Below are 144179 nucleotides of genomic sequence, written 5' to 3'. Positions count from 1 at the left end.
AAAAATCATCGTTTATAATGGATCCCTATGGCCACACTCTAACTCGCACTCTAGCTTCAGAGTTTCGTCAAATTTCTGAAAAAAAAGGTTCAATCTTACGGGGTACAGAGATAAAAAAATACATAAAAACGTAGGGATTTTTGTTGGCTTTCACATGTTGGAATTCTTAGTAGACATCGACTAGTAGGCGAAAAATCCCCGGATGGCCTACTACCTCCACAGTATACACCGGTAGCTCACTACGCTATCCCCCAATTCAGCGGGAGCCCTCTAAGCGTAGAAGAAGACGAGCCGCCGCCGGGAAAATCAAATCAGACATTATTATGTATTATTATGTACTGACTATTCGGATGCACCCTATGTGTTAAGTGTTTGTGCCCAACATAGCTGCACTGCTAATATAGCTGAGCAAATATTTTATTTAAAAAGAAATTGTTTTACATTATATTATTTTGGTGAACCTTCTCAAAACCTGGTTATAATCTCTGTTTAAAAAATCAATTTTTCAATACTTTCAACTTTGGATGTGAATAATTTTTGTGCATAAGTTAATTAGTTCCACATTACATGTTGTAGTGGGGACGGTTATTAGGGAGACACACATTCGTGATGTAGTTGCGCATTCCCGGTAGAGGTGTGCGATACCGATAGATTTGGTATCGATCCGATACCAAGTAAATACAGGGCCAGTATCGCCGATACCGATATTGATATTGATACTTTTTAATAATTAAGGTGGACGCACCATCAATCTGAATCAGTCTGTTTTTGTGATTTGCCTTTTGGATTATTAATCAGTTTAAAAAAAGTAAATAGAAAATACTTTATTATCACAACAAAAGTTTTTGTTCAGAAACAGCACAAAATGATCACTTGAGGACAAATAAAAAAAAAATTTCAGGCAGAGTGTTCAGAAACTACACTAAAAATTAAATCTCTCCCTTTACTGCACTTTTTTCTGGATTTTTTTTCTTAAATAAACAAAGTGTACAAAATGATCACTCCACAACACATACTATAAATAATGTAAGGAAGTGTTTAGGAAGTGCAATACAATATAAAAAAGACACTGTTCAGATTCAAGAGGAATCAAAGCAAGACTTTTCGTGATCTGAGAATACAGAGAGAATTTAAGACCAATGGTTTTATTAACTGCAACTCTGAATATGTGGTCTACCACCTACAATGCCCATGTGGGTGTTTCTATGTGGGCAGAATTAAAAGAAAACTAAAAGAGCAGTTTTATGAACACAAATACGCAATCCGAGTCAACAACGAAGATTACCCTATGGCCAAACACTATAAAGAAATAAACCATAGTGACCCATCATCTTTGAGAATTCAGGGCATTGAAATTATCAAAAAATCGATACATGGAGGTGACATTTTAAAACAGTTATTGCAACGTGAAACCTTTTGGATATGGAGTTTTAAAGCAATGGACTATCCAGGACTAAATGAGGAGATAGATTATAGACCTTTCCTGTGATTCTGTAACGCTGTTTTTTTCCTGTGACTACTCACTTTTTATATGTAAATGTTTATGTATTGTATGTGTATATGTATATGCATGTGTATGCATGAATGTGCATGCATGTGTATGCATGAATATATGTATGCTACCTGTTGCCTGTGTCTCTGTATTATTGTGATTAACAGCTTTAGTGCTGAGAACCGTGTGAGAGGTGTGTCCTGGCAATATATGCATCAATGTATATGCATGCTATCTGTTGCCTGTGTTTCTGTCTATTATTGTGACCAACAGCTTTAATGCTGAGAACTGTGTGAGAGGTGTGTCCTAGCAATTACCTGCAGACCTTCAACACTGATTGTCAGCACCTGTGTGTCTGCTTCTACCTGTGTGTCTTTGCCCTTATAAGATCAGTCTTCTATCTGCTTCACTATGCCCTGAAGAAGGCCCCATGCCGCTACGCGTGGGCATTTTAAAGTTGTCCAGTTAGGACATGTCATTTTTGTAATAAAGACATTTTAATTAAGGAGTGCCTCGGCTATCAGAGAATTCGTTCTCTACACTGCCTCATAAAAATAAGACAACATTTCTCCCCTTTAGTACACTTTTTTTTTCTTCTTTTCAGGGGTCTGTAGGGGCCAGGTGGGCGGGGGATTTTAAAAATGTCCAAATACAAAATTGTTGCGTTACCACTATATCTTACAGCCTTTTTAAAAATAGCACAACTTGCTATTGTTTCATTTTCGGCCCGAAAATATACCCAAGCAGCCCTACTCTATTCTCTCATTGTGTGTAATGTTCTGCTGCTGGTCGGGCCTGGCTGGTAGCGGTGGGCGGTGTTCGGTCACCTGGCGCTGCGGTGTCATGTGACGGTACAACAAACACACGCAAGGGGGAGGAGGAGCAAAATGAGCCTGATCTGCTCTGTGACAGCAGCGGCATTTAGACAAAGTCAGGTTACAGCCTCTTATATGAAACGAGAGAAACTGAAACTTAAGTATCGGTCTCATTACGCTGGTATTGATCAATCTCGATACCAACATTGGTATCGATATTATCGATATTTGGATCGATCCGCCCACCACTATTGTCCATGTTTCTTTGTCTTTAAGTAGGTGGATTATTTCTTTAAACTACAAAGTATTTAAAACTTTGTAGGCTTTATTATTTTAGTTTGGATTGTAGGTGACCGGTAGTCCTGTTTTCGGTCTTTGTTCTTTGTTCATGTTGTTCTTTTTGGCCGGCACCTACAGTCCTTTTTGGTTCTTTGAGTTTGTTTGTCCCTTGCTCTTGTTTTCAGTTGAAATAAAACACACCTTTTTGTAGACCCTCCAATTGATGTCTGGTGTCCCTTTTATATGTTATGTGTCTATCGAGCCTTAGAGACCGTAACAATATATATAATATTATTTATGTTATTGTAATTAAGCAAAATATAATGTAATATATATTTTAATTCAATAATATTACTATATGCTTATATCATTACAAAAAATCTAGGTAAATGGCCTTGCTTTTATATAGAGCTTTTCTGCCTATTTGTACTCAAAGCGCTTTACAGTGATAGACACATCTACCCATTCGCTCACACAAGCACACACATATTCACACACCAGTGCCACACACTGGGAGCAACTGGGGGTTCAGTGTCTTGCTCAAGGACACTTCGGCATGTGTCACATTCCGGGGATCGAACCGCTAACCCTCTGGTTCATGGACAACCCGAGCCACAGCTGCCCACTAAAGTTGGTTTCTTGTCATCCCCTCACATTTTTCCTTACTGGTATTGCATACCAGTAAGGAAAAGGTTGCATTATTTATTAAAGGTTGCATTATTTATTTATTTAAAAAAAAGACTCATACTTCACTCAACCACACGCCACAGCACACACAATTAACACATTCTATGTTGTACTAATTCTTTTGTCCCTGTCCTGTAAACATTTTGGTTGTTTTTCTAAATAAATAAATACATAAAACCAAATCAGATCTGATTTCATTTGACTGTACTTGTGCTTTGTGTGGTCCTGTCCTCCTTTTGATTGTAAGAGGTGGTGCGCTCCCCTCTTCTGTTCTGTATTGTTGTGTCAAGTGGAATAATTAATGGTCTGGAAAATAAAATCCTGGAAGGGCAGTATGGACATAACCACTAAAACTTTCGGATCCATCCTGTTTTATGTTCTTGAATGACTAAGGCTGTAATCAATGTATGTGATGGAAATTTGCCTTTCTAAATAAAAAGATCATTTCAAAAAACAAAATATCTCCTCCTCACACGTGTTGGACTACAAACTGTTGATTAGTTCTTTGATTCCAGGACCTTCTTCTTCCTGGATGTGGTGTCTCAGGAGGTTTGTGTCATTCAAATGTTAAAGGACAAGTTGACATGTTCAAGTGTGTCTTCCAACAACAGTCACATGTCATATGGACATTACAGAGTTCTTCAGATTCCTGCTGTCCACACTGACTGTGAAGTGGTCTCTTCCTAACACAACTCCACTGTTCAGCTGACACTAATATGAAGCTTCAGCAGTCTGACTGACACTAATCAAAGTTCCTCTTTGAGTTCCTGTCCCTCCACTGCAGCTCAGCAGGAAACACTGTGGAAACACAAAGATACTGACTGGATGTGCTGAAGAACAAGATGAGTTGAAGATCAACTTTACAATCATTCATCCACACAACAACACTGTGGATGTTGTCCTCCATCTTGTCTCATTGGAGTCAGACCATAAGGGGATGTCTCCACAGACATTATGGACAGAAAGAATGATTAGTGACACCAAGAACTCTGTTAATGTACATGTGAATACTGGACTTGATCTGGTTTGTGATCAGACCCACCACCGATGACTGAGGAGATACCTGCTGATGTTCAGGAACATGATGCTCCTTCATTTAAACTCTTTGAGCTCCTTTTCTATCTGACAGTCCTGACAAGAGAACTCATCTAAACTGGATCTCCATTCTTCAGAAGCCTGATAAGAAAATAAATGAAAACTGACCCCAGAGTCTCCAGTTTACAGTTTGGACTCTCCAGTCCAGCAGACAGCAGCTTCACTCCTGAAACCTTCAGGTCGTTGAAACTCAGGTCCAGATGTTTCAGATGGGAGGGGTTGGACTTCAGAGCTGAGGCCACGACTTCACAGTGACTCTCTGAGAGTCCACAGCCAACAAGTCTGTCATGAGACAAATAAATAAAATCTGTTATAATGGAAGAAGACATCTCTATGAAGGTGATGTGTTTGATGAGTGGACAGTTGGACACATCCTGTTGGACATTTTGTCTCCACATCAGTGGTTCAGCTCATCTTCTCTGACTGTGTTTGACAGGAAACAATCATTCTCATTATCTCTCTCAGACCTTTGTTTAGTTGAATGTGCAGATGAATGGAGACAACACTGAGTTACATTGAGGCTTCCAGACTGTCCACAGTCTGTCAGTGGATGTGATCCCATCATGAGGACATCTGGATGAGACAAACATCTGGACTGTCTTCACTGTTTAATGAACTCTTGATCTTTTTAGTTAAGCTCAGTGAAAATGTGAATATTCACAATGAATATTTAGAAATAGAAATAAAAGAGTCAAATGTAAGAATGATTAGAAATAAATAGAAGAACTGTGTTCATTCACTGAACAGCTTTAAACAGCTGGAGAACATCTGGGACTAAATACAACTGACTGTGATGTTTGCAGTGAACAAGTAGAACACTGAAGAAGAATGAGAACGTCTGAAGAACTAAACTACTAATCTCCACTGATTGATTCTGTTAATGATCAGGACTCACTCAGCCTTTCTGCAGTTCCTCACAGCTGGGATCAGTCTCTGTCGTGCCACCGTTGAGGCGTTGAACTCATACAGGTTCAACTCATCCAGAACCTCTTCTGACATCTGCAGCATGTAGGCCAGAACTGAGCAGTGGATCTCAGAGAGTTCCTTCTTTGGTCTGTTCTTTGACTTCAGGAACTTCAGGATCTCACGATGAACTGAGAGGTCGTTCATCTCCATCAGACAGTGTAAGATGTTGATGCTTCTGTCAGGAGATATTTCATCAGTGTTCAACTTCTTCAGGTTGTTGATGGATCTCTGGATGATTTCTGGACTGTTCTCTGTCTGACCCAGCAGACCTCGTAAGAGTCTCTGGTTGGACTCCAGAGAGAGGCCATGAAGGAAGCGAACTAACAGGTCCAGGTGACCATTTTTACTCTCCAGGGATTTCTCCATGACTCTGTTCAGAAATTCATCCAGAGGTGAGTTATTGTAGTTTCTTCCCAGGAAGTCCTCCAGCACCTTTGTCTTCCTGTTGGTGTAACAGTGGATCATGTAGACTGCAGCCAGAAACTCCTGAACGCTCAGATGGACGAAGCAGAACACCTTGTCCTGGTACAGTCTCTCCTCTTTAAAGATCTGTGTGAACACTCCTGAGTACACTGAGGCTGCTCTGATATCGATGCCACACTCTGTCAGGTCTGATTCATAGAAGATCAGGTTTCCTTTCAGCAGCTGATCAAAAGCCAGTTTTCCCAGAGACTCAATCATCTTCCTGCTCTCTGGACTCCAGTGTGGATCTGTCTCAGCTCCTCCATCATACTTCACCTTCTTGACTTTGGCCTGAACCACCAGGAAGTGGATGTACACCTCAGTCAGGGTCTTGGGCAGCTCTCCTCCCTCTCTGGTTTCCAACACATCCTCCAGAACTGTAGCAGTGATCCAGCAGAAGACTGGGATGTGACACATGATGTGGAGGCTTCGTGATGTCTTGATGTGGGAGATGATCCTGCTGGCCTGCTCCTCATCTCTGAATCTCTTCCTGAAGTACTCCTCCTTCTGGGGGTCAGTGAACCCTCTGACCTCTGTCACTCTGGACACATACTCAGGAGGGATCTGATTGGCTGCTGCAGGCCGTGTGGTTATCCAGAGGCGAGCAGAGGGAAGCAGTTTCCCCCTGATGAGGTTTGTCAGCAGCACATCCACTGAGGTGGACTCTGTAACATCAGTCAGGATCTCAGTGTTGTGGAAGTCCAGAGGAAGTCGACACTCATCCAGACCGTCAAAGATGAACACAACCTGGAACTCTTCAAAGCTGCAGATTCCTGCTTCTTTGGTTTCAGTAAAGAAGTGATGAACAAGTTCCACCAAGCTGAACTTTCTCTCTTTCAACATATTCAGCTCTCTGAAAGTCAATGGAAATATGAAGAGGATGTCCTGGTTGGCTTTGTCTTCAGCCCAGTCCAGAGTGAACTTCTGTGTTAAGACTGTTTTCCCAATGCCAGCCACTCCATTTGTCATCACTCTTCTGATTGGTCCATGTGTTTTAGGTAATTCTTTAAAGAGGTCTTCTTGTCTGATGGTTATTTCTTGTCTGCGTGTTTTCCTGACTTCTTTTTCCATCTGTCCGAACTCATGTTCATCATTGACCTCTGCAGTCCCTCCCTCTGTGATGTAGAGCTCTGTGTAGATCTCATTCAGAAGAGTTGAGTTTCCTGCTTTAGCAATCCCCTCAAACACACACTGGAACTTCTCCTTCAGAGTAGATTTAACTTTACGTCCACAAACTTCATGAGCTCCAAGTCCTGAATGAACAAACAAAAAATAAGATGAATGAATAAACTTTCCAGTAAATATTCCAACATGTCATTGTTTATTGTTTATTCCTATTATTAGGATCCCCATTAGCTGCAGCAGAATTGCAGCTATTCTTCCTGGGGTCCGACATATAATACAATACAAGACAAGAATTTAAAAGAAGAAAAAACAAAAACAGACAGACAAAGAAACAAATACAAAATATGTATATATATATATATACATACATACATACATACATACTAAATAATTACTACAGAAAAATAAAAAAATAAAAGAGGTGACACTCATTTACAACAATCCTTCAAACTCTTAAGCAATTCATGCATTCCACGTCATTCCATTATGATTTCACTCAATATCATATATATCTAACATCCATATGTTTTAACCATCTTACTTTATTCATGGTTAGGAGTCTGTGTGTATCCATTTAAAAGATGTTTTTTCACTAACAATTTAAATTCTCTTGTGCTAGTGGTTTGTCCAAATTGTTTGGGGAGTAGGTTCCAAGCATACATAGCTCTGTATATTACTGTTCTTTTACTGTAGTTCGTCTTTATTTTTGGGAGTGAAAACTTTCCACTGGCTGCATGTCTCGTTGTATAACTATGATTGTCTGAACTATACTGTAGTTTTTTGTGTAGAACTTGTGGGGTTTTTGTTATAAGTACATTTCTTACAAATATCAGTAATGAATAAAACAATCTATCACCAACCATCAACCAACCAAGAATTCTATGCATTTTAAATACATTAGTTCCAAGATCACAACCCAGGACAATGCGAATTGCTCTGTTTTGCACTTTTTGAAGTTTATTAATTGTGTCTGCTGTGGCGTTTAACTAGACCACTGAGCAGTAGTCAAGATTTGACAGAATTAGAGCTTGTATTATTAGTTTAGTTGATTTTGGCGATAGATATGCTTTGCATCTTCTTATAACCGAGATGCTACTTCCCATTTTATTAACAACCTTGTTTATATGTGTTTTCCATGTAAGTTTGTCATCAATGACAACTCCCAGCAGCTTGGTCTCCTGAACCTGATTGATACGTACTTCTTTGATTTTCAGATCTAACTGAGGATTTTTACTAATGTTGTGGTGCGAGCCGATTATCATACAGTTGGTTTTGGATATATTCAAAGCTAGTTTGTTGCAGTTAACCCACTCCACAACTGCTTTTAACTCTTCTTTCAAGACTGCATTTAGCTCCCCGTTCAATCAATCAATCAATCAATATTTATTTGTATAGCACCTTCCAGCACCCAATGGTGCACAAGGTGCTTTCCAGGGTAAAAACAAGAATAAAAGCAATACTACTAAAACAAAATTAGAACATGACTGTAACATAAAGGGGCAACAGTCCCAGTTAGTGGCTACGTGTGAAATGCCAGCCTGAATAAATGCGTTTTTAACTCTGACCTAAAAGTTGTGAGCTCGGTGGCGGATTGAATATGAGCTGGGAGAGCGGTCCACAGTTTGGGGCCTAAGACAGCAAAAGACCGCCCCCCCAAAACCTTGTACTTGGACCTAGGGATGACCAAGGTGGTGTGATCTGCGGAGCGCAGATTCCTTACTGGGTTGTACAGGGTTACAAGTTCAGTAAGGTAGGCCGGGGCCAAGCCATGAATGGCTTTAAACACAAATAAAAGGACTTTGAAGTCCACCCTGTACCGCACCGGGAGCCAGTGAAGGGAACAGAGGACTGGTGTGATGTGTGAGTGTTTGGAGGTGCCTGAGAGAAGGCGTGCTGCTGCATTCTGTACAAGGTAGAGCTTTTGGAGGAGAGAATGGTTAAGTCCAGCATAAAGGGCATTGCAGTAGTCAATCTGCGAGGGTGATGAAGGCGTGAATAGCCTTTTCGAGGTCAGGTCGGGACAAGAATGGTTTGACCTTTGCAAGGAGTCTTAGATGGAAAAAACTTGCCGTTACCACTGCCTTTATCTGTTTGTCGTATTTTAGTCCATTGTCAAATATAATGCCCAGGTTTCTGACCGAGGGAGCGGATAGGGGTGTTACAGGATCGAAACAGGGTGAATGTTGTGGTGAGTCGGGGCTGAAAAGAATATACTCAGTTTTCCCTTCATTCAAATGAAGGAAGTTCTGGGCGAGCCAATCTTTGATATCCTGAAGACAGTTATGAAGAATATGGAATATGTGTTTTTTTCACATATTCCACATGAAGATGGCGACAGGTGTGTGTCATGGCTTGGCAGGTGCTAAGGCTTCACCTTCCCAAATACCGTCTAGGGAAACGTTAAAGTTAGAACACCATCAGTATGGTCTAATTTGATTAACATCAGATCACAAGAACTATCAAACACTCTCTCGCTGGTATTGTATCTAATGATTGTGATCATCCTACCTCTATGGGGAAGTTGGCAGGCGGCCTGTTTGAGATCCTGCACGGAGACACGCAGCGAGTCTCACCTAACACACGATTCACGGAACCTTTTCACCTTGTACTCCACCGTGTTGACAAACGGGCACGTAGATATCGTGCGCTGTCGGCGCGGGCACGTAGAAGCGAGAACATCCCCTCGTGATCGGAGGTTTGCGACCATGCTGTGTACCATCCTTCTCCTTTGCGGTGACATCCATCTCAACCCTGGACCGGGAAACACTAGGCTTTCACAAGATGAACTCGATCTAACTCCGCTGGGACTTGGAGATGGCCAACATGGCTACACCACGCCTGGCAGCCTCGGACCTGCTACGGAAGCCGTGATTCACTTCTCCAATGGCGAGTGACTTGATTACACCAAAGAACAAGGTAACACTGAAATTGATGCTTCTAAACTGGATAACACGAAATGCGGACTGCTTACTTCAACGTCGATATCCGCACAGTTGTGCAACAACAGCGTCGCGGCTACAAAACAACAGAAAACTAAAATGTTTCAGACTGTTAATCATGCTAAAGTTCTATGGGATCCGAAGCTAAAACCCAAAGGGATCTTTGGTGGACATCTAAATATAAGGAGCCTAGTATCCAAAACGGAACAACTTGAACATTTGCTGACAGACTCTAATGTTGATTATCTGTGTTTGTCCGAAAAGTGGTTAAATCCATCCTCTCCATCAGGGGTTTATTATATCCCAGGATACCGCGTTTTCAGACGAGACCGTGGGCATGGAAAAGGGGGTGGCGTCATGATTTATGTAAAAGAACAATTTCAGTGTAAACCGCTTGATCTGCCAAATGATATTGAATGTGTTGGTGTCACCATTAATCTCTCTCCTGAAATGTCTTTCAATGTTATTGTTCTATAGCGACCACCATCTGAAAATGCTATGTTCTTAGACAAACTGTCTACTATACTTAAAACATGTAAAGGTAAAGAAGTGCTATTAATGGGCGACTTCAATCTGGATTGGCTAGATAAAACAAGAAGGAAACAGCTTAAGGATATTGCTAATAAATTTCACTTAACTCAGCTAATTGAAAATCCAACAAGGATAACAAGGTCTTCAAAGACTCTATTGGATTTAATTTTTACAAATAAAACAGAACGCATATCAAAAACATATAACTTAATTACTGGGTTATCAGACCACAATCTCACCCTGGTGACCAGGCAGCTGTCAAAGAAGCGACTTAGAAATAACAATCCACCAGAAGGGAAAAATCATATCTCACTTATCCCAAAGAAAGAAATGCAGCACTTCGAAAATGAATTTAGGCAAACAAATTGGGTTAATGTTGTGAAGGATAACAATAGTGAACAGGCCTGCAAAAACTTATTGGATACTATTAAATATCTTGTATCGAAATACACAAAAAACATTCATCTTAAACATCGAAAACAAACGTTGCCCTGGTTTAACACAGCATTACGGCAACTTATTAAGGAAAGGGATGCAGCTCTGAAAAAATCCCTAAAGTCAGGACTCAATACTGACCGCTTAATTTATAAAAGCCTTAGAAACAAGACTACATCGCAATTTAGAAAGGCCAAAGCAAACTATTTCCTTGAAATTCTAACACAAGCAAAAGGCAACTCAAAATTATTATGGAGAACCATTGACCAACTCTCAGGAAAAGAACGACAAAAGAGTGCACCCCTACAGCTTAAAATAAATGGTACTCCACAGAATGATAGTTTAATAATTGCCAATAGTTTTAATGATTATTTTATTGATTCTGTATTAGAATTATGTAACAATTCAGTAAATCCTCAACAACTAAAGGTTGTAGACAATAAATCTACTTTCCTGAATTTTAATCTTATAGATGATGTCAAAGTAAATCAAATTTTATCAACAGTATCCAACTCCAAAGCAAAAGACATTTGGGGTTTTGATACGTTTCTTCTTAAGAAATTCAAGGATGTCTTATCCACTCCCATAACACACATTGTAAATAGATCATTGGAGGAAAAAAAATTCCCTAATGCTCTTAAAACGGCAATAGTAACTCCTATCTTTAAAGCAGGGGATAGACAGGTTGTCAGTAATTATAGGCCAATTAGTATACTGCCAGCCATCTCTAAGGTGGTTGAAAAAACAGTGTCAGAGCAGTTAATAGCGCACTTTAACGCAAAAAATCTAATGCATCCTATGCAGTTTGGCTTTAGAGCTAACCACTCTACTGACACTGCTTGCTGCTATTTTATTGAACACATTAAGGCTAGTCTTGACAAGGGAGGAGTGGTGGGTGCTGTGTTCTTAGACCTACGAAAGGCTTTTGACACTGTGAACCACTCAGTACTCCTCTCCAAGTTAGCTAGCTTTCAGTTGTCCCCGAGTGTACTAGACTGGATCGAGTCATATTTGTTAAGTCGTGCCCAATGTGTTAGGATAAAGGATAAAACATCATCCTTAAGAGCATGTTCCATGGGGGTACCGCAAGGTTCCACCTTGGGGCGGCTTTTGTTCAGCACATACATCAATGATCTCCCATCGGTATGTGACGGTGTGAAGATATTGATGTATGCTGATGACACAGTCTTGTTTACACATGGCAAAGAGCCAGTACAGGTTGCCACCAAATTGACACAAACACTTACTAAAGTTACAAAGTGGCTAAACAATTCTTGTCTCACATTAAATACTGATAAAACTGTCACCATGTTCTTTCGAAATAGACCTAAACAAAGTACTATTCCAAACATATACGTAGATGGGAAAAAGTTAAAAAATGTTGATGAGTTTAAATACCTGGGAGTGACTTTAGACTCCACACTCACTTTTAAAAAACACATTAAAAAGCTAGGGAATACAGTGAAGTACAGCATAGCTAATTTCAGACACATTCGTAATTCATTAACTGTTGATGCTGCTAAGACCTATGTAAATGCCATGATTATGTCTCATTTACACTACTCCGGTCTGAGTGGACGCTGGCGCGTCTTGCTGCCGCTGCTCACCGGTAACTTTTAAAGTGTTTCTATGGCCTTTCGGCCCTATGGACTGTGCAGTCTCACTAAATAATGAGCTAAACTTTCCACTACCTCTGGATTAACTACGATCGGACTGTTACTCCTGTGTATTTGTCTGTGAGCGGGCTAACATCAGCCTAGCTACCTGTTTGACATTCCACCTCCGGTCCGACGCACCTCCCGGCTTCACGACTCCTGGAACATAGGAACATAATGTGGCCTACCAAGATCTACATCTGGTCTGCATTAGCCTGGGTTCTCCTTTCCTTTCTCCATCAAACCGTTTCTGGCTTGCTACAATACTCTGCCGCTGAGCTTCTTCGCCTCCGCTGTCAGTCTGAGCCTCCGCCGGCAACTCTTCACCTCCACCCGGACATCGCTCTCCTGCCTCGCCGGAGATACATCCATCGGGGGTCTCGCCGGAATTTCCACTTCGACAACTCCAAAGGAATAAAGTCCTTCTGGTCGACCACTCGTCATCCTCCCAGAAACACCGGCCGGGTTGTTGATCGCACCGTGCTAGCCAGCCTGGCTAGGTCGGCTAACACTTGCGTCAAGCATGACAACACCGCCGTCAACTTCGGTCTGCTTAACATCCGCTCACTCACGAGCAAGGGACATCTTATCCAGGATCTCCTCACTGACCGTAAGTTAGACTTTCTCTGTTTGACGGAAACCTGGCAACAACCCAATGACTTTTCTCATCTCAACGACTCTACTCCACCTGGGTTTGTTTACATCTGTCAACCCCGTGGCTCAGGTCGCGGAGAAGGAATCGCGATAATTCACCGCGAGACGTGGAAAGTCCAGCCTGTGCCTATACCTGCCTTCAGCTCATTTGAAAGCATAGCGTGCAAATTGTCTGGACCCATTCCCACCATCATCGCTACAATCTACCGCCCCCCTAAGCCACATATTGACTTTTTAAATGATTTTGCTGCTCTTCTCACCCATTTATCCTCTCTCTCTCCTAATGTAATACTGTTGTGGGACTTCAATATACATATGGACAACAGTAATTTGCCTCTCACTAGAGACTTCTCTTCGGGCCTCCAGAGTTTTGGTTTTCATCAATTCGCTGACTTTCCCACCCATACCAAAGGTCATACTCTGGACTTAATCTGCTGTTCTGGTCTCACCCCCTGCAATTGCACAGCTGATGATCTCCACATCACCGACCATTTCCTCATTTCCTTCAAGGCTACACTCTGTCTCTCCGTCCCCAAGACACCACGCCTCATCTCATTTCGAAATATCAAGAACATCGATATGGAAGCCCTCTCCTCCTCTATCGACAACATCTCAACTCCAGTCTGTCTCTCCACCCCCGATGATCTGGTTACCCATTACAACAATAGCCTAAACAACATCCTCAACTGTCTTGCCCCAGTAAAAACTCGGTCTGTTACTTTCTCACAAACTGCTCCCTGGTTTACCCCTGAACTCCGGTCCATGAAAGCCAAAGGTCGACAACTTGAGCGACTCTACAGGAAAACTGGTCTCACTATTCACAAAGAAATGCACAAGGATCACATATTACATTACAAGGACTCAATTTCTCTTACCAAATCTGCTTACTACTCTGGTCTAATCAGCTCTAATGAAGGAAACTCCAAGACACTGTTCTCCCTGCTCAACAAAATTCTCCAACCCCCTGACTCTCTACCCACCCACATGTACTCAACCGATACCTGCAACTCCCTGTCACTGTTTTTCAACGAGAAAATCCACAAAATCCACCGTCATTTAAACTCCAACTCTTCACTACTCTCCTCCCCTGAACTTTTCCCCCATTGTCATCTATTCTCCAGTTTCAAACTCCCGTCCGCTTCCGAAATCACAGACTTCATCTGGAAATCCAAGCCATCCACGTGCCAACTGGATCCCCTCCCCACAACTCTGGTCAAATCCTGCCTCTCCTCTCTGCTCCCCCTCATTACTGTCATCATCCACTCCTCACTTACCACTGGAATCGTTCCCCCACTCTTCAAGGTTGCTGCCGTCACCCCTGTACTGAAAAAACTTGGCTCAGATCCTAAAGACTACAATAACCTCCGCCCCATCTCCAATCTACTTTTCATATCCAAAATCCTTGAAAAAACTGTTGCCACTCAGCTTAACTCCCACCTATCTCACAACCGCCTATATGAACAATTCCAGTCTGGTTTCCGCCCCCGCCACAGCACAGAAACCGCTCTCTTAAAGATCACCAATGATGGCAGCTGATTCTGGTTTACTCACCATCCTCCCCCTCCTTGATCTGACTGCAGCCTTCAACACCATCTCTCACACTATCCTCCTCAGCAGATTATCCTCCATTGGCATCTCTCACACCCCCCTAGACTGGTTTCACTCCTATCTCTCAGGCCGTACCCAGTTCATCCAACTCAAGTCCTTCAGATCCCAGCCCTCTCCCGTTACTTCAGGTGTGCCACAGGGCTCTGTCCTGGGGCCCCTCCTCTTCATCACCTACCTCCTCCCCCTTGGCAATATCTTCTGCAAATTCAATATTCACTTCCACTGCTTCGCGGATGACACCCAGCTCTACCTATCCACTAAACCAACTTCCACCCTCCCTCCCTCCTCCCTCATCACCTGTTTATCTGAAATAAAATCCTGGTTCACCTCAAACTTTCTAAAACTAAACAGTGATAAAACAGAACTCCTCCTCATAGGCACCAAATCCACACTTTCCAAAGCTGACAGTTTTTCCCTCACAATCGACAATTCCTTAATCTCCCCCTCCCCCCAAGTTAAGAGTCTGGGTGTCATCCTCGACAGCTCACTATCATTTCAATCTCACATCAATAACGTTACCTGGTCTGCATATTTCCACCTAAGCAATATAAATCGGCTCCGCCCCTCTCTCAGCCCCCATACCACTTCCATCCTTGTTCACAGCCTTGACACCTCCCGCCTCGACTACTGCAACTCTCTCCTTTTCGGCCTCCCCCACAAATCCCTCCATAAGCTCCAAATGGTCCAGCACTCAGCCGCTCGCATCATCACCAAAACCCCCTCATTTCACCACATTACCCCTGTGCTTCAGCATCTCCACTGGCTCCCAGTCAAATCCCGCATCAACTTCAAGATCCTTCTCCACACCTTCAAGGCCATCCATAACCTCGCCCCCCCCCCCTTATCTCTCGGATCTCCTCCATATTGTCACCCCCTCCTGCTCCCTCAGATCCTCCTCCTCTATCCACCTCTCTGTGCCCTCGGCTCGCCTCAGTACCATGGGGAGCAGAGCCTTCAGTCGCTCTGCTCCCCAACTCTGGAACTCACTCCCACCGGACATCAGAAACATTGACTCCTTCCCTCTCTTTAAATCCAGACTCAAAACCCACCTGTTCCAGATAGCCTATCCACCTTGATTGCACTGTTCCATTTGTTTATTCTGTCTTGTTTTGTGTCTTTATGTTTTTGTACAGCGACCTTGTGAGTCTTGAAAGGCGCTTATAAATAAAATGTATTATTATTATTATTATTACTGTATGTCAAGCTGGTCCCAGGCTAACAAGACTGCTTTGAAATCCATTAGATCACTGTACAAACAAGCTCTGAAAATACTAGACAAAAGATCAAGTCAGTATCATCACTGTGCCATACTGGGCAAGTATAACATGCTTAGCCTCGAAAACCTCATACTATATTCTGACATGCGCCTAATACATAAAATAATTCACAATGCTGCTCCACCACCTCTGAAAAAATTTGTCCAATCCTGCTCTGAACGAATAGGCAGAGCCACCAGATCCATTACTAGGGGAGATTGTAGCCTTCCAAATCGGAGCACTGCATTTGCGCAATCAGCTTTCTCTTTTAAAGTGACTAAAGCCTGGAACACTCTCCCCAGTTATCTAAAAAGTGTTACAGATTTCCATACTTTCTCACATGAAGTGAAAAAATGGATTTTAAGTAATCAGTCTTGTCAGCACTAATCATTATTCTGTATATTTTTAATTGATTGAGTGTGTGTGTGTGTGTCTGTGTGTGTGCGTGTGTGTGCATGCCTGTGATTCCTATTCCATTTTACCTTATTTTATTCTTCTTACCTGCCCAGGGACTGCAGATGGAAATTAGCTCCTAGCTATAATCTGGTACAAGCCATCTTTTTACTTCGCGTAATTAATGAACCTTGTACATGGTCCCTGTCTTAAATAAACCAATAAAAAAAAAATAAAAAAAAAAATAAAGAGGTTCCAGTGCAGAACGGTTACTCAGGATCACTGGAAGGTAGATCTGGAGGTCGTCGGCGTGGAAACGGAACTGGATGTTGTGTCTGGTGATGAGTTGTCCAAATGGCAGCATGTACAGTGCAAACAGAATAGGCCCCAGAATGGAACCTTGGGGCACTCCAGTTGACAGAGGGGTAGATGACGATGAAAAGTCATTTAGCATTACTGAGAAAGTCCTGTTTGTGAGATATGATGAGAACCATTTGAGCACCGCCCCCTGGAGGCCGACAGTGTGTTGAAGCCGGGAGATGAGAATGGCATGATCCACGGTGTCAAATGCAGCAGTCAGGTCCAGTAACACCAGAACCACTGAGCTTTTTTTGTCCATAGCCACAAGAATGTCAATCATTGTGGACCCTCAACAGTGCAGACTCGGTGCTGTGTCTGGACCTAAAACCTGACTGAAATTTCTCAGCAATGGCGTGCAGTTGGAGGCGGGCCTGAAGCTGGGAAAAAACAAGTTTCTCCATCAGCTTAGATAGAAAAGGGAGGTGAGATATTGGGCGGAAGTTGGACAGGATGGATGGATCAAGGTTAGGCTTCTTAAGCAGTGGTAGTACAATGGCATGTTTGAGGGCAGCAGGCACAACACCCAAACTCAGACAGCTGTTTATGGGAATGGCTAGGCGCTACGTCATCATGCCCAAAAAAGCCACTTCCGTGTCCATTCGCTAATATTCTAACGGTTACGGTGCTCTGTCAAACTGGACTACAACGGCATTAAAATGGTGCAGATCTCTTATTACCGATTTCCCCTCGACGAAAAAGAGAAGAAGAGATGGCTGAAGTTACGGTAAGTTGGATCTCAAATGATGAACATTAATAATAATAACAAAAATAATAATAACCGGCTAGCGATTACTAGCGAGCTAACGTTACTAGCTTACTGTTATTTTGATTAGACTATACCCAATTATTTCACATTTAAACACAATATCTAAATAAATAATAATATATTTAAATACCACCAGCCATCTCATCTTCAGCATAATTTACATGCACAAAACTATCCTGTTTTATTCTTATCTAATGTATGTTGGGAAAGTTACTAGCGAGCTAACGTTACTAGTTACTAGTAGTACCTAGCTAGTAACGTTAGCTCGCTAGTAATCGCTAGCCGGTTATTATTATTATTTTTGTTATTAATGTTCATAATTTGAGATCCAACTTACCGTATCAACTTCTTCTCTTTTTCGTCGAGGGGAAATCGGTAATAAGAGATCGTTTTGTTCATGTCGTTTCTGTTATTGCAACACGGGACACAGCACTGCACCATTTTAATGCCGTTTATTTTAACTATTTCGTGTATTGAATTGTGTTTTATTTTAAACAATTTGTACGGTGTCGTGAAGGGCGCCTATAAATATAATGTATTATTATTATTATTATTATTATTTAGTCCAGTTTGACAGAGCACCGTAACCGTTAGAATATTAGCGAATGGACACGGAAGTGGCCTTTTTGGGCATGATGACGTCACACTAGCCATTCCCATGAAGAGGATGAGGCAGGGGCCTAAGGTGTCAATAGCCTCCTTCATAATTCTGGCAGGGATAGTGTGAAGAGGGCAGGTGGTGGCATTCATCTCCTGGACCGCTTTCTTAAGGTCCTCAAGAGCAACTGGTGCAAAAACTCTCAAGACACACTGCAAAGCTGAGAATGAAAAACATCAGAAGGGGTATGTGTGATGGATTTTCTGACTGAGGAAACCTTGTCCATAAAATATTGTTTAAATGTATTGCAAGTATGTACAGTTACATCATGCAAAACAGTAGATACAGGATTTATGACAGAGTTGATAGTACTAAAGAGGATTCCAGGGCGGTGGCTATTGCTGTTGACGAGATTTGACAAGTATGTTGCTTTAGCATCCTTCACTGCTCTCTGATAGGAGGCTTGACTATTTCTAAAAATCTCCAGTGACACCTGCAGCCTATCCCTCTTCCATTTACACTCAGCCTGCCCACACTGACGCCTCAGAGTTTGTGTAGTGTCATTGAGCCAGGGGTCAGAGGCACTTTTATTTGATTTTACTTTAAAGGGGGCAATAGAGTCCAGAAGTTCAGGGCATATGGAGTTGAAGGAAGAGAGGAAAAGGTCTGGACACAGATGAGATGTCAGTTCAGCACTAGAGCATACATCCGAGGCAGAAAAAGCAGCAGCAAAGTCATTGATGGTGGAGGGGGTAAAGATGCGACGACGTTGAGGGGCAGTGGTTGGAAGTGAAGGTGGTCCAGCAAAAATTTCGAACCGTATGAGAGAGTGGTCAGAGAGGGGGAAATCCTCAACATCACAAGTAGACACAGTCACCCCACGGGAAATGACTAAATCTAATGTGTGGCCTAGCCGATGGGTAGGACAAGATACAGACTGTGTAAAATCCAGAGATTCTAGTAATGATCTAAAATCATTAGCAAGCTGATCAGAGGAGCAGCACACATGGATGTTAAAGTCACCACAAATTAATATGTTGTCAAATTTTGGCATAAACTCTGTCAGAAACTCTGAAAACTCATTGAGAAAGTCCTTGTTTAGTTTAGGTGGCCGGTAGATAACTGCACATAATAGGGGACAAGGCAATGTGAGCACAAAAGTTTGAAGCTCAAAACTGGAGAACCCCCTAGTGGACACCTGGCGGCACTTCAAGGACTGTTTGTATACAGTGGCTATCCCCCCGCCCCTCCCTGTATGCCTCGGGGTGTTCAGGAATAGATAGCCAGAAGGGAGAAGTTCAGAAAAAGCACTGACATCACCTGGGGGCAGCCAGGTTTCGGTGAGAAAAAGCAGGTCGAGGTTATGTGAAGAGATGACGTCATTGAAGACAAACGTTTTGTTATTGAGTGACCTGGCGTTACAAAGCGCCAAACGTAACCTGGATCCGTCAGATGGTAAAACCACGCGAGGAATTCGTCTGAGGTTTTCTTTGACACATCCCCGTGTTGTTGATCTGGTCCAGCGGTGACATGAATACAGTAAGCCTTTGCTAGGGCCAACTGTCCGAAGCCACCGGTAGCATTCTCGTAGCAGGAGACCGAGGTTTTCAGCTCCATTGGACCTCCATTCCACAGCGAAGGTGAAATCAGGTGAGCCCGAAGTTTGACATGTAGTCTGCCTCTCTGTCCACGTCTTCTGCGGTGCCTGATCAGGCAGACAGGGCGACTTACGAAAGGTGGAATTGATGCCAGCAATGGCGGTGGTGGTTCGTATGACTGTCCATTTAAATAAAGGTTAGAACCAAAATGCAATTCAAGCAGTGTTGCACGATCGTATACAATAGGTGGCGATACGGCTATGAAAGTAGTCAGTAGACAGAGGAGCAAGTGGCACGCCAAACATAGCGGCGCCATCTTAGCCAGATCAGAACATACTTGTATAGTGCAGAGGCATATATGGTTGAGTCATCAGCATACATTCCTATGTTTGCATTTCTCAGAACAAGTGGTAGGTCATTGGTGTAAATAATGTACAATAACGGTCCCAAACAACTCCCCTGTGGTACTCCACATGACACAACATTCTCTTCAGAAAAACACCCATTAAAGAAAACTGTCTGTGTTCTGTCAGTTAGATAACTCCTTAGGAAGGACAAAGAGGACACCTCAAACCCATAACATTCAAGTTTTTTTAACAGTAAATTGTGGTCAATTAGGTCAAATGCAGCTGAGAAATCAAGCGTAACCACACCAACTAGTTTCTTTTTATCTATTTCCCTAAGCCAGTCATCTGTCATTTGAGTTAGAGCTGATGTTGTGGAGTGACCCTTACGATATGCGTGTTGAGAATCTGTAAGTAAATTATTCAAAGATAAGTAGTTCGTCATTTGTTCAAACATTACACTTTCCATAATTTTACTTAATACAAGTAAAAGGCTAATTGGACGACTGTTGGCTCTTGAAAATTGCAGTTTCTTATTTTTTGGTAATGGAATTATCTTGGCACTCATATTTATGATGTGACAGATAAGAGGTGCAATATCCTCTGCGACCAGCTTTAGTAGCTTACTATCAAGATTATCAATGCCTGGTGGTTTATTTTTACAAGTTCGTAACATATCTTCTACTGTCTTAATACCTGCTTTATCAAACTTAAATGAACATTGTTTATCCTTCATAATGTTATCTTTTATTAATAGATTGGATATGTTATTTATATCAATAGGTGGCATATTATTATTTAATTGATCAATTTTATTTATGAAATATTTATTAAGATAGTTGGCAATGTCAGATGGTCTAGTGAGGAAGTTGCCGTCCACCTCTAAGAAGGATGGTGTTTGATGGTTTTAGCCCATTAATTCATTCAGTGTTTTCCATACTTTTTGTTATCATTTTTTTATATCAATAATCCTATTTTCATAGTACAATTTCTTTTTTATTCTATTTAACTTTGTAACACAATTTCTTAACTTACGATATATTACCCAGTCTGACTCATATCCTGCTAGTATTGCAGTTTTCTTTGCTTGATCTCTGTGTTTCATGTGCTCTCTGGTTTCGTGATCTAACCATGGTGTGCGTGTGTTTCTGACTGTGAATTTCCTGAGAGGAGCGTGCCTGTTACCAGCATCAGAATTTCATCAAATTTGTTCAGAGCTTTGTTTGGGTTACATTCTTGTAGAATTTCCTCCCAACTTATGTTCTTTACCTCCTCCTTAAAGCACTCAGTTTTAAACCATTTGTTAGCCTGGGTGTTCCCATACTGCTTTGCGCGCGATTTCATTCTCGCTGCAAAAGCAGTCTGGAAACCATCGCCCATATTTGCGCCTGAGATAGGGAACCAATCACAGAACGGGGGGGGGGGGGGGGCAGCAAGACGATGACGACGTCTATGCACGACACTGAAGCTTGTAGTGTGTTAATCCAACATGGCAGCGGACCTAACGTTACCGCTCGATGCAGCCTTAGACAGTGTTTTAAGTAGCTTAGAACGCAAGTTTATTTTAAAAAAAGAGCAACGTTTGGCGTTGAAAGACTTCATTGCCAAGAAGGATGTGTTTGCTCTGCTACCAACAGGCTTTGGCAAAAGCCTTATTTACCAGCTAGCCCCGTTGGTGGCTAAGGCTATGGGGCTTAGCGAGATAGACTCTGTGGTTTTTTTGATACAATAGGTCTGCAGAGTGACCGTATATGCCTTCTACCCTCATATTGACTTTACAAACGGCAATAATCATTAAACGCCATCGTCTTCTCATGGACAGTAAAGCTTCTTCTTCTTCCTCATCGAATTTCTGTCGCTCTACATATGTTTTCTGGTATAACTGATACGATTAGCTATGAATCGCGCGCAAGGCAGCATGGGAATTACCAGGCGCATTTGATAGACATTCGTAGCGCCCAATAAACGGCTCTAGGCATTTGTAAAACCACGCCTCAAATACGAGAAAATGAACACGTAGTTTCCAGACCAGCATCTCATTGAGATGTGCAGTCGCGTCAGCCAGGCTAACCATTTGTATGATCTTTTAAGAATTATTTTGGGTCCCGTTTTTGGAATTTTTGCCTTCCTTACCACCGCCACCATGTTATGATCACTACAACCGATAGGCAATGAAAAAGTTGTGAGACATTGTTTAGGAGCATTTGTGAATATATAGTCAATACATGTTGAGCTCTTAATACCCCGCCTTCTCAGACATGTTCTAGTAGGTATATTTACAAGCTGTTGAAGACCACAGGCAGAAGTAGTAGTTAACAGTTTGTTTTTTTGTGAACAGGTATGCGAGAGCCAGTCTATATTAAAGTCACCTGTTAGATATATTTCATGACCCATAACACCAATGCAATCTACCACCTGGCATATTTTATCTAAGTACCTACTGTTGGCACTTGGCGGTCTGTAACAGCAGCCCACCAGAAACGGTTTCAGGTGAGGCAGATGTATTTGCAGCCAAAGTACTTCGATTTCAAAGTTCATCAGGTCTTTCCTGATTTTAGTAGGTATGCTTTCTTGAACATAAAGTGCGACCCCACCACCAAATGCATTTCTGCCTCGTCTGTATATGTTGTATCCCTTGATCTTTAAAGCATTGTCTTCAAATGTGGAGTCTAAATGTGTTTCCGATATTGCAAGTATTTGTATATTATCATTATTGAGAATTTCATTTAATTCATGTACTTTGTTCCTAATGCTATTTATGTTTACATGTTTACATTTATGTTTGTCATTGCTCTAAAGAATGAGTATGTGAACATATCTTGGTTCATCTCTGGAGACATTAGTAAATGTCCCATTTCTCCAGCAGCTTCAATGTTTAGAGAAATCCTCTTACTGTTCTGCAGACAGTCAGCCAGCTCCTCCTGCTTCATTCTCCTCAGGAAGTTCATTGAGCTCTGCTGGTGGACTCTGTGGACCAATCATCAACAATTAGCTCTCATCCATTAGAAGACTGAAGACACTACTCTGCTTCAAATATCCACTTATTGATCACCTCTTCTAAGGGGTGTTTTCCCAACTACTGGTATGTACACAAGAAAGAACTATTCATGTTTTTCTAAGGTTCAACAGCTTCCAGAGACACAACGCTGATTACTCTTCAACAGACAAGTTCATTTAGTTTTCTTACATGAGAAGCTAGTCCCCAGATAGTAGGCCACCATTGGCTTGGTCCAACGAGTGTCCAAGCTACATTACAAGGTTGAAACACAAAACCAGAACCAACCACTGTTGTATTATACAACTGAATCATGTTTCTGTCCTGTATAAATTAACATCCTGGTCACTTATGAACAAAGGTTGTCTTCCTACATGATACAGGAGTGAAGTGAATGCTGTCAGATGAGTGTAGAGGCTGCAGGAGTTAAATATGCACCAGATCTACCAAACAGTGTCTTTAAAAGTTCTGATGGCTCACTTGTTGCTGCCAACACTGAACAAAGACAAAGAAAGCTCAGTGACAGCCATTAATGATGGAGAGTCATATTTTCAAGAGGAAACTAAGAAAGAACGTGACTAAAGAAGTCGACACTGTGTCTCCTGCAACCAGCAGCAGCTGCAGCATCACTAAGGAACTAGTGGCTTTGCCTGTCTGCTGATGGTGATTCATCTCTGAGTCACATGGACCTGAACAACCAAAGAACCAACAACACTAGTGTGCAGACCTGGTCTCTCTACAACAAGACAGACATCTACTGATCAGCCACTCATCAGTCTGCAAGACGACAAATAGAACCAAGAGACAGGACATTTACTGACACTTTACCTCTTTGGACCAGAACCACTTCCTCCTTTAAAATCAATCCAAAAATCCTTTGACTGGTCGCTCTTCAAGGACACACAGCTGGGTTCAGGTCCAGGTTCATTCCTGTGAACAATGATGAGAGTCATGGACAGTTTAGACTCAGACATTTACTCCTCTGTGTTAATGTGATGCCAGTTTAACACCTTTCTGTCCTGTATGAATTAACATCCTGGTCACTTATGAACAAAGGTGGTATTCCTACATGATACAGGAGTGAAGGGAAGGCTGTTAGATGAGTGTAGAGGCTGCAGGAGTTAAATATGCACCAGATCTACCAAACAGTGTCTTTAAAAGTTCTGATGGCTCACTTGTTGCTGCCAACACTGAACAAGGACAAAGAAAGCTCAGTGACAGCCATTAATGATGGAGGGTCATGTTTTCAAGAGGAAACTAAGAAAGAATGTGACTAAAGAAGTCGACACTGTGTCTCCTGAAACCAGCAGCAGCTGCAGCATCACTAAGGAACTACTGGCTTTGACTGTCTGCTGATGGTGATTCATCTCTGAGTCACATGGACCTGAACAACCAAAGAACCAACAACACTAGTGTGCAGAGCTGGTCTCTCTACAACAGGACAGACATCTACTGATCAGCCACTCATCAGTCTGCAAGAAGACAAGTAGAACCAAGAGACAGGACATTTACTGACACTTTACCTCTTTGGACCAGAACCAGGTCCTCCTTTAAACTCAATATCAATCTCCTTTGACTGGTCACTCTTCAGGGACACACAGCTGGGTTCAGGTCCAGGTCCAGGTCCAGGTTCATGTTCAGGTCCAGGTCCAGGTCCAGGTCCCTCCAGTCTGTCCTCACTTTGGTCCATGCTGCTGAATTCACACTTTCTACTTTCACCTGCAGAGGAAACACTAATCATTCATGTGAACATCAAATGAAATAATTTCTGCTGTAAAAAGATCAGCTGCTCCTCCACTGATTGGCTCTTATTCATCAGCTGCTGTACTTCTACTATCAGTCCACTAGATGGAACCATGGAGGACACACGTGAGTCTGACTGGAAGGTACTGTTAGCTGCTAGGTAACAGGCTATGAAGCTCGGAGGAGCTACAGTTAGCTAACAGGCTAGAAAGCTGGAAGGAGCTACTTTTAGCTAACAGGCTAGGAAGCTAGGAGGAGCTACAGTTATCTATCTTTAACAACAGCCTCTTTCCAGCCACAGACGCTGCTGTCTCTAATTCAGGGGATCTCAAACTTTTTGGGGCCAGGGATGTCTGACAGGAGGGAAGGCTTTCCAAGGACCTCCTTATAATCCTGACACTGATTAAAAAGTGTTTACTGCCTTGTACTCCTAGATGCCATAGGAGTTATTTATGTTTTAAACTTTTCAACCTAAATACTCCAGACCTGGCTAACAGAGATGAATGTAAACAAATCAGATTTGAACACTTTTAACCACAGGATCGTTTATTTAAATTATTTTATAGAATTTCCGATTTCAAAGTAACAAATCTTAAATCTTCCAAAAAATGAACAGTGAGAAGAGTGGAGCAGTCCTAATAAACCCAGTTTGTTTTAAAACCAGTTAAAAGCAACTTAATTGGTTCAACTTTACATATTGACCTTTATTCAAATTATTGGTAGAAAACTGAAAAACATATTGGTGTTGGTAATTCAGCCTCATCATAAATATTTGCTTCAAGCTTTATCACAGTTGTAACACACATGCCAGTCAAGTCCCTCATCACTCACTAAATTAGTGAGGAGCCTGTTCCTCACAACACAGTTTCTGTATCTTCCACTTGTAAATGAGCCCTGGATTTATTCTTCATTGCAGTCAAAGTGGAAAATAATGATTCACAGAGGTAAGTGGTAGGAAAGGGGGGAAATGTTTGCACGACCTCAGTAACAAGTTTGGGATACTCATGGGCCAACGAGGGCACTCCAGGTCAGTAAAAGAAAGAAGGAGGACATGTGTTTGGTGCATCGTCCCCCAGCAGCCTAGGCCTATAGCGGCATAACTAAGGAATGGTTTAGTCCAGCCCTAACTATAAGCTTGATCAAAAAGGAAAGTCTTAGTCCTGACCTTAAAAATAGAGAGGGTGTCTGCCTCCTGAACCCAAACTGGGAGCTGGTTCCACAGGAGAGGAGCCTGATAGCTGAAAGCTCTACCTCCCATTCTACTTTTTGGAATTCTAGGAACCACAAGTAGGCATGCACTTTCAGACCGAAGTGATCTGCTGGGATGATATGGTACAATAAGGTCTTTAAGATATGATGGAGCTTGGCCTTTAAGGGCCTTGTATGTAAGGAGGAGGATTTTAAATTCTATTCTAGATTTTAAAGGGAGCCAATGAAGAGAAGCTAAAACTGGAGTAATATGATCTCTCTTGCTAATTCCTGTCAGTGCTCTTGCTGCAGCATTTTGAATCAATTGGAGGCTTTTTAAAGAGCTATTTGGAGCCAGACAGTAATGAATTACAATAATCCAGTCTGGATTACCAGTCCAGTCTGTAGCTGTCTTGGATATCACCTATGTTGCCCTCTGGTAGGTCGACCCCTTCAGTTCTGATCATCTTGCCTCTCTTTGAGACCATCCGGCCACACTTATCCAATCCGAATGACATCCCTATGTCGTTGCTGTAGATCCTGGTGGTGTGGATCAGTGAGTTGATTTCTCGCTCATTCCTGGCGTACAGCTTGATGTCATCCATGTATAGCAGGTGGCTTATTGTTGCTCCACTTCGGAATTGGTACCCGTAACCACTCTTTGTGATGATCTGGCTGAGGGGATTCAGGCCTATGCAGAACAGCAGTGGTGATAGTGCATCTCCTTGTTATATGCCGCATTTGATGTTGACTTGGGCAATTGGCTTTGAGTTGGCCTCTAGGGTTGTCTTCCACATTCCCATAGAGTTCTGGATGAAGGCCCTTAGGTTCCTGTTGATCTTATACAGTTCCAGACATTCCAGTATCCATGTGCGTGGCATTGAGTCGTAAGCTTTCTTGTAGTCGATCCAGGCGGTGCACAGGTTGGTCTGTCTGCTCTTACAGTCTCGGGCAACTGCTCTATCGACCAGTAACTGTTGCTTGGCTCCTCTGGTGTTGCTACCAATTCCCTTCTGAGCCCCGCTCATGTATTGACCAACGTGCTTGCTCATCTTAGCCGCAATTATGCCTGACAGGGCCTTCCATGTTGTGGAGAGACAGGTTATTGGCCGGTAGTTGAATGGGATAGGCTCCTTCTGGGGGTCCTTCAGGATTAGGACTGTCCTGCCCTTGGTTAGCCACTCTGGGTGGGACCCATCCCTTAGCAGCTGGTTCATCTGTGCTGCTAGGCGTTCATGGAGTGCCGTTAGCTTCTTCAGCCAGTAGGCATGGATCATATCGGGGCCTGGTGCTGTCCAGCTCTTCATCTTTGACACTCTTTCTTGGATGTCTGCCATTGAGATGGTTACTGGTTCTTGTTCTGGGAGGTTGCCGTGGTCTGCTCTTAGATCCACTAGCCATTGGGCATCTGGGTTGTGTGATGCCTCTTTTTCCCATATACCCTTCCAGTATTCTTCCACCTCAGCTCTTGGTGGGTCTGACCAGTTGTTATTTCCTCCCACTGCCACTGAGAGTACACCTTGGCTGGTTCGGTGGAGAACAGCTTGTTTATTCTCCTAGCCTCTGCCTCCTTGGTGTATCTCTTCAGCCAGGTGGCCAATGCTGTTAGTCTCTGTTTGGCAGTTTCGAGTGCTTCAGGTATGGATCTCCATGGCGGATTACTGTTGCTGGACTGTGTATCAGCTTATTGGTCTCAGTGATGGTTCCCATAGGGATTGTTGTTAGTGCAGCATTCACATCCACTAGCAGATCTTCTGAAGGTACTTTACAAGTCAGCTTCAGTATTCGTCGGGGGTTCCAGGCTTCTAATTGTGCCATGATCTTCATTCTCAGGTCAGCAGCTCTTGCACTGAGGCTGGTATCTGTTGGGGCTTGGTACCCAATCTCTGATTGTGGGGGTGATGGTGGCATCCCCCCACTGACCTGTCGTCCTGGCGCCCCCTTGCGGTAGCTCATCAATCTCTAGTTGAGATAGGAGTTTTCGATTGCAGATGTTGGGCTAACAGCTATTTCGTTGTTAGCCTTGATTGTGGGATTGTGCTCATCAGGTTGCCCTGGTTCCCTAGCATATGACGCGGACCTTATTAACCCGGGCGACGTCCGTTCCTGTCTCATGTTCCTGAGGTAGGCCTGATACATTAAGGATCTTGCCCACACTAGCATTTTTGCCCCAACCGGCATTCCCCCCTCCCGTGTGGTAGTCCACGTCATTAACCGCTCGACTATCCAGCTGTATATAAATATACTGTACTATATATGTAGTACACAAAAATATTTACATACTGCATCAGGTTTTAGCAGCTAACCAGAAGAATGTTCAGCATCCATATCCTGGCAAAGTGACTGCAGTGCTCCTGATGAACTGATTAACTGCAGTAATAACTGTGTTCAGAACAGAGTTCTGGTTCCATGTCTCTGGAAGCTAGTGCTAGTCCATGCAGCGTACAGGACAGACTGTGTTTACACTACCGGACCTGCAACTTGTACAGAATGCAGCAGCACGCCTTCTCTCAGGCACCTCCAAACACTCACACATCACACCAGTCCTCTGTTCCCTTCACTGGCTCCCGGTGCGGTACAGGGTGGACTTCAAAGTCCTTTTATCTGTGTTTAAAGCCACAGTAGGCCCCGGCCTACCTTAGTGAACTTGTAACCCTGTACAACCCAGTAAGGAATCTGCGCTCCGGAGATCACACCACATTGGTCATCCCTAGGTCCAAGTACAAGGCTTTGGGGGGGCGGTCTTTTGCTGTCTTAGGCCCCAAACTGTGGAACGCTCTCCCATCTCATATTCAATCCACCACCGAGCTCACAACTTGTAGGTCAGAGTTAAAAACGCATTTATTCAGGCTGGCATTTCACACGTAGCCACTAACTGGGACTGTTGCTCCTTTATGTTACAGTCGTGTTCTAATTTTGTTTTAGTAGTATTGCTTTTATTCTTGTTTTTACACTTGAATGCACTTTGTGCACCTTTTTTGCGGTGCAGCTGTGTCTTAATTAGGTTTTAGTAATATTGCTTTTGTTCTTGTTTTTACCCTGGAAAGCACCTTGTGCACCATTGGGTGCTGGAAGGTGCTATACAAATAAATATTGATTGGTTGATTGATTGACTACCAAAGGAATGAGGAAACATGCATCCCAGACCACCTCAATGTGAACTGAGACCAGACCTCTTCTCTAAAGTGATCTCAATGTGTCCTGGATGTGTTCACACTTGTCTTTCACATGATCGGATCTTAATAGCAGATCTGAACAGGTCTGTTCATTAGTAATGAGAGACTTTTAAAAGATTCTGGCCTTGGAGCTGAGAACCAAACTAAACTAGAAACTGATCTGAACTAGAATCAACTCAGGAAATGATTGACTATGAGGAGGAGGAGTTTGATTCATCATGTGGTTAATTATTAATGTGATCATGTTGATGTGAGGAGTCGTGTGGAGTTAATCATCTCTTATTTATCTTTATTACCAGAGATTATGACGCGTATAAAAACGTCCAGGGTTCAGTTCTAATGTGAGTTCAGTTCAGGTCTAACTAACGTCAGGACACAGATCAATAAATAATAACATGTGTGAACAAGTCATGACTGATTCTGATCCAGGTAGAGATCCATTAGAGACAGCAGCTAGTACAATATTCTACTATGTAGTATGTACCTGTACTTTCTAGAACCTGTACAAACAGCAATAAAATCTATTCCATTAGCTGGGAGGCTAAAAGTACTTAGTTACTTTCAGCTTTACGTTACATTCTACAGTCAAATATCTCCCTGTGAAATGTGGAGCAGTCAAAGTAGAAAGCAGCACAACATGGAAATATTCACTTCAAGCAGATTCTCTTCAACATTAAGTAGTGGAGTAAAAGTACTAGTTACTTTCAGCTTTACGTTACAAAAGCAGATCAAACTTCTAGAGACAGTTTCAAAATAAAAGCCCGACTGTGTCCTCGATGAAAAGATGAAGGAAAGAAAATCACCTTCAATCATATTTATGCACCGAGTGACACAAACGGACCGTGATCACTCAGAGACACAAAATGGCGGATGAGTTTCATCCAGACTCTAACCTTTAAGCTGTGACTGAGTTTAACGTGAACTATGGAGCGGCAGATTTCTGCTGGAACTGAGCTGCTGACAGCTGATGAAGAAAACACCACAAACTGCTTCTTTACCTTCAGATGGAGAAAATGATCTGAGACACGACCCTGGTGAAAGTGAAAGTAAACTCTGAGTCAACTCCTTAATGTCCCCACAGGGATAAATAAAGTCCTGCCTTATCTTATCTTAAACCAGGAGACTCTCAGAGAGAGAGGAGGAGGAGTCAAGGTAAATAAGTGATCACCTGTTTAAAGGAACATCAGTGAGTAAAACACATCAAGAAGCTACACCTGAGGGAGATGAATGACTACAGACCGGTGGCCCTGACGTCCAGCATCATGAATAATAATAATAATAATACATTTTATTTATAAGCGCCTTTCAAGACTCACAAGGACACTGTACAAAAACAAAAAGACACAAAACAAGACAGAATATATAAAATAAATAAATAGATGGAACAGTGCAATCATGGTGAATAAGCTTTCTGGAACAGGTGGGTTTTGAGTCTGGATTTAAAGAGAGGGAAAGAGTCTATGTTTTGGATGTCCGGTGGGAGTGAGTTCCAGAGTTCGGGAGCAGAGCAACTGAAGGCTCTGCTCCCCATGGCACTGAGGTGTGCCTCGGCCCAATATGGAGGAGACCATGGAACGGCTGCTGCTACACCACCTCAGGACCATAACAACCTCCAAAACACCTGAACCAATCTGAACCATGTTTCAAGTAATAAGTAGTAACAGGGCAACACATTGAAACGTTTTACTGTTAATGACATTTCAAGTGTCGACAATGAGTCTCAGTATGAAAACACAGCTGCTTAAGTCTGACTTGACTGACGTCAATAATGAGGAAGTTCATGGCTGCTATAACTGCATCTGACCTCTAGATGTCGAAGGTAGCGTCTGTCTTTGAGGCTTTGATTTGTTTTTAGGTTCAATCAGGAAGAAGCCCCAAAAGCTTCACAAGGCTTCATCCACCCATCTCTTGTGATGGCCAGTCCAGGCTTTGTTGAAGCTTCCACACTGGATTCAATAAATGCTTCATTTCTCCAGTATTCAATGCTCCAGTAGGACATCTAGTGGACAATAAGATGTAGTGGAATCAAGACGTGTCATTTATTGGTTCATGCTGGTTTGTAGTTTCTGTCCAACTACACTTCATGTTTGTATGGTTTGTTGAGTCTAAATGAAATAAAAACAAACCCATAGCTTAAAAGATGTTGACTAGGTGTTCAGTACGCTAGACGGTAAATGTGATCTCATTTCTAAAAAGTACGATGAGCCAAACACCACTCATCTGTGTTGGGAATCAAACCCACACCACATTGTTGCTAGACTGTAGTTTTCACCACATGTTCTAATCATAGTAAATGTGGTGGTTTCACCTGTTTGTGTAACATCAGCTACTACACTCCATGAGTCTTCATCAACTTTCACCGATGTTTATGTTGCAGCGCTAACATCAACTGTTTTTATTTGCTCCCAACAATCAGGGTTTAGTAGCATTATAGCATTTTTAGTTCTGAATGCATCGCTGTTGAATCAGTCTCTACTAGCTTCATAGATTCAGCTCAGCTCTCCCAAAGAGCCGAGACAACCAGACCGGTGACAGGGTTTTGATGCCGTATGAAGCAGTAAAGTGAATTCCTGTGGTAAATAAAATGGTCTGCATCAAACAGTCACAACCTCCAGTAGTGATGAGCAATGAACAGACACAAGCACCAGGTTATGGAATTAGAACGCTGCCATAAATCGTGCGCGCGCAATGAGACTCGCGCGAGCGCAAATCAAACATCCGCGAGCGCAATGAGACTCGCGCGAGCGCAAATCAAACATCCGCGCGCGCATTTTTCCCCCCCGAGCGCTTTTCCAAGCACTCGCGAGCTATTTGTATCCTGTATCTATGCCCCCTGGAGCAATATTGTAGCCTGCGAGGAGAAAAACAGCTCGCGCGCACAGAGTCCGCTCGCAAAACTTTCCCCTGCTCGCTCGCGAAACTCTCCTCTCCTCGCGCGGAAAACTGTCCCCTGCTCGCGCGCGAGTTATTTCTTTTAGTGGGCATTTTTGTCAGTGAGGGGGACGGGCCTGGGGGCATGCCAATCACCATTGTATCCCCGAATATAATTGGTTGAGCGTATTGGCCAGTTGAACAGCAGGGTACGTCAACACTACCCTGCAAACATTTCATCAACCTGGGGGTTGACGGCAGGTCTAAGGAGCGACCTCTAGCGTGAAACGAGTTTAAAATAGGTCTAGGTTGCACCTCGACCACAAACCAACTAGATGAAAAAAATAAATGTATACAACCAATCGGGTGAGAGCCCTTCTAACCAATCAGAGGCGAAAAAGGCGGGACCTTCTACTTCAAACCTGGCAGCGGAACACGACTGCAGAGAAGCCAGCACAGCATGTACCGAACAGTTTTTTCGGTAAGTTCATTGACATAAAATATTAGAGACGGTTTATATGTGTTCATATCATAGACTGTAGGTTCATATGCAACTTTCTGTGTTTTAAAAAGTGGCATTGACCGACCGTGCGCTATGTTTAACTGTCGAGAGGATTTCAAGCTAGCTGCTCACTCGGCTAACATAAACAGGGCTCTTCAGTGTGCTTTCTGTCTAATATTCTGATATTTTTGGACTATTGGAGTTTAGAAATCCAGACATAAATCAGTGAAGCACTTATACAGACCAGCTGACATGGAGGTGTCCAGAAAATGCATTTTCTTCCCCAAGATAATTTGAAAATGTTTATTTATCTTCATAAAAAAACAATGGTAGCCTAATCTATTGATTACCTGTTAAAATGTTAATATTCAGTGGATTGTGAACATAAAAATTTGACTCCCAATGCAATGCCTAATTGTCTGCTTTGTTAATCAACAATGCTTCTTCTATTTAAAATCAGGTAATGTTTTTATTTTATCATTATCTGGGACTTTTTGGCCTATGTAAATATAACCAAAAAGCAATTTATGTCTGTTTCATGACTTAACATTCATGTGATGTATGTAGTATGTATGTAGATGAATTAGATGGTAAAACGGTGTACAATTTCCCAAGATGTGTTTAAGAATTGTTAAGTAATATTCAAATGTTTTTTCAGCTTCACATGACAGAGTGAGGATCTCCACTCCAGGTGAAGGAGCCATTGATAGGAGGGAGAGGGGTCCAGAGGAGATGGTGATCGCCTACAAAGTGATTTTCACCTGTGTTGGTGTTTACAAGGTGTTAACAGTTTTGGTCTCATTTTTTTTTTTTTTTATGTTTATTGCACATACAGCTAAAAATAAAGAGACCACTGCTGCGATTAAAAATTGGGATTATTCCACCAATGTTGATTTCTAAACTCCTCCTAAGTTTGAAAAGTACTGTTGTGTTCTAAAATGAATATGAACCTGTTTTCTTTGCATTGTACAACATCTGAAAACACCAGAATTGTTTTGTCATTTTGACCTGTTGCCATTTTCTGCAAATACTTGTTCTAAATGACAACATTTTTATTTCCAATTTGGGAGAAATTTTGTCAGTAGGTTATAGAATGAAACAAAAGTGTTCATTTTATTCAAACACATAGCTATGAGTAGTAAAACCAGAGGAACTGATCATTTTGAAGTGGTCTATTAACTTTTTCCAGAGCTGTATGTGTAAGAATCATGTTGGTCTCATTAGTTTTTAGTTTTTCAAAAGTGTTCTGATTGTTTGTGTAATAAAACTTTAAAGAAATTGCACTTTTGTGTTGTCAAGCTTATAATTTCCCCCAAAGGTAGGTTCTGTTAATACATTGTATTTATATAAATGTGTTAATTTATAGCAAAAAATATTTTTAATATCATTTATTATTCATTAAATGTATTATCTATATGTAAACACTAATTGTTTTTACAGTTAATCAGTCAGTTTGAACAGATAACATTTCGACGTTGAACAAACGTTAAAACGACGTCGAGACCTAGACGCAGCCAGGGGCTTTAAAAGTAGCTAATGCTGAAATGAAGGTTGAAAAGACGTCAGATCGCAACGTCAACATCTTCTCAACCTGCATTTGTCAACCTCTTTTTAACTCCACTGCAGAAACAACATCTAAAACTCGACACATACAGCTGTAAAAATATATATATCAGAATATTTACACTGGATCATTTTTAGAAGGTGAATAATGCGCGTTTAGAAGACATCTGTGTTACAACGTGACGTTGTGGAGACGTTGTTTACGACCGTTAAAAAGACGTCGAGGTTGCAACGCGACGTTGTTTCAATTTGCATTTCAGCATTACTTTTAGACCTCCTGGCGACGTGTACATTTAGACGTCGTTTCAACCTTTATTAGACGTCGAAATGTTTGCAGGGTACTAGGACAAACGGGACAAACCACACAGCCCCGAATGCCTGAATGACATGTATTGTGATTTGGTGTCTTGACTTGAAAGTTTGCAAAATGTCACACAGAGCAATGAACTTCAGTATCCCTGCAAACATTTCATCAACCTGGGGGTCGACGGTAGGTCTAAGGGGCGACCTCTAGCGTGAAACGAGTTTAAAATAGGTCGAGGTCGCGCTTCGACCACAAAACAACTTGATGAAAAAAATAAATGTAGGTCCAGGTTGCACCTCGACCACAAACCAACTAGATGAAAAAATTAAATTATACAACCAATCGGGTGAGAGCCCTTCTAGCCAATCAGAGGCGAAAAGGGCGGGACCTTCTACTTCAAACCTGGCAGCGGAACACGACTGCAGAGAAGCAAGCACAGCACGTACCGAACAGTTTTTTCGGTAAGTTCGTTGACATAAAACATTAGAGACGATTTATATGTGTTCATATCATAGACTGTAGGTTCATATGCAACTTTCTGTGTTTTAAAAAGTGGCATTGACCGACCGTGCGTTATGTGTTTAACTGTCGAGTGGATTTCAAGCTAGCTGCTCACTCGGCTAACATGACACAGGGCTCTGCAGTGTGCTTTCTGTCTAATATTCTGATATTTTTGGACTATTGGAGTTTAGAAATCCAGACATAAATCAGTGAAGCACTTATACAGACGAGCTGACATGGAGGTGTCCAGAAAATGCATTTTTTTCCCCAAGATAATGTGAAAATGTTAATTTATCTTCATAAAAAAAAAAACAAAAAAAACAATAGTAGCCTAATCTATTGATTAGCTGTTAAAATGTTAATATTCAGTGGATTGTGAACATTAAAATTTGACTCCCAATGCAATGCCTAATTGTCTGCTTTGTTAATCAACAATGCTTCTTCTATTTAAAATCATTTAATGTTTTTATTTTATCATTATCTGGGACTTTTTGGCCTATGTAAATATAACCAAAAAGCAATATATGCCTGTTTCATGACTTAACATTCATGTGATGTATGTAGTATACCCTGCAAACATTTTGACGTCTAATAAACGTTGAAATGACGTCTAAACGTACACGTCGCCAGGAGGTCTAAAAGTAATGCTGAAATGCAAATTGAAACGACGTCGCGTTGCAACCTCGACGTCTTTTTAACGGTCATAAACAACGTCTCCACAACGTCACGTTGTAACACAGATGTCTTCTAAACGCGCATTATTCACCTTCTAAAAACGATCCAGTGTAAATATTCTGATATATATATTTTTACAGCTGTATGTGTCGAGTTTTAGATGTTGTTTCTGCAGTGGAGTTAAAAAGAGGTTGACAAATGCAGGTAGAGAAGACGTTGACGTTGCGATCTGACGTCTTTTCAACCTGCATTTCAGCATTACTTTTAAAGCCCCTGGCTGCGTCTAGGTCTCGACGTCGTTTTAACGTTTGTTCAACGTCGAAATGTTATCTGTTCAAATTGACTGATTAACTGTAAAAACAATTAGTGTTTACATATAGATAATACATTTAATGAATAATAAATGATATTATGAATATTTTTTGCTATAAATTAACACATTTATATAAATACAATGTATTAACAGAACCTACCTTTGGGGGGAAATTATAAGTTTGACAACACAAAAGTGCAATTTCTTTAAAGTTTTATTACACAAACAATCAGAACACTTTTGAAAAACTAAATAAATAATAAAATAATGAGACCAACATGATTCTTACACATACAGCTCTGGAAAAAGTTAAGAGACCACTTCAAAATGATCAGTTCCTCTGGTTTTACTATTCATAGCTATGTGTTTGAGTAAAATGAACACTTTTGTTTCATTCTATAACCTACTGACAAAATTTCTCCCAAATTGGAAATAAAAATATTGTCATTTAGAACATGTATTTGCAGAAAATGCAGGTTTGCAACAGGTCAAAATGACAAAACAATTCTGGTGTTTTCAGACGTTGTATAATGCAAAGAAAACAGGTTCATATTCATTTTAGAACACAACACTACTTTTCAAACTTAGGAGGAGTTTAGAAATCAACATTGGTGGAATAATCCCAATTTAATCGCAGCAGTGGTCTCTTTATTTTTAGCTGTATGTGCAATAAACATAAAAACACCAACACAGTTGAAAAACACTTTGTAGGCGATCACGATCTCCTCTGGCCCCCTCTCCCTCCTATCAATGGCTTCTTCACCTGGAGTGGAGATCCTCACTCTGTCATGTGAAGCTGGAAAAACATTTGAAGTATATTACTTAACAATTCTTAAACACATCTTGGGAAATTGTACACCGTTTTACCATCTAATTCACCTACGTACATACTACATACATCACATGAATGTTAAGTCATGAAACAGGCATATATTGCTTTTTGGTTATATTTACATAGGCCAAAAAGTCCCAGATAATGATAAAATAAAAACATTACATGATCTTAAATAGAAGAAACATTGTTGATTAACAAAGCAGACAATTAGGCATTGCATTGGGAGTCAAATTTTTATGTTCACAATCCACTGAATATTAACATTTTAACAGCTAATCAATAGATTAGGCTACCATTGTTTTTTTTTATGAAGATAAATTAACATTTTCAAATTATCTTGGGGAAAAAAAATGCATTTTCTGGACACCTCCATGTCAGCTGGTCTGTATAAGTGCTTCACTGATTTATGTCTGGATTTCTAAACTCCAATAGTCCAAAAATATCAGAATATTAGACAGAAAGCACACTGAAGAGCCCTGTTTATGTTAGCCGAGTGAGCAGCTAGCTTGAAATCCACTCGACAGTTAAACACATAACGCACGGTCGGTCAATGCCAGTTTTTAAAACACAGAAAGTTGCATATGAACCTACAGTCTATGATATGAACACATATAAACCGTCTCTAATGTTTTATGTCAATGAACTTACCGAAAAAACTGTTCGGTACGTGCCGTGCTTGCTTCTCTGCAGTCGTGTTCCGCTGCCAGGTTTGAAGTAGAAGGTCCCGCCCTTTTCGCCTCTGATTGGCTAGAAGGGCTCTCACCCGATTGGTTGTATAATTTAATTTTTTCTTCTAGTTGGTTTGTGGTCGAGGTTGCACCTCGACCTACATTTATTTTTTTCATCAAGTTGGTTTGTGGTCGAAGCGCGACCTAGGCCTATTTTAAACTCGTTTCATGCTGGAGGTCGCCCCTTAGACCTGCCGTCAACCCCCAGGTTGATGAAATGTTTGCAGGGTACTGTCTTTGACGTTACCTGAATGGCGGTTCGGCAACCAGCTTTTTGGTGCATTACCGCCACCTTCTGTTCTGGAGTGTGAATAAGTGTGGTTTGTCCCGTTTGTCCTAGTAGTGTTGCCGTACCCTGCTGTTCAACTGGCCAATACGCTCAACCAATTATATTCGGGGATACAATGGTGATTGTACTTTTTGAACCACACACTCTCTCTTCTAATCAACTTTGTCTGCTAACGTTAGCGAATTAACTATGGCTTCTCCCTCTGCTTCCCCTTCTCTCTCCTGCATCTCGTGCCACATGTTTAGTTACTCCTCTGCCTCCTTTAGTGGTAATGGTATGTGTAACAAATGTAGTTTATTCGTAGCACTAGTGATGGGCAATCGAGGCTTTGTTGAAGCCTCGACACGTGATTCAAAAAAAGGTTCATTACTCGAAGCTTCAGTGACACAGTGCTCTATTAGGACATCTAGTGGACAATAAAATGTAGTGCAATGGAGACGTGTCATACTGGTTCATGCTTGTATGGGACTTGATTTGCCATGCACATTCCTATTCGACTACATTAAATGGATATGTGGTTTAAAGTTTATTATAAGAAACCTATATACATATAACAATAAAATAAATAAAGAACCAATGGGAATCGAACCCTTGTTTCGCTAACGAAAGGCCGGTGATTTCACAGTGTACCACGAACCTCAGGAGTGATACACAGCTGTCGGTGGACCATTTTGATTACGTCACTGCTACATTCTATGAACCGTTGCTAATTTACACTAATGATTATGTTTCAGCGCTTACATCAACTATTTTGTTTTGCTCTTGGTATCATGGTTTAGTAGTGTTAGAGAATATTTGTACTGAATGCAACAGTGTCAAACCAAATCTCTCTTGACTCAGTCATTATTTGCTTCGAAGACTCATCTCATCTCTCCTGAAGAGCCGAGACAACCAAACCAGTGACAGGGTTTCTGAATGAAGCAGTGAAATGGTTCATACGTCACAAAACACGTGATTTGTCCTAACCAAAACTATACACGCACTTCTGATTATATGTCTATATCTTATCTATATATAATGATATTTTGAACTATCGATGTAACTATGTCTATCTATAAATCTAGTGTTGTCTATGTAACTAATTTATCTATTTCTCTCTGAATCTATCTCCACAAAATACGCAACTAACTCCAACTACAGCAACAAACCAACCTACTATGCAAAGAAACATTCAAATGAGCACCACTAAATAGGGACAGGATATCCGAGATATCCCTGAACACACTCGATCCCACCAGGTGATTCACATGACAAACCGAACCCCTCAGGTGATTCGTTTGCCGCTGAAGCATTCGAAGCACTTGAACTGCTTCGAACGTCACTGAAGTGCTTCGAACGTCACTAGTCACGTGACCGAACCACGCCTCGGCACAGTGGTTCGATACAATTGCTTCATGAGCTACTGCGCATGTGTCGGAGCCTCGGGTGTCAGACGGCCATCACTACGTAGCACTGGAGGCGAGGCTTTCCGAATTGGAAGCACGGTTCCGCACCATTGAAAAACAACCAGCAGCTAGCCAGGGCCCTGTAGCCGGTGCGGACCGACCAAGAGTAGCTCCTGTTAGCATAGCTCCAGTTAGCTGTCCCCCGACAGCTCCCGAGCAGCCGGGAAACCAGGGCGGCTGGGTGACGGTTCGAAGGAAGCATAGTCCCACAAGGCCCGTGGATCACCACCAAACCCTTCACGTCTCCAACCGATTTTCCCCACTCAGCGACACACCCGCTGAGAAACCAACTCTGGTGATTGGCGACTCTATTTTGCGGAACGTGAAGATAGAGAAACCAGCGACCATAGTTAGATGCATTCCAGGGGCCAGAGCGGGCGACACTAAATCTTACCTTAAACTGCTGGCTAAGGCTAAGGTTAAATACAGTAAAATTGTTATTCACGTCGGCAGTAATGACACCCGGTTACGTCAATCGGAGGTCACAAAACTTAACGTGGAATCGGTGTGTAAGTTTGCTAAAACTATGTCGGACTCCGTAGTTTTCTCTGGTCCCCTGCCCAACCTGACCAATGATGACATGTTTAGTCGCACGTCGTCATTCCACCGCTGGTTATCTAGGTGGTGTCCAGCAAACAACGTGGCCTTCATTGACAATTGGCACACTTTCTGGGGAAAGCCTGGTCTGATTAGGAGAGATGGCATCCACCCAACTTTAGCGGGTGCTGCTCTCATCTCTAGGAATATGGCCGATTTTATTAACCCCCCGAAACCATGACAACCCAGAGTTCAGACCAGGAGGCGGAGTTGTAGTCTTACACACTTCTCTGCCGCTTATCTAGGACTGTCTCACACCCTAAACTCTATCAACTCTATAGATGTTCTGTCTGCTCCCAGATTATTTAAACCAAAAAATAACAACAGAGGAGTTTCTCATAGGAACCTGATACAAATCAGTACAAGTTCATTGGTAGAACAGAAGAATAGGAAAATTAAATGTGGTCTTTTAAATGTCAGATCTCTCTCATCTAAATCTCTTTTAGTGAACGATCTGATAACTGATCATCAGATTGATCTATTTAGTTTGACTGAAACATGGCTACAGGATGATGAATATGTTAGTTTAAATGAGTCTACTCCACCCAGTTATAGTAATTATCATATTCCTAGAAGCACAGGTAGAGGAGGAGGAGTGGCAGCAATCTTCCACTCTGATTTATCTATTAATCCTAGACCTAAGGAGAGCTTTAATTCATTTGAAAGTCTTACTCTTAGTCTTCCCCATCCAGACCAGAAAATACAAAAACCAATTCTTTTTGTTGTGGTGTATCGCCCACCTGCTCCTTATTCTGAGTTTTTAGCTGAATTCTCTGAGTTTTTATGTGATTTAGTTCTTAGAACAGATAAAGTCATTATAGTAGGTGACTTTAACATCCATGTTGATGTTGTCAGTGACAGCCTTAGCTCCTCATTTACATCATTATTAGATTCAATTGGCTTTTCTCAGAATGTAAACGGATCAACTCACAGTTTTAATCACACCTTAGATCTTGTCCTAACATATGGCATAGAAACTGAAGGTTTAACAGTATTTGCTCATAACCCTCTTTTGTCTGATCATTTCCTCATAACCTTTGAATTTGCAATAATGGATTACACAGGAACTCAAAAGACATTTCATTACAGTAGATGTTTGTCTGACAATGCTGTAACTAGACATAAAGAATTAATTCCTTCTTTATTTACCTCAGTGCCATGTACCAATGTTGTGGACGACAGCAACCACAATTTAACCCCTGCACTAATAGATTATTTTGTCGATGGCACTGCAGCATCGCTTAGTTCAACTTTAAACTTAGTTGCTCCTCTGAAAAAGAAGGTCATGAATAGGAGGAGGCTAGCTCCATGGTATAATTCACAGTTGCGCTGTTTAAAACAGGCAGTCCGAAAGCTAGAAAGAATTTGGCATTCCACTAATTCTGAAGAAACTCGCATAGCCTGGAAAGATAGTTTAACAACTTATAAAAAAGCTCTCAGTAGTATTAGAACAGCATATTATTCATCATTAATAGAAGAAAACAAGAACAACCCCAGATTTCTTTTCAGCACTGTAGCCAGGCTGACAAAGAGCCACAGCTCTGTTGAGCCATCTATTCCTTTAGCCCTCAGTAGTAATGACTTCATCAGCTTCTTTACTAATAAAATTGTTGGCATTAGAGAAAATATTCAAGGCATCCTTCCAACAGCTGTTAAAGATGCAAGTACAGCGACATTAGAAACTTTTGTAAGACCTTATCAATATCTGGAATCCTTCTCCCCAGTAGATCTTCTTGAGCTCTCTTCAACAATTACAGCATCTAAACCATCAACCTGTCTTCTAGATCCAATCCCAACTAAATTGCTCGAAGTTTTTCCATTAATTAACACCTCCATATTGAACCAGATAAATTTATCTTTATTAACAGGATATGTGCCTCAGTCTTTTAAGATTGCTGTAATTAAGCCCTTACTTAAGAAAGCCACTCTAGATCCAGATGTTTTAGCCAACTATAGACCAATCTCCAACCTTCCTTTTATTTCCAAAATTCTAGAAAAAGTTGTTGCTAATCAGTTGTGTGACCACTTAAACAAGAATGGTCTGTTTGAAGAGTTTCAGTCAGGTTTTAGAGTTCATCATAGTACAGAAACAGCTTTGGTTAAAGTTACCAATGATCTCCTCATGGCTTCAGACAGTGGACTTGTCTCTATACTTGTTCTGCTAGATCTTAGTGCTGCATTTGACACTATTGATCATAATATTTTACTACAGAGACTTGAAAGTGAGGTCAAGATTAAAGGAACTGCATTAGACTGGTTTGAATCCTATCTATCTGACAGATTCCAGTTTGTTCATGTCAATAATGATTCCTCTACTTATACAAAAGTAAGTTATGGAGTTCCTCAGGGTTCTGTGCTAGGACCAATACTCTTCACGTTATACATGTTGCCATTAGGCAAGATTATTAGAAAACATGGCATAAACTTTCATTGCTATGCAGACGACACCCAGCTATATTTATCTATGAAACCAGATGAAACTAATCAGTTGGTTAAACTCCAAGCATGCCTTAAAGACATAAAGGCTTGGATGACCTGTAATTTCCTACTCTTAAACTCAGACAAAACAGAAGTTATTGTATTCGGTCCTAAGCATCTCAGAGATTCATTATCTAATCACATGGTGTCTTTGGATGGCATTACCTTGGCCTCCAGTACTACTGTAAAAAACCTTGGTGTTATATTTGATGAGGATATGTCCTTTAAATGTCACATAAAGCAAGTGACCAGGACTGCCTTCTTTCACCTGCGTAATATCGTCAAAATTAGGAACATCCTGTCTCAGAGTGATGCTGAAAAACTAGTTCATGCATTTCTGTCGTCCAGACTGGATTATTGTAATTCATTACTGTCTGGCTGTCCAAATAGCTCTTTAAAAAGCCTCCAGTTGATTCAAAATGCCGCAGCAAGAGCATTGACAGGAATTAGCAAGAGAGATCATATTACTCCAGTTTTAGCTTCTCTTCACTGGCTCCCTTTAAAGTCGAGAATAGAATTTAAAATCCTCCTCCTTACATACAAGGCCCTTAAAGGCCTAGCTCCATCGTATCTCAAAGACCTTATTGTACCATATCATCCCAGCAGATCACTTCGGTCTGAAAGTGCAGGCCTACTTGTGGTTCCTAGAATTTCAAAAAGTAGAATGGGAGGTAGAGCTTTCAGCTATCAGGCTCCTCTCCTGTGGAACCAGCTCCCAGTTTGGGTTCGGGAGGCAGACACTCTCTCTATTTTTAAGGTCAGGCTTAAGACTTTCCTTTTTGATCAGGCTTATAGTTAGGGCTGGACTAAACCATCCCTTAGTTATGCTGCTATAGGCCTAGGCTGCTGGGGGACGATGCACCAAACACATGTCCTCCTTCTTTCTTCTCTCTCCTCTCTCGCATCCTCCACTTTCTTTTCTCTGGCACAGAGCTCTTGCCCTCTAATTTCCTATATACTACTAGTCATACAATTCTGTGCTATTACTATGTAGAATGTTTACTGCTGTGTGTGTCCCACCCCCCTTCCCCCCCCCCTTCCCCCCTTCCCCCCTCTTCTTGTGAGTATCTCTGGCCTGGAGTGGTGTGTTTCCTGTGGAGCTCTATACTACATCTGTTGTCGTGGTCTCATCAGCCTGCCCAGTCTTCATGGAATCCTGCAGTTATCCACTCCTACCTGAATGAACAATTCTCCAACCTGCCTATGATTCCTCTTACATTTTCAAACTGTCATGTAACATCATCAGTTTGTATCATAAGATTCCACATGTACACTTTAGTCAGATATGTGTATCTATGACAGATGTATGTTTATCTTGCTGTTCTCTTCTCTCTTTGCTGTTCTCTCTTTCTTCTGTCTGTACCCGGCTGGCCTTAGGCAGATGGGTCCCTCCATATGAGCTGGGTTCTGCTCGAGGTTTCTTCCTGTTAAAAGGGAGTTTTTCCTTGCCACCGTTGCCTTCAGGCTTGCTCTGGGGGTTTCAGGCCGGGTTTTTGTAAAGCGTCTTGAGACGATTTGTATTGTTATTGACGCTATATAAATAAAATTGAATTGAATTGAATTGATTGGCATGCCCCCAGGCCCGTCCCCCTCACTGACAAAAACGCCCACTAAAAGAAATAACTCGCGCGCGAGCAGGGGACAGTTTTGCGAGCGGACTCTGCGCGCGCGCGAGCTGTTTTTCTCCTCACAGGCTACAATATTGCTCCAGGGGGCATAGATACAGGATACAAAATAGCTCGCGAGTGCTTGGAAAAGCGCTCGGGGGGGAAAAATGCGCGCGCGGATGTTTGATTTGCGCTCGCGCGAGTCTCATTGCGCTCGCGGATGTTTGATTTGCGCTCGCGGATGTTTGATTTGCGCTCGCGCGAGTCTCATTGCGCACGCGCGATTTATGGCAGCGTTCTAATTCCATACCAGGTTCTTACACCGTTCTGTGTTGATGTAAACTCTCCAGCCACCACCACAGAGCTGAGCCCGTCCACATGAATCTGTCATTGAACTTGGTCTCTGTGAAAACTAAGACCCAGCAGTCAGTCTGCTCGAGGTGGATGTAGTCCAGTTTATCATATGGGACTGAACCTTGGATGATAGGATGGATGGAGAGCCGGTCAGCTAGTTTGTTTTAAACCACAGACTCCTTCCCTCCTCCCACCCTTCCACCTCCTCATGCACCTCTTCCATCATCCTACCTCCCATCTACCCGTCCATATGGTTTTAGGAAAATGAGCCAATATCATGTGACGGATGTGATCAGGGCGTAGAAGAAGACACCATCCAATGGGTGATTTTCCAGTATTAATTTACCTGCTGAAGACACTGAAACACACATAGTTTTTTTTTTCTCTCTGTACCTCTGCTCCTAACATATAAAACAAGAGTTTGCATTAGCATCCAGTGCTAAATGTGCTACTTTAGACACGTGGCGCTACTCTCCTGTGCTAGCATAAATCACACTGAAAAAGTCTCCAAACTTCAAGAAAACTAATTTCACTGGTTATAAACTCAAAACAACTGGATAATGTAACAGCATTACATGTTATCATTTATAACAGAAAAGACCAAATTTACAGAGAAAAAAAAATTCATCACACAAAAAGTTCATGATTGTTTAAAGCTCTGTTAAAAGTTCATGAGTCTAATTTAAGTTATAAAATGTGCTGAGTTTGGAGATCACATGACAATGACTGAAAGCTCTGGAAGAATCAGACTTTGTCATTGATTTAATGTGACTTCTGACATTAAGTTCTGAATCCAGAATAACACAGAGACTTCTAGCTTGAGTCTTACTCTTCAAGACCAGACTATTAAAGTCTAGGATCAACTATTTTGACATTATTTATTTTAAAATGTGGCCTTTTATTGTGGTTCTCTCAAGGGTAAGGAGCTCTTACTTCTGATTTACAGGATGTAAATTTTCTGTAACCAACCAGTGAAGAATAAATCAGACCAAAGCAAAGCATCCATCAACACTGTCACTGACAATCTGACTAATCCAATCAATAATCAATGAGAAATAAAGAAGACTGCTGCTCGCTCCAGCTCCTGCTCAAATTAAATAAATATGTGGATGAAACAGGAGTAAAAACATCTGGAGTCTACTGTTTCTACAGAGACAAGAGAAGACAGACATTAGAATCGAGTCGGAACAAACATCTACACAACAACAGGAAGAACTGTTGATGCTGGCAGGTTGACATGTGTCTGAATCATTCATGAGGGACTGGACTTGATTTGTTGGAGCTCTGTGAAGAGTTGAAGTGCAGCTCTGTTGATGGTCTTAAATGGAGAACATGTGGATGAAGCTCTCCTCTCCACCTCCCAGTAACATGGTCCAGTCAGAGTCTGCTTCAACCTCTGGATCATCAGGACACAGCTCATCCTCTCACAACACACACCATCCTGTTTACTAGTAGTCCATCCACCTGTAGAGAGGAGAAGAAAGAAGAGAGGAGGTGAAGGAGTGTTTCCAGAGTCTCCCTTCATCATCACATCCAGTAGAAAGAGCAGCAGGGACTTCAGTCCTGTTCAGAACAGCAGTGGAGCAGCTGTGGAGCTCAGCCAGCTTCCTTTCAGCTTCATGTTAACGTGTTGGAGTGAACACACACAGACCTGCAGAGACTTTTAGCATCAAGTTTGTTTCCTCTGCAGATTTCACTAATAAACTGCTGAGAGTCCTGAACGCTTCATTATTGCACCAACACTTTAATGATGGATTTACTGCTGCTCCATTTAAACAAAGATCAGCTGACTAATAAACATGGAGGCTGTCATTGAAGAGATCTGATCAAACTAATGACACATGTGATGACTCTGCTCATGGTTACTAAATATAATGCTGGTTCTGTGATGTGCAGGCTTCAGTCAGACTGATCTCAGAGCTGTGATCAGTTGTTGATCAGATCTGATGAATGACCACCACTGTCTCTATACATCTTGGAAGGCTGTCAGCTGGAATCCAGCTTTATTTCCTGGACACATCAACACAACAACAACAGTCGTCTTCACATCAACTCAAACACATGATCACAACAAGCTTCTGGCTCATCTGATTGGCTGACTGTTGTCTCTCTCTCTGTCTTTCTGTCCAATCCTGAAGCCTGTCTCCATTCTCCTCTCACAGCTTCACTGAGAAGCTGCAGGTTTACAGGAAACACTGGATCTTTGATACTAATTGTGTTTAGGACAATACTGATGAAAGCAGCATGGACTGACTGGAACCCTCTATTCACTTCAGAGTCTCCAGTTTATAGTCTGGACTCTTCACAAGATCAAGAAGCTGCTTCACATCTGAATCCTTCAGGTTGTTGATCCTCAGGTCCAGATGTTCCAGATGGGAGGGGTTGGACTTCAGAGCTGAGACCAGAGAATCACAGCTGATCTCTGACAAACTGCATCTGATTAATCTGAATAAAGAATAAAAGATGTAGATTAAATGATGAATAATTCAATCAGATGTGTTCAGGTTTTAAATGTGCAGCTCAACATTACTGTGTTCTAACAGCCTTTAAGCTTCATTGACTTTAACAACTAACAGTGGACATTTTCTACAGTTTCTGATACAAACACTCGCCTTGAACTAAAGGACATTCACAGATTTATGGAGGAAAGTACTGGATGAACATGAATTAGATTCAGTTGGTGATTAAACATATCAGATCTACAACAGTAACAGACAGTGAACTCACCCCAGAGTCTCCAGTCTACAGTCTGGACTCTCCAGAAAACCACACAGCTGCTTCACTCCTGAATCCTTCAGGTAGTTTCCACTCAGGTCCAGATGTTTCAGGTGGGAGGGGTTGGACTTCAGAGCTGAGACCAGAGAATCACAGCTGATCTCTGACAAACTGCACCAACACAATCAGAATAAAGAATAAAAGATAATAATAATAATAATAATAATAATAATAATACATTTTATTTGGAGGCGCCTCTCTGGGCACTCGAGGACACCGTACAACATATAAATAATAATAAAAACACTAAGAAAGAAATAAGAAACAGATACGAAGAGACAATGTAGATGGTTAAGTGGGGTAGGCAGTTCGGAATAGGTGAGTTTTTAGTCTTGATTTGAAGAGTGTGAGAGAGTCCAAGTTCCTGAGGTCCGGTGGGAGTGAGTTCCAGAGTTGAGGGGCAGAGCGGCTGAAAGCCCTGCTCCCCATGGTGACGAGGCGGGCGGGAGGGACAGAGAGGTGGACAGAGGATGCAGATCTGAGGGAACGGGAAGGGGTGGCGATGTTGAGGAGTTCGGACAGATAAGGAGGGGAAAGATTGTGGATGGCCTTGAATGTAAAGAGGAGGATTTTGAAGTCGATGCGGAGTTTGACCGGGAGCCAGTGGAGTTGCTGCAGAACAGGGGTGATGTGGTGGATGGAGGGGGTTCTGGTGATGATCCGAGCTGCAGAGTTCTGAACCAGATGAAATGATTGATGATCAATCAGATGTGTTGAGGTCTGAAATGTGTCCTGATCAATGAGCTGTTCTCTAAAATGAGTAGAGTGACTTTGTCCTTGTGTTATTGTGGATCTTCATTATGTCAGCCTTCTACAGACATCATCCAAACGTCAGCACGACATTCAGACAACTATTCATGTCAACACAGATCAATAAGATGCTGCTGACCTCATTACAGGATCAATATCTCCTCCTCACACATGTTGGACTACAAACTGTTGATTAGTTCTTTGATTCCAGGACCTTCTTCTTCCTGGATGTGGTGTCTCAGGAGGTTTGTGTCATTCAAATGTTAAAGGACAAGTTGACATGTTCAAGTGTGTCTTCCAACAATAGTCACATGTCATGTGGACATTACAGAGATTCCTGCTGTCCACACTGACTGTAAAGTGGTCTCTTCCTAACACAACTCCACTGTTCAGCTGACACTAATATGAAGCTTCAGCAGTCTGACTGACACTAATCAAAGTTCCTCTTTGAGTTCCTGTCCCTCCACTGCAGCTCAGCAGGAAACACTGTGGAAACACAAAGATACTGACTGGATGTGCTGAAGAACAAGATGAGTTGAAGATCAACTTTACAATCATTCATCCACACAACAACACTGTGGATGTTGTCCTCCATCTTGTCTCATTGGAGTCAGACTAGAAGGGGATGTCTCCATAGACAGTATGGACAGAAAGAATGATTAGTGACACCAAGAACTCTGTTAATGTACATGTGAACACTGGACTTGATCTGGTTTGTGATCAGACCCACCACCGATGACTGAGGAGATACCTGCTGATGTTCAGGAACATGATGCTCCTTCATTTAAACTCTTTGAGCTTCTTCATATGGAAGACAGTCTATCTGACAGTCCTGACAAGAGAACTAATTTAAACTGGATCTCCATTCTTCAGAAGCCTGAGAAGAAAATAAATTAAAACTTACATCAGAGTCTCCAGTTTACAGTTTGGACTCTCCAGTCCAGCAGACAGATGCTTCACTCCTGAATCCTTCAGGTTGTTTCTACTCAGGTCCAGATGTTTCAGATGGGAGGGGTTGGACTTCAGCGCTGAGGCCACAACTTCACAGTCACTCTCTGAGAGTTCACAGTTAATAAATCTGTCATGAGACAAAAATCTGTTATAATGGAAGAAGACATTTCTATAAAGGTGATGTGTTTGATGAGTGGACAGTTGGACACATCCTGTTGGACATGTTGTCTCCACATCAGTGGTTCAGCTCATCTTCTCTGACTGTGTTTGACAGGAAACAATCATTCTCATCATCTCTCTCAGACCTTTGTTTAGATGAATGTGCAGATGAGTTACATTGAGGACTGTCTGGACTGAATCTGGACTGTCTTCACTGTTTAATGGACTCTGGGTCTTTTTAGTTTGGCTCAGTGAACATACTCACAGTGAATATATAGAAATAGAAATAAAAGAGTCAAATGTAAGAATGATTAGAAATTAATAGAAGAACTGTGTTCATTCATTGAACAGATTTAAACAGCTGGAGAACATTCATTCATTCATCTTCTATACCCGTTTAGTCCTGTTAAGGGTCACGGGCGTCTGCTGGAGCCGATCCCAGCTGTCATCGGGCGAGAGGCAGGGGTACATCCTGGACAGGTCGCCAGTCCATCGCAGAGCACCTAGAGAACATCTCGGACTAAATACAACTGACTGTGATGTTTGCAGTGAACAAGTGGAACACTGTTTGAAGAAGAAACGTCTGAAGAACTAAACTACTAATCTCCACTGATTGATTCTGTTAATGATCAGGACTCACTGAGCCTTTCTGCAGTTCCTCACAGCTGGGATCAGTCTCCGTCGTCCCTCCATTGATGTGTTGTACTTCTCCAGGTTCAACTCATGCAGAACCTCCTCTGACATCTGCAGCATGTAGGCCAGAGCTGAGCAGTGGATCTCAGAGATATACTCTAATCTGTTCTCTGACTTCAGGAACTCTTGGATCTCCTGATGAACTGAGAGGTCGTTCATCTCCATCAGACAGTGGAAGATGTTGATGCTTCTGTCAGGAGAGATTTTATAAGTGTTCATCTTCTTCAGGTTGTGGATGGTTCTCTGGATGATTTCTGGACTGTTCTCTGTCTGACCCAGCAGACCTCCTAAGAGTCTCCAGAAGGACCCTGTCTGACCCAGCAGACCTCCTAAGAGTCTCTGGTTGGACTCCAGAGAGAGGCCATGAAGGAAGCGAACTAACAGGTCCAGGTGACCATTTTTACTCTCCAGGGATTTAATCATGACTCTGTTCAGAAATTCATCCAGAGGTGAGTTATTGTAGTTTCCTCCCAGGAAGTCCTCCAGCACCTCTGTCTTCCTGTTGGTGTAACAGTGGATCATGTAGACTGCAGCCAGAAACTCCTGAACGCTCAGATGGACGAAGCAGAACACCTTGTCCTGGTACAGTCCTCTCTCCTCTTTAAAGATCTGTGTGAACACTCCTGAGTACACTGAGGCTGCTCTGATATCGATGCCACACTCTGTCAGGTCTGATTCATAGAAGATCAGGTTTCCTTTCAGCAGCTGATCAAAAGCCAGTTTTCCCAGAGACTCAATCATCTTCCTGCTCTCTGGACTCCAGTGTGGATCTGTCTCAGCTCCTCCATCATACTTGACCTTCTTCACTTTGGTCTGAACCACCAGGAAGTGGATGTACATCTCAGTCAGGGTCTTGGGCAGCTCTCCTCCCTCTCTGGTTTCCAACACATCCTCCAGAACTGTAGCAGTGATCCAGCAGAAGACTGGGATGTGACACATGATGTGGAGGCTTCGTGATGTCTTGATGTGGGAGATGATCCTGCTGGCCTGCTCCTCATCTCTGAATCTCTTCCTGAAGTACTCCTCCTTCTGGGGGTCAGTGAACCCTCTGACCTCTGTCACCATGTCAACACACTCAGGAGGGATCTGATTGGCTGCTGCAGGTCGTGTGGTTATCCAGAGGCGAGCAGAGGGAAGCAGTTTCCCCCTGATGAGGTTTGTCAGCAGCACATCCACTGAGGTGGACTCTGTAACATCAGTCAGGATCTCAGTGTTGTGGAAGTCCAGAGGAAGTCGACACTCATCCAGACCGTCAAAGATGAACACAACCTGGAACTCTTCAAAGCTGCAGATTCCTGCTTCTTTGGTTTCAGTAAAGAAGTGATGAACAAGTTCCACCAAGCTGAACTTTCTCTCTTTCAACACATTCAGCTCTCTGAAAGTCAATGGAAATATGAAGAGGATGTCCTGGTTGGCTTTGTCTTCAGCCCAGTCCAGAGTGAACTTCTGTGTTAAGACTGTTTTCCCAATGCCAGCCACTCCCTTTGTCATCACTCTTCTGATTGGTCCATGTCTTCCAGGTGAGGCTTTAAAGAGGTCTTCTTGTCTGATGCTTGTTTCTGGTCTGTGTGGTTTCCTGGATGCTGTTTCAATCTGTCTGACCTCATGTTCATCATTGACCTCTGCAGTCCCTCCCTCTGTGATGTAGAGCTCTGTGTAGATCTCATTCAGAAGGCTTGACTTTCCTGCTTTAGCAATCCCCTCAAACACACACTGGAACTTCTCCTTCAGAGTAGATTTAACTTTACGTCCACAAACTAGAGCTTCATGTCCTGAATGAACAAACAAGAACTAAGATGAATGAATAAACTCTCCAGTAAATATTCCAACATGTCATTGCTCTAAAGAATGAGTGTGTGAATATATCTTGGTTCATCTCTGGAGACATTAGTAAATGTCCCATTTCTCCAGCAGCTTCAATGTTTAGAGAAATCCTCTTACTGCTCTGCAGACAGTCAGCCAGCTCCTCCTGCTTCATTCTCCTCAGGAAGTTCACTGTGATCTTCTCAAATAAATCTCTGCTGCTCCTCCTCTGCTCTTCATCCTCACCCTCCAACACCTCCTCATCCTCCCTCTGACTCTCTGAGCATTCTGGGTAATCTGGACTCAGAACCTTCTGGATCTTCTTCAGCTGGTTCTTCACAAAAGTGATGATGTTGTCCTCCAGCAGCTGGAACAGAATACGATATAAATGACACAAGCAGACTGAAATCATGGAGACAAACATCAGATCCATGTTGGACACACTGACAATCCACTGGTCTACAAAGTGCAGCATGGAGATGATGGAAAGTAGTTGTTGTACATGTACAGACCAGAAAGATGGAGTCCAGGTGTGTTTGATGCTGCTGGGCAGACTGACCACTGAGAACCTCTGAGCTCTGCTGGTGGACTCTGTGGACCAATCATCAACAATTAGCTCTCATCCATTAGAAGATTGAAGACACTACTCTGCTTCAAATATCGACTTATTGATCACCTCTTCTAAGGGGCTGTTTTCCCAACTACTGGTATGTACACAAGAAAGAAATATTCATGTTTTTCTAAGGTTCAACAGCTTCCAGAAACACAACGCTTGATTACTCTTCAACAGACAAGTTCATTATCTGTGCCGATGCACTAGCTCCCATTGCAGGCAAGCCTGCCTGTGCATGGCACAAATATTACTATTGCTCGCGTTTAATATTCTTATAGCTTCTTCCGGCCTTTTTTTCGCCGGATAACTCGTCCCAGAGTTTTGAAGAAAAATAGACAAATTGTATATCCAGACGTGCGCCTTGATCGGGAATCGTGTGCTATGACTTTTCTAAGCGATTCCTCCAACGGGGCGAGAATAATCGGGCAAAAAGCGGGCGTTTTTTCCCATTGAAATGAATGGAGAAGCCCGAAAAAATCGCCAACATTCCAAAATCTCCTCCTTCGCTTTGTCGAGCGATTACTCGGCCGTGCTTCGGAGTAGAAAATTGCTTGAAAGTTTGTACGAGGCACGGGAAGTGTAGCTTTTTAGTCCTGAAAACGGCGTTTCGATACCTTTTACGGTTTGGTCAGGGTCGCAGTTTACGTTTTGGGGAAATTTTGGAAAAAAATTAAAAAATCATCGTTTATAATGGATCTCTATGGGCCCACTCTGGCGCTCACTCTAACTTCAGAGTTTCGTCGAAATTCTGAAAAAAAAAAGGTTCAATCTTACGGGGTGGCCACAGTTTTTGAGGTACAGAGATAAAAACTACATAAAAACGTAGGGATTTTTGTTGGCTTTCACATGGTGTGGCTTTTATTTGTGTGGGACGTACGGTTTGGGCTGCAGGCTCCTCCGAGCGAGGAGTGCGCCGATCAGTTTTCGAATTTTTCTCCATGTGTGTGTATGTGGAAATCGAGAGCGATTTTTCGACGATTTTTCTCGTCGCATGCTTTTTTTCTAAAACGACTACGGCCACAATTGTCGCAGTACGCGCGTGGGAACAACACTAAATTGTAGAAAACCCTCGGCTGACGCTCACAATGTGTTCGTTTTCTCGATAGGACTTGTAGTTTTTGATTTATGAGCATTTGTTCGGAGGGCAAATCCTAGGGTACAGGAGGAGTATATGTGCGGCGTGTAGTCGTGGCAACGGCCCCTGACGAGCAGGCTCAGCACAGGTGCACACAGAAAGTGGAGGGAAAAGGGTTCTCAGTGGATAACAGGATCTGCCAAAACATTAAAACCCCTCAAACCATTACTGCAGTACTGTAGGGGGCCAGAACCTGACACTATGACCCCCCCACTCCAACCCCCCCCACCTCCCCTCCCACTATAGCATTACAGACACAGACTGACAAAACATTAGGGACTCTCAGACCATTACAGTAGCGAGGCTGACCCCTCCCCTCTCCCCTCCCTCCCTCCCCTCTCTCCCCCAAAAACCCCCTCTTCCCCCCCTCTCCCTCACCTCACACACACACACACTCCAACCCCCCCCTCTCACTCTCCCTCTCCCTCTCTCCCTCCTTCCCTCTCTCTCTCTCCCTCTCTCTCTCCCTCTCTCCCTCCATCCCTCTCTGTCTCCCTCTCTCCCTCCTTCCCTCTCTCTCTCCCTCTCTCTCTCCCTCTCCCTCTTTCCCTCTCCCCCCCCCCACTTCTCTCCCTCCTTCTCTTCCTCCCTCCCTCCTCTGTTGGTGCTCTCACACAGCTGCTAGGCCTGGTAGCCATTACATTACATTCACTACAGTAGGGAGGCAGAACACCCCATGACCCCCCCCCCCCCCCCCCCCCCCCCCCCTCTCTCCCTCCCTCCCTCCCTCCTCTGTTGGTGCTATCACTTTATTAGGTAAGTGAGTTTCTAGAATTATTTATATGTTAAGTGTTTGTGCCCAACATAGCTGAACTGTTAATAGAAGTTAACTACTAGCCACCCAATGTTTTAGCCTTAGGCTAGCCTTCCAGCATAGCTCATGTATGTTAGCGAGCTAGCGGAGCTAGCCGCTACCTAACCGCGGCGACCTCAACCGCGGAGTTAGCCTCGAGCTAACCGGGATTAACCGCGAGCTAACCGGGATTTAACCGCGGACCCGCGGGACTTAACCGCGGGACTTAGCCGCGGGAGTTAGCCGCGAGCTAACACGGAGGCTAGTGGGGTTAGCCGCCGGCTAATTCGCCGCGTTGCTAGCAGGAACTTATCACAGTCATCAAACCGGCACTGAAGTTATATATTTATTGAATAAATATGTGGCAACACGAGGGATGGGAGGAGGAATATGTTACCAAGTTGCTGGTAAATAGCAATATTAGTCAACCATAACAAGCCGGACAACGCCACCTTGGGAGTTTCGCCCAAGGAAATAGTTAAATCTACAAAATAACCTAAATAAAGGCACTCAGGTTCGCTCTACAGTGAGGCAGGAGACGTGGTTCCAGATAATGAAAAATCTATACTTTATTACATTATAAAAACAGTAAAACACCGTCACACAGGGGTGTACGGAAAGGGGGAGGGCCCCTTCAGTACTGAGGCTTACCGGCAGGGAATTTGGTCGACGAGGGTGTGAGGGATCCAACGGAAAAATAAGGTCACCCCAGTCACACGTGACAGTCACGCACACACACACACTTTAGTGAAGGGAAAAACCAGGACCAGGGGACGCACAGCACACCAAAAAGGGAAGCCACCACCCGCGACACCAGGACCACCACCGTCGGCTCTCAGCAACTGAAGGGGGAAAAGGGAAATAAAATTAATGGGATTGCACTCAAAGATAAATCATTAATGGAATCAAACAACCCAATAAACAAAACAAACTCAAAATTAACAAAACTTCTAAGGTTGGCAGCCAAAAAGGTACAAATTAACCAAGAATCCGAATAAACAAATATAAACTGCCAAAAACAGGTTAACAAAATAAATCAAAATCGCACAAATCAAGTAATGTAAAAGAGCCAAAAGTTCACAGGAATCATTAATGAAATCAAATAAATTAGTTCCTGTGGTTAGTAATTTAACATAACAAAACTTAACCAAAACAAAGCATCACTGTCTTAACATACTCAAAACAAAAGAACAAAACAAAAACAGAATCAAGCAAAATAAAGAGAAGGCGAACCCCCAAAGGTCACATACACACACACACACACAAAGACTTAAGACTACGGCAGTTTGTCTATGACGCCAGCCTAAAATAGGGGTCTGCAGTCAGCGTTAGGGCCAGGCACAGCAACCTCTTAAGTGTAGCCAAGCCTGATGACGCGAAGCAGCGTGAAGCAGCAGCTGACGTAGGGCAGAGCAAAGCACGAGTGGAACGAAGCAGAACAAAGCAGCGAAGCAAAACAAAGCAAAGCAGCAGCGGTCCTCAGAGCTGCCTCCGTTATAGAGTACCACTCTAGTATTATTCAATCACCTGAGCGAGAGTCAGTGCAAGCTCGCGCTGTGCAGCAGCAGGAGGAGGACAGTCAAACAGCTCGGGAGAACGGCATGCAAGGCATTACCTTAGCCCAAAACGGCAATACAGGAAGCTGCACAGGTAGCAGCGTGGACAGGAAGCGAGGCGACCAGGAAGTGGGCGGTCTCGGAGCCAAAGAGCGAGAGGGAGTCAAGATGGACACAGCCTCCTCTTATAGAGTGCCCCCATGCGGTGATTGGTTAGAAAGCAGAATTGAGCCAGGCAACACACTCGTACCTTAAAAACGAGGATGAGCATCTCATCCTGCTACAATCATATATATATTTTTGAATAAAGTGCATCTGTGTCAAACTGAAAAATATATTATTCCACCACATAAAGTAGGAAACGTTTATGGCTTGTAACAACATTAATGACAGTTTATATATAATTGGAGTAATTTAATATAATATGATGTTTTAATTAAATAAATAATAAGCTGCTGAACACTCATAAGAGTTATATTAAGTATGTTACCTAACATTTTGTGGGTATTGTGAAGCCATCTAGCAGCTGTACTGTGTTGTTGGAAGTCTGGGGATCCTAGTGAGGACACCCCTCTTAAAGGTGGGGGTGTGACGATCCCTCCCACTCTCTTCCTTTTTTGATGCTGGCTTTCAGGTGGAGCTGGGAGGGGTCTGCTGCATGTACCTGCCCTTGTGGACTCGGTTTGTAGAAGGGCATAAAGGACGACCCTTCTCAGTGTCTCTCTCTCTCAGCCAGGCCTACTGCATCCTCCTCATCCTGTTTGGTTTGTTGTACCCTGCATGACATCAAACTCACACCCATCCAGTCACTTTGAGCCTAGCAGCCAGGCCTTTACACCACGCACACTTGAAAGTGGACGTCAGCATCATCGGCACAGTCAAAATTTCCGCAGGAATTTTCTAGTTATCTGTGCCGATGCACAGGCAGGCGCAGCCTGCCTGTGCATGGCACATATATTACTATTGCTCAGGCTTATTATTCTTATATTTCTTCCGTAATTTTTCGGTTCGCTACTCCTCCCAGAGTTCTTAAGAAAAATAGACAAATTGTATATCCAGACGTGCGCCTTAATCGGGACAAGTGTGCTATGACTTTTCTAAGCGATTCTTCCAACGGGGCGAGAATAATCGGGCAAAAAGCGGGCGTTTTGGCCCATTGAAATGAATGGAGAAGCCCGAAAAAAGCGGCAACATTCCGAAATGTCTAGCTTCGCTTTGCCGAGCGATTACTCGGCCGTGCTTCGGAGTAGAAAATTTATTGGAAGTTTGTACGAGGCACGGGAAGTGTAGCTTTTTAATCCTGAAAACGGCGTTTCGATACCTTTTACGGTTTGGTCAGGGTCGCAGTTTACGTTTTGAGGAAATTTTGGAAAAATCTGAAAAAATTATCGTTTATAATGGATCCCTATGGCCCACTCTAACCGTCACTCTAACTTCAGATTTTCTTTGAAATTCTAAAAAAAAAAGTTTCTCTCTGACCCTGTGGCCACAGTTTTTGAGGTACAGAGATAAAAAATACATAAAAACGTAGGGATTTTTGTTGGCTTTCAGATGGTGTGGGTTTTATTTGTGTGGGACGTACGGTTTGGGCTGCAGGCTCCTCCGAGCGAGGAGTGCGCCGATCAGTTTTCTAATTTTTCCCCATGTGTGTGTATGTGGAAAGCGAGAGCGATTTTTCGACGATTTTTCTCGTCGCATGCTTTTTTTCTAAAACGACTACGGACACAATTTTCGCAGTACGCGCGTGGGAACAACACTAAATTGTAGAAAACCCTCGGCTGACGCTCACAATGTGCTCGTTTTTTCGATAGGACTTGTAGTTTTTGATTTATGAGCATTTGTTCGGAGGGCAAATCCTAGGGTACAGGAGAAGTATATGTGCGGCGTGTAGTCGTGGCAACGGCCCTGACGAGCAGACTCGGCACAGGTGCACACAGAAAGTGGAGGGAAAAGGGTTCTGAGTGGATAACAGGATTTGCCAAAACATTAAAACCACCCCTTCCATTACTGTAGGGGGCCAGAACCTGACACTATGACCCCCCCACTCCAACCCCCCCACCTCCCCTCCCACTATAGCATTACAGACACAGACTGACAAAACATTAGGGACTCTCAGACTGTTACAATGGGGAGGCAGAACACTCCATGACCCCCCCCCCCCCTCTCTCTCTCTCCCTCTCCCTCCTTCCCTCTCTCTCTCCCTCCTCTGTTGGTGCTATCACTTTATTAGGTAAGTGAATTTCTAGAATTATTTATATGTTAAGTGTTTGTGCCCAACATAGCTGAACTGTTAATAGAAGTTAACTACTAGCCGCCCAATGTTTTAGCCTTAGGCTAGCCTTCCAGCATAGCTCATGTATATTAGCGAGCTAGCGGAGCTAGCCGCTAGCTAACCGCGGCGGACTCAACCGCGGAGTTAGCCTCGAGCTAACCGCGAGTTAGCCTCGACTTAACCGCGAGCTAACCGGGATTTAACCGCGAGCTAACCGGGACTTAACCGTGAGTTAGCCGTTGGAGTTAGCCGCGAGCTAACGCGGAGGCTAGTGGGGCTAGCCGCCGGCTAATTCGCCGCCTTGCTAGCGGGAGCTTATCACAGTCATCAAACCGGCACTGAAGTTAAAACATAATGTTGAAGTTTTACAATTTAAAGGGAAGATATTTTTAAATAAAACTGTGTCAAACTGAAAAATATATTATTCCACCACATAAAGTACAAAACGTTTATGGCTTGTAACGACATTAATGACATTTTATATATAATTGGAGTAATTTAATATAATATGATGTTTTTAATTAAATAAATAATGAGCTGTTGAACACTCATAAGAGTTATATTAATTATGTTACCTAACATTTTGTGGGTATTGTGAAGCTATCTAGTAGCTGTACTGTGTTGTTTGAAGTCTGGGGATCCTAGTGAGGACACCCCTCTTAAAGGTGGGGGTGTGACGATCCCTCCCACTCTCTTCCTTATTTGATGCTGGCTTTCAGGTGGAGCTGGGAGGGGTCTGCTGCCTGTACCTGCCCTTCAGTTTGTAGAAGGGCATAAAGGACGACCCTTCTCAGTGTCTCTCTCTCTCAGCCAGGCCTACTGCATCCTCATCATCCTGTTTGGTTTGTTGTACCCTGCATGACATCAAACTCACACCCATCCACTCAGTAGGAACCAGGCCTTTAGACCACGCACACTTGAAACTGGACGTCAGCATCATCGGCACAGTCAAAATTTCCGCAGGAATTTTCTAGTTATTCTTATTTATCTTCCGTAATTTTTCGGTTCGCTACTCCTCCCAGAGTTCTTAAGAAAAATAGACAAATTGTATATCCAGACGTGCGCCTTGATCGGGACAAGTGTGCTATGACTTTCCTAAGCGATTCTTCCAACGGGGCGAGAATAATCGGGCAAAAAGCGGGCGTTTAGGCCCATTGAAATGAATGGAGAAGCCCGAAAAAAGCGGCAACATTCCAAAATGTCAAGCTTCGCTTTGCCGAGCGATTACTCGGCCGTGCTTCGGAGTAGAAAAATGCTTGGAAGTTTGTACGAGGCACGGGAAGTGTAGCTTTTTTATTCTGAAAACGGCGTTTCGATACCTTTTACGGTTTGGTCAGGGTCGCAGTTTACGTTTTGGAGAAATTTTGGAAAAAACGTCAGAAATTATCGTTTATAATGGTTCTCTATGGGCACACTCTGGCGCTCACTCTAACTTCAGAGTTTCGTCGAAATTCAGAAAACAAAATGGTTCAATGTTACGGGGTGGCCACAGTTTTTGAGGTACAGAGATAAAAAATACGTAAAAACGTAGGGATTTTTGTTGGCTTTCAGATGGTGTGGGTTTTATTTGTGTGGGACGTACGGTTTGGGCTGCAGCCTCCTCCGAGCGAGGAGTGCGCCGACCAGTTTTCTAATTTTTCCCCATGTGTGTGTATGTGGAAAGCGAGAGCGGTTTTTCGGCGATTTTTCGTGTCGCATATTTTTTTTCTAAAACGACTACGGCCACAATTTTCGCAGTACGCGCGTGGGAACAACACTAAATTGTAGAGAACCCTCGGCTGACGCTCACAATGTGTTCGTTTTCCCGATAGGACTTGTAGTTTTTGATTTATGAGCATTTGTTCGGACCCCTAATCCTAGGGTCCAGTTTTTTTGGACCTCCTTCTCACTCAGTCAGAGGTGAGAGGCAGAAGGAGACTTCAGCAGCAGGTGGCCCTGGTAGCCATGACAACCGGACCCTAACGAGCTTACACACGCAGCAGAAGAGGAGCACATTCACACAGACACAGAGTGCCAAAACATTATGACCAATCCTGACGAGCAGACTCAGCACAGGTGCACACAGAAAGTGGAGGGAAAAGGGTTCTCAGTGGATAACAGGATCTGCCAAAACATTAAAACCCCTCAAACCATTACTGCAGTACTGTAGGGGGCCAGAACCTGACACTATGACCCCCCCCCCCCCCCCCACTCCAAACCCCCACCACTCCTCCCTCTATAGCAGACCTGGGCATGACACGGCCCTTTGGCTGACTCTGACCGGCCCGCGTAAAGCTTGTCATTTGTTTTCGACAGAACTTTTTTTTTTTTTTGCGTGGAGTTAGCATGCTAATGCCGTGTTAAACACACTGTTATTTGGCTATCGGACACTTTCAGTGTGTCTGTATGTTAGCGTGTATGTTAACAGACTGGTGTTTAGCTGCTGCAGTGATGTTGTCATTTATAGTAAGTTTTCTGTCTGCCGTGTGTGCTACCGTGGAACAGTAAGCTTTAGCCCGTTGTCTGCTAACTGGTCTGCTAACTGGTTACAAAGACATAGTGACGTTGCTAACCGGTATATCGTTACTTTGTGTCAGAATCTCCGTTAACATATTTTAGTATTATTGGTCCACCGTATGAACTTCAGAGCGCCGCGCTGCCGTACCGATACGCTGAGCGGTTGCCAAGGCAACTATGAGACTCTGACAAGTTTGTCAATAAAGGTGGGAGGAGGAGCTGATTGACGTTCCTGCTTGACGCACGCAAAATAAATGCGGGTCAGTTCTGATTCTGATACATCCAGAGGTGGACAGAGTACACACCTTCACTACTTGAGTAAAAGTACAGATACTCCTTGTCAAATATTACTCCAATACAAGTAAAAGTAGCTAAGTCAAAATATTACTTAAGTAAAGTACTAAAGTATGTGCTTAAAAAAATTATTCAGTAAAAGTATTTAAAAAGTATCTCAGGAAATACAGGAAAGGAAAGTAGCTTTATTGTCATTATACAATCCACTGATGCGATTCAGCTACAGATATGTTTATAGCTCAAAAATAAACAAATAAAGGCAAGAAGCCTCAGAACACAGACTCAGCTGCATTCATCAACAAATGCAATTTCTACATATTGTAGTTACATTTGAACACATCATGAAGTATATACCTAAACATTTATTGTAACATTCAGTTTTGTAACATTGATGGATAAACAACTTGTTGGCTAGTTTACTTACACTTATATCATGTATCACAGCCAAAAATGAGCCGGATAACCCACATACTCAAAAACTGTACTTAAGTACAGTACTCAAGTAAATTTACTTCGTTACTGTCCACCACTGGATACATCGAAAATATTATCTTGCGGGCCGCATACAATTATGGACCTTGAGTTTGACATGTGTGGTTTAGGATCGAATGAGTCGAATGAATGATCATTTATTTAATATACAGTAGTATTAGCCAATATAAATATTATATATGGTCATTTAAAAAACAAATCATACTAATAGATTAACAGTTAAATAACTAAATAAATTTTGTTTATATTTTAAAAGTTCATTGGTACAGATTTCATTAAAGATTTAATTAACTGCACTTTATAACTTAAATTGCCCCCTGGGGACAAATAAAGTTTTCTGAATCTCAATCTGAATCTGAATAATAGAATGTGTTCATTGTAAAGCATTTCAAGCTTTAAGTATGACTAATTGCTTTCTTGATCATCCCTTTACTAAAAACACCAGCACTAAATAAAACATACCAATGTTGCAGGCGCAGGTTTGAGTTCAGCCTATTGGCACGGCCCTCCAAGATATTTACGATTTCTCATGTGGCCCCTTGAGAAAAATAATTGCCCACCCCTGCTCTATAGCATTACAGACACAGACTGCCAAAACATTATGACCCCTCAACCCATTACAGGACTATAGTTGGGTGGCAGAATCTGACACTATGCCCCCCCCCCCCTCCATTTTAGCATTACAGTAATAGACTGCCAAAACATTATGACCCCCTAAACCCATTACAGGACTATAGTAGGGACCCAGAACCTGACACCATGACCCCCCCCCCACTCCAACCCCCCCACCTCCCCTCCCACTATAGCATTACAGACACAGACTGACAAAACATTAGGGACTCTCAGACCATTACAATGGGGAGGCAGAACACTCCATGAACCCCCCCCCCCCCCTTCCCTCCCTCTCTCCCTCCTTTCCTCTCTCCCTCCTTCCCTCCTTCCCTCTCTCTCTCCTTTCCTCTCTCCCTCCTTCCCTCTCTTCCTCCTTTCCTCTCTCCCTCCTTCCCTCTCTCTCTCTCCCTCCCTCTCTCTCTCCCTCTCTCCCTCCTTCCCTCTCTCTCTCTCCCTCCCTCTCTCTCTCTCCCTCTCTCCCTCCTTCCCTCTCTCTATCACTCCCTCCTTCACTCTCTCCCTTCCTCTCTCCCTGCTTCCCTCCCTCTCTCCTTTCCTCTCTCCCTCCTTCCCTCTCTTCCCCTCCCTCTCTCCCTCCTTTCCTCTCTCCCTCCTTCCCTCTCTTCCTCCTTTCCTCTCTCCCTCCTTCCCTCTTTCCCTCTCTCTCTCTCTCCCTCCCTCTCTCCCTCCCTCCTTCCCTCTCTCTCTCCCTCTCTCCTTCCCTCTCTCCATCCTTCACTCTCTCCCTTCCTCTCTCCCTGCTTCCCTCCCTCTCTACCTCTCCCTCTCTCCCTCTCCCTCCCTCCCTCTGTTGGTGCTAACACACAGCTGCTAGGCCTGCTAGCCATAGCTCCTCTCATTGAGTGAATGACAACTTGTCAGCCATTTTTCAGATTTCCTCCATTTTAAATACAAATTATATCTTTGCTGTAACTCCTGACAGAACATCTCTGACATATTTCCTTCACTTTATTAGGTAATTGAATTTCTAGAATTATTTATATGTTAAGTGTTTATGCCCAACATAGCTGAACTGTTAATAGAAGTTAACTACTAGCTGCCCAATGTTTTAGCCTTAGGCTAGCCTTCCAGCATAGCTCATATATGTTAGCGAGCTAGCGGGCCTAGCCGCGGCGGCTAACCGCGAGCTAACCCGCGGTTATAGCCGCGGCGGCTAACCGTGAGCTAACCCGCAGCTATTTCGACGGACTAAACCACGAAGCTAACCCGCGGATCTAGCTGCAGAGCCAGGGTTTTTAGAAGGGCATAAAGGACGGCCCTTCTCAGTGTCTCTCTCTCTTTCTCTCAGCCAGGCCTTTAGACCACGCACACTTGAAACTGGACGTCAGCATCATCGGCACAGTCAAAATTTCCGCAGGAATTTTCTAGTTATCTGTGCCGATGCACTAGCTCCCATTGCAGGCAATGGGAGCTAGTGCATGCACAGGCAGGCAGCCTGCCTGTGCATGGCACATATATTACTATTGCTCAGGCTTATTATTCTTATATTTCTTCCGTAGTTTTTCGGTTCGCTTCTCCTCCCAGAGTTCTTAAAAAAAATAAACAAATTGTATATCCAGACGTGCGCTTTAATCGGGACAAGTGTGCTATGACTTTTCTAAGCGATTCTTCCAACGGGGCGAGAATAATCGGGCAAAAAGCGGGCGTTTCGGCCCATTGAAATGAATGGAGAAGCCCGAAAAAAGCGGCAACATTCCGAAATCTCCTGCTTCGCTTTGCCGAGCGATTACTCGGCCGTGCTTCGGAGTAGGAAAATGCTTGGAAGTTTGTACGAGGCACGGGAAGTGTAGCTGTTTAGTCCTGAAAACGGCGTTTCGATACCTTTTACGGTTTGGTCAGGGTCGCAGTTTACGTTTTGGAGAAATTTTGGAAAAAACGTCAGAAATGATCGTTTATAATGGATCTCTATGGCCCACTCTAACCGTCACTCTAACTTCAGATTTTCTTCCAAATTCTAAAAAAAAAAGTTTCTCTCTGATCCTGTGGCCACAGTATTTGAGGTACAGAGATAAAAAATACATAAAAACGTAGGGATTTTTGTTGGCTTTCAGATGGTGTGGGTTTTATTTGTGTGGGACGTACGGTTTGGGCTGCAGGCTCCTCCAAGCGAGGAGTGCGCCGATCAGTTTTCGAATTTTTCCCCATGTGTGTGTATGTGAAAAGCGAGAACGATTTTTCGACGATTTTTCTCGTCGCATGCTTTTTTTCTAAAACGACTACGGACACAATTTTCGCAGTACGCGCGTGGGAACAACACTAAATTGTAGAAAACCCTCGGCTGACGCTCACAATGTGCTTGTTCTTTCGATAGGACTTGTAGTTTTTGAGAAATAAGCATTTGTTCGGAGGGCAAATCCTAGGGTACAGGAGAAGTATATGTGCGGCGTGTAGTCGTGGCAACGGCCCCTGACGAGCAGGCTCAGCACAGGTGCACACAGAAAGTGGAGGGAAAAGGGTTCTCAGTGGATAACAGGATCTGCCAAAACATTAGAACCCCTCAAACCATTACTGCAGTACTGTAGGGGGCCAGAACCTGACACTATGACCCCCCCCCACTCCAACCTCCCACCTCCCCTCCCACTATAGCATTACAGACACAGACTGACAAAACATTAGGGACTCTCAGACCATTACAATGGGGAGGCAGAACACTCCATGACCCCCCCCCCCCCCTCCTCTGTTGGTGGTATCACTTTATTAGGTAAGTGAATTTCTAGAATTATTTATATGTTAAGTGTTTGTGCCCAACATAGCTGAACTGTTAATAGAAGTTAACTACTAGCAGCCCAATGTTTTAGCCTTAGGCTAGCCTTCCAGCATAGCTCATGTATGTTAGCGAGCTAGCGGAGCTAGCCGCTAGCTAACCGCGGCGGACTCAACCGCGGAGTTAGCCTCCAGCTAACGGCGAGCTAGCCTCGAGTTAACCGAAAGCTAACCGGGTATTAACCGCGAGCTAACCGGGATTTAACCGCGGACCCGCGGGACTTAACCGCGAGTTAGCCGCGGGAGTTAACAGTGAGCTAACGCGGAGGCTAGTGGGGTTAGCCGCCGGCTAATTCGCCGCGTTGCTAGTCATCAAACCAGCGCTGAAGTTAAAACATAATGTTGAAGTTTTACAATTTAAAGGGAAGATATTTTTAAATAAAACTGTGTCAAACTGAAAAATATATTATTCCACCACATAAAGTAGGAAACATTTATGGCTTGTAACAACATTAATGACAGTATATATATAATTGGAGTAATTTAATATAATATGATGTTTTTAATTAAATAAACTCTTCCTCCCTCCTCTCTCTCCCTTCCTCCCTCCCTCCTCTCCCTCCTTTCTCTCCCCCCTCCTCTCCCTCCTCTGTCTCCCTTCCCCCCTCCCTCCTCTCCCTGCTCTCCCCCCTCCCTCCCCTCTCTCCCCCTCCCTCCCTCCTCTTTCTCCCTTCCTCCCTCCCTCCCTCCTCTCTCTCCTTCCTCCCTCCCTCCCTCCTCTCTACCCCTCCCTCCCCCCTCTCCCTCCTCTCTATCCCTCCCTCTTCCTCTCCCTCCCTCCTCTCTCTCCCTTCCTCCCTCCCTCCCTCCTCTCTACCCCTCCCTCCTCTCTCTCCCTTCCTCCCTCCCCCCTCTTCCTCTCCCTCCCTCCCCTCTCTCCCCCTCCCTCCTCTCTCTCCCTTCCTCCCCTTCTCCCTCCCTCCTCTCTATCCCTCCCTCCCTCCTCTCTCCCCCTCCCCCCCTCTTTTCCCCCCCTCCAACATGCATGACATCAAACTCACACCCATCCAGTCATTTTGAGCCTAGCAGCCAGGCCTTTAGACCACGCACACTTGAAACTGGACGTCAGCATCATCGGCACAGTCAAAATTTCCGCAGGAATTTTCTAGTTATTCTTATATTTCTTCCGTAATTTTTCGGTTCGCTACTCCTCCCAGAGTTCTTAACAAAAATAGACAAATTGTATATCCAGACGTGCGCCTTAATCGGGACAAGTGTGCTATGACTTTTCTAAGCGATTCTTCCAACGGGGCGAGAATAATCGGCCAAAAAACGGGCGTTTTGGCCCATTGAAATGAATGGAGAAGCCCGAAAAAAGCGGCAACATTCCGAAATGTCTAGCTTCGCTTTGCCGAGCGATTACTCAGCCGTGCTTCGGAGTAGAAAAATGATTGGAAGTTTGTACGAGGCACGGGAAGTGTAGCTTTTTAGTCCTGAAAACGGCGTTTCGATACCTTTTACGGTTTGGTCAGGGTCGCAGTTTACGTTTTGGAGAAATTTTGGAAAAATCTGAAAAAATTATCGTTTATAATGGATCTCTATGGCCACACTCTAACCGTCACTCTAACTTCAGAGTTTCGTCGAAATTCTAAAAAAAAAAGTTTCTCTCTGACCCTGTGGCCACAGTTTTTGAGGTACAGAGATAAAAACTACGTAAAAACGTAGGGATTTTTGTTGGCTTTCAGATGGTGTGGGTTTTATTTGTGTGGGACGTACGGTTTGGGCTGCAGGCTCCTCCGAGCGAGGAGTGCGCCGATCAGTTTTCTAATTTTTCCCCATGTGTGTGTATGTGGAAAGCGAGAGCGATTTTTCGACGATTTTTCTCGTCGCATGCTTTTTTTCTAAAACGACTACGGACACAATTTTCGCAGTAGGCGCGTGGGAACAACACTAAATTGTAGAAAACCCTCGGCTGACGCTCACAATGTGCTCGTTTTTTCGATAGGACTTGTAGTTTTTGAGAAATAAGCATTTGTTCGGAGGGCAAATCCTAGGGTACAGGAGAAGTATATGTGCGGCGTGTAGTCGTGGCAACGGCCCCTGACGAGCAGACACAGCACAGGTGCACACAGAAGGCTGAGGGAGACAGAGTGAGACGATCTGCCAAAACATTACAACCGCCCCTTCCACTACCGTAGGGGGCCAGAACCTGACACTATGACCCCCCCACTCCAACCCCCCCCACCTCCACTCCCACTATAGCATTACAGACACAGACTGACAAAACATTAGGGACTCTCAGACCATTACAATGGGGAGGCAGAACACTCCATGACCCCCCCCCCCCCCCCCTCTCCCTCCCTCTCTCCCTCCTTCGCTCTCTCTCTCCCTAGCCCTCCTTCGCTCTCTCTCTCTCTCCCTCTCTCCCTCCATCCCTCTCTCTCTCCCTCTCTTCCTCCCTCCTTCCTCTGTTGGTGCTCTCACACAGCTGCTATGCCTGGTAGCCATTACATTACATTCATTACAGTAGGGAGGCAGAACACCCCATGACCCCCCCTTCTCCCCCCCCTCCCTCCCTCCCTCTTCTGTTGGTGCTATCACTTTATTAGGTAAGTAAATTTGTAGAATTATTTATATGTTAAGTGTTTGGGCCCAACATAGCTGAACTGTTAATAGAAGTTAACTACTAGCCGCCCAATGTTTTAGCCTTAGGCTAGCCTTCCAGCATAGCTCATGTATGTTAGCGAGCTATCGGAGCTAGCCGCTAGCTAACCGCCGCGGACTCAACCGCGGCGGTTAGCCTCGAGCTAACTGCGAGCTAGCCTCGAGTTAACCGCGAGCTAACCGGGATTTAACCGCGGACCCGCGGGACTTAACCGCGAGTTAGCCGCGGGAGTTAGCCGTGAGCTAACGCGGAGGCTAGTGGGGCTAGCCTCCGGCTAATTCGCCGCGTTGCTCGCGGGAGCTTATCACAGTCATCAAACCGGCACTGAAATTAACACATGATGTTGAAGTTTTACAATTTAAAGGGAAGATATTTTTTAAATAAAACTGTGTCAAACTGAAAAATATTATTCCACCACATAAAGTACAAAACGTTTATGGCTTGTAACAACATTAATGACATTTTATATATAATTGAAGTAATTTAATATTATATGATGTTTTTAATTAAATAAATAATGAGCTGTTGAACACTCATAAGAGTTATATTAAGTATGTTACCTAACATTTTGTGGGTATTTGATGCTGGCTTTTAGGTGGAGCTGGGAGGGGTCTGCTGCATGTACCTGCCCTTGTGGACTCGGTTTGTAGAAGGGCATAAAGGACGACCCTTCTCAGTGTCTCTCTCTCTCAGCCAGGCCTACTGCATCCTCATCATCCTGTTTGGTTTGTTGTACCCTCCATGACATCAAACTCACACCCATCCAGTCATTTTGAGCCTAGCAGCCAGGCCTTTAGACCACACACACTTGAAACTGGACGTCAGCATCATCGGCACAGTCAAAATTTCCGCAGGAATTTTCTAGTTTAGTTTATAGCTTCAAAACATTAAAACAATGGTCGCTTCCACTGCATCTGTTTGCTCCCGTCTTTTAAGGTCACTCAGTTTATACAATATTAGCTTTAGCCCTTGTAGCATGTAAAAACATGGTTGTTACTGCCATGCATTTCAGTCTGAGTGAGAAACAGAGTGAAATCTAGAGCCACAGCTACCAGCCTGTAAAATAGTTGCAGACCTAGCTGTTACTGTCAATGTTCCAGGTTGAGTCAACGTTTGGAGATAATTCCCTGACTGTTACTGCTGAGCATCTCAGTTAGTGTATGGTCCAGCCTACTACGCCTACTAGAGCCACTAGATGGTGCTATAGCTTGTCTTCTTACATGAGAAGCTCGTCCCCAGATAGTGGGCCACCATTGGTTTGTTAACTAGTGTCCAAGCTACACTACAAGGTTGAAACACAACACCAGAACCAACCACTGTTGTATTATACAACTGAATCTCAGCGTCACTTTCAGACACAACAATGGAGAATCCCTGTGTTGAGAAATGTATTTCTTCATTAGCTCAGAGCCTAAAGCCTGGCTACTCTGACTTTATCAGCAGCCTTTAAACAGGTTCATGGTTTTCACCCGGACATAGAAATGATCCTTCCCACATCTGTGACAACCTTCAGTCTGCTCTTTCTGAACCTGACACTGTTGACACCTTGCTAGCCAAAGAGGCTCATTTAAGAACACAGGTATAAGACAGAAGAAGAAACTCTGACATTCTGACTGTGAGATTCAAGTCTGGCTGCGTGTTATTTCAGATAAAATACACCTGGACAGTTATCTCTTTTAGAGACATTAAAACACACCCTGTTGTATGACAGACTGACTGGTGGTTAGTTACAGAACATTCTGCAGAATCTGGTACCTGGTTCATCAGGTGGAAGGGCTCAACAACTTACCTCTGACTTTGTTTAAATTCATCAATAATGTCCTTTGACCGGTCGCTCTCAAAGGACACACAGCTGGGTTCAGGTCCAGGTTCATTCCTGTGAACAATGATGAGAGTCATGGACAGTTTAGACTCAGACATTTACTCCTCTGTGTTAATGTGATGCCAGTTTAACACGTTTCTGTCCTGTATGAATTAACATCCTGGTCACTCATGAACAAAGGTGGTCTTCCTACATGATACAGGAGTGAAGTGAATGCTGTCAGAGGAGTGTAGAGGCTGCAGGAGTTAAATATGCACCAGATCTATCAAACGGTGTCTTTAAAAGTTCTGATGGCTCACTTGTTGCTGCCAACACTGAACAAGGACAAAGAAAGCTCAGTGACAGCCATTAATGATGGAGACCCTTAGCAAAAAGAAGTTTATTCAAGTGTACTACAAGTATACTTATTTTATACTAAAATTGAGGTAGTATACTTGAAGTTTACTTTTTATATACTATATTTCATATACTTAAGAATAGTATAGAGAAGTATACTTGGCTTATACTGAAAAGTATAAAGAAAAGTCCAAGACTAAGTATATATATACTAAGACTTACACTTATACTTTAAGACTAAAGCTTATACTTGTACTTTGGTATACTTTTTACTTCTTTCTGCCACAAAGTACTAATACTTAGTATATCGTCCCTTCGCAAAAAGAAGTTTATTCAGGTGTACTACAAGTATACTTATTTCATACTAAAATTGAGGTAGTACTGTATACTAGTAGTTTACTTTTCATATACTATATTTCATATACTTAAGAATAGTATAGTGAAGTATACTTAGCTTATACTGAAAAGTATAAAGAAAAGTCTAAGACTAAGTATATATATACTAAGACTTACACTTATACTTTAAGACTAAAGCTTATACTTGTACTTTGGTATACTACTACTACTTAGTATATCTTAGTCCAAGTACAGAATAAGATCAAGTCATTGACTTGTGCATATATTTAATTTAGCAGAATAAAAATGTTTTTTCACTACATAATTTGTTTTGAGGTATTACCCCTGTTAGAAACTTACATGTTCAAGATCATATAGTTCTGAACTTTAAAAGTTTACAGTAAATGGTATGTGTGTTCACTAGCATTATCTTTATATACCTTAAAAACATACACAACAACAGAAACATTGACTTGACTTTATTGATCAAGTTCTAGTCCCTTTCATAAGAGTTTGACAATGGTGTTATGTACACAGCATCATCTATTTCAACAAGAACACATTTAGTTTTAATCATGTCAGGCCACACAGCATTAACAGTTTCGTTTTGTTTTATTCTCATATATAAAGTACTTTGTAGGAGCCAAATACACTGTTATGGGGAAGCAGGGTGAAATTGTATTTGTTGTGGGTACAGTAGGGGGCGCTGTGGTAGTTTCGACACAAAGGTAGAAAGGTAATGGGAAATCAGGGGCCGTCAGGTGTTGTGTGACCCCGGAAGGGCAAACGGTTTTTTGACCGCTAAGACACAAGGGTTTGAATATTTAGGTATGGAGGATGTATGGAATAACTTTTTGTATCACACCGAAAATAAAACGCCGACTGAAGGATCAGTCAAGGGACGCGTGTGGACTCATTCCTTGAACGCTTAGCGCGTCAGATAGGTCGCTCCGGGGCCAAACCCTCAGTAGCTTATAGTAGATGAAGCTCCTTTAACATTAGTCAAAAAACCTCCGCAACGATTGGACTTTGTTTGTGAAACCTTCGGCACGTTCGGCACAGACCGGAGGTGTCACAGGAGGAGGGCTACCAGGTGTTGGATCTCTGCGTGCTGGATGTTGCAGTTTCATCGACACAGGAGCGACGGTGCTAAAGCTAAAACTGCTAACAAGCGTCGGATCAGCTGATCACCGCTCGGCGCCCAACGCGTAAGGTATGTGTAGCGCTACACGGTAATGGCCATTCAAATCGTGTGCACACGTAAGTCCAATGCATTGGTTACCGACTTGAACAGAACACAGACTTTGCGTTGACTGATTACATTGCGAACTATTCACGGACTGGCTGACTGGTTGCCATGGAGACGCAGGACGCTGTGTCGGACATTACCGGAACTGATGTGCGAAATGCTAGTAAACCGGGCAGTGTGACTAGTGGGATGGGAACTCAAACTACAAAACGAGTGATTAAACTCACTGCTAAAGCACTTGCCGAGAAATTGGACAGGCTGCAGAATGCTAGGAAGGCAAAGCTAAACAAAGCAGCCACAATAAGGAAAACGATCCAAAGTTACATGTTAAAAGGTGAAAAAATACAGGTTCAAAATGCTCTTGGGGAATTGATTGATGTGTGTGAAGAGGTAAAATGCTTGCATGAATCTTTGTTGTGTCTATTACCATCTGATGAAGCAGAAAAACATGAAATATGGTTTAAAGCAAAGATGCTGTTTAATGATGAGTGTGTCAAAGAGGTAAAGGTGTGGGTCTCTGGCAATGAAGGTTGTGTAAATGATCGTGAAAATGTTGAGTATGACATAAATCCCAATGACAGTATTTCCAATATTGGGAGCAAACGTTCAGCCAAGAGTGTTAACAGTGGTAGGTCCAGTACCACATCCTCTGCACGAGTTAAAGCTGAGGCAGAGAGAGCTGCAATTGTTGCTCGTGCTGCAATTTTAAAGGAACAGCATGCTTTGGAGGAGCAGGAGCAACAGTTGAGGAGGAGAAGGGAATAACTTCATGTGGAGGCTGAATTAGCTGCATCTGCTGCTAAGCTGGAAGTGCTACAGGCTTTAAGTCGCAAAGGCTCTCGTGCAGCCTCAAATGGCATGAGTTCCTATTTTGAAAAGGAAAAAGGAAAACGTGAATCAATCCATGTCTTAAATCCTATGGCAAATGAATACAAACCTGAAGCATGGAAGTCAACACAACAACCACATGATTTAACAACATGGACTCTGCCGTCAGACAAACCACCACCAAAAGCTGTGCAACGAAAGGAATCTGAACAACAGTTTGAAATGGGCTCGAAACATGAATACATCTCCAAGGAACTAGAACAAGGAAACATAGTAAAAGGAACATCACAGTATTTACCCCGACAGACATCAAATACACAGTTAAAGGAGGAGGAAGCCCATTCTACAAGTCAACAGATAAAACTTCAAAGTCTGCCTCTTGACCTACTAACCATCATGCAAAGGCAAAATGAGATCACTGCTGCCCTGGTACAGCAGCAACGCTCGCTGACACTACCATCACGAGAAATTCCTATATTTGATGGAGATCCTCTCAAATATGGAGCGTTCATCAAAGCTTTTGAGCAAGGAGTGGAGGAAAAGGCCGGAAAGGCTGATTGCTTATACTATTTGGAGCAATTCACACGGGGACAACCAAGAGAGCTAGTGCGCAGCTGCCAACACATGGGCTATGAGCGTGGCTACGCTCTAGCAAAGTCACTCATTCAAAAACATTTTGGAAATCCATACAAAGTAGCGGCAGCTTACATGGAAAAGGCTTTGGCTTGGCAGGCAATGAAAACTGAACAGTTGAAAGAGCTCGAGGCTTTCTCCCTATTCTTGCGAGGATGCTGCAATGCAATGGAGGAACTGCAATATCTGGAAGAACTGGACATGCCTGTGAATATGAGAGCCATTGTCACAAAATTGCCATATAAAATGAGAGAACAATGGAGGACTGCAGCACATGACATCATGGAAAATGCATGCCGCAGAGCTCGGTTTGGAGACTTAGTCATGTTTATAGAGCGACGTGTCAGAATACTTTCTGACCCCCTATTTGGTGACATACAGGACCCATTACCTGTTGGTGCTGGGATAAGAGCAAGCACCAGGTTTAAATCTCAGACCGTCTTTAAATCACAACCAAGGGACAGAGTAAGGGGAAGTGTTGTTGCCACCACAGTGACATCTATGGATCCATCAAAGGGAGGCGAACAGACACCAGATCCTGGAAAGCTGGAACGTGGATGTTTGTGTTGTGCTCGTAATCACTCATTGGAGGAATGCAAACAGTTCCAAGGAAAAAAGCACAAGGAAAAACTACAGTGTCTACGGGAAGGGGGAGTTTGCTTTGGATGTTTGTGTGTTGGACACATGAGCCGAGACTGTGAGAAGCGCTCGACATGTAAAGTTTGTAGACAAGCTCATCCCACCGTGCTTCACATCAAAAGGCAAACATCTCAGGAGGAAGCATCTAAGGATGTGCCTATGCTACTAAAAACATGTGGACATACAGGGGCCGGTAAGGATCGGTGTGCACTCTCCATACTTCCTGTACAGGTGAAATATGCAAAAGGAAACCGCATCATAAAAACCTATGCCTTTTTGGATCCTGGAAGCAGTGGCACATTCTGTACAGAAAGTCTCATGTGTAAGCTGAACGTTACAGGGAGAAGAACCAATTTCCTGTTGCGCACAATGACACAGAAAACAGTCAGAACAGCCTACTCATTAACTGGGTTGGAGGTAGCAGGTTTGGACAGCATTAACTTTCACAGTCTACCAGAAGTCATCACACAGAAGGAAATGCCAGTAACTGGGAACGACATGGCGACACCTGGGGACCTGGCAAAGTGGCCATACCTCTCCAAAGTTCACATCCCATCTATAAGGGCGGATGTAGACCTTTTGATTGGGACCAACGCTCCCAAGTTACTGGAACCATGGGAGGTTATAAACTGCGAGAGAGATGGTCCATACGCCGTTAGGACAGTATTGGGATGGGTCGTTAATGGTCCACTGAATGGAACCAGTGGTACTATGGAGGAAGACCTGCTCTCAACCACGGTGAACAGGATATCTGTGTGCAGACTGGAGGAAATGCTGACCAAGCAATATAACCATGACTTCAGTGAAAGGAGTAGAGAGGAAAGGGGAATGTCAAGAGAGGACCACCGGTTTATGCAAATAATGGAACAGTCAGCAGTACTTCAGGAGGGGAAGTATTGTCTGAAATTGCCCTTTAAGAAGACGGAGGTCTGTCTGCCCAATAATTTGGCAGTGGCAAAGCAAAGGATCCAGGGCCTGAAGAAGAGGTTCCTTAATGACAAGGGCTTGCACCAGGAGTACACAGAGTACATGAGCGGGCTCATCAGTAAAACCTATGCAGAGAAAGTACCTCAGAAACTGCTGCACTGTAAAAAAGGGAAGGTGTGGTATATTCCTCATCATGGTGTTTATCATCCGAGGAAGGGATCTCTCAGAGTGGTATTTGATTGTGGAGCCACGTTTCAAGGTACATCATTGAATAGTGAACTCCTGCAGGGACCCAACCTCACCAGTTCACTGCTGGGTGTTCTGAGCCGTTTCAGACAGGAACCTGTGGCCTTTATGGGTGACATCGTGGCCATGTTTCATCAGGTGAAGGTTGCCGAAGAGGACAGGGATTTTCTGCGCTTTCTCTGGTGGCCAGATGGGGATGTCACAAGGGATCTGGCGGAGTACAGGATGACGGTTCACCTGTTTGGTGCAGTGTCATCTCCCAGTTGTGCAAGCTATGCACTGAGGAAAACTGCTGATGACAACCATTCTGAGTTCTCAGCTAAAGTGTTGAAAGCCATCAAGCAGAATTTCTACGTGGATGACTGTTTGAAGAGCTCGGCCACTGAGGGAGAAGCTATCCAGACGGTAAGGGATCTTATCGCTCTGTGCAGGAAAGGCGGCTTCACTTTGGAGAAGTGGATCAGCAACAGTCGAATCCTTTTGCAGACCATCACTGAGGATCAAAGGGCCAAAGACCTAAGGGAGCTGGATCTGGACCGAGATGAACTTCCTATGGAAAGAGCTCTGGGCCTACAGTGGTGTGTGGAGACAGACTCTTTCAGGTTTACGTTGGAAGAAAAGCAACGGCCATTCACCAGGCGTGGGATGTTGTCTATTAACAGCTCAGTGTATGATCCCTTTGGGTTCCTGGCACCAGTCACTTTGCCTGCTAAAATGATGCAACAAGAGCTCTGTAGGAGAAGTTGTGGATGGGATGACCCTTTACCACAGGACATCATGCATCAGTGGAAAAGGTGGCTGGAGGATTTGGATCTGCTGGCGGTATTCAATGTGAGCAGGTGCATTAAACCAGTAGACTTTGGTGAACTTAGACATGCCCAGCTACATCACTTTGCCGATGCCAGCGAGGGTGGCTATGGAACCGTAACATACCTTCGGATGTTAAATCCACAAGGTCACATCCATGTCTCCTTCCTGCTTGGCAAAGCTAGAGTAACTCCAATGAAGGCTGTTACCATTCCCCGGCTTGAGTTGACAGCGGCCGTCCTTGCTGTCAGGGTGGACTCGATGTTGAGGGCAGAGTTAAAATTGCCGTTGAAGGAATCAGTATTTTGGACTGACAGCACTTCAGTGTTGAAGTATCTTAACAACGAAGACAAGCGCTTTCATACATTTGTGGCCAATAGGATTTCCACCATCAGGGAAAATTCTGAACCTTCACAGTGGAGACATGTTGGTTCAAAGGACAATCCAGCTGACGATGCTTCAAGAGGAATGAGGGTTGCTGACTTTCTGAAGAACAGCAGGTGGCTGGAGGGGCCAACATTTCTCTGGAAATATGAGGAGGAATGGCCCAAAACTGTGTTGGAAGTGTCTCTGGATGTGGATGACCAAGAAGTCAAAAGGCAGGTAACAACAAACGTCGTCATTGTGAATGATGTGTCTACTCCTACAGACCGTCTCATTGCCTACTTTTCTGATTGGAGGAGGCTGAAGACAGCAGTTGCCTGGTACCTCAGGTTAAAGACCATGTTGTTGGAGCAGAGTGGCTGTAGAAGACATTTGGATGCTTCTGTGGTTAACCAGGAAACCAGCCAGGGCAAGAAGCAATGTGTGGCACCCAAGAGTCATATTTTGACACTAGATGACCTGTTGAAAGCAGAGGTTGCTATCATTCGCTACTGCCAGGCACAAAGATACAGTGAAGAGATTTCTGCTTTCTCATCTGGAAGGACAACTGTGAGTCGGCAGAGTCCCCTATACAGGCTGGACCCAATCTTTAGCGATGGGCTTTTGAGAGTTGGGGGTAGATTGAGCAGAGGAGCAATGCCAGAGGAAGCCAAGCATCCACTCATTCTCTCCAAAGACCAGCATATTGCCATGCTCATTCTCAAACATGTTCATCAGAATCTGGGCCATGGAGGACGAGCTCACACACTATCCTCAGTGAGGAAGAAGTTTTGGATCACAAATGGCAATTCAGCAATTAGGAAGGTCATAGTTGACTGTGGATTTTGCAGACGCTATAATGGAAGAGCAGTAGAACAAAAGATGGCAGACCTTCCAAAGGTGAGAATCCTTCCTGATCTACCACCGTTTACCAACACCGGAGTAGATTATTTTGGACCAATCGAGGTGAAGAAAGGAAGATCAACCTGTAAGCGTTATGGAGCTATATTCACCTGTATGGCGAGCAGGGCCATCCATCTGGAGGTAGCAAACTCATTGGACACAGACGCATGCATTAATGCTTTGCAGCGCTTTGTCAGCAGGAGAGGACAAGTGGCACACCTGTGGTCGGATAATGGTACCAACTTCATTGGAGCAGAAAGAGAGCTAAAAGAGGCTTTAGCTGCATTGAACCAGGACCGGATTCAAGGAGTTCTGTCGCAGGTTGGGATCCGTTGGAGTTTTAATCCACCAACAGGTTCACATCATGGCGGTGTGTGGGAGCGGATGATTCGCCTGGTAAGGAGAGTTCTCAGTTCTGTCCTACGTCAGCAGACATTGGATGATGATGGGCTTCATACAGTGTTCTGCGAAGTGGAGGCCATTGTGAATGATCGACCAATCACTAAGCTTTCAGACGATCCAAATGACTTGGAGCCACTAACACCAAACCACCTTCTTCTGTTAAAGGGAAAACCAGCTCTGCCACCTGGACTATTTGAGCCTCACGATCAATATGTGAGAAGACGATGGAGACAGGTACAATATCTTGCCGATCTTTTCTGGAAGAGATGGGTGCGAGAGTATCTGCCCTTGCTCCAAGAAAGGCAAAAATGGAACCAAAAGAAAAGGAGTCTGATTGTTGGAGATATCGTGGTAATCATGGATGCTTCAGCTCCTCGCGGATCCTGGCCACTTGGTCGGGTACTGGAAGTTTTCCCTGACAAACATGGACTGGTGCGTTCTGTGAAATTGCAGACTAAATCAAATATCATAGAACGGCCAGTGACCAAACTCACTTTGCTACATGAAGTATAACTCTGTTGTTCAGGGTGAATTATGTATTATAGTTGGGCTCCTTTGTTGTATTTTTGTTTAAATTGTTATGTTAGTTAACATTAACAATTAGGGGCCGGTGTGTAGGAGCCAAATACACTGTTATGGGGAAGCAGGGTGAAATTGTATTTGTTGTGGGTACAGTAGGGGGCGCTGTGGTAGTTTCGACACAAAGGTAGAAAGGTAATGGGAAATCAGGGGCCGTCAGGTGTTGTGTGACCCCGGAAGGGCAAACGGTTTTTTGACCGCTAAGACACAAGGGTTTGAATATTTAGGTATGGAGGATGTATGGAATAACTTTTTGTATCGCACCGAAAATAAAACGCCAACTGAAGGATCAGTCAAGGGACGCGTGTGGACTCAATCCTTGAACGCTTAGCGCGTCAGATAGGTCGTTCCGGGGCCAAACCCTCAGTAGCTTATAGTAAATGAAGCTCCTTTAACATACTTTGTACTGTGAATCTTTACATACAGGCCTGTCTGATTCATGATATCTTTCAAGCATACAGCACTGTTGTATCTCTTCTTTAGTCTGAAATGTCCACATCCAGTTTACTTGTGGTAGGGTTCTCAGTGTGGACTTCATCATCATCTTCTTCACTGCTGGAAGTGTTACTCCAGTGTTCTTCTGTGTTGATTAGGTTATCGTTATTATCATTCTACATGTGAACCAAGGAAAGAGAATGAAAAAATGTAGTTCATAAAACGATGACTGAAATTGTGCAGGTGGTTTACTGTAGCTTTTGCCTTGTGCTGACAATGTTGTCATTCGTCTACACTTGGGTTGGACTAGAGGATAGGTCAAAATGTACCACAATTAAGATAAATTGTCTGTTAGATGGTATGAATGCACTCAACTATTACAGCAAACCTCTAACTACATGTACAGTAAACTACATGTGTGCACTGTTGACACTTTTTGAGGGTGTCACTGGAAGCCCTCTGATGAGTATTATATAAATCAGATTCTTAAAATTCAATCAAGCAGGATAAGAAAGTTACCAAGATACATGGGGCAATGTATCCTGGCAACAGAATATGTCCTGACATATTTCAAGATTGGATGTCTGTAATAACTTGGACAAACTGTGTCATTGTGTATTTACCTGTTGAAAGGCAGTATCCAAAAGCCTAAGAGTGGAGGAGCTCCTACTGTTGAATCATCTCTAATTTCTCTGTGGGAAACAATATATGTATTCAAAACTAGGATACAAATTGATGAATTCAATCAATGTTGCTCAACTAAATGTATTACAAATTAATGCAACTAGTAATTTATATAGTCCCCAAATAAACTAAAATAAAACATTACATTTCAGTCTGACATTTTCAACTGATGATGATTTTTCTTACATATCAAACCAGTTCAACATAAATATGCAACTGGAAACGGTCATTTAATATAAAATTAGTCACATGATAATGTGTGGAAAGTAATGGAATGGAATATTCTACCAACTCTGTAGAACATAAAGCTCTGCTGCACTGTAAGCAGCAAGCTAGCTGCTGATCTTAGACATCATGATCATTATCTGTTACTTACTTTTACTTCCCATCTGTACTTGGTAGTCCTTGGAATCTCTGCTGTGTAATCCTCCAAATGTATTTTATAAGGTCTACGACGTTTCGCGATGTTAGCTCTAATGAGCTAATTCAGAAGCTTCTCCAGCTCTCGCTGTCACAGGGTCGCGCTTTGCACTTCCGGTCCATGTTCCCGCCTCCCTACCTGGCAGCCAATGGGAGCCTAGTTTCAAACTGGCGTCCACCGCTGCAGGTAACGATCTTGTTCTCCAAAGAAAAACCAACGGTCCCGTTCTCAACAAGGAAAGAAGGAGAAAACGACATGGAGGCGAAGTGGGACATTAAAGGCAGAGAAAAGTCAGATAGTCCAGCCTTTTCCCAGCAAAGGTTTTAATGTTTGGTGGTAAGTTGTTGCATTATATTTCTTCCCAGTTACCTTGATAGCATTGATTTAATCTGTTACTTTGTCATAGCCCAGTTGTTTGCACGTGACGTCACCGCCGGCATGCTGCCCATTGTTTTCCATCAGTTACCACTCTGTCATATTCAGTCTAGCTCAGGGATGAGCAACTGGCGGCCCGGGGACACACACGGCCCGCGACCTCACTCGAAGTGGCCTTTAGATTAATTTTTGATAATTATAAAAATGTGTCCTCTGCGGCACTGAATCAGCTGTAATGACACAGTTAGCCACTAGATGGCCTCTAATGCAGACGCCGCCTCATACACGCTTCCACCGGGATTTCTCTACCAGTGAAGAAGAGACGTTGAGCCGTAAGAGCGGAGGAGAGAGAAAACTTGATCGAGAAAATAGTGTGTGTGTTTCAGGTGAAATGGGAAGAAGATTATCTGTTCACAGAATTTAAAAGCAAACCTATGTACTTAGTCTGCTTAGAGACGTTAATCTGCCTTGAAAGATTTCAATTTAAGTCGCCACTACAACACGTTGCACAAAGATAAATACGAGAAGTATACTGAAGCTGCAAGGTCTGCTATCATAGCAGACCTTAAATCAAAAGTACACAAACAACAGCGACTTTTTACCAGTGGCCACTGCTGGTAGTGGTGAGGTAGAGTGGGTATACAGGGAAAATGTTCAACTCTTTCTTAGTGTAAAAATTCACAAATAAGTTCTTGCAATTAATGTTTGTCTAATGTTCTGCAGGTTTCTGACATCCTTGAAGAGGATGGTGATTTTTATGTTTTATTTTCATGAGCCCTTTGCACTAAAAAAAATAACTTAGTGGTTATTTTTGTTTGCCTCAGTAAACATATATATATATATATATGTATATGTGTGTATATATATATATATATATATATATATATACATATATGCATTCCCTCTATAGAGTTTTTTTTTCCTGATTGCATTTAAGTTCAGAAATGTACCTGATAAACCGTCCTTCATGCCTCTTTAACAATTGTGTTCATTGTGGATGGTGAATAAAAATAACACTGAAGTAATGTTTTGTGTTTTTTCCCTCACAGTCCATGTCCAGGCCAAGTTCCCTGACACCACCATGCAAGATGTGAGACCAATCAGAAGAAAGAAATGCAACAATATAAGCTATGCCAAGCAAGTAGCTGAAAAGAAGTCATAAAAGTAACGTTTTTGTTTCTGTCAAGGTGTTTATTATGTTTGGTTCCAAAGACGTGCACTTTTCTTTTACCTTTTTCTTTTGACAAGGAAGGACTTCAGTTCTCAGTTGCAGACACTGTTTTGTTTACATTTTTAATTTTTCAGCAAAGAAGGACTTGATTTCATAGAAGCTCTTTGTTTTTGAAATGCACATCTTTAAGCAGGTATTTGTAAATACACTGTATGTTATAAAGTGTTCTATAAATATATCAAACTTGTTCTCAACATTCTGTCTTGTGATTTTGTAAATACAATGCAGTCTAGTGCACACACAGTATGGGTTAACTTTAAGAATACTTAGAGAATACTAGAAGAAGTATATTTCAAGTATATAAATAGTATGTTACAAGTGATATGCTAAGCAAACTTACAAGTATACTTGTAGTATAATGACAGGTAAACTAGTAAAATACCAAAAAATTGTGTTTTTCAGTTTCAGTAATTCTAAGTTCATACTTACCCTTAGCAAAAACTAGTATACTTGAAGTTCATTTTATTAAGTATGCTTGAGTATAAGTATACGTATAGAAAGTATACTACAGACCATGTACTTGTAGTGTACTAGAAAGTATACTAATTTAATACTTCTTCGGACTAAATTGGAACATTTTTAAGTTTATAAAAGTATACTTTATACTTTTTAAGGTCATTTTAAGTTTACAAAAGTACACAACAAGTACACTCATCTATATACTACTAGTGTACTAGGTATATACTTCTAATCCACATTTTAGTTTATAAAAGTATACTTTAAGTATACCATAAGTACACTCTTCAATATACTACTAGTGTACTAGGTATATACTTCTAGTCTACGTTTTAGTTTATAAAAGTATACTTCAAGTATACTTTAAATGTTCCAATTTAGCCAGACGAAGTATTAAATTAGTATACTTTCTAGTATACCATAAGTACACTCATCTATATACTGCTAGTGTACTGGTAGTATACTTCTAGTCTACATTTTAGTTTATAAAAGTATACTTTAAGTTTACTTATAAAAGTATACTTTAAGTATACTTTTATATACTTAAAACGTTCCAATTTAGCCGGAAGAAGTATTAAATTAGTATACTTTCTGATACACTACAAGTACATGGTCTGTAGTATACTTACTATACTTATACTTATACTCAAGTATACTTAATAAAATAAACTTCAAGTATACTACTTTTTCCTAAGGGGAGTCATGTTTTCAAGAGGAAACTAAGAAAGAACGTGACTGAAGAAGTCGACACTGTGTCTCCTGAAACCAGCAGCAGCTGCAGCATCACTAAGGAACTACTGGCTTTGACTGTCTGCTGATGGTGATTCATCTCTGAGTCACATGGACCTGAACAACCAAAGAACCAACAACACTAGTGTGCAGAGCTGGTCTCTCTACAACAGGACAGACATCTACTGATCAGCCACTCATCAGTCTGCAAGAAGACAAGTAGAACCAAGAGACGGGACATTTACTGACACTTTACCTCTTTGGACCAGAACCACGTCCTCCTTTAAACTCAATATAAAACTCCTTCGACTGGTCACTCTTCAAGGACACACAGCTGGGTTCAGGTCCAGGTCCAGGTCCCTCCAGTCTGTCTTCACTCTGGTCCATGCTGCTGAATTCACACTTTCTACTTTCACCTGCAGAGGAAACACTAATCATTCATGTGAACATCAACTGAAATCATTTCTGCTGTAAAAAGATCAGCTGCTCCTCCACTGATTGGCTCTTATTCATCAGCTGCTGTACATCTACTATCAGTCCACTAGATGGAGCCATGGAGGACACACATGATGCGTTCACTGACACTGAGTCTGACTGGAAGCTACTGTTAGCTGGGAGGCTAAAAGTACTTAGTTACTTTCAGCTTTACGTTACATTCTACAGTCAAATATCTCCCTGTGAAATGTGGAGCAGTCAAAGTAGAAAGCAGCACAACATGGAAATATTCACTTCAAGCAGATTCTCTTCAACATTAAGTAGTGGAGTAAAAGTACTTAGTTACTTTCAGCTTTACGTTACAAGAGCAGATCAAACTTCTAGAGACAGTTTCAAAATAAAAGCCAGACTGTGTCCTCGATGAAAAGATGAAGGAAAGAAAATCACCTTCAATCATATTTATGCACCGAGTGACACAAACGGGCCGTGATCACTCAGAGACACAAAATGGCGGATGAGTTTCATCCAGACTCTTACCTTTCAGCTGTGACTGAGTTTAACGTGAACTATGGAGCGGCAGATTTCTGCTGGAACTGAGCTGCTGACAGCTGATGAAGAAAACACCACAAACTGCTTCATTACCTTCAGATGGAGAAAATGATCTGAGACACGACCCTGGTGGAAGTGAAAGTAAAAATCTGATCAGGAAACACAGAGAGGAGGAGGAGGAGGAGGAGTCAAGGTAAATAAGTGATCAGCTGTTTAAAGGAACATCAGTGAGTAAAACACATCAAACACTGAAGTGGAGCCAGGTAAACACAATGGATCAGATTTTTATTCACCATTCATCCTTTGAATCAGTAACAGTTTGCTGTCATGGTGGCATCGACCTCTGGGTGTTTAGTTCCTGTCAACTATCTCTGAATAGTCTTTAAATGCTTTGACTCCAAGTCCCCACGCTGGTGGAAAACTACAGAGGCAGTGACCTGTATCTGCCAGGAGGTGGCAGCAGAGACACACTAAAGAACCTGCTGGGGGGCGGGGCTCTACAGCTAGTGCTAGTAGCCAATCAGCTCTGAGGACACCAGCAGCTCAACTCACACTGGAGGTTCAGAAACATTCAGGGCCGGGTTCGATTCCAGCTGAGAGCTCAGTCCTCCAATCTAAATAACGTCCAGTTCATTAGGTACACTAGTGAAGCAGTTCTAATCTAAATAACGTTGATTGTTCCCACTAGTGTACCTAATGAAGTGGCCAGGGGCTGTATGACCTCGTCCCTCGTAGCCCAGACACACCAACAGATATTAGTCACATGTGGAGGAACCAGAACCAGAGTTTAATTTAATGAACTTGTTAAATTAATTTATATTTATTTAAAAATAATGAAATAATAGATTTATGATCTATATCCAATAACATGAAGAACCTTTAAGTGTGTCATGCTAGTTAGCCGTTAGCGACACCAGTTATCTGGTTCCTTTAAACTTTTATTTTAAAAACATCAGATTATGAGCTTTTTAAACAACAAACAGGAAGTAACCAGTCTATCAAATAACCAGCCAAAACATTATGACCACTGACTATCTTCTGGTGAGATCTGGGATAGAACAAGCAGCAAGAGGAGGAGGAGGAGGAGGAAGAGGAAGAGACGTTTCACTCTGATGATTTTTTCTACTTCTTTGTTTCAGACATAAACTCAGACGTCTGTAAATAATGTTTAAAGCTTTTAATGTTCTCAGCGTCTACAGAGTAGAAAAATAAGCTCCAAAAATAGACCAGAAAAAATAACGTCTCTCAAACTAAAGCATTAAATCTGAACTGAACCTGGGGGGAGGGGTCAGATTCAGCTCACCTGGAGCGCCAGGTGGGCGGAGTCAGATCCCTGTTCACTGTCTAAGCTCCTCCCTGAACAACAGGAGAGAAATCAGCAACAAGCTACAGTCTAAACACACATACAGCAGCTTTTATTTTGAAAGGAACTCTTCTCTGCTTCCTGTCCTTTGTTTTTTAAGCGGATTCATCTCAAACCTGAAATAACGCTTCATAAACTCATTCATATCTTTCTATTCATTCGTTAACTGGAGTCGGTTAAATATTAAAGTTCAGGAGCAGCAGCTGATCCGACCCTCCGATCAGCTGACCTGCTGAAACCGGGACACGTAGGCGCCACAGGACGGGCAGTAGCGGCGAGACGGCTCGGCAGGAAGCTGATGGCAGAGCGAGCAGAGACGAGGAGGCTGCTGGGAGACGGCCCTCTGCAGGCGGCGCTGAGCGAGGCGGGGGTCCCAGGAGGAGCCGGACTGGACCGTCCTGTAGTCCGGGTCCCAGGAGGAGCCGGGCTGGACCGTCCTGCAGTCCGGGTCCCAGGAGGAGCCGGGCTGGACCGTCCTGTAGTCCGGGTCCCGGCGCCAGTCGCTGTCAGGGGGGACGTCGAGGCGTCGAGGAGCGTAGCGGATGTGGACCCCGTCAGAGTTGGAGGAGCGGTGAGGGCGGGCCAGGGTGCCGTAGAGACTCTGTGAGGGGGCAGGACCACATCCTGGTGTGGGTCTGGGGAGGGAGGAGGAGGAGGAAGGAGGCGGGGCTCGGCGAGGAGCTCGGGGTAGAGTACCGTAACTCAACGCGACGCCGTGGAGGCCTTGACCTGAGAGAGTCTGACTCCTGTCAGACACAACCAGAAACTGGGGCTGGACTCTAGGACCTCCTCCTGGAGGAGCAAGGAGAGGAGGAGGAGGAGGAGGAGATGAAGGAGACAAAGGAGAAACTGTTGATCAAATATTAATGATTAATATTAATTAATATTAATGACTGTGAGCTGCTGTGTAACTGAACCAGTGAACCAGAGGTGTGTGGAGGAGCAGAGTGGAGGAGGTGAAGGGCCAACATGTTACCTGAGTGTCCCCAGGAGGAGGGCCCCGAGCTGGGGAGCCGTGATGTCTGCAAGGAGGGGTGGTGTGGAGGAGGTGCAGGAGCTGACGGGCCGTGGTGTCGGGGTTGGTGGAAGGAGTGATCTGCAGTGAAGGAGGTGGAGGAGGGGAGGTGTAGAGAGGAGGTGCTGGGGCGACGGAGGGAGGAGGTGGAGTGTCTCAGTGGGGGCTGGGACACAGGGGGGTCCTTCAGGGTGAGGAGGTGAGAAGATGATGAACAAAGACGGATGGAGGAGGAAGAGGAGGAGGAGGAGGAAGAGGATGAAGAGGAGGAGGAGGAGGAGGAGGAGGGATAAAAATGAAAACATGATGAAGATGAAAAAGCAGCAACAGAACTAAAAAGTGTTAAATGAGCAGATATTTGAATGGAGTCTGGTTGGGTCTCCATCACCTGCTAACAGGAAGTCTAACAGTGTCTCTGGTTGTTAATCTTCCAAACGTGTCAACGAGTCTTTAAACGTCTCAGATCAGCTGATAAATCAACTAAATCAACATGTTTCTGTGCTTTAATTATCTGTAAACACAAACATTTCCCACTGCTCCTGAAAGCAGCATGAGGTCTGTTCAGTCCTTCAGAATAAAAGTCTTGAATGTCTGCTGCTCTGAGCTGTCAATCATCCAGGCTGCAGTTTGGTCATGTGACCACAAGGAGGCAGCAGGACGTTGAACAGATGATGAAGATGAGTGAACACATACACACAGCTGTAATGTTAATGTGTGACCTACATAGCTGTGGGAGGAGCCAAGGTTCTGGGGTCGTGACCCTATGACGGTTCCACTCAGGCTGCGGGTGATGCGTCGCAGGTTCTCGGCGCTGTAGCTCTCGTCGTGGGCCGGCGGCGGCGGCGGCGGCTGCAGACAGAGGAGAGATCAAACTGTTCTTTATGGATCATTTAGCTGAGACCTGTAGCTGCTTCCTCCTGTCCTATCATCACGTGTTCAGCCTCCTGACAGAGCAGCGCCTCATAATCAGTCACCTGTCGTACCTTGGGCAGAGATGGAACCGGCGTCCTGTAGGCGAACCTCTCCATCTCAGCTGTGGGCGTCTTGGAGCGTCCAGATCCAGAGAGCGTCCTCCTCACAGCTGTGACAGGAGGAACGTGTTAGCGTATTAGCATTCAAGCTAACAGTCGTAGTCATTACTGTCGTCTCACCTGGTTTGCTGCCGCTGGGCTGAGGGCTGACCCCGCGGCTGCCCCGGTGCATGCTGGGAGCCAGTAGACTGGCCTGGTACAGCGAGTCCAGCTCCGACAGCTCCTCGCCGGCTCCTCCTCCTGTTGCATTCTGGGAGCCGTAGTATCTGTTGACGTTTTCGGCCCAGCGCTCCACAGGTAGAGCCGTGTTGTAGTCCTGGCGGGGCGGTGGGGAGGAGGTCCGACCAGGCCGGCTCGCAGGGGTGGAGCTGGGAGAGCTGATTGGAGGCTGGGGAGAGTCCACAACGTCAGGCTGGTCCAGGTGTAGGCAGGACCAGTTCCTGGTTGGGTAGGAGGGAGGGGGAGGAGCTGGTATAGGTGAGGGGCGAGAGGTCAGGGGCGTGGCCTGTGTGGCATTCCTCTTGTCTACAGGTGATGGAGTCCTGGAGTACAGCCTGGGTGGAGGGGGTGGGGCCAGAGCTGGTGTTCTGCTCCACTGGGGGGAGTGATCCACCTCTTTAGGTGGAGGGGGCGGGGCCAACTCTACCTCGTCCACACAGGGAGCAGGTAGGGAGCCGGTGTTTCTGAGGGGTTTCCCAACCCGAGGGAAGGGGCCCCCTGTTTGGCTGACCTCCTCCCTGGGTGAACCTGTAGGGGCCACAGTGCTGGAGGCGGGGCCAAAGAACGAGCCTGATTTGGGAGGGAGGGGCTTGACAAGGCAGGTGGAGAGAGGTGGGGCCTGACTGGAAGCTGATTGGTCGATCTGTTTCTCTGTCAGAAGTACTGGGAGCGAGAGAGGCTGTTCACTGGAGAGAGAGAGAGAGAGAGAGAGAGAGAGAGAGAGAGAGAGATTAACATCCATACTGATCTGGTCTCTAGAGTCCAGGTTAAACAGGTCCAGGTGTGAACACTGATCTGGTCTCTAGAGTCCAGGTTAAACAGGTCCAGGTGTGAACACTGATCTGGTCTCTAGAGTCCAGGTTAAACAGGTCCAGGTGTGAACACTGATCTGGTCTCTAGAGTCCAGGTTAAACAGGTCCAGGTGTGAACACTGATCTGGTCTCTAGTGTCCAGGTTAAACAGGTCCAGGTGTGAACACTGATCTGGTCTCTAGTGTCCAGGTTAAACAGGTCCAGGTGTGAACACTGATCTGGTCTCTAGAGTCCAGGTTAAACAGGTCCAGGTGTGAACACTGATCTGGTCTCTAGTGTCCAGGTTAAACAGGTCCAGGTGTGAACACTGATCTGGTCTCTAGTGTCCAGGTTAAACAGGTCCAGCTGTGAACACTGATCTGGTCTCTAGTGTCCAGGTTAAACAGGTCCAGGTGTGAACACTGATCTGGTCTCTAGAGTCCAGGTTAAACAGGTCCAGGTGTGAACACTGATCAAACGAGGGACTACTGTAGTCCATCATGTCCTTGTAACAGGTGGAGGTAGAGCAGAGCGTAGTATTAATGAAACTAAAACATGAGTGAGTCTGGAGGAAGTGTGGGCGGGGCATCAATATCACGGCTCCACGTGGCTCCGCCCTCAGACCGTACTGATCAGACTCTGGATCCAAACTCACAAGATGGCGCCGCCCGTATCCCCGGGAACATAGAGTCAGTTTGACCAATGAGAGGAAGAGGAGACGTGGTGTCCATGTTTATATACAGTCTATGGTGTGTTAGTGTGTGTTTCTGTGTGTGTGTTAATGTTCAGTATGTTCAAAACAGATGGTGTCTCTGCAGAGCTTCAACTGGTTGTGTGTGTGTGTGTGTGTGTGTGTGTGTGTGTGTGTGTGTGTGTCTGGTTGTCACGACAACATTTCTCTCTGAGCCAGTGTCGCCCCCTAGAGGCTGCAGCCAGAACGACAGGTGCAGGTCTAAACCTGAAGACTGAACGAGGCCTCGACTGTCACGTGACCGATGACCAGAACAAACATGGCGGCCGATCGTCTCTGGGCAGCAGGTTTCTGAAACACATTTCTGAGGCGCTACAGCTACGTGAGTCCTGATTGGCTGAGCAGACTGCAGACGGTACCTGGGCTGTTCTTGGAGCTGCCGCCCCTCCTCCTGCTCCTCCTCCTGCTCCTCCTTCTCTGGTCTGCCTGTCTCTGAGTCCTGCTGCTGCAGACGTTGCTGCAGGCGTTGCTGCAGACCGCGGCCTCTCCTCATGCAGCGCTGCAGCCGGCTGTGGCTACTAGCTCCGCCCTCAGCCGCCGCCGGCCGCAGTTTGGCTGCGGTCGCAGGTAACATGTCAACAGAAAAGTACACAAAACAGAAAGAAAAAGAAAAAGAGGAAACGAAAAGAAAAAGATGCAGAAAAAATAAGTCTCTGTGATGATTACATGCAAAAACCTTATAAAGCAAATATACAGCCGACAGGAAATCAAATATCAAACTGCTGGCGTGTGATAAGTGACTCTGGTTTAGTTCAAGATGAGATGATGAAATTATATTCAGACAAAACAAAGTTAAATGAACAGAATCAGAACCAAGAAACGGACTGAGAGCGAGCTGTCGAGGTCGAGGACGACGCTGCCGCCGTTTATCGGTCGCTAACGATATTAAACGTGACGACGGTCTCTACGGCCTCGGTTCATCTTCGTCTCATTTTAATTTTCTTTTATTGTTTTCTTCTTCTTGGGTGTTTGATTCACTGAGTGTAAAGTGGAGTAGGCGGGGCCGTGGGCAGTGGGAGGGGCTTACAGACGGCTTCGCTGGCGGCCGACAGCGCGGCAGCGACCTCGCCCGCCTGCTCCAGACGCACCGATTGGTCCAGCAGGAGCTCCGCCTCCGACACACACCGCTCAAAGCTATCACCTTTACCTGCAGGTGGAAACACACAGCAACCAATGAGACGCCGTTCTTTCAAAATAAAAGCATGAGCTGCGTTAGTGAGTCAGTCCTTTCAGCTGATCAATGAGGAACGTTCCTGTTGTTGACACGTCTGCTCTGAACTAAACTCTGAACTAAACTCAAACATCTTTGGTTTTATTGTTTAGGACAGGGTTAGCGTTAGCGTTAGCAGCTAGGTAATGCTCTACGTACCCTGGATCTGCAGCTGGTCCAGGTCCAGGTACTTGCTGGGTCTCGGGTTGAAGCCAAGCGCCGCCTCCTTCTCCTTCTCCTGCTGACGCTGCTGCTCCTCCTCCCTCGCTCTCCTCAGCACCTCCTCCTGCAGCTCGTCCAGCTCACTGCGGCCTGCAGGGGGCGCTGCAGCAACAACAACAATGAGTTACTTCCTGTTTGAGACGTTAAATGTCTTCGGTGCAGTACCACGGTTGACCACAGCAGGGCTGACTCTCGTTTCGTCCAGATGTTCAGGAATCAGCTGTAAAATCTAAATCTATTTAAAAGTTTCCCGTATTGTGCTTTTATTAACTTTATTGCTTTTAACTGTGTCAGAGTTGATGGATTCATAACAAACACCCAGAGCAGATTCATCAGAGGCGTCGTACCAGAGCTCCCCCTGGTGGAGGAGCTGAGCTCCTGCAGCAGAGCTCCGCTGCTCTTTGACCTGAAGTTCTTCCACGACGGTCCAGAGGAAGAGGAGGAGGACGAAGGCTTCTTCATGACACACTCCCTGAGGAGAGGAGGCGGAGTTAAGCCATGAAGCTGAAGGGTTAAATGAGTGACATGAGGACAGGTGTGAGCTCACCTGTCTCCCAGGTTCAGGTCCATGCTGACCGGGCTGCTGCTGTTCCTCTCACTGCTCTCATATCCGCTCTCCATCCTCTGGATCAGCCTGGGAGGATGAGGAGGATGAGGAGGAGGAGGAAGAGGAGGCTGACTGGCTCCTCTTCTTCCTGGTCGGTCTACAGCTCCTCTGTGGATGCTGGAGGAGGTGGTGGGGAGAGTCCATGTGGAGCCAGGCCTGGCCGACGTCATCACCTCCTCCTGGGATGGGAGGGAGGCCCCGTCGGAGGCTGGGGCCCCAGAGTCGTCGGGCTGGGAGCCTCCGAGGGGGCTGTACCCCGCCTGCCTCCGCCGCTCACGGTTGAAGATGCTGTCGATGTTGAGCACCTCCCTCCGAGGCCTCCACGACGGTCGGTACCTCCCCGTCCCTCCAGACGAGCTGGACTTGGACTCGCTGCTGGTGCTGTCAGCCTCCCAGTCTTTACCGGAGGAGGGGGCGGAGGAGCACGGAGCAGGAGTGGTGGTGGTGGTGGCAGGGTGGAGGAGGTGGTGATGGTGGGAGGAGGAGGAGGTTTCAGAGGCGAGGACGGCGGCTGGTAACGAGGAGGAGGAGGAGGAGGAGGTGGTGGTGGACAGGGCTCGGCTGTGGATGATGTTGCTCATGGTCTCCTTGAAGTCTCGGAGGCGGCTGGTGGAGGACGAGAAGGAGGACGAGGGTTTGGGGAGGGGACGAGGAACCTGCTGCTCCTTTAACGTCTCTCCTGAGGAAAGAAGAAGAAAAAGATTAAAAAAAACATAAATAAATAAACAGTGAAGATTAAATGAAATAAAGAAATGAATAAAGAAACTGAATGAATGATTTAATGAGGAATGAATCTGCAGCAGCTTCACTAGTTCTAGAAACACCTGAGGGTGAAGGGACACTGTGGACGAGGAGCTGGAGACGCCGCTCATGCTTTTTACTCAGAGCTCATTTCATTTCTACTTTGCTTTAAAGAAAACTGCCCCGGCCCCCGATTGGCCTGAAACCCCGCCTACCCTCGCTGTGGTACCCGGCCGACGAGGCTTCGTTGTCGGGTTTAGACCGGCGTGGGCGGCTAGAGCTCCGCCTCCTATCGCCGGCCCCGCCTCCCCTCCTCAGAGACCGGTGCTGCTCGCCGTCCGTCAGGTGGCCTTAGCAACGAAAAGCACGGCAACGGGTGTTTACAGCGTGGCCACCGACACAACGACAGACACAGAAGAAGAATGGAGGCATGTGATCCCTGGACACTTTATTAGGTACACTGTGTTTTCATTGCTCCAGAATATGTTCCTCAACACATTTAGTTCATTGTGTTTATTTGAATCTACAGCGACACGTCTCATGATTCAGTCAGATCCACTTTAATCAAGCTACACCTTAGAGGAGGTTTAGTTACTAGTGTACCTAATGAAGTGGCCAGGGAGTGCATGTTTTCAATCAAAGCATCATTTAAGAACAATGATCAAATCAAAAATGTAAATGAATGAGAGTGGATGTTTTAACTTCCTGTTTGTCTTTTAACTCGTCTTTCTTTCATGTCCAGACTCTGAGTCTGGTCCATGTGTCGTAGAGGACGTCTGTCTGTCTGTCTTCTGTAATAATGTTCTTCAGCTCAGACAGGAAGTTAATGATGAACACCTTCATCCACCTGTATCAACATCCTGGACGCTCCTGACTTTACTCTAAGACATTTAGTTCATTAGTCCGTCCAACAGCCAACAACCCACAGATGTTTAGATCATAATCAAACAAACATCTGGTCGACGACTGCATGTGGACTTTACTCTTTGTCCTTCCGTCCCTTCCTTCAGATCTGTTCCTACTTCAGAAGAATTAGAAGAACTTTAGAAGAACAGGAGGTTCAGGTGTGATTTCTAGAAATTAAACCTCAGATCAGAGCCAAGAGTTCATCTCAACGCCTGGAGGAAACTGTGGGGAATCGAGAAGAAGAAGAAGAAGGAGGAGGAGGAGGAGACTTCTTCTGGCTTCTGTCCTCCTCTGACTCCTTCTTCTTCTTCTTCACACCTGAACCTCCTTCTAGAGTAGGAACAGATCTGAAGGAAGGGACAGAAGGACAAATGTTCTTGTTATTGAGTGATGTGAATGTTAAAAGCAGGTACTTTGGATCAGATCACCTTTCTTCTGAACTGAACATCTGTGTGTTGTTGACTGTTGGACGGACTAATGAGCAGCTTGGAGACATCATGGATGATTCATTTCAGCTCTGAACTAGATGAGAATAAACTGAGGAGCATCCAGATGCTGAGCTGAGGTTTGGATGATCAACTGTGGAGTGAATGAGTTCCATCTTGGACAGATTAGTCCCACCTATGGTATCCAGGCTGCAGAGCGAGGCGTGCAGGGCCCCGTCTGGACGTTCGATGCAGATGACGGTTCCCTGGGAGTCGGAGGAGTAGTGACTGGCCAGGGACTCATGGTGAGAGAGGGAGGGCTGTCGGTATGAGTAGCTCTCCGTCGACGAATCGGTGCGAGTGTCGCTGGAGATTGACGGCTCGCGGCCTGGAGGGGGTCGGAGGTCAGTGTTGATGTGTTCATAACCAAACACACAAATAAACAGATCACAGAAGACACAGCTACACATCATGACTGCCGCTACAAGGACTACAGCTCCACTTAGCTGCTGACTCAGTCCTGTCTGTCATAGTTACGACTAGTACAAGAGCGACTGATTCTGTTTAGTTACCTGAACGTTTGCTGCTGTGCTACTACTACGACTCCTAGCTGTGTTGTAGTTACCCGAGTCTTCGCTGTCGTAACAGGCCTTGTTGAGGTGGTGGAGGTCGAAGCGTGGCGGCAGGTCCTGGACTGACACCGGCGTCCCCCGAGGGTCGGCGTACAGCAGCAGCAGAGGCTGGTAGTGGCCCTTGATGCAGCGGGAAACCACGTCCTTCCACTTGGGGCCAATCTGAAGGACGGGGGACAAAAACATAGAGCGGTGGATGTCTTCAAAAACAGACAAAGGTCCAACCATGACTGGACAACCACAAAGGACACAAACCCTGCACAGGGGTCAAAGACGACACTGGTAGGGTCCTTTTTACTGGGAGGTGAAACTCAACTAAAAAGACCAAAGAATTCAGAACAATCAGGTCCATGTTCATAACCCTGGTCTCTATGGATCCTGGTCTCTACGGACCCTGGTCTCCATGACCCTGGTCTCTACGGACTCTACGGACCCTGGTCTCCATGACCCTGGTCTCCATGACCATGGTCTCTGTGGACCCTGGTCTCTGTGGACAGGTCAGACTTCATAAAATCATTTTATTTATCCTGGACATCATCACATTCTACCATTGTGATCATTATACAATCCAGAAGAAGATGGAGATTTCCTCCATGTTGTTCACACATGGAACTCCCCAGGAGAACCAGTCACCAAGGCATGCTACATATCAATGCTAAGCTAACTTTCACTACTAGATGACTGTGTTGTGTTTATTAACTGTAGTACCACCATTAGACCACTAGATGGAGACAAAGGATCCTGTATTAAACTGAGGCACAGGGCCCAGATTCTATCAGTCCAGTCACCATGTGGTTGATAGTTGATGTAGAATCATGTGATAGACTCTAAAGGACAGAAGATAATAAAACTAGATCAGATACATTAGTTGTCAGTTGTTTTTGGATTTGATGAAATATTGAGACAGAAGAAGAAACTCTGACATGATGACTGAGAAATAAAAAGTTTGTCTGAGTGTTTTCTCTTAGCTGAGGCTAGCTGGTTAGCTCCAGCTGTGTGATGCTTGGCATCAATGGAAAGAGTAGCTTCTCTAGTTTCAGCTTTAATTTTTTTGACTAAAATATTATGGTTAGTAACAAACAAACAGGTTTTGAATATAATACAGTTGGACAGTTTAAAACCTGATTTTTTTAGACATTAGCAAAAAAATTATTTAAAAATACAATAAAAATAATCAAATTTATTTTATATTCTAGCGTCTTCTCGGTCACAACATTTCATTGTAGTGTTGACCTTGTGTGATCTGACTCTGCTTTTAGAATAAGAATACTTTTGAGTTGCCTGTAGATTTTCTGTCAATAACATGATAATTTGAGCTGAATAAGACCTGGCTGAGGTCTGGAGGGTCAGCAGAGGCCCAACAATCAAAGTTCACGCCTCCAGAAATATTTGAAAACAGCTGGATTTAGGCCAACCTGTCGTGGGTGGAAGCTCAAATTATAACAATCCTCATGAGTTAAACGTATCAGGTCTATTAAAGAAAAAAGCCCCCAACACAACATCAGAACAAGATAAGGTCTTTGTATATTTCTTAGTTGAACGCATCATGTTCCCGTATAAACCTGAATATCAGACCATCAGCTGGATGGTTCTGGTCAATTTACCAGGCGCAGTAATGACGTCTCGTTCGCCTCCAAACGCCGATACAGGCTGAAATGTTCCGTGTTTCATCAGCGTGGTGGAAAAACGTTGTCTTCCTGTCCTCTCCCTGTTTGTCTTTCTGTCTTTCAGCTTGTTATTTCAACCCTTCCTCCATTTTCCAAATGTCCAGCTCCGCTTGGATCTGACGGGACGCCCCGGCATCCAACACGCCGACCTGCTGCCCGTCAGCCGCAGAAAAATGTGTGTGTTTGTTTAAGAGAAAGAAAGAGACAGAATGGAAAGTCTGCAGTGTGAGCAAAAGTGTCGGCTCTGAACCACGCCCTCGCTCTGTCCAGCTGCACTGATAAACAATAGAGGGATATCCTTGTTTTCACAAAGCAGCAGAGAGTTGGAGGGAATGACATCTGTTATTTGAGTGCAGCAGTGATAGAAAAGAGAGGAGGAGGAGGCAGGAAAAGGAGGTGTAAGGATGGAGGAACAGCGTGGAGTCAGTGGTTGTAGAAGAGAAACAGAATCACACTGTCCAGCAGCAGCCAGATACGATGTCAGATAAATGAATTAAAATGTGGGTTGTCAACGTTTACACATTTTATTAATTAATTATTGATGCATCACTTTCTGTTACTGTGACCTCCACTGAACTGTGATCAAAGGTAAAGGGGTGAAAGCAAGCAGAATCTGAAGTGTGCTCGCAGTAAATGATTTTATCCTGCAGGGGGCAGTAATACGACCTGCAACGAGTTTCAACCAATACACAGAAGAAAAAACCTCTGCATCAGCTGGATGGACCAATCAGAGACATTTAGCTGAACGCTCAGATGAAGTGTATGACTACTGTTACTCTTCTGTCCGTCACCACATTAAGCCCCGCCCACACGATCTTATTGGCCCAGCAGATCTTTGCTGGAGCAGAATCAGTTCCTAACAGAGAGACTCCAGGTAAACCTTTCCCGACTACTCTTTGAACTTCAGGCTAGCGTCGTCTGAGCTAACATTTTATAGAACAAAACAAACAAAAAATGATTGGGTGAACTGATAATTAATGTTTTCTACTGTCTCTATCAAACAGAACAAAGTGAAGCTGAATTTGTTTATATTTAAATCTGTGCTGTACTTCAGCTAACAGCAGATAAACATGAAATACAAGCAGTTCATCTAACCAGTGAATCCACAGGTTTACAGATCATTCTTTCATGTTCCTCAGTGAACATACCTCCTTCACATGTGCATCATCAAAGTACATCCACCGTCTGATCTTGGTCTGGAAGAAGAAGGTGGAGTAATGTTTCCCGTAGTAACACACCATGCCGACCAGGTAGAGCTCCGACTGACGAGCCTTCTCCTCCGTCACTCTGTAGAACAGCTGCAGAGGGAAAAGCAGCTCGTCACGAAACGTTTTATCAGTCGATCAGTTTGTTCTGGTGTCCAGTTGTTCTTCTGTTCTTACGTCTCCCAGACGAAGGCAGGTTCCCAGAGTGTGGATGACGTCCTCGGCCAGGTCGGAGTGATCCGAGTCCCAAACCAGACCGATGGTGATGATCTCTGGACTGTTGAGGAGGACGCGAGCCATCCGGAGCTGCTGACCACACTGACTCTGAGGAGGAGGAGGAGGAGGAAGAGGAAGAAGAGGAGGAAGAGGAAGAGGAGGAAGAGGAGGAGGAGGAGGAGGAGGAAGAGGAAGAGGAGGAGGAGGAAGAGGAGGAGGAGGAGGAGTTACAACTGAGAGACTGTAGTTGACAAATGTTTTTATTAGGGCTGTCAATAGATTTAAATATTTAGTCAGTGTTTACACCTGGACCTGTTTAACCTGGACACTAGAGACCAGATCAGTGTGGATAGAAGCGGTCTTGACCAGAGAACCACTTCTCAGGACGGTTCTTCTTCTTCTTCTTCTTCTTCTTTTGTGATTTTTGATGCTTTAGTATAAAATTTTTTTCTACGACCACACTGTTACTGCTGCTTTGATCTCTGACATTAAAAGGCGCTAACTTTGACAGCCCTAGTATTTATATCTGACTACGTCTTACGGGACAGCTGCGCAGGTCTCCCATGCTGGCGTTTCGTAGCAACTCCCCAAACATGCCAGGAGTCGCTTTCTCCCTCGACTCCAACATCTTCACCGCCTGGTTACTGAGGAAGAGGAGGAAGAAGAGGAGGAGCTTTAGGTCCAGTAAGAAAAAAAAGTTCAACCTTAAAATCAATCAGTTATTTTTTACTGATTATTTTAAAAGAAAACATCTGGATTTCATTATCTCAAACATTACTGTAACGTATCTGTATTTAATTCTGGCTTCGTCTTTAAATGATGCTATCAAGATCTTTAACAAATATCTTCTCTTGACACGAGGCTAGGGTTACCAGAATTTATACAACGACTAAATCAGCAGCCTCCAAGAACTGTCTATACACAGAGATGGTTTTAATGTCTCCAACACGGCTGATTTCACAAATAATCTGAGATAGTTAGAACCTTAGTAGAGATAGTTAGAACCTTAGTAGATAGTTAGGGCCTTAGTAGAGATGGTTAGGACCTTAGTAGAGATAGTAAGAAGAGATAGTTAGAACCTTAGTAGAGATAGTTAGAACCTTAGTAGAGATAATTATGACCTTAGTGGAGATGGTTAGGACCTTAGTAGAGATGGTTAGGACCTTAGTAGAGATAATTAGAACCTTAGTAGAGATAATTAGGACCTTAGTAGAGATAGTTAGAACCTTAGTAGAGACAGTTAGAACCTTAGTACAGATAATTATGACCTTAGTGGAGATAGTTAGGACCTTAGTGGAGATAGTTAGGACCTTAGTAGAGATAATTAGGACCTTAGTAGAGACAGTTAGAACCTTAGTAGAGATAGTTAGGGCCTTAGTAGAGATAATTATGACCTTAGTGGAGATAGTTAGGACCTTAGTAGAGATGGTTAGGACCTTAGTAGAGATAGTTAGGACCTTAGTAGAGATAATTAGGACCTTAGTAGAGATAATTAGGACCGTAGTAGAAATAATTAGGACCTTAGTAGAGATAGTTAGGACCTTAGTAGAGATAATCAGAACCTTAGTAGAGATAATCAGGACCTTAGTAGAGATAATTAGGACCTTAGTAGAGATAGTTAGGATCTTAGTAGAGATAATCAGAACCTTAGTAGAGATAATCAGGACCTTAGTAGAGATAATTAGGACCTTGGTAGAGATAGTTAGGACGTTGGTAGAGATAGTTAGGGCCTTGGTAGAGATAGTTAGGGCCTTAGTAGAGATAATTAGGACCTTAGTAGAGATAATTAGAACCTTAGTAGAGATAATTAGGACCTTAGTAGAGATAGTTAGAACCTTAGTAGAGAAAGTTAGGACCTTAGTAGAGATAATTAGGACCTTAGTAGAGATAGTTAGAACCTTAGTAGAGATAATTAGGACCTTAGTAGAGATAATTAGGACCTTAGTAGAGATAGTTAGGACCTTGGTAGAGATAGTTAGGACCTTAGTAGAGATAGTTAGAACCTTAGTAGAGATAATTAGGACCTTAGTAGAGATAGTTAGGACCTTGGTAGAGATAGTTAGTACCTTGGGCGTGTAGAGGATGGGCATAGACTTACCACAGGGAGGTGGTGGAGATGTAGTGGACCATCTGGATGAAGGGCAGTGGGTCTGAAGACGCTCCACAGCTGCTACACACACACTGACACAGAAAACACACAAGGTTAACACACAACTAGCACACAACACAGACTGAGACGAGTCTAACTAATAGGCAGTTCAGGCTTCTGTGTTAAGTTGATGGAGAGGCTACGGCGACAACACAGACACCAGCGAAGAGACTAATACAGAGACTAACACTGTAGCCTGACATCCACCTCCCCATAAAAGCAACTACAGGCCGTGGTGATGCAGATCAAGAGCTGTGATTGGTCCTCTTGGTAGTAGTGTGTTTCCTCTTTAGTATTTCCAGCTGCTTCTCCATCTCCACAATTTTCTAATTGATTGTTTTGGATCAATAAATATGGAACACATGGAGGAAAGGTCAACTGAGGAGGTTCAGAGATACAAACATTTGTACGACGTTCAGCGAAATTCGGCCGTAATTTCAGCGAAAGTTTCAGTCGCCATTGTTGAGTTTGGGTGGAGTTGTAGCAAGAAGGTGCTTATTAACCTAGAAACCTGCAGAAACAATCATTACTAATCTCCAGGAGTCACAGGTGGTTAATGATGTCCTCCACACTTTTAAACATATAAAACAAAGTCATCATTTCCTCCTGTAATGCTGAGACGCATCACTGAATCAGTGTTTTCTCCATAAAACTGGAGAAAATCTGGAACTCAACATCAATTAAATCAAGAAAAAGAGAAGTTAGAGGTCTTCAGGAGGATCGAAGAACTCCTTTAAATCCTAAAAATCCAAATGGACTTCCTGCAGCAGAAAACGACTTCAACTAAGACCCTGCCTGACTTCAACAGAAAATACAAACTGTCCTGCGTGAAACAACATATAGCGCCACGACTGGATGGTACGACAGGAAGCTATTTACACATCTTAAGAGGAGCCCACGCTGACATCCATCTGGTACAACCGGCCACATAAGAGCAAGATTCAGTATTTAGTTCTACTTAGTCTTTAATCTGAATCATCTCCGATCAGATCTCACCTGTTCAAAGAGCGTCATGGCGAACTTCTGGTGAGGGATGCAGTGTCTGGCCGTACAGATGTCTTCCTTGGTCTCATCTGCGATGTGGAAGTGGATCCTCATCAGGATGTTTTCCTGAACGATCAAGACAGTCAACTGGTTAAAGGGATGGATGGATGAATGGATGGATGGATGAATGGGTGGATGGATGGATGAGTGGATGGATACGCAGTCAAACTAATAATGAACGTAGTAGGCATGTGAATAAACAGAGACAGTGTGTAGATGTAATGATAACATGATGTCAGTTGTTCATAAAGTAAATATCTCGACACTAATCACTGACACAGAGGTCCTGAGATCAAACTGATCCACAGACATTAATGAGTGTGGTTTTAGTTTTTAAAGAGAAGAATCAGAAGAACTAGTTAAGGTGGAGCTGGTTTAACTACTGACAGCATCTATACAGTCTCATCACATCAGGTTTTATTTCATTATTCATCTGAATCTGTGACTAAAGCTGATTTACTGATGAGATGAACACATGAACGCATCACACCACAGTCATCATCTCATCGTCCTCCATGGTTTAGTTCTGTTCATCTTTCTGGATGAAAAGAGAAACAGAAGCTGAACTCTTTAAAACATAAAAACACATCAGAGAAGCTGATTGTCACTGGATGAAGATCACAGACCACCCGACCCGACCCTGACCTGACCTGACCCGACCCGACCCTGACCCTGACCCTCAGAATAGAGATCAAGTCACTAAATAAGAGTCAAACACGTTTAGTTTGTGAATGAAGTCCCGTGTCGACTTACGAAGCACTCTGCAGCGTCGTCCATGATGCCGAGCTGAAACCTCTGCTCGTCCTGGAAGGTTTTGGCGAGGGCGCTGCGCAGAGCATCGGACGGTAACACCTTCTCACTGCTGTACTGAAACTGGGCGAAGATGCTCTGGAAGAAGAGGAGGAGGAGGAGGAGGAGAAGGAAGAGGAGGTGGTGAAGAAGAAGTGAGAAACTGATAGGAGTCGGCTTCGTGCATCGACCAGCGACTTCTCACCTTCAGAGCGCAGAAGATACACGAGTCCTCCATGCACTTATGAGTCGTGAGCTGACGGAAACTCCGACGGAAGATGTCCAGATGCCAGAGAACCTGAGACAGGAAACAGAACAACACGAGGAAGGTTAGACGTCACAATAAAAGCTGCTGGAGCCAGAGTCTCTGGGTTCATTACTGATGCTGCAAGAAAGAACCAAAGTTTGAAGGACTGCTGATGGAAGATTTTATCTTACACTCAGAGTTAATACTATAAATGTTAGAGGTCATTTCACTGAGTTTATTTACTGCTTCTTCATATTAATGGTCATAGATTGTCCTTGTTATCCTACGACCACTTCAATAAAAATGCAAAGCTAAATTTAACTGATCCAGAACTAAATAAAGACAATGATCCTGACAAAGAGAAGTTGAAGATCTGAAGGAGGAAGTGAGGAGGATAAAAGAATTCCTTAAAATCCTAAATATCACCAGATCTGAAGCCTCCACTGACAGACGGAGAAAATCCTTCACCTTCCTGTGTGAACTAAATCAGCTGTAATGCTCAATGCTTACTGAAATTAAAAGAAATCACACATGTTGATTTAAACCTGGAAAAACTGCTAATTTTTAAATTTCTCAGCAACAAGACATTAAATAGACTAATGGACTCATTGATGCAGCTTCCAAAGACATTCAGGAGTCTTTTGTCCAAAAATATATTCTAGAAACTTTCTTAAAAACTGACCTGGGTTAAATGACTTGTTGTTATTTCTACAAGTTTAAAGAGGTTTCATGTTCTGCAGATTCACTGAAAAAAAAATAACCTGAAACCAAAAGGACTGAAAGATGGAAGACTCACTAAAAATCTGAGAATGTGAGTTTAAGGTTAAAGGACTAAAAAGACGAGACGGGTCGAGGTAAACATCTGTTTGTCCAGAACTAAATTGTCTCCAGGATAAAATAACTCATTCAAGTCCTAAAAAATCCAAATGGACTTCCTGGCAGTCGAGGCGTCTCTGCAGCGGCTCGACTGCGATAAAGGGTCGACCGAAGACGCTAACGTCACCGCAGCCACCGGCCAATCACCTGCCAGATCAGACACACTCGGACCAATCAGAGAGCAGCGTTAATGACCCGAGGACGGACAGGAGACATAGAGGTGAGTGAACGTGAACATGAAAGATTGTCAGAGTGGGTTCATCACTTTGTTCATCTGGACGACGGCCTGAAGGAAAACCAGCGACAAGAAGAGTGTTGGACAGAAGACGACACGTTGGACGATAAACTAAAAGAGACATTTACATCCTCAAATGTCTTCTAGATGAGACAGTAGAAAACACCCTGATAGCAATGATATCAGTCTGAACTCATTCAGCAACAACTTGACTAGACCTGGACCAAGAGTTTAGAGAAATACCACAAAGGTTCTAGTAACAATAGAACCAGGCCCACTCTCCATCTGGACATGTAGAGAACCAAAGAACCCAAAGTGTTCCACGTTGGGTTTTTACCTCATTCTACCATTGTGATCATTATACAATCCAGAAGAAGATTCAGATTTCCTCCATGTTGTTCACGCATGTAACTCCCCAGGGAAACCAGTCACCAAGGCATGCTACATATCAATGCTAAGCTAACTGTCACTACTAGATGCCTGCATTTTGTTTATTATCTGTAGTACCACCATTAGACCACTAGATGGAGGTGAAGACAATGTATGAAATCTAGAGGAACAAGGTTCAGATTCTATCAGTCCAGTCACCATGTGGTTGATAGTTGATGTAGAATCATGTGATAGACTCTAAAGGACAGAAGATAATAAAACTAGACCAGATACATTAGTTGATTAAATATTGAGACAGAAGAAGAAACTCTGACATGATGAAGTTTGACTGTTTCTCCATTAGCTGAGGCTACACTTGGTATCAATATCTATCTAGCATGGCATAGTAAAGCAGAGAGGATTATGGGTAACGCTACGTTCCATTTGGACAGTCCCTCATGTTTACGTGGCTCTTCTTCTTTAACTAAAATGTTTAAATTAGTGACATTTAAATGTGGACAAACTGTTTGGACGGTTTATTTACTGACTGTTGAACGTGGTCCAGACTGTCAATGATGTTGTAGTTTCTTGTTTGTAGTTTGGTTTCCAGTCTTAAAGGAACATGAGGACACTTCCTGGTCTGCAGAGACATCTCAGTCCAGACATGGAGGAATGTCTTCATCAGAGGTTTTAATAAAACCTCGTGTTAATGTTTACAGCTTCATCTCTGACTAGTCTCAGCTCAGTTTAGTTTAATGATGTCCAGCATCCGACCTGAGCTCTGAATAAATGTAAAGATGTTAAGTCAACAGGAAGCAGTGACTGGTTCCCGGCTGGACGCCTCGCTGACTCATACTGCAGCCTCAGCACTTTGGCTGGGTTTGTTTTGGTCTTCCTGACCCCCCCACCAGCTCCAATATGTCCAGGTAACAAACCTTCTGGACTGGTCTGCGTTAATCACTCAGCACATTCAGTTTATACCAGAGAGTAGAGACTGGACACCTGCAGGAAGGTCCTATTTATAATAAAAACTAAAAACCTGCAGAAATAAATGTTTAACGTCTTTAAATGTCGTCTTTAAAAACACACAAAGCTGGGACCACGCAGCTTTCTGGATATTTCTGCAGTGAAATAACTAAAATAATTATTTGATTATTGACTCTGATTGAATAGTTTTGTAAAAAAAAATCATTTATTTTGATGTAAGACCAGAAAAAGCTGCAGTTTATTAATAAAACTTTCAAATGTTCTTCCTTTTCCTTAAAAATGATCAAATATATATGAATTTAACTGACTCACTGAAGCAGCTCTCAAAGAGGAAATATATTTTATAAACCTTAAATTAAAATATCACACTGATCCCTGATTGTTAAGACGCCAACAAACACTTTTTTTCCTGCAGCAGAAAACAACTTCAACCAAGACGCTGCCTGATGACGGTCCTGTGTGAAATAAACTGGATTTAACTGTTGGATAAATGTTATTTAAAGTTATTTAGAGTTTAAAGATGTTCCATGTCCAACAGATTATCTGACAAATAACCTGAAACTAAGAAGATGGAATAAAATCTCTGAGTTTAAAGATGTTCCATGTCCAACAGATTATCTGAAAAATAACCTGAAACTAGGAAGATGGAATAAAATCTCTGAGTTTAAAGTTAAAGGACTAAAAACCAACGGACTGAGGGAAAGATCCAGGACCAGAGACGCTGAGGAGGATGAGGAGGATGAGGAGGATGAGGAGGATGAGGAGGATGAGGAGCTTGTTACTGTGATGCTCTTCCTCTTTGTCTCGGTCACATGTCAGCTCTGCCTCAGACTCACAATCCTTCTGATGGCTTCGGTTTGACGTGACGAGTCCAGACGAAGGCCGGGGGACAAGGAGACGGTCCAGGTGCTGAAGTGTCCCGGATGATTGGAGACGAGGAGTCAGGTGTTCACGGTACGATGGACACCTGAGGCACAGGAGGTAGTCTGGTCCTTGGAACACTTACTAACTTCTTCTTCTTCTTCTTCTTCTCTCTGCTATTAGACACCAGAACCTCCACAGAGACCAGCTTTAGAGCAGGGCTGGTGTCACTAGTGTACCTAATGAAGTGGCCAGTTAGTGCAGTATATGTTGTGCAGCTACATGATCATAAAACGTTGCAGTAAAGTAAAGTACAGGTACTTTACTATAATACTGCGTCTGAACGCTGCAGTTAACGCTGGTAATGAGTGTTTCCTCTTCAGCCTCGCCCACCGACCAGCTCAGTGACTCAGCCCCCGCTTTAAACCAACACCAGTAATTACTGCGCTCATTGTGGCGGCAGACAATGCACCACCACCACCACCACCACCACCACCTCCTCTTCCTCCTCCTCCTCCACCTCCTCCTCCTCCTCAAACAGCTGATGAGTCAGTGTAACGAGCCGTCTGGGAGCCGAAGCTGCTTCTGCACGTGCTCATTACAGACCTGGTGGTTCTGCTGTTTACCTGCCACAGTACTGACCGGGGCCCTGGTTGCCATGGTAACCCTGATGTATGTTGCCGAGTGAAACATAAAAAACACTGCTAACGTATGAACACATCAGCTCTGATAGAGCTTCTTCTATCAGAGCTGTAGGAACCAAAGGCTACGTTCAGACTCTACATCTTGTTCCTAAATCTGGATCATGTCTCCACGGCAACGATCAGCTGTTGGTGTGGTAGAGAGTAAAGGTGTACAGGTACCTGCAGAGCGCTGTTCAGGAAGCAGCTGTTCTGTCCCGGCTCGTTGCTCAGCCCTTTACTGGGAGCGATGGACGTCATGGTACGAGGCGTCAGAATCCCCTGCATCCCACCGCCGCCGCCGCCGCTGCCGCTGCCGCCGCCACCGCCGCCACCGCCACCGCCACCGCCGCTTCCACCGCCACCTGACGCAAAGTAGTTCCTCTTCCACGACATGTTCCCCTCTATCTATCTCTCTATCTCGTCTATGTCCTGGTTTGTCTCTCGCCCTCGCTTCCTGCAGAGATCAACTTCCCCTCGTCCGCTCTCGTATCCAAGGAGACGGATCCATGTCCTCCGGCCGAGAGGACGGCGGAAATAAAAGAGGTAAAAACTCTCCAAAGACGGAAAAGGCAAAAAAAACAGGAACAGCTGAGAGGAGGTTCTGGACCTGTTTAGAGTTCTCTGCTGTTAATCTGTTAATCTGAACTACAATAAAACGTAAAAAAGAAAATATCCATGAAAAGGATCCGACTACATTCCACTGAGTCAGTGTTCAGTCATGTTAGTTGTGTTTATGCCAAGAATTCCCAAAGCTTTGTAATCCCAAGACTTTCAGGAACGACCTTTGACCTCCTGTCACACGTCAACACGGGCCACTCTTCATCTTCGTCTTCATCACCATCTGCTGAGGTCTGACAGGATCACTCTGAGAAGATCTGCACAAGAAGAAGAACAGAAACATCCAGAAAATGTTGAGGAGACAGTTCATCCAGCAGAGAGTTAGTTAGAGCCTTTTACAGACGCCTGGTTCACCAGACAAGTCTTCACCAGACACAAGTCTTCACCAGACACAAGTCTTCACCAGACACAAGTCTTCACAGACACAAGTCTTCCCTCCACGTTTAATCACAGCTCAGTTTTCTGTTCCGTTTCCTCACTAATGTTAAAACTACAAAAAGACTTCCTGCAGATGTTTCACATTAAAAGCCTTCAGAGGACATTTTATTTCAGAGACGAGTGAAAACATGTGAGGAGGACAGCCATCAGTGAGGCTGATAAAGGCTGGTTGTGTTTAAATGCTGATTAAAGTATAAAAGAAAAAACAAACATTAGTCAGTAATAAGCAGGATCATGTGGAATAAGAGGAGTCTGAGTCTTAGACTGAGATAATTGAAGGCTGAGCAGACGCTCCTGTCTCAGCCTCAACTCTGAGGCCACGGCTGTTTCTGAATGTAGGCGACCTAGGCCAATGCTTAGGGCCCCAAGACACCAGGGGCCCCCAAGACACCAGGGGCCCCAAGACACCAGGGGGCCCCAAGTGCCAGGGGGCCCCAAGCTTCATGTTCATCCTCATCTAAGGAGAATTAAAATGTCCTGTCTTTATCTGTAGCTGTCTCTGTGTTTATTACGTCCCTTATACGCTTAAAGATAAACGTAGGACAGAAATAAACTGCAGTGATCAGCTGTGGCTGGTGGCTTTGTTAGTACGTCATATTCGTTGGACTGTCACACAGAGTGACGTAGCGGGCCTCCGTCAGGTATGATGGGAATGATTGACAGCTGCTCATCATTCACATTAACTAGAATATTAAAGTAAACAAACACAGTAATGGCATCAAAAAGAAGTTATCTGATGGTGATGTGGGCTGGACAGGTGGAGGTGAGACGCTGCTAGCCAGCTAGCTAGCCCTGGATAAATGTTAGCTAGCCGGCTAGCTAGCCCTGGATGAATGTTAGCTAGCAGCCAGCTAGCTAGCCCTGGATAAATGTTAGCTAGCCGGCTAGCTCGCCCTGGATAAATGTTAGCTAGCCGGCTAGCATTTGTTCGTCATAAACTCATCTGTAGTCTAATATAAAATGAATATGTCTCATGTGAGTGGACAGTCTGTCCTGACATGGTCCTGCCTGACTCCAGACCCAGTTATTTATATTATTATTATTATTATTATTATTACAGGGAGGGAGGTCATATGCTGATCAGTGTGAGATTGTTTCTTATTTAAAGTAGAAACAATCAAACTCTGTTTTATTTATTGACGTATAGATGGTTGTTGTTTTCTTGTCTTATAGTTTTTATCAGTTTAACTATGAGTGGCTCAACTTAAGATGTTTCATTTTAACTGTAGTGTGTTTTGTAGTGTAATAGACTGTGGTGTCTCAGTGGACCATCTAAGGGTTAGGAATCTCTTCATTGTATTTTGACGAGCTAGGGGCCCTAACCTCATCTTGCTTGGGGCCCCATGAAGCTGGAAACATCTCCACTAAAGACACTCGGTCAACTCAACTTTCAAGTTTCAGAGATTATTTGTAAATTACAGACGAGAAAACCACTGGAGGTGTAACGATGCACAGACTTTAAGTTTGTTTTCTGAGCAGATGAAAACAAAAACAGACTGGACAACATCTCAGGAGAAGTTAAAAGGTAAACACAGCACTAAAGCTTCAGGGCTTCTCTCTGGCTGTCGGCCATCTTGTTTGAATAACCTTTATTGAACCGTCAGTGGACAAAGTGAGCGGGGGGCGGAGCTCCCACTGACAGCAGCAGAGAAGCTTCACATGATGTTTGCAGCTTTAAAGGCTAACCCTGCTAGCATGCTACATGTGATGAAGCTCAATGACACCAGCTCCTCGTTATCAAGGTGTTGTATGTGCTCCACAACATGTATGTGCTCCACAACATGTGTTTACTACACAAGGGATCAGCTGACAGACTCCGCCCACCAGACTTCTCACCTTTCACCTGAAACGATTCTGAACTAGAGTGAATAGGCGCGTTCGACTTCATGCAGATCTGTGCAGATCTGACTTGACGTGATGCATGCTGGGTTGTTCTGCTCATAGACCTCGAATATGATTGGTTAAAATGAACTTGTTCTACCCAGCATGCATCACGTCAAGTCAGATCTGCTCAGATCTGCATGAAGTCGAACACGCCTAATGAAACACTGAGCGCTGATTGAGTGAGTGAAGGAGGAGGAGGAGGAGGAGGAGGAGGAGGAGGAGGAGGAGGAGTCCAGGTCTGAGGAGGATTAGCCTGATCAGACAGATTAAACTGTCTGTGGGAGTGTTCCTCTACACTTGGATGGCTACTCTTGTGAGGACCAGTCCAGGTTTTAGATAACGTGGTGTTAATTAACGAAGATAAGAATCTATAGTTTAAGACAAACTAAGTTGTTTCTGTTCTGTTGACTTGTCTCGTTTCCTCAGGAATAAAAACCCAGAATAAAACATGTGTAGGTGGGGGGGGGGGGTTGGGATTAGCTTCCAGACTAGCTGGCTCTGCCTCCTACTGCTTAGCATCACAGCATGCTAACGGAGATGCTAATGCTAATGGAACTGCTAAAGGTGACACAAATGGAGATGCTAATGCTAATGCTAATGGAGATGTTGGAGGTGATGCTAATCTTCTAAAACTAAACGTTCTGCTCTCAGTGCTAAGTGTTAGCATCCCTTTAGCAGATGAATAAATAAATCAGACTCAGCTCTGTGGATGAGGATTAAATTAAAACTTCTTTCCTAAAAGTATATTTTTAAGATTTATTCTAAGGATCGATCGACTGAAAAACTCATCAGTTTTTGACCTCATAGGGCAGGACAACGGTTTCATCATCGACCTGATAAAATGTCAGTGAGGAGTTTTGTTGTGTTGAGACGAAGAGAAACTAATTATTTAATGATCAGGACTAACGAGTAGAGCAGGTGAGAGGTCGTCTGGTGTCGTGGTCGAGCTCTGACGATGATTTGGTGTAAAACTGGTTACGTAACAGAACGTCAGTCTGTCAGAGGCTTTACAGCCACAACACTGCAGCTATAATCACCTCTAATTCACCAGGCTGGCTCAGCGCCGCCGCTGCAGCCTCCACCACGCAGCCTCCACCACGCAGCCTCCACCACGCAGCCTCCACCACGCAGCCTCCACCGCCACCTCCACCGCCACCATGCAGCCTCCACCGCCACCTCCACCACGCAGCCTCCACCTCCACCTCCACCACGCAGCCTCCACCTCCACCTCCACCACGCAGCCTGCACCTCCACGCAGCCTCCACCTCCACCATGCAGCCTCCACCATGCAGCCTCCACCGCCACCTCCACCACCTCCACCATGCAGCCTCCACCGCCACCTCCACCACGCAGCCTCCACCTCCACCACGCAGCCTCCACCTCCACCATCCAGCCTCCACCATGCAGCCTCCACCTCCACCTCCACCTCCACCACACAGCCTGCACCTCCACGCAGCCTCCACCTCCACCATCCAGCCTCCACCATACAGCCTCCACCTCCACCTCCACCACGCAGCCTCCACCTCCACCATGCAGCCTCCACCATGCAGCCTCCACCGCCACCTCCACCACCTCCACCATGCAGCCTCCACCGCCACCTCCACCACGCAGCCTCCACCTCCACCACGCAGCCTCCACCTCCACCATCCAGCTTCCACCATGCAGCCTCCACCTCCACCACGCAGCCTCTCTACAGAGCTGCCAGGAGGCTGGGAACACTGGGAACACTGGGAACGCTGGGAGGAAGCCAGCCAACGGAGGCGTATTGATTAGACTCTGACGTCCACCAGACTCCATTCATTTTACGGCTCATTTTCACCGAGCCGCGGCGGCTCCAGCTACGTCTGTTCTCTCCCTCGACTGCACACCGTCGACATGGAAACACTGAGTTTAGCTCAGCGTTAATCAGAGATACAAATATAAATCCATGTTTTTAGAGTTTAACAGAGAAAACTGGTCTTTTACTTTGAAAACTATAAACATCACATCTTCAGGAAATTCAAGGAAATGTAGTAATATACAATATTTATTTAGTTCCTTCAAATGAATAATATCACCAGTGTTACCTGGAGTTAAACCAAAATATAATGAAAGAATTCATTTGTAAATTTAATTACAACTCATCAGAGACTATGGTAACAAGGATTTAGTCATTTCAGACAGTAAATAATAAATCACTGATATATAGTCCACATAGGACAGTGACAATATTACACACCACAAATACAATTATATTCATTTTACTGTATAAACATGAGGATATATTTAGTTTAGTCTAGTTTAATAAGAACATGCTGTCATGATCTTAGTATTTGTCAGTACATACGTGTTTCTGTCAGGTCTAACTGGAGGGAACAACAGAGGACTTTCATTTTAAAGGTTTTAATTCAGAGCTGCTGCAACAACTCAACTCTTAATAAATCTTTATCACACGACAATAAACTGTAGACGGATCATACGTCTGAATAAAGAACAGCTTCCCTGTTTTAAATAGTTATTCCTTTAAATCTAGTTTTATTTCATCTGGAGTCCTCTGGTGCTGGTGACACTGGACCAGATGGAGATAAGGTGACGGAGGAGGAGGCAGAGCAGTGGCTGCTGACCTCCTTGGCCGTGGGTCTGGAGGAAGATCTAAAAAGGAGAGCTCATGAATATCCAGACGTCCTTCAGCCCTGAAATAACTGAGGACTCAGAGGAGGGAATGTGGAGCAGCAGAACGGAGGCGCTAACGTCTGGTCCTGACAGATTTCATTTCATTCAAATGTTCACCACGTAGGAAGTGAGTTCACTGAAGTCAGCCAATCAGGTTGCTCCTTTGCCTTTAGCATTAGCAACAGAAGCTAGCTTAGCGGCTTTGCCCTCCAGCTACATGCTAACACAGCTAGCATACGTCTGTGACAGTTTACGTTCAGTAAATGTTTGAAGAGATGAACCAAGATGGAATCAATGTGGACAGAGACGTGGAGACGTGGAGACATCTGGGTCGTCTTCTAAGACTCTACACATTCAGGACTGGAGGACATGGAGGAGGACATGGAGGAGGAGGACATGGAGGAGGAGGACATGGAGGAGGACATACTTCTACTACGTCCTTGTCTCTCTTTCTTCTTCCTCATTTTTTTCCCTTCTTCTTGTCCCGCTCAACTTCTTCCTCTCCTCTTCCTCCTCCTCCTTCATCTTCTTTTTCTTCTCCTATACTCCATCTCCTCTTCCTCCTCCTGCTTCGTCTTGTCATCTTCCTCCTCCTCCTCTTCCCACTTCTTCGTCTTCTTCACCTCCTGCTCTTCCTCCTCCTCCTTCGTCCTCTTTTTCTTCTCCTATACTCCATCACCTCCTCCTCCTCCTCCTCCTGCTCATTCTCATTACTATCCTCCTCCTCTTCTTCGTCTGTTCTATTTCCAGTAGATGTGATGCTCCTGTTAATCAGTGAGCTTCTGGATGTAATCAGATTACTTTATTCTGTGGCTGATGTGGTTGGAGACGCTCTGACGTAAACGGATCCATCATGAAACATTCAGCCCGTCCTCTGGATGTTTTCTCCCCCATTCCTCCATCAGCTCACTGGATGAACAGTAAATCATCCAGACTGGGAGGAGCTCCTCCTCCTCCTCCTCCTCCTCCTCCTCTTCCTCCATGCATACTGCTGAATAACGTCCTTTAAAGTTAAACTTCTTCTCCTCCACAGGTCAGACTCTCAGGCACCACTAACCGTCCCTCAGTCAGTCTGATGCAGATTCATTCATTCATTCATTCATGTGATGAGCTGCAGGAAAAACCAGACCTACAGGTTGTTTGAGTCGTGGTTGACTTTAAAACACCATAAACAATAAAGCTGAGTGTCTGATAGAGTTTAAATTATCAGCTCAACGAGCAGCATCAGTGTCAGACTCTAAACTGAACTCTTTTACTTTTTATTTCCAACTAAACTGAGTCAAACTAACACCGCAGTTCGTCCTGTTTAACGGCGTCATCCCTCTATGCGCCACCACACCAAACTAGCTTCACAGATTTAACAGTTTAAACCGTCTTTGCTTAAAAACTACAATAGACTCGACCGATAATATGAATCATTCACTTTTATAAATGAGCATGAGCCGCTCTTTAGATCGGGTGAAGTTAGATCCAGAGTGCAGCACGAACTCCATGAGAAAATCCGTGTTTTAAAGCTGCTCCACCGCCTGATCCCGGAGGTGACGAGCACCGAGAACAGACGGGAAGAGTTTAAACTGGACCAGAACCAGATGGAGTCTGGAGCGGGAGCTGGCTGCGGGATGAATCAGCGCATTAAAGGCCGTGTTTCATCCTAACCGGGGCACGGGTGACGAGAAACGGTCTGCCGTTAAAACTGCGCGTTTTGTGAACGGAGTCCGGCGCAGAGCTCGGTCCGCGCAGGACGCACCGGGGCGACATTACATCACTTCCAGCAAACTTCACGGAGAACAATGACGGGTAAAGCGGCACCGGCGGCCCGCTCGGACCCGGCTCCGGTAACAACACAGACACACCGGGACCGGGACGGAATCTTAACTGCGTCTGCGTGTCGGTTGCAGCCGTTTGTAACCGGTACCGACAGCGGACTGTTAGCTAACGCCGGTGAATGAGAGTAACGGCCGCTGCGTCTGAAGGCGAACACGCAGACCGGAGAAGAGCGCCGTGGAGGCGGGAAGAGAGCTCACCTGTGGCCGGAGGAGAGAACGGAGCCCCGGGGGAACGGAGCCGGTTCGTCCGCGGAGTCCGGCGAGCGACGGTTATTGTGTTTAGAGCGGCGGAACGGAGGCAGGACGGAGGCAGGACGGAGGGGGCGGAGCTACTACCTGCAGCACGGAGTACGAGCACCGGCGCGTGCGCAGCTCCGAGCACGTGAGCGTGTTTGTGTGTTGACTGTGACGTCATGGCCGTTTTCAAAACACGCACAAAATATAAAAAATAAATAAATAAATAAATAATGAGATGACTTTAGTGAATAAACTGTTTATATAAATAAATATATATATAACCAGGAACATGTATTGTAATAAATATATTTTATTAGAAGAAACAAAAATATATAAATAACATATTCTCTTACTTTAACACAAGTAATATATTTTTATATTAATGATAAATATATTATTAGGAAAATAGACTTTATGTTAATTGTTTCCCCGTGCTAAGCTAGGCTAATGCTAAGCTAGGCTAATGCTAAGCTAGGCCGATGTCCGTTCGTGGTGCTCTGCAGTGGACCTGAGTGCGTCTGTCACTACAGATGTATTTCAGTGAGGATAAAATGGGACAGCAGTTTGTTTGTCCATCGTCCCCATGTCATTAGATAATTACATCACCATTAGCTGATCAATACAGTTCCATCAGAAAATCACTGGAGGAGTTAAAGCTGTGAGCTGACGGTGCAGCGAGCAGCAGAGCTGAAGTCAACAACAACAGAGAGAGAGACGGCATTGACCGGGCTACTGATGGGGCTACTGATGGGGCTATTGATGGGGCTATTGATGGGGCTACTGATGGGGCTATTGATGGGGCTACTGATGGGGCTACTGATGGGGCTATTGATGGGGCTATTGATGGGGCTACTGATGGGGCTATTGATGGGGCTACTGATGGGGCTACTGATGGGGCTATTGATGGGGCTATTGATGGGGCTACTGATGGGGCTATTGATGGGGCTATTGATGGGGCTACTGATGGCATTAGAAGCACTGGAGGGCATGTCAGGATCAATAGGTGGCAGCTCTCACTGCAGGAGCTGTCAACACGTTAGCTCAGAACAAAACGCCCTCGTACTTTATCGATTCATCGACTGAAATATTCTTCTTTTTAATTTTGCACCACATCCTGCAGACACGGTCACGGCTCTTCTACCATTAAAGCCTCCATCATGCTATGAGCTGGAGCGACGCAGAGCTCTGAACGTTCACATGTTGTAGCCGTCTGCAGCCACTTGGTGGCAGCGTCAGGAATATGTGGAGCAGAGTTTGAATATGAAGAGGTGTGTCCTGTCAACTACTGCTACTGTCAGATGGAACCACAGACTGTATAAAGATAGAACAGCTCCTCTACAGTGAAGCCAAATCAAGTAGAGCTCCCCCTGGTGTCTGGCTGCAGTATAGGTCATAAGCTCCACCCCCTCCATGTTAGTGGGCGGGACTTGGACCAAACTAAAACACTAAAATACACGTCAAATAATTTATTTTCAAGGATGGTTTCAGTCATTTTAGGTAGTTAATATAATGTTGATGAATGTTCAAGTGTTAATGTTTTGGATAAGTTTCGTTTTAGTTATTAGACGCTATGGAAACAGAATGTGACATCATGACGACTACCAGTTGCCATGCCAACCACTCCGTAAAGCGGTCTGTGGGACAGTGAGAGTTGGCAAAAGTTAATTTAATAAAGTAGTCCAGAGTATAATCCAACATCTCCTTGTAACAGGTGGAGGTAGAGCAGAGCGTAGTATTAATTAAACTAAAACATGCGTGAGTCTGGAGGAAGTGTGGGCGGGGCATCAATATCACGGCCCCACGTGGCTCCGCCCTCAGACCGTACTGATCATATTTATGTACAGTCTATGGATGGAACTAGTCGTTACAACATGAGAAGTCGTGTACACAAAATGTTTGGTGGTCAAGTGTGAACGTCAGCTGTAAGTTGTGTGAACACCGCTGCTAGCATGCTAACAAGCAGCTAACGATATGCAGGAAAAGTCATGTTACTGTCCAACTAAACAAAGTCATTAATACCTCAAGAGGGCGCTGTTCATATGAACACGAGTGCGTTTGAAGGCAGAAATATTCTGGAGAGAAATGAAAGCTAGTAGCTAAATCTAATGTTAGCATAAATAACTAATGTTAGCATGACCATCAACTAGCATCAGCACAGAGAACCTGGCAGTAGCATCATTATCAAATAATTACAGACACTGAAAGCAGACCGTGATGTCTCCTGTGTATCTGGAAGGAGAAAGAAGAAGAACTAGGACTAGCTGAGACGCTACGATGACTGGTCGTTGGTTCTTTGAGGCCGTTTGGACTGAGAGGGTTGATTTAACCAGAGATTAAACAATAATAAAGTTCATTTAGTTTTTTGTTGGAGTCAACTGAAACACAGACCACTGCTGCTGGATGTGGAGACAATAACCACACGTCTGTTTTAAGGCTGATGATATAAAACTAGTTTCAGTTGGTTGTCCTTCCAGAAAACACCCAGAGAGTTAACAGAGCTTCATGAGGAGACGAAGCCACGGCCTGAAACATGAGACTGTAACGGGCTGCAGTCAGAATGTGGTCGGCTTTAAATCCACCATGTTTAATGAAAAAACAGAAACCGCGAGGAGGAGCTGGTCTCATGTGGAGCTGCTGCTGAGGCGACTGTTTGGGTGGAGAACACATCTGAACCACAGCTCAGCCCTCCAACATTCCTCTGCTGGAAACTCCTCCGCCTGGCGTCTCTTAAACCGGACTGAGCTGGACCAGGCCTCTCCTCCTCCTCCTCCTCCTCATCCTCCTCTTCTTCAGTAAAAACTAATTTCTCTAACTTAGTTGATTTTGTTGTTGTTTGTTTCTTTTGTTTTAGTAGTTAGCATAGTTAGCATAGTTAGCATGACCATAAACAACCAACGGTAACATTAAAGCCTCAGGGAGGTCATCTACTGTCATCTAATGAAAACTCAGCACATTGCCACTGCTGTAGTTTAAACTTGGCCAGCCCTGGGGGCCCCTGCAGCCCTGGGGGCCCCTGCTGGCCTGGGGCCCCTGCAGGCCTGTAGATGAGCGGCCCCTCTTATTGGTCGCCTCCAGGCCGTCACTGCAGGACATTTACTTTCTAATTAATTGTGGTGAGGCTCTTCAGAAGCTCAGTTTGTCCACTAAGTGTTTTTTAAAGGCTGTAAAATGTCCCAACGCGACACGCCCCGTTTAAGAACGTCCTAAAATCAGCTGTCAACAAGACGCAAGACGTCCACAAAGAGACACCACAGGACAACAAGAGGCCTAATGACGGACACAAGCCAAACAGCTGACATGTCTGAGATGTTTGAGACGTCCTCAGAGCGTGTCTGTCCTGGTCTTTAGCAGCGAACGATCATAAACATGAACAAAACAAACAGAGAGGCTGTTAGCGGAACTAATGCTACGCTACGCTCTGCTCTGCTCTGCCTCCACCAGCTACCAGGAAATGTTGGATCATACACTGGACTGTTTACAACTCTCACCGTCACATGGGATTGCTTTATGGAGCGGTTGGCATGGCAACTGGTGGTCACCATTATGTCACATCCTGTTTCTATAGCGTCAAATAAATAAGTACAAAACTGAACATTCATCAACTTTATATTAACGACCTGGAATGACTGAAACCATCCTTGAAAATAAATGTATTTGACGTGTATTTTAGTGTTTTAGTTTGGTCCAAGCCCCGCCCATTAACATGGAGGGGGTGGAGCTTATGATCTATACTGCAGCCAGCCACCAGGGGGAGCTCTACTTGCTTTGGCTTCACTTGGCTTCACGAGGAGCTGTTCCTCCTCCATCTTTATACTGTCTGTGGTTTTAAAGTGACGGTTTCCCTCCTCAGAGGGTCGGACTGACACGGGTCAGAGGTCAGAGGTCAGAGGTCACAGCACACAGACAACAGAGATTAGAGGGACGCCAAAGAAAGAAAACAGGAGAGAGAGGATTCTACCAAACGGTTTAATGTCCTGGTTTTATTTTGAAATGTAACTGATTTTTGTTTTGGTCTTTTATTTAAAGTTTTCAGCTGTTAACGTCTATTTTGTTGTTTTCCATGTTTGCTAATGTTCGTTGACTCTAACGTTGTTATGGAAAGTGTTTCTTGGTAATTAAATAGTTATGTAACGTCTGTGTGTCTGTCTAGCTGAAGGTGACTAACAGTCTGTTGACACTCAGTGTGCGTGCTGAGGTCATGTGACTGGGACAGTCAACAGTACAGGTGTAACATGGAGGAGGAGGAGGATGATGTCATACAGGAAGTGGACTCAGTAGAGAGCTGGCTGGAATAAATCCATGTCTGCTCCATGTGGGGTCAAACATGAGCCAAGATGGAATCAGTGTGGACAGAGACACATTCTACACATTCAGGACTGGAGGAGGACATGGAGGAGGACATGGAGGAGGAGGACATGGAGGAGGACATGGAGGAGGAGGACATGGAGGAGGACATGGAGGAGGAAGACATGGAGGAGGAGGACATGGAGGAGGAGGACATTGAAGAGGAGATAGTCCCACTACTCTTCATTTTCTCTTTCCTAATCATCTCATTTTTGACCACCTTGTTTTTCTTCTTACTTCTTATCCTCCTCTTGTCTTTCTCCTGGCGTCCTAGCCTCTTAGCTAACACTAGCTCTTCCTGTTCCTGTTTTGACTCATGAATCCAGACTACTGCCACCTGCTGGCATGAAGAGACATCTCCTCCCAGGTGCAGTAGTATGTCTTATAATATATTAAAGATACAAACAAACATGGCCGCCAACGTTCACGCTAACAAACGTTTGAGACACATTTTCTTCTTCTACTCTACACATTCAGGACTGGACACAAACATCTTCTTCCTCCTATTTACCCTCCTCCTCCTCCTCCTTGTTCTCCTCTTCCTCATTCTTCTTCTTCTGTTCTGTTTCCAGTAGATGTGATGCTTCACAGCAGTTGAAACAGAAACAGTGAAAGCCTCCACAGATACGGAGGTGATTTTTCATGACGACTATGAAGTGGTTTTAATAAATAAATCATATAAACGCGTCCTACAGCAGTAACAAGCTGACTGGTCACGTCAGGAAGAAGCTTATATTATTATTAGTAGCGTAATGTTTGACGTCTTTTCCATCTCAACCAAGTGGCAAAAAGACAAATCTCTTTCTTTCTTTTCTTTTCTTTAAACTTTCAGATTATTTCAAACCCAAACTGGAAATAAAAGCCACAGAAAAGTTCCACCACAGATTCACAGACTTCAACTGAAAACAAAGAGAAACTTACCTGGAGGTCTGGGACCTTGTGTGTCCACATACTTATGGTCACGTCTCATAAACAGATGAGTTTCACAGTTAAAGTAACATTAACACTAGTTCTCGCTCTCTCACACACATTCGTTTTACTCACCTTCATCATCAGCTGCATTCAAATGATCTCCTCTTCCTCTTCCTCCTCCTCCTCACCAGTGAACCAGGAGTGATGATCACCTCCTCCTTTATCTCCTGCTACGCTCAGCAGTCGTCTCCCAGGTGACTCAGACACGGAATGACATCATCTCTATCAGCACATACACCTGTTTCCTCAAAGAGCACCTCCCCCTCCCCCTCCCCCTCCTCCTCCTCCTCCTCCTCCCCCCTGCTGCAGAGCACTTCCTGGTTCTCTTAAAGGGGAAGCGTCGCTCTCAAACCACAGGTGAGTCTCATTTATCTAAACATATTCATTCATTGCATCAATGAATGAGTTTGTTTTGTAGATTTTAACTTAAATGAAAAGCAGCAGAAGTCTCTATTAAATGTTTTTAACCCTGTGGTGACATGTCATCACTTCCTGTTTGGCCAGAACACACTGCTGGGATGTGAACCCAGGACCTCCTGTCATTAGACAGCTCCTCACCTGCAGACCGTTCTGTGCTGCTATATATTAAATATGTCTTAGAGATGAGGGCTGCCATCTTGTCACTAGTGTGTGGAGACGTGGTATTAAGGCCACGCCTCCTCCTTGAATGTCTTGCTGCCATCTTGGCTCTATATCTTCATGACCCAGTGGTTTCAAGATGGCAGCTCCCGTTTCTATCATGTTTTGGCTTCTCTGTGATCAGCTGTGATGTCCATCTTTATTAATGAGACGTAGGATCGAGGTCCCGATGCTGTGAGGAGCAGAACTACAACTCGTCTCCTGACCCTGAAGTAAACTTTGGTCTGGAGTCTCTCCTCAAAGATCTGATGGGCCAATCAGACCATTTGGGGCGGGGCTTAATGTGGTGATGGACAGAAGAGGAACACTGGTCATGTGAGAACCTTTTCTCTGCAACAAAACAAAAACTTGTGATCCTGTTTGAGGACTAAGTCTGAAACTTTGGTTCCAAAACAACAACAAACCAAATCAGGAACCAGCTGACCTCATTGTCTCTTTGACTTGTTATCGCTGTGATGACACAAGAACCTTAACCTAGCTGGAACCTTTACATTAAAACAAAGTCTGAACAGGTTTTAACAACCTCAAAGTTGTTGAGGCCCAGAAAACTTGGCCCCAACAACTGAATAAAAACAAGAACAGAGAGAGAGAGAGAGTCTGGTGAGTGTGTGAACCTCTGTCTGCATCACTAATGAGAGGGTGTATTGTTGCATTGTTGTAGAAAATTAGCAAATGAATAAAGGTTACGAACAGACGCCTGGTTCCCAGGAATTCATTCACACGCTGTTAATGTCACTTCGTATTTTACTGATGTCGAGGCGACAGAAATCCATGGTTTAACTTTCAGAGAAATGTGATAAAAGTGCAGCTCAGATTCAGAGAAAGTATAAAAAATGAAATGTTGTTAGCTTGGAGAGCAGAATTAGCCATTAGCTCAGTGACGGCTCAGATAAAAATGATCATGAGCAATGAAACTTAATAAATCCTGGATTAACACCATGTACTAAGCTTTGTTTATGCAGCAGGCTGATAGCAAGCTAACAGCAGGCTAACAGCAAGCTAACAGCAGGCTAACAGCAGGTTAACAGCTTGCTAACAGCAGAATGACAGCAGGCTAACAACAAGCTAACAGCAGGCTAACAGCTTGCTGATAGCAAGCTAACAACAGGCTAACAACAAGCTAACAGCATGGTAAAACAGCAGTTTTATTAATGCTCAGTGTTTTCTTAAGCTAATAGTTGCTAACTGTTTAAGCTAGCATCACTTATGAGTGCTGTTACTGCTTATTAGCCTATTCGTTATTTTACAAAGCCTGTGGATATTAGAGTAACTGTATGCTAGCGTTTTATGCTAACACTTGTTTTTGTGTAGTAACATGAGTTTTGTAGTAAACGTTGATGTTTTTATGCTAACATCAGGATGATTTTGCTTTCAGTGTGCTAGTGTCGATGCTTTAGGGCTGATGTTTTATATCAACATTAGTCTGTGATCATTCTAACGTTATTAACTTTCCTTTCAACCGGCTCCATCTGTGGATTTCTGCTGCTAGCTTAGCTTCTCACTGGAACGTGTATCACGTTAGCGGTTAGCCTGAGCTAACAGGTGAGGGTGGCATGTGATCATCTGGTCACCTGGAGCCTCTGGGTGACCTCTGACCTCCAGGAGCTGACACAGAGACTGGTTTTACTCTCTGCTTCCCGTCTCTCTCGGCCATCGCTCACTCGCTCTCTCTCTCTCTCCGTCTGGTTTGCTTCAGTCCTGAGATGCAGCTCTGTCGCCGTGGCGACGGAGCAGTCTGGTCGCTATGGGAGACGGCCCAGAAATAAGCTGCCATTAGACGCGTGTGTGGAGAGTTATGATGTAATTGTTTTTCTGCCGCTTCACGTCTGAAGACCCGGGGCCCCCAGACACCGACATGTAAACAACCCTCCCAGGCCCCCCCAGGCCCCCCCCCAGGCCCCTCCAGCCCCCCCCCACCCCCACCCCCCCCCCCCGGCCCCCCCAGCCCCTCCAGGCCCCCCCATCCCCCTTCTCTGTACCTCCAGTCCCATAGACGTCCATAAACAACTTGTGGTGTCATGCGTGAGAGGTCTTAGACAGGAGGGGACAGATCTGTGTCTAGATTTAATTTGGTTTCAGGGTCAGAGAGCTGGACGGTCCTCACACTGATAGAAAGACATGTCTCCAGCCCAGCAGGGTTTCTGGATTAATGAGGTAAAACTCATTAGAGATAACGAGAGGAAGGTCAGAGGTCAGACTGGAGAGAAGAATATCTGTTTGTGTTTTAGTGTGAGATAAAAACTTCATTCATTCCTCTGATCACGAGTCGACTCATCAGGGATGAACGAGTGAAACTAGACTGATACACAGACAGTGGTCTGGTTTTAAATCAGCAACAGGAATGGTCATGGTCTGGTTCCACCAGGTCCAGGACCAGGTCCAGGTCCAGTAGCAGCCTCTTCCTGCTTCTCAACTGATGAAGTCATCGTGTCACTTTATTAGGAACACCTGTAACACCTGCTCATTGATGAAATGATCCAATCAGCTGTTCATGTTGCAGCAACTATTAAAACACGCAGAGCTTCCTGAGAACGTCGTCTACATTTAAAGCAGAGAGAGAAGAAGAAGACGTCATGGAGACATGAATAAAAGGTCCTTCTGATCCGTCACAACTAATCATCGTTTAAAATTTAAAAAGAAATAAAAGTCTGGTTCCATCAGGTCTGGGTCCAGGTCTGGGTCCAGGTCCTACTCGAAGCTCTCCAGGATGGGTTCGTGTCCCGTCTCCTTTAAGAAGAGCAGCAGGTCGTCGGGTCGGAGCCCCATGGTGGCGGCGTTGGTCATGGGGTGGAAGTAGACCATGGAGTGGCCTCCCTCCACCAGGTCCCGGTCCAGGACGAACTTCACGCTCTGGTCCTTATCGAAAAGCAGAGCGAGAGCCGTGGCACAGCCCTGACCCACCTGACAGGAAACAGGAAGTGAGACAAGAAACAAACAACGACACAAAGACTGAGATAAACCAGATTTATTGGTTTTAAAACTGAAAATAGTTGATTCCAGTAAAAATAAAATGACGTTTACTGGAAATGTGGAGGAGGTCCCTGACAAAACACACAAGTCTACCTGAGGGACTCCATCCTACCTTGAGTTTTTCCAACATGGCCGCCTCGTCGGCGAAACGCAGGTTTCCGCTGCCGACGCCGAGCTTCTTGGCGAGGTCGTTGAGGTTGACCTGAAGACAGAAGACACAATGTTAGGTTTAAAGATCAGAGGGAGGAGGGGGAGGTGGGGGAGGAGGAGGAGGAGGGGGAGGAGGGAGGGGGTGAGCTGACCTGGCGGTCATGGCGAGCTGACACCAGCCACAGGCCTTTCTTCTTCTTGTCTTTCAGGAAGAGGTTTTTGGTGACGGCTCCGCTCACCTCCTGCAGGTGAGGCATCATCTCCTCCACCGTGAACACCTGCAGGGGGGAGGAGGAGGAGGAGGAGGAGGAAGAGGAAGAGGTGAGAGGCACTATCCAGCTGCAGGACAGACTGACACATAACACGATCAAGTGTCGCCCCCTGCAGGCCACAGCCGGTCTGTGCAGCAGGTTAAAACATTAATAAAACTTTAATAATAATTAATCTGACTTTTAAAACCACTTAAAAACGTCGTCATTTTTTAAATAAAGACATAAAGTTTTAATTTCTTTATCTCATCTTTTCATCTCTGAGCAGCTCTTCACCAGACTCCTTTTAAAAACTGTCTCTTTTTAGATTGAACTGATTCTGCGCTAAAACAACACAAACATCTCGACGTGAGTTCATCTTCAGATCACCTGCTTCATTCGGCTCAGAAATAACAGCTGATACGAGTCTAACTCACACCGAGTCACAGCTTTGACAGGCGTCCACGTGTTAACATGTAAAACCTTAAAAACATTAACAGCTGATTCTACTCTACACAGAGCTCCTCACGGTCATGAATGACGCCGAATAGAAGCGTGAATCCTCCCGATTCAGGAATTACATCTGAAAACGTTTAAAGGTGTTTCCAGGATCTACAGTGAGTGAAGAAGCTTAAATGTATCGGACACGTTCACGGGATTCAGGTCGTTGAGTTTTACCGGCGGATGCTCCACGCAGCTCGTCTGGATGTTTAGAGTCTGGAGATAATTCTCTAGTTCACAGCGAAGATCTTCAGACATGATGACAAATAAAATAATGTTGGTGAATAAAGTCAGGAACAGCTGCAGGAAATAAACAGTAGAACAAGAAAAACAGACGCTCTTCTTCTTCTTCTTCTTCTGCAGCTGTGCTCACATGGCGCCACACTGACACCCTCTGGCTCCACAGCGCATTACACCATGTTAGGATTTATAAAATAATAGACACGAACTTTATTAATATTATTACAGCCTGTTACGGCCAATGACCAAATAAATAAATAAATAAATAAATAGAACTCTCTTATTGCTTAAACCATAGTCTGTATATAAATATGGACACCACGTCTCCTCTTCCTCTCATTGGTCAAACTGACTCTATGTTCCCGGGGATACGGGCGGCGCCATCTTGTGAGTTTGGATCCAGAGTCTGATCAGTACGGTCTGAGGGCGGAGCCACGTGGAGCCGTGATATTGATGCCCCGCCCACTCTTCCTCCAGACTCACTCATGTTTTAGTTTAATTAATACTACGCTCTGCTCTACCTCCACCTGTTACAAGGACATGATGGATTAGACACTGGACTTAGTATTAAAATTGTTTTAACAACTCTCATGGTTCCACAGACCACTTTATGGAGCAGTTGGCATGGCAACTAAACTTATCCAAAGAAGTAACACTTAAACATTCATCAACATTATATTAACTACCTGAAATGACAGAAACCATCCTTGAAAATAAATTATCTGACGTGTATTTTAGTGTTTTCTTTGGCCCAAGTCCCGCCCACTCACATGGAGGGGGTGGAGCTTATGACCTATACTGCAGTCAGACACCAGGGGGAGCTCTACTTGGTTTGGCTTCACTTTAAAGGACTATACAATAAAAGGATGAGGACTACATGAACAAACAAATAAATAAATAAAAAGAACTCTCTCATCGTTTAAACTGTTAAATAAAAGGCTGAAGGAACTGAATAAATTAATAAATAAATAAACAACAGAACTATCTTACCATTAAAAACTGTTCAGTGAAGGAATGAGACTCTCTCTCATTTATCGGATCTCTGAGACGTTCTTTGTTGGTGAAGGAGTCGATGGCGTCCGTCAAGGACACGCTGTCAGCGCCCCACTTTCACCTGAACATTATGAAACTGGTTGAAGCTTTAAATCACCACAGTGACCCAGTTTAATGCAGAATAGGAGGTCAGTGTTACGGCTCAATCTGCCGTTCGTTTAGTAAATGAACATTACAGCACTGATCAGATCAGAAGACGGAGACTCTGCTGATGTTAGAGATTAATCCATGAGGCGTTTGTCCTCTGATGGACATGAAAACTCTTCAGGAGAGATTCTTCTGTGGATGTCTCCTAAAAGTCTTTAGGTGTAAGAAATGGGCTTGGACGAGACGTGGAGACCTGTAAATAGGAGTCACAATTAAATACAACCTGTTCCTCTATGTTTCATACATTGTCTTCGCCTCCATCTAGTGGTCTAATGGTGGCACTGCACTAAATAAACACAACACAGCCATGTCATAATCAAAGTTAGCTTAGCACTGATATGTAGCATCTTAGCATTGATATGTAGCATGCCTTGGTGACTGGTTTCCCTGGGGAGTTCCATGTGTGAACAACATGGAGGAAATCTCCATCTTCTTCTGGATTGTATAATGATCACAATGGTAGAATGTGATGATGTCCAGGAGAAATAAAATGTCCAAAGGTTGAATTGTGTGTACGTTGCCTCCTGTAGTGGAATCAGTAGGATTTTGTAGCCAGATTCCCTTTCAAGAGGTAAGAACCCAACGTGTTGTTGTTGTTGTTAGACGTGTTTCACCTGGACCAACATTACGTTACAAACAGGAAGTGCTAATAAATAATTCAGCTTCTTTAAATGTGACAGTTTGACAGAAATGAGTCTGAACAGACGTGAATGTAACTGTAAAATAAATCATATAAGCCGTGGGTGTCTCTGCTCTGTGGGTGATTTTCTTTCTCCATCGATTCTGTTGCTGAAAAGACTCAAACAATCAGAAACAACCTTGAAAACACAAAGACACAGAAACACAAAGGAAGGAATGCTTTCCATTCTTTATTTTCCTCCTTATTCTGAGGACTGGACGGTTTTATTTCTGGGGTTCAGATGCACACAGTGAAGCAAAGGTTATTAAATGAATAAATCATTTTATTTTGCTGAATGAATGAGAGTTATTTCCTGTAGATCTGAACATAAACACAAACCTGAAGCTCTCAGCCAGACTCCATTAAAAAATGTAACGATTTAGATGAAGCTGATTTTTATTCTGTCGTCTTTGTTCTTCTGAGTTTATAGAAACATTCACTATGTCTAACGTGACCAATACGTCTCTGAGCCGAGAGGAGCATCACATCTACTGGAAATACAACAGAAGAAGAAGAAACGGAAGAAAATAAAAAAGGAGTAGAAGAAGTATTGTTTCTCCTCCATGTCCTCCTCCTCCATGTCCTCCTCCAGTCCTGAATGTCTAGAGCCTTAGAAGACGACCCATATGTCTCCACGTCTCCATCGTCTCTGTCCACATTGATTCCATCTTGGTTGTTTTTCTACCTCCATGTTTCTGTCCCTCACCTGATGATGATTAGTAGAGGTTACCATGGTTACCACCACCACCACCTCCTCTACTCCTCATCCATCCCCCGGTCTGGTCTGATTATCAGAGGAAGAGGTCGGTCCTCCTCCCTGCTGCTTCGTCCATCAGCAGCCGCTGAAGCAGAAGTCCTGAGATCAGTTCAGATGATTCTTTATTCAGGTCTGAGGCTCCACCTGTCGTTCATTCACATCCTTTAATTCACAAAATAATTAGAAGAATCTCTGCCTGGCCACTTCATTAGGTACACCAGTGAATAAATAATGTTGAGTTGATGTAGAACCAGAGTCAGACAGGTGGTGAGTCACCTGATGTTATGAAGTTAGTCTTTAACGTGTCAGACTCTGGTTCTATTGTAGTTTACTTTCACATCAGAAAATAAAACCGACCTTGAAGAGTGTGTTCATCCATTTAATCGACGGAGCCCGACACACACCGGCCCATGTTTCTGTCTCTGTGAGGACCTTCCATCGACACAACATAATCTCTGTCTCCTCGTGATAATCATAAAACATGTGAGCAGCTCTGAACCCTCCAAGGACAAACAATGAACAACAACAAACGCCATCAGACCAAAACACAACAACAACAACCAGCGACCACGTCACACATGTCTGAGTTTCCTCTGAATATAGATCCTGGAGCGTTCTGTGACTATATGTGGTTGTCTCTTTGTCTCTGTGTCTCTTGGTGGTTGTCTCTTTGTCTCTTGGTGTTTGTCTCTATGTCTCTTGGTGGTTGTCTAATTGTCTCTCTGTCTCTTGGTGTTTGTCTCTCTGTCTCTTGGTGGTTGTCTAATTGTCTCTCTGTCTCTTGGTGGTTGTCTAATTGTCTCTCTGTCACTTGGTGTTTGTCTCTCTGTCACTTGGTGTTTGTCTCTCTGTCTCTTGGTGTTTGTCTCTCTGTCTCTTGGTGGTTGTCTAATTGTCTCTCTGTCACTTGGTGTTTGTCTCTCTGTCACTTGGTGTTTGTCTCTCTGTCTCTTGGTGTTTGTCTCTTTGTCTCTTGGTGGTTGTCTCTTTGTCTCTCTGTCTCTTGGTGGTTGTCTCTGTCTCTTGTCTTGTGTCTGTCCTCATCACAATCAAACTGATCTTCAGCTGCTGCTTTAATCTCAGAGCAGCTGTTACCTTCATGGTTTGAGCTGTCTTTGTTACCACAGAAGAAGAAGTGGTCTCAGGTGCTCAGAGCTTTGCGTCCTGTGCTGGTCTCTCAGGCCCAGCTGAAGCCAGGGTCTGTAGGTAGAGTTTCTCTGGAGCTGGAGCCGATGACGTGGATCTATTTTTGGTCTCTGATGAATTCAGGATGATCTGTCCATCAGAGTGATGAGAGTTCAGAGTCTTCAGTGTTTGGCCTCATTTCATCATTTCAGCGTGATGTGACCTGAGCAGCAGAAGGTCAGTAGATAATCATCGTAATGACTTTCCATCAGAGCGCTGACCTAAAGACCCACATCCCATAATAACCGTCCCTCCCTTATAAACCCGTCCACCTGCGTTCATCTTCCTCCTCCAACCGTCAGACCGGATGTTTCTGCTGCTTCATGTGAGCCGAGGCCGACGCTACGAGGTTCATCGTCTGACGGATACTGAAACGCTGCCTCAGATCCTCCAGCCTTCAGGTATGGTTCTCCTCATCACCGCCTCCAGCTTCAGTAACGAGTCAGTGATCTGCGTTTACATTCACATCAGAATAGAGACTGTTGTTGTGTCTCGTTGTGGTTGTCGTGTCCCTTTGTGGTTGTTGTGTCTCTTTGTGGTTCTTGTCTCTCTTTGCGGTTGTTGTGTCTCTGCGGTTGTTGTGTCTCTTTGTGGTTCTTGTCTCTTTTTGTGGTTCTTGTCTCTCTTTGCGGTTGTTGTGTCTCTGCGGTTGTTGTGTCTCTGCGGTTGTTGTGTCTCTTTGCAGTTGTTTTATTTTTTGTGGTTGTTGTGTCTCTTTGCGGTTGTTGTCTCTTTTTGTGGTTGTTGTGTCTCTTTGCGGTTGTGTCTCTGCAGTTGTTGTGTCTCCTTGCGGTTGTGTCTCGGCGGTTGTTGTGTCTCTTTGCTGTTGTTGTGTCTCTGCGGTTGTTGTGTCTCTCTGCGGTTCTTGTGTGTCTTTGCTGTTGTTGTGTCTCTGCTGTTGTTGTGTCTCTCTGCGGTTGTTGTCTCTCTCTGCGGTTGTTGTGTCTCTTTGCTGTTGTTGTGTCTCTGCGGTTGTTGTGTCTCTCTGCGGTTGTTGTGTGTCTTTGCTGTTGTTGTGTCTCTTTGCGGTTGTTATGTCTCTCTGCGGTTGTTGTGTCTCTCTGTGGTTGTTGTGTCTCTTTGCGGTTGTTGTGTCTCTCTGCGGTTGTTGTGTCTCTTTGCGGTTGTTGTGTCTCTCTGCGGTTGTTGTGTCTCTTTGAGGTTGTTGTGTCTCTCTGCGGTTGTTGTGTCTCTTTGAGGTTGTTGTGTCTCTCTGCGGTTGTTGTGTCTCAGATTTCATTTCATCCTGTCTTTTCTTCATCATACTGACTCTCCTCTTCATCACTCTCATTTAAATATTAAATCAGATTGTGGACAGACGCTGAGACTCGTCTACTGATGGAGGATTATAGATAATATTATATATTAATAATATAATGATAATGTTATAATATATGCGTCTATCTAAAACAGCTGAAGGCTAACCTGCGTCTTGTTGTTTTATATAAATAATAGAGGCGGCTGCAGGTTTGAGGTCAGAGTCTCCTCCACGCTGAGATCACGCTGATAAAAAGAAACTCTGTGGAGAGCCTTCATCTTTTACGAGTCTAATATATATATTTAACTTTTTCCTTTAATCTCGCACATAAAACTGAACTGAACACAATGTTCTGAATCTGGTTTCCAGCTGTGATGAGTTGGTCTGTCTTCCAGATGTTTTCAGTCTGAGAGAGACACAACAACACCAGGAAGTCAGTCTCTGTAACGATGGTCCAGATTAAACCTCCACAGTTCAGAGGTTGCTTGAGATTCTTCGTGTTTTTACGATTTCTTCGGTCTCAGGGTGAATCACTTCAGAGCGTCCGACGTTTCTCACTAGTTTTTCATTTTCCACCATGTAAAGAACTGAATCTTTAAAGTTTATCTTAACAACAGTCAGTTTTTATTTAGCACCTTTTCTTTCTCTTATTTGTCTCTAAAATAACTATCGTCACAAATAAATTAGATCTTAACATGTGACAGACTTTCCATCTCCCCCCAGGTCAACAACCAGCTGTTGTGCTGTTGTGCACCATTAGCCTCGGTAGCTTCTAGATGCTAACATATGATGTAATTCAGTCGTTATTATGCCTTTACATTTCTTGCTTTAAGTTAGACGCTAGTTAGCTTGCTAATAGTTATGCTACATTTACACCAGTGGTGAGACAGCATACAAGCTGCACTTAATTTTAATGGAAGGTGGTGACAGGTAGCCACAAGCTAGCGTACAACACCTGATGCTAATTTGCTTATGAAAAGTGCAACATGAAGTTTCATTGATGCTAAACCAATCATGTGTTTGTTTTACCTGTTCAACAGGTACCCATAAAAATCCTGTCCATGACGACTCGGCACCATTAGCCTTGTGTTGCTAACAGTTGCTAACAGCTGATGTCACAGCTTTAATGCTAAACGTCTTCCTGTGACATAACCACGAGCTCATGAGTTTGAAGGCAGCATAATGAGAACGTGACACAAACAGGAAGTAGTTTTTGTTTTTGCTTTTCTCATGAGTGTTTTGACCCCTGAGGGCCTCCATACATTTATTAACTTAAAACTACAAACTGTTACCTGCACAGGTGTGTCTCATTCATGTCTCTGTCTGCCAGCTGTCAATCAAACCTCTCTCTCTCTCTCTCTCTCTCTCTCTCAGAGGAGAGGGAGGATGGACGGCGGGAAGAGCGCGCTGCTGCGTTCCGCGCGGCAGAGCATCATCTCGTGCAGTGACCACGAGGCGAACTGCACGGCCGCGCGCCGCACGGAGACCGTGGCGCTGTCAGCAGCATCCGCGTGGAGCAGCAACGGCTCGGCCGTGGATGCGTACCGGCTCGTGGAGCTCCAGCTTCCAACGGTAAGGAACGTGTTTATTGAGTCATTTAACTCAGACCAAACTCCATAGAAAAAACAGGCAATTTAATATTTAGATGACTATTTGACTCTAATTTACTCTTTTTAGTTTTATTCTCTGAAACAGACCAATGAGAAACCAGAAAACACACATATGATGATTTCAGCAGAGCCGAATTAAAGAATGAGACATATATAAATACATCTAACGTTCATTTTTTTATTATTTACATTTATTTTATTAAGAGAAAGCAAATTATTATTAAATACTCGTTTTTTCCTATGAGGTTTGGTTTAGTGATTTGATTTGTTAATATATTGATCACCGACACATTATTGGAGCTCACGGGACAGGGGCCACATATTGATCAATGAAATGACCTAATTCACAGCTGACTGCAAACAAACACACAGGAAAATATGATGAAAGTCCAGAGATGAACTAAACACTGTCATATACATAACAATAAGAATAAGAAAAACCTTTATTAGTCCCGCAATGGGGAAACTGCAGTTCACAACAGCTTACAGAAAATGCAGAATAAAAAAAATAGCAGGAGCAAAAAGAGTAGCTATAAAAGATAAATAGTGAAACAGAATCAGATATTTATTCTAAATTTGTATGAGTCCTGCTCTCAGTTACAGGTTTTACAGGATAAATGGAAATAAACTCGTGTTTCTGATTTTTTAATGAAGCTGAGACTTTTGTCGTTTGCTTGGATTAAATCTCAGCGGTAGACTCTGACATACCTGCAGACGCCACTGGATGTTTGACATCAGGAAACTCCAGGAGTGGAGACTCTGAGCAGAAAGCTTCTTTTCTGCAGGTGGTTGACGTTTCATGGCGTGAGAAGACGTCTTTATGTGTTGTACTGTAAATCTGGTCCTGCCTACTTCTTAGAAACATTCTGAAGACTTAATATTCAGACAGTTTCATTTAATGTGTCCACGATTCCTGCATTCAGAACACGTTTTATTATCATCTGACTGACTGATTGTTAGTGTGAACGTTGGCGGCCATGTTTGTTTGTACCTTTAATATATTATAAGACATACTACACCTGGGAGGAAACGTCTCTTCATGCCAGCAGGTGGCAGTAGTCTGGATTCATAAGTCAAAAGAGGAAACAGGAAGAGCTACCGTTAGCTAAGAGGCTAGGACGCTAGGAGAAAGACAAGAGGAGGATAAGAAGTAAGAAGAAAAACAAGGTGGGCAAAAATGAGATGATTAGGAAAGAGAAAATGAAGAGTAGTGGAACTATCTCCTCCTCCATGTCCTCCTCCTCCATGTCCTCCTCCTTGTCCTCCTCCTCCATGTCCTCCTCCATGTCCTCCTCCTCCAGTCCTGAATGTCTTAGAAGACAACCAAGATGTCTCCACGTCTCCATCATCTCTGTCCACTTTGATTCCATCTTGGTTCATCTTGTTTTTCTACCTCCATGTTTCTGTCCCTCCTGGAAACTCCTCACCTGGTGATGATTACTGAAGGTTACCAGAGAGGCCACGCCCCCTTAACTCTGCAGAGCTTTAATCATTGGTCTAATTTAATCATGAACGAGAGAGGTTAGTTTTAGTATCAGGATGGAAACATGTTGGTTTAACACGGAGGCTTTGGTTCCTCTGTTGCTCTACAGAATAAAAACATAAACCATAGGAGAAAAACAACTTCTAGCCATTAAACACTGAAAGCTGTAATCAGCTGATCCTCCATCAAATCAGACGCCTCCCAACATTTACCAGCAGGTCCATTAATGGCGTCCAGGAGGATTCAGACTGTAATTACAGTGATGTGGGTCAGCTGCATATAGAAAAGGTAGAGGGCGTGGCCACGTTACATAATTAAAACAGTCAGTGGATTCATGATCCACTTTACATCCATGTTCTAGTTCTGCCTCCACAGCTCCAACACATCCAGGACTTCATCTCTTCACTACATTCTCTGCTGCAGCTGCAATTTACAAAGAGACTGAATACGATCTCAAACAGACTCATGTTCTCATATTTTATGTAGATGAGCCTGTAATTAGCTCATGTTAATGTCACAGAGATGTTTGTTTCTGACCTGGTTCCTCTGAGGATGAAGCTTCCTGGGTTCAGGTCTAATCTGAGTCTTTGTCTCATAAATCAATCAGATCTTAACATGTGAGAGTCTTTCCATCTTGTTCCAACATCTGGATCATGTCTCCAAGTCAACCAGCAGCTGTTGATGGTTCTGATCCAGCGGTAGGTAGAGATCCATTAGAGACAGCAGCTGGTACAATATTCTACTGACCACATGATGGCGCTGCTGATCTACAGACACACAAACTCACCTTAGTTCCCTCCTTCCTGACATAGAGGACAGTGTCTCTGGGTCAAACTCAGCTGTTTTGGACAGGTCAGTTGCTGATGAGATAGAAACATTTTCATAACAAAGACAAAATGTTGCTGCGTTGCTAGAAAGACAGAGAAACTGCAACGCAACTGAAATCAGACGACGCAATATCACCACAAAAACACGACTAATACAAGGAAACACTAAAGACACAAAAACTATCTACACATCTGGTGGGAGATTATCTTCCTCCTCTTCTTCCTCATCCTCCTCCTTCTCTTTCTTCTTCATCTTTTTATTCTTCCTCCTCTTTTTCTTCGTCACCTTCCTCTTCTCCTTCACCTGCTTCTTCTTCCTCTTCTTCCTTGTCTTTTTCCTCCTCTTTGTCTTCATCTTCTTCACCTGCATTTTCTTCTTCTTCACCTTCCTCTTCCACTTCCTCCTCCTCTTCTTCCTCTTCCTCTTCTTCCTCTAACCTACTCCTCTCTTCAGTTTAAACCTTTAACAGAGTCAGATAGTTTCCAGAGAAGCTGCAGCTGTTAAATCAACCTGAACAGTTCTCATGAGTTCAGGTTTCCAGCATTAACAGGTTTGTGGGTTTGTGGGAGGTGATGGAGGTGGGCCGTGTCCTGGAGGTGATGGAGGTGGACCGTGTCCTGGTGGACCGTGTCCTGGAGGTGGGCCGTGTCCTGGAGATGGACCGTGTCCTGGAGATGGACCGTGTCCTGGAGGTGGGCCGTGTCCTGGAGGTGATGGAGGTGGACCGTGTCCTGGAGGTGATGGAGGTGGACCGTGTCCTGGAGGTGATGGAGGTGGACCGTGTCCTGGAGATGGACCGTGTCCTGGAGGTGATGGAGGTGGACCGTGTCCTGGAGGTGGACCGTGTCCTGGAGGTGGAGGAGTTTCTGTCACAACACGTTGGTTTATTTCTGCTGAACATTTACAACAAACTGCAGCGTCTGATGTCTTTTCATGCTGCTCTCTGATTGGCTCAAATGTGTGTGTGTGTGTGTGTGTTAAACTGTTTAATGCACATGTGGCTTTAACACACTTGTCGTTTTTAATCAAACTCAGTAACCGTGGCAACGAGCTGAAAGGAGCCCAGGGCCGTTAACTAGCGTACGTCATGAAGAGGTACCTGGGTTCTAGTTCCAGACGTCTGAGGACGAAACTCTGAACTCATCGGATTCATTTAGTTTCCATTCACATTAAGTTCATACATGTGTCTCTGTGGTTGTTGTGTGTTGGTGGTTGTTGTGTCTCTTTGTGGTTGTTGTGTCTCTTTGTTTGTGTCTCTGCACAACACAACATTTCATTTTATCAGTTTGTCTGTACTGAGGGCCCCAGCATGTAGAGGACCAGGAGGCCCCTGATCCTGAGCTTGGTGAGCTCCATCATGAGTTTGTCTTCTGTGTGAGTAACGACTGTTGACCTGAAAGATTCAGATGGAGCTTCATTTGATCCTTCAGAGGGTTTTGTTCTCTGAGACACAGGACGTTCATGTCCAGACGCTGCTGTCCCCAGGTCCAGAGACATTTAAACTGACCTCCGTCTATGATTAGCGGTGCCAGGTATTACTGCCAGCAGCAGAGTAATTTATGCTGTTAACGTGGCAACGGGAAGACAGGATGGAGAGATGTGAACAATGAGAGGAGAGAAGCTCTGAGAAGGTTAATTAGAAACAGAACTGAACAGGACGTTGGGCTGTAGTTGATGATTAGTGTGAGTCTAACTGTCTGGAATAATAATCATTGAGATGAAGGACTTTAATCTCAGTCAGTCTCCCACCACCGCTGCTTTGAACACGTAAAGGATGAAAAAATAACTGAGGCAAACAGGAAGGAAATCAAGGTTCTAGAGATGAAGGTCAGGTGATGTTTCAGTTATTCGTTTAGTGGGTCTGTTGTGTTTGTGTCTTCAGCCTCGAGAATCAGCTGCTAAAATATTAAAAGCTTCTAAAACAAGAAAACGTCTTTAAAACGAGATCCTGATGAATCCTGAGATAACTCCTCACAGTTGATTTGATGAAGATGGTTTTCCTCCTCTGGTGGTGTCTCTACGTTTCATACATTATGTGTGCTGCTAATTAGCTTGCTAACTGTTAGCCTCGGTGGCTTCTAGACATCAACAGTATTATTGTGACCCTGATAACCGTCTCCAACAGGTGGCGATGGCGCCCGAGGCCCGCTACCCCTTCCCCACCGTGGACGTGCCCGACCACGCCCACTACACCATCGGCTCCGTCATCCTGGTCATCGGCATCACCGGCATGGTGGGCAACTTCCTGGTCATTTACGCCTTCAGCCGGTACGCCTCCTGGTTTGTTTTAAAGCTGAAGTATGCTCATGTTCTACACTTTAAATTTAAACAACACAAACAAACTGTGAATCTCTGCTGCTGCATCTAAACAATCAGGACAGAAGATCGGGACGTTTCCACGTCGCCTCTGTCGACCTTTTATTGAGCGAACTCTCCGTCTTTTATCCTCCAGAAAACATCTTTGTCTGAAACAAACTCTTTTGAAGAAGCGCCTCCAGTTCTACACTCGTATTGATTGGTCCATTTGTGGGGCGGGTATTGATCTTCCTGGACGTCCCATTGATTAACTGTTAGAGCTGAAGAACGCTGGGACGTTTTTCCACTAAAACTTCAGCCTCTGAAGCTTCAGCGTCAGAAACTGTTTTAGTGTTCTGCTCTTGTTTGTCGTTTGCTGTCAGATTTATCTAATAATCCATTTACTCGTTAGTGTCTGTTAACGACTTCAAACGTCTTGAAAAATATAAAAACAGATGGAGTCACAGAGATCAGGGAAATACTGAGAAACAACATCTAAACAGATATGGACGAAGAAAAATTACTTTTAGTTTAGGACCGCCCACCTCATTAACACATAACAAAGGTTAAGCAACTAGAAACACAGAAAAACACCAAATAAACCATGATGTATGGGAATGTGGAAACTATTCTCAAGACATATTTATTCTTTATCTATATTTTCTGACTTTCTTGAAGGAGTCGCAGCCTGCGGACTCCGGCCAACATGTTCATCATTAACCTGGCCATCACAGACCTCCTGATGTGTGTCACTCAGGCACCCATCTTCTTCACCACCAGCATGAACAAGAGGTGGATCTTTGGAGAGAAAGGTACCAACTGCACACACTGCACATGCTCAGAACACCACAGAGGTACAGCATCCATGGGCTGTGATACCAAGCATCACATAGCTGGAGCTAACCCCCTAGCATTACCTTCTGTGGTCCTTTAGAGTCTGTCCACATGATTCTCCATCAACTATGAACCACATGGTGGCTTGACTGACAGAATCTGAGCCCTGTGTATCAGTTTCGTACATGGTCCTTTGTCTCCATCTAGTGGTCCAATGATGGTACTACAGATAATAAACACAATACAGCCATCTCGTAGTGAAAGTTAGCTTAGCATTGATATGTAGCATGCCTTGGTGACTGGTTTCCCTGGGGAGTTACATGTGTGAACAACATGGAGGAAATCTCAGTCTTCTTCTGGATTGTATAATGATCACAATGGTAGAATGTGATGATGTCCAGGAGAAATAAAATGTCCAAAGGTTGAATTGTGTGTACGTTGCCTCCTGTAGTGGAATCAGTCGGATTTTGTAGCCAGATTCCCTTTCAAGAGATAAAAACCCAATGTGGAACTCTTTCCTGATTCCTAATTTCTGGTTTATGTTCATTGGTTTGAGTCTCTTCCTGGTTGTGTTCGGTGTTTTTCAGGCTGTGAGCTCTACGCTTTCTGTGGCGCTCTCTTCGGTATTTGCTCCATGATCACTCTGACGGTGATCGCAGTCGACCGCTACTTCGTCATCACCCGACCCCTGACCTCCATTGGCGTGTTGTCACGGAAACGGGCCCTCCTCATCCTCGCGACGGCCTGGGTCTACTCGCTGGGCTGGAGCCTGCCGCCATTCTTCGGCTGGAGTGAGGACACAGAAACACACCTTTCACTGACATAATGAATCCTTGTCTAATCTGGTCCAGCATGAGGAACACCTGTTGTATTGTGGGTACTAATAACCATTACCCTAAAACCAAGACTGAACAGGTTTTACCCGTCAAAGAGATGCCCCAGAACATTAGAGCTAATTAGATTAATCAGATCAATTGCGATTAATTGATTTCCATTGTTAACTCAGTGTTAATACTTCCAGGTTGTTTAATTAGCCTAATCGTCCACACCTGAAAAGATGAGAGTAAATGGTATTGTTGAAGAGGCCGGGGTAGGCTTAGTAGTCTCTAGCTGCAGGAGCATTTTAGTGTTTTTAACGTAACTTATAGAAATAAACTAAATCTATTTTTGTAACTCTGACGTTGGTCTCCACTTTGTGTTATGTCTCTCAAGCGCTGGTCATAACAGTCAAAACTATGCACGTTGTTCAAGGAATGTTTCCATCGGTTTATTTTAAAGGAGTTGGAGTTTAACTTCAGAGGAAAGCAGAAAATAAAACACTCTGGAGGACGAGTCAATCGTACGTTTGGTTTTCTTTATCTGGATTTCATTTTTCACATCTGCTGCTCTGTTTCTGAATCGCCTGCTTCCATGTGACTGCAACAGATAATTATTATTTGTCAGTTAATCCTCTGGTCAACTCACCACTAAGTAATTACACTTTTATTCCAACATGTTCTCCTAACAACATATTTAAAGATGTTTTCTCAAAGTTCAGACCTGTCCAGGGTGGACTGCTGGGATAGGCTCCACCATCACCATTAGCATCTGCTCGAGAGAGTCTCTGGGGTTGGATGTAAACACGTATTGTCGCAGCCCAAGATGTAACTGATGTTATGGAGTTATATTGTGTAGAACTCAGTGGAACAACACCTTCAAACTCAGTTGTATTTAAGGAGCTAAACTTCTCCTCTGCACCGTCTTTATCTCAGACTTTAATCTTCTCTGTTTCATTTTGCCCGATGATCCCAGTGATGAGTTCAGGTTGACCTCCTCCATGTAGCAGCTGCTTCTCATTCTCCTCTGAAGACTTTATGTTTTTAAGTGAAGGATAAGATGTGGAGACAGAGCTGCAGTAAATCCTCCTCGGCCTCTTAAGGAAAATGGTTCAAAACATAAATCTACTTTTTACATGTGACAGGACTGAATGTTCTCATGAGAACACAAGAAGTGAAAGAACATTTCTCTGTTTTGTTGTTAGTTCTTTTCAACTAAAAGACTAATTCTTTCTAAAGAGTGAAACAGTGAGACAAACAGAAAGCCCTGGATGTAGAAGTTAAAGGTTGACCCCAGACACAAAGACACACAAAGAGGATGAGATGTGTAGTAGTTGTGGTTGTTTTCTGTCTCTTAGTTATTACTTTCTTAGGTTATGTTGAGATTGTTTGTGGTTGTTTGTCTAGTTGTCATTTGTCTGGATATATTTATCTTTATTTTGAATCCTGTCGTGGTTGTTTTCTGTCTCTTGTGTCTCTTTGTGGCCACTGTTTGTGTTCATTTTGAGTCGTCTTGTGGTTATCTGACATTTCTGTCTTGTTATTTTATTTTGTAAACATTTTAATTTATTAGTTATATTGATTAGAATTATTGCTCTAAACAGTTGTGTAAATTAAGTGGAAGCTGTACTTCATAAGTCATTGTAAGCTTTAGAGTTTGTTTGTCTGTGAAGGTTCTCAGTCGTCCAGATCATGGTTTATCCAAAAAGCGTTAAAAGAGGAAACTGGACATGTAGAGTTTTTGAGAAGACGTTTCATCAGAGTAACTTCTTCAGTTCTAAGGGACTGGTGGGAAGTTTGAGGTTTAAATAGGAAACTCTGCGAAACTTGCTTGACTTGTTTCTGTTAAAAACTAGAAACTGGTGCAGCTAATGTCCATTAACGGTTAGATACTTACCTGTCGTTGAAGTTTGGACTGTTTGTCCCCGTCCTCTTTCCCTGTGAATGGTGCACTAACGACCATTATCAGTCAGAGTCTCCAGTCTCAAGATGCGAACAGGGTTTAGAGTTTGTTCTCTCCGTGAGAAATAAAGTTCTTCAACATCTCTAGTTTACTCTAGTTTCATGTAAACTGAGAAGAAATATATTCATATGTGTTAAATATAATAATCTTCAGGTTGTGGCAACGAAACATTTTAACAGAGAAACGCAGTTGAATGAACTTTAGAAACACATGTCATGAGACTAAATGAAGCAGAGAGATGAATATTAACTGATGTCACATTCAGAGCCTCACGGACACTAAACTCTTTGCGTTGATGCCTCTCGTTCACCAGGTGCCTACGTCCCAGAGGGCCTGTTGACATCCTGTACCTGGGACTACATGACCTTCACCCCGTCGGTGCGAGCATACACCATGCTGCTCTTCATCTTCGTCTTCTTCCTGCCGCTCTTCATCATCATTTACTGCTACGTCTTTATCTTCCGCGCCATCCGCAACACCAACCAGTCAGTTCAACGTCTTTCATCCAAATTCAGAATTTTAAAGTTCTGACCAAGATGTGTTTTATTGTTTTGAAGTTTATTTTATGTAAACGAGGCTAGGACACTTTAAAGTAGCGTTAGCGTTTTGTGTCTCCAGGGCGGTGGGGAAGATAAATGGCAGCATCCACAGTCACAGCAACTCCCGTGACTCGGTGAAGAGTTTCCACCGGCTGCAGAACGAGTGGAAGATGGCAAAGATCGCTCTGATCGTCATCCTGCTCTACGTCATCTCCTGGTCACCGTACTCCGCCGTCGCCCTCACCGCCTTCGCCGGGTAAAATCCTGAAACAAATGCTCTTTCACTTCTACTTTGTCGTAATAGGGGTCACGTTTTAAATCAACAAAACACTAAAACTAAATGTTAAAAAAATTCCTCTGATGTCCACTAGATGCTGCTCTAAGACTTGTTAGTACTGAAATAAATACAAAATGACAAGGCCGGATTATGGGTAACTGCTTCTGAGTTCATTCTATGTAAAGTTGTCTAACAACATATTAAATGATATACCTATTCATCTAATATATTTTGAAATAATGGATTGATTGCACAGCCTATAAAATAACAAAATATGCAAAGTACTTTTTTTCCCCTCAGATTATTTGCCAAAAATATAAAAACACTGAGTTTCCCATCATAGAAAACACAACACAGATAGACGATAGAAAATAAACACATTTAAGAATTTAATTTGGGCATTTTTGCTTAAAATGGTGAAAATAAACCAACCACCATGGTTTCAGTGAGCATGTGGGAATACGGGTTTGCCATAGACAACATTATAAAATGCTGAACAACAACAAGTTGTTGCCATGTATGAGGTAAATAATGCCAATAACAAAAAAATACATTGTTAAGTCTTACAGGGCATCAATCCAACATCTGTGTTTATATAAGTTGTCAGCTCGTTGACACAATTCTCCATCAACTATGCACCACATGGTGACTAGCGTGACTGAATCTGAGTCCTTTACCTCCATCTAGTGGTCTAATGGTGGTACTACAGATAATAAACCCAATACAGTCATCTAGTAGTGAAAGTTAGCTTAGCATTGCTATGTAGCATGCCTTGGTGACTGGTTTCCCTGGGGAGTTCCATGTGTGAACAACATGGAGGAAATCTCAATCTTCTTCTGGATTGTATAATGATCACAATGGTAGAATGTGATGATGTCCAGGCTAAATAAAATGTCCAAAGGTTGAACTACCAGCACGCTAAGGATTAAGATGTTAAAGAAAGACTTGGATAAACTGCTCCCGGGGTCTGACCAGTTGAGTTTCTGATTCTGGTTCTGGTTGCTAACCGTGTTCCCGCTGTGTTTGTTTCTCCTGCAGATACGCAGACATGTTGACTCCCTACATGAACTCGGTGCCGGCCGTCATCGCTAAAGCCTCAGCCATCCACAACCCCATCATTTACGCCATCACACACCCAAAGTACAGGTAACCAGCTGCAGCTTCAAGTCCAGGTGTGAACACTGATCTGGTCTCTAGAGTCCAGGTTAAACAGGTCCAGGTGTGAACACTGATCTGGTCTCTAGAGTCCAGGTTAAACAGGTCCAGGTGTGAACACTGATCTGGTCTCTAGAGTCCAGGATAAACAGGTCCAGGTGTGAACACTGATCTGGTCTCTAGAGTCCAGGATAAACAGGTCCAGGTGTGAACACAGGTCCAGGTGTGAACACTGATCTGGTCTCTAGTGTCCAGGTTAAACAGGCCTTGGAACTGAGAACCAAACTAAACTAGAAACTAATCTGAACTAGAATCAACTCAGGAAATCAATCAGATCTTAACATGTTAGAGTCTTTCCATCTTGACCACATGATGGCGCTGCTCATTTACAGACACACAAACTGAGATCAGATCTCAAGTGCTGGCTGGGGACGCATGTGGAGACACATTTTATTTTTTATTTTCTTTGTGAACTCCTAATCTCTCTGTGCAGGATAGCGTTGGCCAAGTACATCCCCTTCATGGGCGTCTTACTGTGTGTTCATCCACGCGACCTTCGCTCAGCCAGCAGCAGCTTCATGTCGACTCGGCGCTCCACGGTGACCAGCCAGACGTCGGACATCAGCAGCCAGTTCAGGAGGCACAGCACCACCAAGTCACGCCTGTCCTCCGCCTCCGACAGCGAATCGGTGAGCTTCTAGCCGTCATGTGAACCAGGAGATTAGAGAACCTGTGAAGTGGTCTAGTTGTGTTTGTGTCTTACCTCTGGTGTCTCTGCAGGGTCTGACAGACACCGAGGCCGACCTGTCCAGTATGAGCTCCAGACCGGCCAGCCGCCAGGTCTCCTGTGACATCAGCAGAGACACCGCCGAGCTGCCCGACTTCAAACCCTCGTCCAGCTTCAAATCCAAGATGAAGAGCCACGACTCGGGCATCTTTGAAAAGGTAAACTGGCAGAAAAAGGTTAAAGACTTATCTGAGAATTCACTAAAAACCAACTTCTGCCAAACCTAAATGATTTTGGGGGCAACGACAATCTTGGTCTGGAGTCTCCCCGTTAGCAACGGATTCTGGTCCAGAGATGTGCTGGCCAATCAGAACGCATAGGTGGGGTGGACTTTTGATTACAGAATGACTGTACCGTGTCGTCCTGTCCTCCAAGTCTGAAGTTTGAGATCATGCTTGAGAAACGTCCTCTGAGTCAAACCAGCATCTCTAAACCAAGATGGCAGCGCCTGTTTCAGCAACAGTTTGGCTTCATTTTTGTACAATAGGAAGAACTGGAGACATGTTGCCATCAAGGAGCAACATCTGAGAGGGGCTGTGGCTTAGTTGGTCAAAGCACCTGTCTAGTAAACAGGAGATCCTGGGTTCAAATCCCAGCAGTGCCTCATAGTCAAATGAAGTTTTAAATTCTATATCTGATCTCAGCTTCCAGCCCGTACACTGTACATGAAGATGGACATCATTAGCTTGGAAACCAGACTGGTCTGGACTCTCTCTGTTGAACTGATTCTGGTCCAGTCAGTCTAAAAAGTCCAAACTTAATAAGCTTCAAATGATCAAATTAAAACACACCCAAAGAAATAATCCAGAGCAGAAGACCGTCTCTTTAAGGTCCTCAGTTTAAAGTCAAAACAACCTTCTGATAATATTCAACTTTATTGGTTTAAAGTCCACCAATCGTAGCCTGGAATCAGCCTGAACGTCCCCCACCTGGAGAGAAAGGTGGACAGTTTATCAAGACCTGGGACGTGAACTTTGGACTTGGTGGTTCAGACTTGACCAGTTAGACTCTAAAGTATGGACTCTGGAGGACAGCAAAGACCTGACAGGCCAATCAGATCATGTGGGCGGGACTCTGATTAGTTTAGATGTCTCTGATTGGTTGATGCAGAGACATTCTTTTCCTCTGTATCAGCTCATAATGAAATCCAGGATGTTTTGTGGTGACGGCTGAACGGCGTCTTTCTTCTTCTTTCTTCTTGCAGACATCCTTTGACGCTGATCTCTCCATGGCAGGAGTCAGTGAACGCAGCAGCATCCCAAACGTGAGTCCTGTCCAGTTTATTTATTTGAGACAAAAGTTTAAATGGGTGAAATGTTCAATGTTTACTGTTTTTGTAAGATGCAAACCAAAAGGTCTCCACAGTCGAGTCCCTTTTTGTGTCTTTGTGGTTGTTTTCTATCCCTCTGCATTCACTGAGTCTCTTTGTGGTCATTTCTTTGTAGTAGTTTTGCATCTCATTATTGTCATTTATATCATTAACTTGATTTGTGTCTCTTTGTGTCTCGTGGTAGTTTTGTGTTGCTTCGTATCTCTCTAACTCGTCTTTCATCTCTTTGTGGTTGTTTGATGGAGTTTTATAGTCAGCTTGTGTCTTTGTGGTCCTTTTGCATCGTTTTTAGAAAATGTGCATTTCTCTATGGTCTGTTTTTCTGTTTTGTTTTTTGCTTTCTGGTTGTCTTGTGTGTCCTCGTAGCCTTTCTACATTTCTTCGTAGCTGTTTTCTGCCTCTTAATGGTAGTTTTGAATCTTTTTGCTGTGCTGTTGTTTAGTTTCTGGTAATTTTCCAAGCTGTCATCTTTATTGTGAGTCTTTTTCTGGTAGTTTTGCATCTCTTTGTTGTGGTTTTATGTTTCACTGAACATAGTATAAACTTTATTTTGTGTGTTCTTTATGTCTTTTGTGGTAATTTTGCGTCTCTTTTAGATACTTCACATTTCTTCGTAGATGTTTTGTGTATTTTTTGGTCATTATCTATGTTTAGTGTCTTTCTCCGGTAGTTTTGTAGTACTTGGCGTTGCTTTGTGCTTCTTTTTGTCTCTTTGCATTTGTTGTAGTTTGTATTTTTTTGTGTCTCCTTATAGACGTAAAGCTGTTTCGTTAGTTTTCCATGTGTTTTGGACAGATAATATAAAAGTCTGGACGTAATAATTGTGTTTTCACAGAGCGGAGATTTCACAGATGGACACATGATGAGAGGCGCGATTGGTCGAATCCCGAGCATCGTCATCACCTCTGAGACCAGCCCCTTCCTTCCAATTGGGCGAAATGGTTCCCGCACAACCCGACCCAAGACGACCAACGGCAGCACGGGGGCGGGGCCAGGGTAGAGCCACGCCCTCCTCCCGCCCCGCCGTCATGTGACTGTCAGATATTTAGAAACTCTGAGCTGACCTGAAGCTCAGAAACAAACGAAGCCGTCATAGGAGTAGATTTAAAATTTTATACCTCGTATATTTCCAGAAGATTTCTCCAACGCTCTCCGAGCTTTTTGATTTTGTTTTTATAGACTTATATGGAGATTCTCATGCTTGGAGAACATGCTTCAGACTTTTTCAACCTATGAAATAACTTCTTAAAGAGCAATTTAACACCAGGTAAACAAACCAATAATACATCGCCCTCCAAGGTATAACAAGGTGAACGTCATGGGAGAAAACAGTGATTCAGTCCTCTTAGACCTCCATGTTAAAATGGATTTTTAGAACCAAAAACATTAATTCAACTGTTTGGTAACACTTTATATGTGTTACCAAACAGTTCAGTTCAGACTCTCTCTGAAACCTGCAGTTCCTCTAAAGTCCACTAGAAGAACATGGAGCCAAGTCGCCATTTTGAAAACATGTTTACAGCCTGTTAGAAAAAACTGTTTAGTCAGCGGGTTTCTGGGTCATGAAGCAAGACAACGAGCCCAAGAACACAAGTGGTTCTACAAAAGAACGGTTAAAGAAGAACAAGATGAATGTTTAGGAACGGCCAAGTCAAAGTCCTGACCTTAATCCAACAGAAATGTTGTGGAAGGACCTGAAGCAAGCAGTTGATGTGAGGAAACCCACCAACATCTCAGAACTGAAGTGGTTCTGTTCTGAGGAATGGGCTAAAATTCCTCCAAGCTGCTGTAGACCACTGATCAGCAGTTACCAGAAACATTTAGTTACAAGGAGGTCACAGCAGATACTGGACACAAGGAGGACATGATATGTAATATTGGCTCATTTTAGTCTGATGTTTCTGTTCCATGTGTTCATTGGGTTCATCTTTGTACTTTCAGGACTTGTGTGACAAACCCCTGATGATTCAAATAATTTTAGTAACTAAAGGATGCAGATATTTTTAAGCAGCACCGTAATTCTAATGTGATCTCTATGTAATTTCCAAGAACATGAGAATATTCCTAGTTTTTCAAACATTACACATGTCTGTTTTCTTTACTGGACCAACCAACCAAACAACAAACAAGCTCAGTGGCACAGATTTAAAACATATATTTGATATTAATTAAATTATGAAGCTAGAAATAGAGTAGAAAAGTTGAGTGACAGTTGATTTCTGCTTGAACATGACGCTGTCTCGTACCTAGAAGACAGAATTACTGCTAGTACTTTAGATAATATAGAATCAAACGACCGGAAATGTGTATTTGGTTTTAAGTTGCTCTTTAAAAGATTAATAAAAGTACAAAGAAGCTCTGAACACCAACACAGTGTTCTCTGCTGAGGTCCAATCAATGATTCTGACTCTGGAATGTGAAACTGGTCGAGTTTATCGTCCTGAAGTCAAACAAGCTTTTTAATTTGAATCCATAGGACATCTGGTACGACCTCTTCCCCACCTTTCAGGGAAAAGTATTAATATGAGACGATGGATTTTTGTGATTCTTCTATAAACCCTGTGGTTTGTGTTCTCGTTACCTGTTTCTCTGGGTTTCTTTATCTGTGTTTTCCAGCTGAGTGACGTGACAGTTTGACAGTTTTTCGGGTTTTGTGAAACTAAAATAAACCTTCATTTTAGTTGGAAAACCAAACGCCTTCCAGTCGACCATTAGCTAAATACCTGATAAACACATCAATGGTACATTTATAAGCTCTAACATAAGATCCAAATGTTAGCATCTCAAGCTAACTAGCTAACAGTAAACAAGTGCTACTAACAACTAGTACGTTCACAGTATTCATTTTCTTTAAAAGTAAAAACATACAGCTGGTAAACAATAAAGCTGCTATGTTAGCTAGCAGTCAAACAGCTATGCTAGCTGAGCAAATGTATTTTATCATCAACAACAACCGACTCAAACTGTCTCTCTCTGTTTGTTCTCATTGGATCTTGAACGCTGCCTGCAGAAGCACTTTGGTTAAGAAACCAGATATTGTTAAATATTGTGTGTTTTTAAAGGTTTCATCCCATCGTGCTGCCGTTGTTCGATTTGTTCATCTGTTTGTGTTAATTTCTTAATTACATATTTAAGGTGTATTTTGCTGAAGGGCAGTGTTGTGGAATGTGATGGTGACGTTGTTGGTGTTTGTAAAAGGGACATAACTATTTATTGTAACGCAGACATGTTGGTTTGAGTCAAGTTCTTTGTTTCTATCAAATAACTCAGCGACTTAACTGAACGGTTGACCAACAACAAAACAACAAAACTAAATCATTGTAGCTGCTAACTAAACTGAACTCTTAGCAAGTGAAACTAAGAAGCTAATTGCTAACGGAATGTGTAGGTAATGTGTGAATTGATTTGTTGGTTAGCATAACCTCCTAACCATACCTGTCAAGTATCCCGTTTTGGCCGGGAAAGTCCCGTATTTTACCCTTCTTTCCCGCCGTCCTCCCGTATTAGTATTTTCCCGTAAATCTCCCGTATTTTAACATGCGTTATTAAAAAATAATAATACCCCGGGCCCGGGCGGAGTAAAAAAATAAAATAAAAATATTCCCAATCTGAGCTCTGTCACTAGCCTCGCGATAACTGCCACCTGCAGTAGCATACGACAGGTACTGTAGATCGCGATGGTAGTGCGGGTAGATCGCGTGCCATTGAATTTTTTTTTTTTTTTTTTTTTTTTGATGTTAGTCTAAAACATGCATCCATTGCAACTCCAAAACAAACAGCAAGACAAACCATCATCTTTATTTTTACTTTATAGTTGCAACATGCCCTCAGTTC

The 144179-nt window shown here is 43.8% G+C and overlaps 4 protein-coding genes across 8 annotated transcripts; 1 reads left to right on the top strand and 3 right to left on the bottom strand.

Moving 5' to 3' along the window:
• Window positions 1-44555: 44555 nt before the first annotated feature.
• On the bottom strand, window positions 44556-82443 carry LOC311500675 (protein NLRC3-like). 4 transcript variants are annotated; one of them, XM_084562221.1, is made up of 9 exons: window positions 82379-82443; window positions 81663-81822; window positions 68795-68881; window positions 51866-51944; window positions 51492-51720; window positions 49498-51322; window positions 48652-48825; window positions 46950-47108; window positions 44556-46667 (listed from the first exon to the last, which is right to left on the bottom strand). In XM_084562221.1, the coding sequence occupies exons 2-9, from the start codon at window positions 81791-81793 to the stop codon at window positions 46490-46492; spliced, it is 2862 nt and encodes a 953-aa protein (XP_084418347.1). In that variant the 5' UTR covers window positions 81794-81822; window positions 82379-82443; the 3' UTR covers window positions 44556-46489. The 4 variants fall into 4 exon arrangements, 3 of the variants coding, with proteins under 3 accessions (XP_084418347.1, XP_084418348.1, XP_084418349.1); XM_084562222.1 differs by having other exon boundaries at window positions 46530-46667; window positions 46950-47073; XM_084562223.1 differs by lacking the exon at window positions 44556-46667 and having other exon boundaries at window positions 47002-48233.
• A 1109-nt stretch (window positions 82444-83552) lies between these two features.
• Window positions 83553-104024, bottom strand: usp54a (ubiquitin specific peptidase 54a; the record flags this gene model as incomplete). 2 transcript variants are annotated; one of them, XM_084562214.1, is made up of 21 exons in its annotated part: window positions 83553-84545; window positions 84730-84952; window positions 85492-85617; window positions 85752-85849; window positions 85920-86704; window positions 87920-88115; window positions 88588-88707; window positions 88930-89094; window positions 89340-89464; window positions 89540-90278; window positions 90556-90690; window positions 91868-92059; window positions 92297-92465; window positions 95119-95268; window positions 95353-95499; window positions 95933-96035; window positions 97490-97572; window positions 98537-98650; window positions 99338-99472; window positions 99579-99671; window positions 103812-104024. In XM_084562214.1, 21 exons carry the CDS (start codon window positions 104022-104024, stop codon window positions 83974-83976), a joined length of 4683 nt encoding a protein of 1560 aa, XP_084418340.1. In that variant the 3' UTR covers window positions 83553-83973. The 2 variants fall into 2 exon arrangements, with proteins under 2 accessions (XP_084418340.1, XP_084418341.1); XM_084562215.1 differs by lacking the exon at window positions 90556-90690 and having other exon boundaries at window positions 103812-103934.
• Window positions 104025-119292: 15268 nt separating this feature from the next.
• prorsd1 (prolyl-tRNA synthetase domain containing 1) lies at window positions 119293-121630 on the bottom strand. Its single transcript, XM_084562240.1, has 4 exons — window positions 121288-121630; window positions 120514-120639; window positions 120324-120413; window positions 119293-120142 (listed from the first exon to the last, which is right to left on the bottom strand). Exons 1-4 carry the CDS (start codon window positions 121366-121368, stop codon window positions 119930-119932), a joined length of 510 nt encoding a protein of 169 aa, XP_084418366.1. The 5' UTR covers window positions 121369-121630; the 3' UTR covers window positions 119293-119929.
• A 5535-nt stretch (window positions 121631-127165) lies between these two features.
• opn4a (opsin 4a (melanopsin)) lies at window positions 127166-141772 on the top strand. The gene is made up of 11 exons (XM_084562229.1): window positions 127166-128001; window positions 132476-132618; window positions 133324-133457; window positions 134067-134270; window positions 136571-136742; window positions 136876-137052; window positions 138112-138219; window positions 138722-138917; window positions 139009-139173; window positions 140220-140279; window positions 141181-141772. The coding sequence occupies exons 1-11, from the start codon at window positions 127660-127662 to the stop codon at window positions 141343-141345; spliced, it is 1866 nt and encodes a 621-aa protein (XP_084418355.1). The 5' UTR covers window positions 127166-127659; the 3' UTR covers window positions 141346-141772.
• The last annotated feature ends 2407 nt before the right edge of the window (window positions 141773-144179 follow it).

The sequence above is a fragment of the Chelon labrosus genome (assembly GCF_963514085.1).
Source record: "Chelon labrosus genome assembly, chromosome: 15".
Classification (NCBI taxonomy): Eukaryota; Metazoa; Chordata; class Actinopteri; order Mugiliformes; family Mugilidae; genus Chelon; species Chelon labrosus.
Note: the sequence above shows the minus strand (reverse complement) of the source record. Positions and strands in the feature narration are given on the sequence as shown.

Excerpts from the sequence above, each read along its gene's own strand:
- LOC311500675 (XM_084562221.1), bottom strand. The coding sequence starts at position 81,793 with ATGGACCAGAGTGAAGACAGACTGGAGGGACCTGGACCTGGACCTGAA. Across the intron at positions 51,323-51,491 it reads GGCTGACTGTCTGCAGAGCA|GACATGAAGCTCTAGTTTGT; the intron begins GTAAGAGGATTT and ends TTGTTCATTCAG. Across the intron at positions 46,668-46,949 it reads TGTAGACTGGAGACTCTGGG|ATTAATCAGATGCAGTTTGT; the intron begins GTGAGTTCACTG and ends TTCTTTATTCAG.
- prorsd1 (XM_084562240.1), bottom strand. The coding sequence starts at position 121,368 with ATGTCTGAAGATCTTCGCTGTGAACTAGAGAATTATCTCCAGACTCTA. Across the intron at positions 120,640-121,287 it reads GCTGCGTGGAGCATCCGCCG|GTGTTCACGGTGGAGGAGAT; the intron begins GTAAAACTCAAC and ends TCCCCCCTGCAG. Across the intron at positions 120,143-120,323 it reads CCATGTTGGAAAAACTCAAG|GTGGGTCAGGGCTGTGCCAC; the intron begins GTAGGATGGAGT and ends GTTTCCTGTCAG.
- opn4a (XM_084562229.1), top strand. The coding sequence starts at position 127,660 with ATGAGTGTTTTGACCCCTGAGGGCCTCCATACATTTATTAACTTAAAA. Across the intron at positions 133,458-134,066 it reads GTGGATCTTTGGAGAGAAAG|GCTGTGAGCTCTACGCTTTC; the intron begins GTACCAACTGCA and ends GGTGTTTTTCAG. Across the intron at positions 137,053-138,111 it reads GCCCTCACCGCCTTCGCCGG|ATACGCAGACATGTTGACTC; the intron begins GTAAAATCCTGA and ends TTTCTCCTGCAG.